The sequence below is a fragment of the Mizuhopecten yessoensis genome, unplaced genomic scaffold (assembly GCF_002113885.1).
Source record: "Mizuhopecten yessoensis strain PY_sf001 unplaced genomic scaffold, ASM211388v2 scaffold11075, whole genome shotgun sequence".
NCBI lineage: Eukaryota > Metazoa > Mollusca > Bivalvia > Pectinida > Pectinidae > Mizuhopecten > Mizuhopecten yessoensis.
Window position 1 is genome coordinate 225,436 of NW_018408867.1, and position 143,020 is coordinate 368,455.

Here is a 143,020-nt window from a genome sequence, read left to right on the forward strand (position 1 = left end):
GGCACCTTGCACGTATCCAATTTAATCAGCTGTAACGGTTGAACATAGAAAGAAAACGACAGGCGCAGATATTCGGCACGTGTAGATTGAATGGTCAAGACGTGCCTGACCGAAGCTAAAATGCTGACTATTGCTAGTTTGCGTTATTTCTTGATAAAACAAGTTCAAGCCACACGAAGATTTTAATATACGTTATATAATTGAATGGACGCGTGAATGAAGGAGATGCCATTCTTGATACATTGCTATTTATCCTCCGAAACTGTGCATTTTTAGCTCTGCCTGTAGTTCGGTCCAAGTGTGTTCGTTTATAGTGGAATATTTCTGCGCCAACAGTGCGACCCTAGTGTGTCTTCTGTAACCGGAACATTCCTATGACACATTTTATTCCCCCGACACCGGTCCAACCTTAAAGATACCCACTTGTAATTTAATTGATAACAAATCCCAATGGGTGTTCAGTAGTATAACGGATGGAAATTGAGCGTGAAATTAAAAAAATATGTTGCCGACAAATCCTGCAGTATTGAATTTCTAAGATACCTCGTTTAAGAACACACCATTCCTTTCGTTTGGGACGATCCGAGACAACCGTCTTATAAAATATTCATCCAACTGCAGAAGCTGGAGTTTATAGATCGAACAAGCAACTCTATTTTGAGTAATCTTTATTACTTTATGAATTTACATGCGGCTTGGCTCTGTATTAGACATGAGTATAAAGTCAGTTGCTGGTTCACTTAGGGCGGGTTTTATGATCGGAGGGTCAAGCAAATGTGTTTATTAGTCCCTGGTCGTAATCTACGATCAATTTGTTTTAACCAGTTTTACTGCCAGAGAAGTAGAATAAACTTTAGAAAGCATAGTATTTTAAACAGGATTCAATGTAATTTTAACTATCTTGACTTTGCACCAGACTGTGACATGTTTTGTTCCTCTCTCGCCGAGTTCAAAATACGGTTAAAGAATATTTGCTATCACTAATTCCTTTTGTTTTACATATGAGTATCTTTTAGTCTGTGTTGCATGCATAACTGACTGTGATATTTTATACTTGTGTTGTAATGTTGTTATCCATTCTGTTAGTGGACCCTTGGGTCTGTTGAATTGGAAATAAATAAATAAGAATACATTGGCAAACAAACATGCAGACACTGTTGCTTTTCCTTTTACGATTTTTTCATAGTAAATCGATTACAGAGCTCACAGCCAATGGATGCCATTAGCGCATTCAGTTTTTTATATATATATTCCACCCAGGAAATGATAGAGCTTGTATTTTCCCACGTTATTTGCGATCGACCGCACTCTTAAAATGACAATAACATCTTTGTATTTATAACCAAAAAGAAGGATAGTTTTTGAAATATAACTTCGCTATACCGCACCTGGCCCTTTAATAATCGAGTGCATTGCATTCCGATAAGTTTTCGTTATTGTAAGGTTACCAGTTCAGAATCTCCAATGTCTTTATCGTAAAATGTTACGCTAGTGTGTCTATTTTCAAGATAAAATTTATATCACGTTTGGGTATTTGTAAAATAAAACGTCAATTCATTGTCTCCTTCAATTTTTTCTATCAAAGTTTATATTAGAATCACAGCGGCAGAAAATCGAAACTGTAAAAACATTTGGGAGAGATATGTTTTCCAGAATTGACAAAGTGTGCTCTCTTCAACGATGATATCGATAAACAGCGCGTGACGTAATTTAATCATCTGATACAAACTAGACACCCCTAGATTCCTCAGCTGTCAAATTATATCAGTCAGTCAGTTAAATGGATGCGAAGGTTTAAATACAAATCAGGAAGATTTGGTTTCAGGAGTTGATGTGTATTTAAAATGAATGAAACATATACATGTACCGATAAAAAGTATAGTCATTTTTCTAATAGCTACATTGGTCGAGAGGCATAGAGTACCTGATTGGAATCCATATCTGGAGTTCTAGGCTAGCAGATCTATGGGTTCGAATACCCGGGTTGAGCAGATGTTTTCACCGACTGCAACGATTCACATTGTACATTTGTTTTGCAGTTGGTCTGTCCTTCCAATTTCATTCGCCTGTCAAGTTCCTTTAAAACTGTTTGTCTGTCTTTTTGTGCGTCAGTCCATCAACATCAGTTTTTCCGTTCTTCAGATTATTTTGTTTTCTGTCCTTGTCGCTTGTCCTCCAACATCCATCCATCCGTCCTTCCATACCGACTCATCTTGTCTGTCTTCTAAAAACAGAATTTCCGTCAGCCCTTCCAATTAAATACCCCTTTCTTCCATAGCGGTTTATTTTTATTTTTGTCAATATGTGTTTATATAGCCTAGGACTGTCCACACCAATTATGATGATATATTGACAGAAATGAACGGATTATAATTTTTGCGTGTAAACTCCCTTAACAAAGACATACCATTAACAATCTTTTCCAGACAGACCACATGAATTCGATTACGGTGTCGGAGAGAACCTTTAAGGACGACTGGTCTGTCAATGATCCAAATGTGTGATAAATTATTGAATCAAAATTAGTGTAGTTTCTCTTTAACTATTGTTAACGCGGTGCCAGGATGTATTGATTTCGTTCTGATCTGTAAAGTGGAACGTCCTGTCTTTTGGTGTTGTACCCTGAAACCTATCAATCATTTAAGTCTGTTTTCATTTGACGCAAATAAACTAGCTGATAAAAACTCACTCCTCAAAGATAAAATCTACCTTTTTCATCTCCCTTCCCGAACGATACTCTTGACTAAGGCCTACTGCTATACATAGTTACCGCGGTAAAGCGATGCAGTTTCCAACAAACATCCAAAGTCATCGAAACTATTCACAACTTGACGCTTATGGATGCATTCAATAAAAACAGAAGTACAAAATTATTTTAATTTGAAAATATTCCGATAGTGTAGAAAATTAAAAAAAACGTGCAGAAATACATGTATAGAACAAAAGGAAAACATTTTTTTTTATTTATTTAGCATTTATTTTTAAACTATCGGAACATTTTCAAATTAAGTAAATTCCATTTGACAAACAGACACGGTATGTCTGAGGAAAACACATCACAATCGTCATGGGAATGTAGAAAAAAAACATAATTAGAAATTAAACCGTATCTCTATTGCATGGCTTATATTCTATTTTATCTCAACATGGTGTCACGTACATCCGCATTGTGTTCAAAGTATGATCAGCTTAACGCGTCGTTGTTTTGTAGAAAATATACCACACTTTTATATAAAAGATTTACGTTCACTTCACATCATGCTAACCAAACTTTTAACAACACGGTCCTAATGTTAGTTTACTTTTTTATAAAGTTATAAAAACACATAATGGCGAATTCAAGTAAAGAAGCTATTACACCCAGCCAGTTATGATATATATATTATGTAAACTATTAGTTGTACGCATCTGTAACATTCAGCTTTCCCTCGGGTGTACTATGGAAACATCGATTTTTTTTATTTTATTTATCTTACGTATGGCCGGTGCCGGAACAATATAATCTAAAACACATTCTCTCGCACAGGCGACAAAATTGATTAACTTACAATCGTTTAGTTAAACCTTGAACATATGGACTATTCAAATTTCATATTTCAATCGGCGGAATACTAGGCATTTCTTTTAAGTAATATGAATCATTATTAACGTGATGATTTGAAGGGACATCGAAGGATGTAACGTAATAGTTGTGAAAAACGTTTTTTGTGTATGTGCTTAAATCACTAAAATGTATTGGACAAGCAGTACATTTTTACTCCTGACACATGTCTCTGTTGTTTTTTTTAGTGACGGAGGTCTACCTCGGTGTAGGCTGGTGTTCATTCCATACTTACAAAGTCAACGAGGCACAGTATTATGAGATTGTGTGGGAAGGGAGTGATCTCCCCTTAAGCTGCCGGATCGGGTTCGAAGGTCGTAACGCGCATGACGTATACGATCAATATCAGGTGTGTGTGGAGGCGTCGGAGTATCACGTGAGTGACTGCACGTTCCACATGAAATACTACGACCCCGGACGTCGTCAAAAACAGCTGGTAAAAGTAACTATATTTGATTGCCTCCCTTGTTATTGTTATTTTTTCTCCAAAGAACACATGTATAGCATTCTTGCCTCTCCTGACATCGGTTCTCTTTAACTTCTGAGCTGCTGAAAGCTAGTGGATAATTGCATATCATGGTACGTCTTTGTGTGTTGAGAAACACTCACTTCATTTTGCTTTGATGGTCAAGATTATTGCCATTAAGGCGTCAAAGGTCAAATTGTTGTATGCTTGTCATCACAGTCAATGCCACAGTTATAAGTCAAAGGTTAAATCATTACAAGAACATGATCAGTTTGGCGATTGCTAAAATGCGAGACATATCTCCATGAAAAAATATAATATGACAAGAGAGTATGGTTTGCATTACACTTCATTTCAAAGTCAGGAGTCAAAGGTCAAACTATATATATGTATACTAACCGGATAATTATTTTAGGACTCAAACTACAAAAAAAAAAAAGATAACACAATGCATAGGGTGTGGTGGTGGTGGTGAAAATTGTTTTGGTTTTGGTATTGGTAAACGGTGTTTATGGCGTTGCTATGGCGGTGATAGTATATGTTTATATCTCTGAACATAACTCTACAATATCTGTTGTTTTCTGTCTACGAACCTGAAACTACACGCAGTAATTGGAATTCTCTCGGCGTGTTCCAGAACCGGCGACGTCTGGATGACACATATTATCGACTAGTTGCACCTGGAATGCGAGAACATGTTTCACCGACGGACATTTTACGAGAAAATAAATTCAATTATACGTTGATCAATTGTTCCAAACCAGTTAAGTAAACTTTAACCATAGAATATTTAACGTCGATGCAGACTCTCAGGAAGACAATCTAATATGTGCCCAAAATATACAGTTGTAACCGTTTTACTTGCCATGTCAGGTTTCAAACTCAGCCGTCAACTCATGAATATTTCAGCAATCCTCCCCAGAAAATTCTTGAGATGTACAAACAGATCCTATTTTGTTTGATTGAAGGTAAATTAAATCTGATTTTAAATCTGTCACGTTATATTTTCCATTTCAAATCAACAGAATCTATATCTGGGCTCTGTGCTTTGTCAGCATACAAAACATGCTAAATAACCTTGAGTGATCGGTTTTATGTATCATCAGATGTGGGAAGACAACTAACCTAGAGACATTAAATAATGTTTTTCTTGTGTTTTATAACTTTTTTTTGGGGGGGGGGGGGGGGCTAATACACACGCATAAACCAAGCAAACCATGGAAATATACATGTTAACTTAAATACAGAAATATATAGCTGGTCTTTGGTCTGACCATGGAGAAACCCATAGTATATATACGCCGAATATCTCAATATTGTAAAATAGTAGATTTGCAACACGACACTTGATGCCTTTTAGAATTTGGCAAAATAGTGAGATTTAATGTTGATTTTTGTTCCTATGTCCTTTTCAATCAACTCAAACTTGAACATTCCCTTTTTTATCAGATATAAATGAAGTACAAAAAATAGTGCTTTTGATTTTATAAGATTGGTTGCCAATCGAAGACAGGGGCCCGCATAGTCGTGTAATTTGTTGATGTCTGGAATGATTCCAAGAAAGTCAAAGAATATTTCCAACAGCATGGCGACGATTAATGCAATGAATTGTTCGTTGCCTTGACGTTAACGAATTGCCCTACAGAGCGTGATACAAATATTTGATTTGTAGGTGAGAAATATAAAAAAAATAAATATCGAAAATTATCAGAAATAATGCATTTAGCAGTAATAAACAAATACAGGACTGGTATGTTTATTACATCAACTGCATGGTGCTTTCCTTTTACTCCCTTTATTATATGAAAAGAACAACGTAATTTTTGTTAACAATCTTTTCGATCTGGACAGAAAACGACGATATTGCGTTTAGACAAAGTATGGCTCATTCTTAGAAGCAAGGGCGACAACTCAGGATAGATCCTTGTCTGAACGACAACAGATAACCAATTGTCTGAACGACAACAGATAACCAATGGTAAACAAACAAAAATAGATAAATAAAACGTTGATCATATTTGCATTCGAGAGTGATCATTTTAAATACACTGACATGAAAATATAAATAACAAGTTTTCTGCAAGATGCTCTCCGTCGTAAGTAATCAATCCAACGTTATTCGTAAGTCGCTATAGTGTCAACGTTTAGTCGCGAGTGTCTGTCGCAAAGCCAAGATTTCGATTGATATTAAGTTTCTGCCATAAAGCTAATATTTAGACGTAATCTACTGTCGTAAAAGTAATGTTTAGTGGTATGTTGTTGTCGTAAAGAGAAAATGTAGCCTTGAGTTTCTGTTTTAGTTCATAACTACAGTAACTATAGCATTAAGCGTAACTGTACCAAAAATGATATTTCTGTAAATCATTTAAAGAAATGTGCATTGAAAATAATGTTCGAACTTGTTTTATTGATCAATCTCACGTGAGTGTTTTGTTGTATGTATGATAATAAACTTTAAGAAGATAGATTGCCAAACATTTGCCTTTTATTGTTAACAGTCTAAAGCATAATTTTAGCTGATAACATATTTGGGTGTTTTACGGATATTACATACAAATATGTCTTCTCGCCCTATTTGATACTAATTACAAAAGACAGATTCATAAAAGAACTCACAAAACTAATAGATAGACAATGTGTCGTGTCCCTGAAATGTCATTACTCAGAATGATTGAGAGGTTAGCTTGAAATGTCTTGGTAAGTGTATATGCAAGACAAACAAATCGTAGGGTTGGAAGGCGACAGACGGCGCCTTAAATGGGAATATACACCAGTGTGACATTCATTCCCAGTGAAACATCAAATTCACATTATATTCATTTTACCCATTTCCCTTCAATTTTCTGCCATATTTGATAGTCTTCTTAACAGCAGTTTTTTGCTTGGGTATGTTGATTGACTCTATAATGGTAATATATATAACACGCGTCCAGACCTTCCACTTTAGTGAAACAAATCAATAGTTACTTCACATAGGATTTTAACACAATATGCGATACATAACAAGAGAAGTGAAAGACATTTTTAAATAAAACATGACAATTTATAAATGTTATTGACATCCGTAAATGTGAATACGTTCTTGCTTTGGAAGTCGGGCGGTTGACACGTATCGAATTGTGGGTTTTATATACACAGAGGTTTCAGCCTAGGCGGTCGTGTTTCTCCTACCTTTTAACTGAGGATGTGTAACATTGTATTTATTTAAATTATGAATGGTTAAACCTTTCGTGTAAAGTTAAATAAATAAAATACAGCTTTATAATCGGATGTGATGGGTCATTGTCAATATATAACAGAATTTTCCGGTTATGCTTTTTCATTTCACTGTTTACAAGTTAAGCAAATTTCAAAAAGTAGTACTGTTCATTCAAACTTTAATATTGTAACAGTACGTCACGGGTTTCTGGATTTAACTTATTAAAACATCTAGGGTTACCCGACTTTCTGATAACAAGCGGTTGCATCTCCTCGTCGGTCATGTTAAGACACAATGCTACAGCACAAAGATGGTAATTTCTTCTTCCAATCCTACACGGTTTCTTAGTTTACATCTCGTCTTCTACCACTCAAAGTCCCTAATCCGATATTGTGTCGCTTAATGAAAACAGTGGTCGCCACCCTTGCGATGCTTTAAAGTCATTGTTCCTGAGATCAGAAGCAAACTTGAGGGCCGTCGTCTGCAATAACGGACCGGTCACATTACGGCACCTGTAAACCATTCCCACGTTAGGTCGTTTATCTCTTCCTTTCCTGTTAGATATCGGCGCCTTTTTGATGTTCCAGAAACATTTTTCTCATTTTTTTTCAACAGCTCGGATTTATGTTTACACGCATTTTGAATTTGTGGTGGTATTTTTCAACTCCATCTGCAATCGCGACTTTGTACGCTGGTTTTCCAGCATCTGACGATTTCATAACTTCGACATTTACTTCTGACGTTAGCACGTTTTTTTTTCAAGTCATTGTTGTACATGTAATAAACGAGAAGCGAGAAATGTACACGTTATGGATTCCTAGAAAAATGATCAACTCTACTTGCTGAAATCTTGATGTCGTTTTTCTGTTGGGAGAATTGTTAATTTGGTGCCCGGTTGCGACTGATTGCGGTTTTATTTATGGTTTTGCTCTTGTAATGGTCGCTAAACTAGGGATATATTTTGTATGAGGCTTAAAATTAACGGTCGCCTGTCGCTTCATACTAAATGCTTATATAGCGAATGACATCAGGGGGATTGTTTAGGTCATATATGACAGAAATTCGCTGAATATAGAAGGTCTTTAAGGCAAGTTTGAATATGCATGAGCATGTGATAGTATAACAAAGGGTCGTTAAGGCATGTTTAATTGTGCATGACCATGCGGTATTTATAACTAAGTAATACACTGTTGGCATTCATAGGCAATGTGAATGTCAAATAAATTAGAAGACTGCATGAAACACGCTAAATGTTGTTTATCATTGCCAACTGAAAAGATTTATATAGGGATTATTTATAACTTTCTTGTCTGTGTACTATAGCGCACATACATTTTTGATATGACGAGAGCTAGTAGAAAATTATAACGTTCAATTTATATTAAATCTTAAAAAGTAAGTCAGCAATTATCAATAAGATGAGCTTTTTCACGAATACCGTGCTTTTGACGATGTTGTTAGCCAATGAAACTATTTTGACGGACATACACTCTGAAAATCGTAGTCATTTGTGCGATTGATTCTGATACACTCACCACCAATTATATGTAACATGGCGTCCAACGTTATATTGGCAAGCTTAAAATTGTATCATAACTCCTAAGAAACAGAATAAATGTTGGAAACCTTTGCTGACGTCGGAGTGAGTCACTTGGTAAATATTGTATTTTAACTTTTAATCCTAGAGCTATTCGTGTGGATTTGGGCCCGGGAAGTACTGCGCTGTTGAGAATGAGAACTTTGTCATTGAATTCAGCAATTTCCGGACATCAACATCCGTCGTGCGGCTGATGGTGACGGCGAAGAAAACTTATGACTGTAAGTATGACGTCACTTCCTGTACACTTACATAAACTTGTATTAAGTCACGGATCATTTTTATTATATTCTAATTAGTTTCACAACAGAAGAGTTGTGTATTTTTGATTTCCACGATTTTATTGCGTTTCGTTGTCTTTTCATTATTTCCGTTGCGTTTCGTTTTATTTCACTTTGGTACATTGTATGTTTCGCTGTGTCAGATTTGTGTGTCGCGTGTGTAATTAACGATCTAAAATGACAGTCAACTCTAATTGCATTGACATTTGTATTTTAAAAATTTGAGGTTTATATTGTACTTTAACTGACCAGATAAAGCATAATAATAATAAATAAAACCGTTGTAACCGGTAAATTGACTGGTTAAGATGAACATTGAACTTTTGCTATTTATGAAGCTGAATCCAGCATTGCTTTATGTTTCGACGTTGCATTTCCATTTAGCAACTTAGCGACATTTGTTTTTTTTACTCTAACTCAATGAGTTATCATCTCGAGAAATTTCTCTGACGTAATCACCTGGTTTAGCTCAGCAGCCCAAATGCCACACTGGGAGTTTGGAATACATTTAAATTTCACGCATTACCAAATACAAATGAAACCACAAAAAAATACAATAAATCCAATTGCCGGAAGCGAGAATATTTTTAAGTTGGTAAATGACGTTCCGCCTTCATCCGGATTCAGCTTAGAATGTCTCCTCTCCCACGCGAATGAGCTGATAAGCTAGGAGAGGGAAATTAAGTTCCACAAGAGGTCTCAATCAAATGTTTTTACCATAAAGTTATCAATTTCCTTGGATTATTTGTACCAACATTTGCATTTTTTCTTTATTCATGTCTCTCATCATCAATTAATTTTCGAGACGAGTATATAAACACATGTAAATATATGAAGACTAAAATGTAGAATTCATTACGCCAATCGAGGACCCCGAATAAATGCTATTATGCAAGACATTCCCGAAAACAATTAGGTTGTTTTTGTTTCAATTGTGCTTAAGTGGTCACTAGTAAAACATTCACACATATCATCGATTTCCTATCAGGTGGCACGCTTTTTTTATCATTATGCACCATTATTTGGCACTGACATTAGAAACTATAACTCTACATCATGTGATGTCATGACCACCTGTTATTGAAAGTCTATACAAGACAAAAACTGAATACAAATTCTGGAGAATACCGAGGCCATGTGGTTCTGTATAGCATGCAGGCAAGTTATTGAAAAGTATATCCTTACAGACACGGCAATCAAAGCTAGGTGACAAGTCTTGAAGAATAATGAACAAAAATGGTATTTGAAGCCAGAACATGTCATCTTGAAGTACAACGAAGGAAATTCACGAAAAAAAAGTTGCTGACGTGTTGAAGAAATCTAACAAAAGCCTACAACACTATTAGAAAGCACAATCTGACGTCCAATATGCAGTCTAAAATACAAACATATCTGATGAAATTCTTGATTGAAAACAGAGTGAAAATAACGTCCTTATTTTCTGCGTCAAAGGCTCACAAAACAAATAGGAAACGATACTTAGGGTCGTCTGAACGAGATGGAGGTTTTATATAACAGTTATCTAGGTTTTATTTGGGATATTTTTGTAAATGTCATACAAATAGGTAACAACAAGGAAACGACAACGTGAAGTCGGCAAAACAATAAAGGAAATCGCCCAACGCTACTCAATTCTACGAGCCTAAATGTTCAATTCGAAATGTTCAGTGACATAAAACAAACTGTACTAGATGAAAAGCGAAAAAAATAATAGGAGGTTATAAATAGCAATAGTTAGCCAAACGAAACGTTTAACGGAGGAGAAACAGGAAATGAGCCAGCGATATTTTAACGGATTTTTGCTTCTTCTTTGCTTCCTCCCATACTTCCACCTTTCTGTCTTCCTTGTGTCTACTCGTGTCATGTATAATTTGCATATTTTGCTCTTTTTCTGGATTCCTGCTTATTACTTGTCGTGTCCACAGAGAAATCCAGAAAAAAAGAGCAATATTAATATGCACATTCTGCATGATACGAGTAGACTCAAGGCAGAGAGAAAGTTGGAATTAGGGGAGGAAGCAAAGAAGAAAACATTGGAATCGGAGAAATTCAAATCTGAAGACAGATCCTTCATTGGGTACTATAACAGGTATATGTATAACGCATATACCAGAATAGACTAAAGGAAGCAGTGTATGGTAAAAAACAAACAACGTTTGTGCAAGAACATTTATTCACATTTCAGTCGTGACTCGAGACTTAAATGATAGGGGCTAAAATCAGGACTTCAAACCCCGAACATTTAGACAGTGTAAGTAGAAATACAAAACGCTGAGTAAAGAAGGAGAAACATTTTGATCTTGATAATTGTTATATTAATGAATTTTGCGAAGAGGAAGTGTTAAGATTGTACATGCATGTGTCATGCTCGTATACTACTGGTGTCATAGGGAAATGGATGATTTCATGTATTAATCATTATGGTAGATGCGGGCAATGATGACGTCATTATTGTACATATTGTCGTATCATGTAAATATTCCATTCTTTACGTCACAATTAAAATCATATTAATCCGATGAATCAGAATGTTCCGATGTACGATCTGTCGAAATGCATCGTGGTCACCGTTTTTGTCGTCGTCGTCAAATGCTTTTTTCATTTCTGAGTAAAACATGTACTAGTACTGTGAGCTTAGTTTGACTTAGGCATTGTATGATAGACTATAACGTGGGGAATGTGTTTCCAGCTCGTTTTAGTGGAATAATCAACATTTTCAAGTTAAAGACATGATTCAGTATCGCAAGAAGCAATTATGAACGCATCAAGCAAGAAACACGCATTTAACTTCATTTAGCCATTCAGTGAATTTGCAAGAATTACCAATATTTGATCAATTTGATCAATTTGATCTTGAAGTCAAAACAATATTGGCACAGCGATACATGAAGGCATCGTGCTCGCATTAACCCAACAACTAGCTGTTAGCTTCCGTTGGCCTTCTTGTGGTAATATAATTCACGAATGCGCGATCGCGAACTTCACATTTCATGCCGGTACCTGCAATTTTATTTCATGTCATGGGCTAAATTACATTGTAAATCATAGTTTTACGATGGTAGGAGGAATAATTCTAAATACAATTATTTAAATCTGTCAATTTCAATTCCGTTTGCAGAACGTGGGCGCTCGGAATGCCATAACAACCGTAGATTTCCAAATTCGGCCATGGAAAACGATGTCAGATATATTCACTTAAAATAACAACTTGTACACAAAAGGCCGCTATAAGATATACTAGATATTTTAAACATCGTTATAATACAACAAGTTAAATCAACAATTTACAAGAATTTGTGTACAGGTTTCATCACTGTTGTGTTACAAAAATACATATTCATATGTAAAGCTCAATACATCTGACACGCTAATTAGAGAAATGACTTGTTACTAGATCGATACTGAAGTTTAAGAAATAAATGTCCTAATTATAAAAATACAATAGATACGTTTAACGTTTCCTACAGAAGTAGATGATGTTTGGTTGCCTGTTGAAGATCATTACATATCCACGAGTGTGGTAGAATATTAATTCAATCAAGTGCGCATAATAAAATTCTTTCTGTTATGTGGATATGGTGGTCAAGTATAACAAAAACTCCAAAATTTGTCTTCACTTAAACAGAATTAAAATAGTCATCTTGGGTGTTTTCATTGGGTAAACATCTAATAGAAAATGCTATGTTTTAGTATTCTTCAAGCCGTTTTTTCGAATTGCTGAAGAACGAAAATAAATCGTCTTGTATATGTCTATATAAGGATGCTACCGGGATTCCCAAACGGCATACCCCCAGTTAACCCTCAGTCTGTTGTTTGACATTACGTAAAATAGATTTCAGGTATACAAGACTTTCAGAAACATTTTGATGATGGACTCTATTGTTTTTGTTACGACTAACATGCTGTAACAAGTTTTTTTGTTAGTTGTTTTTAATATAATCTGTAATTGTTATGGATATAGATGAGTACAGAGGGTTCCCGAGCGTCTCGCCAATTCGGCGTCATTCGAGACTTTACGGAGTACACTGATTGATTATACCATATGGACGTGACATATAAGTGCAGTGGTATTTGGAAATACCGAATTATTTAAGTAGGAAATGAAGATTGATCGGTGTGTGTTTTTTAAAGGTTAGTGGAAGAGAACTTTACCGATATAGTCGAGATGTTCTATATATATATGTAGCATTCTTTTTCCGTCCTGTTTTAAGATTCACGTGTAAACAGCGTTGAAATATGGAAACCATGAAACAAATCAAAGGAATAAATTATGGTATATGAGCAGAGCACTGATTCAACATTTCCGGGGACCCCAATCACATAGGTGAAAAGATTACAGGATATATGTAATGGCCATTCTGATATCTAAAATGTAATTAGCAAACAAATCAGAGGGTCAAACCGATTTCGCTTTAAACTACTTAGTTTTTATTATGAAAAGTTCTTTTTACACAACCAATAAGAGTTTCTATGTGACGTTCGATGACTAGTACAGTATGTCCACTGTCACATTCATCAGACATATGACCGGTGAAGCGTATGCACACAAAGGTGTAAAATGTATACGCGTTGTCCACAAAATCGATGTCGATTCGGCTACGATGTAAGCGTATGTATAATTGTTGTTATATATGTACCGAAATGACTCGATTCAGCTACGCTTTGTGCAATACTTGGTCATAAATGTGCGAGAGTCTTTGATCATCGACATCGATTTTGTGGACAACTCGTACAGATTTTACACCTTTGTGTGCATACGCTTCACTGGTCATTTGTCTGATGAAGGTGGTAGTGTACATACCGGACTGTAAGAGCTTTTTATAGACCTCCTTTATAGATCCCTTTGTTGTATTTCTACATATGGTTCTGAACACATGGATGTTCACTACTTTGTTGAGCTGCGGTGGCCAAGTGGTTAAGGCGTCTGACATTCTGCTACCGCTAGCCTTCCACCACTGGGTCGCGGGTTCGAGGCCTACGTGAGGCAGTCGCAAGGTACTGGCCGTAGGTCGGTGGTTTTTCTCCGGTATTTCTGGCTTTCCTCAACCACCACCACCTGGCACGTCCTTAAATGACCATAGCGGTTTCTAAAACAAACAAACCTAAATCACAAGTTTGACCTTTAGTATCACTTAAGTGCCCTAACTGAACTTATGTGCCTAATAATACAGTAAATATTAATTCTGTTAGACTTTCTGTGTCTACTAAATATTTATTGAAAACATTCTCTTGCTATTATCTTACATTTTACGTGGCCATGGTTGACTCTGCAGGTGGACCATCATACTCCGAGAATGCAACGGTTATTTAAATCATCATAAATGGGTTATAGGCATATTTCTTACTTTGCTGTATTTTTTCATATACGTTTTGGATCAATTTAGGCATAAACTTTTCAATCTTTTGTCCTTTTGTACTCGAGTCATCAGGTAACAAAAGGGTATATATTATACAGTAAATAATGACGTTGTCTGCTGCTTTGTACAACGACCTTGTTAACTTTTAGGTAGGTGTACCCTTACCCCTTTCCTATACACAGTGCATGATTTGAAAAGCTACAATGTATGAGACTACGGGATAAGTTTCGTATTTACGTGGCTCAATGTTTTGCTTGTGACAGCAGGGTTGATTCGGTTTTCGTTGCATTTTTTAGGGAGAGATTTATTATCCAGCTGAACCTTGAATATCAATCTGTAATACCAGATTTTTCTATTTTTGACTTCGATACAGATAAAATAGCTCATACACAGCAAACAAATTTGTCGAACTTTTTCTTTGAAAGTAACATGGAACAAAACGATATTTACTACAGATTTATTTGCCAGCTTTATAACTTATTCATCGATCACAGAAAGGATCTCTGAAATAAAACATGGAAACAAAGTGACAAGTGATTTACACGTATTCCGCTTCCAAGTTAAATACTTTACTGTCGAAAGAAAACAAAACTTTCGCAAAAATAAACATAAAACCTTCAATCTAACGGAGTCATTAAAATTTCATTGATCCATAGAATTCCCCACAACGATAGATCGTAAAGTCAGAGAAAACAACCCACGGCGATGTTAACGATCGATATTCAATTCTCGTATATCTCTTTTTCCTCCGCAGATCAAGTGTGGGTTATTGTCATCTTATCAACGAAAAGTCTTGTTTTTATTTTCAATTGGAAATTCAAAATAAACGTTTCACATACACATATACCTGTACATCTATTTCAAACGTCATTTGAAGGAAACAAGCAATACTCACAAACATTGTTTTTTAGAACTGTATTAATCTCATATAGCTTTGAACAACGAAGACTGGTTCAGCATAACGCTTGTCGTATTTAAGTGTTAGTGATTTCCGGTTCCGGTCGTATTCACGATTCTTAGTTTATTACTGTTGCTACTTTGAACTCTATTTATTTGTATATTTTAGTTTATTTTATTTTATTGTATAAATTTCGCATCAAGTTTTATTTCAATTGCAAAAACGCGTTTTAGACGAATTTAACAAATGATTAAATTCTATAATAATTTCCCAAGAATCTTAAAACATTGCATCTGCATCAATTGCATCATACATGCACAATATCGTATTTAGGTAGACGAACAATATTAATGTATGTTTAATTTTCTCAAGATTAACAACGCGATACGAATAAGCTAACAGAACTTTAGACGATCCTAACATTTCAATTGATGTGCTGCTTTGTTTGAAGCCTTCTAAGATATACGAGACGCGAAAAGACAGGTCACTTCCGTCGAAGACATGTAATATATTTCCCAAATGCGGACTAAGTGTCCGGATTTACAGCGGGTGATTTATGATGTCGAATAACTAATGGTCTCGACTATGTATTTGGCTCTCCGAGTCTAGATTTGTCACAAGTTTAACCCTTGAATAATAGGAAAGGAGAATGAATAATTCCTGTCTCCCATCCTGCGGTGGCTAATCCGGTTTGATTTTTGTAATTGTTGGTTCAGATACATGTATCATGGGGATCGTTTATCACATGCATCATCGTAAATTTCATCTTACATTTCAAAGTTCTTTTTAAGTTTAAAGGCTCGACATTCCTGAATAAGTACCATGATTGGTTATTTGAGCCAGCCTGCGTTACTTATTCGTCGCGAACTATTTTATTTCCGCAGACTTCCCAAGAGCAGACTTCCTTGAGGTTATCTTGATAGCGGGGTATTTTTACTTTCATCTTTGCCTATGCCCTCGCACTCCCAACCAGACAGCGCATCCTGGGACAAACAATATGTTGGACGAGTGCAGCGACAGGTTGGCAGACGATTACTCTGCCAATGTTATTTATGTACAGTTTGTTTTAGTTCGTCTAGCTCCCTAAATGATCCTCAGATTGATTATACACAGGCTACTTATGAGTAAGAGATGTTTGTTTTCGTCTATCTTTAGATCTGTCTATTTGTCAGTGATTGTCATCATTCTTAATGCTTATTTTTACCAATCTTTATGTAAGTGCCATGTGCATTGATGTTTCGAACAAGTCCATGTTTTTGGCCGGTCCCCCAAAGGTCAAGTTCATTGTTATACATATCGTTTGGTCATCACTCTAGAAGGCCCTGTTGTTTGAAAACAAGTACTGCAATATCTCGACCGAGTTCATGTCAAGGTCAAGGTCATTATTACATGATATACACAACGTATCATATATTTGTTTTAGAATCCATGCATGAATCTGTCTTGAAAGTATTTATTTTTATTGAAGAGTTCAGTTTTTTCATATTTAAACATTTGTAGTCATCGGTCCTGTTCTGGAGATAAGCAAAGAATTTAACATACAGATGAGACACAAAATTATGTTTTCTCTTTCGTTTTCAATAACAACAGAAAAAGCAGTGACACGTCTTGTTATTTGACAAGCATCGTTGCGACGACTTCCAGTTAAGAGATCAATCAGATCACGCACGCCTGTAACACGTTGTGGGATAAAGATAGTTGAAACCCTAAATCCCATCAACGACGGTACTCAAATATTGACCGAAACAATAGAAAGTTAAAACATAAAGAAAGATACGGGTTCAAAATAAATCTTTTCTCTTGAGTCTGAAGCAGCATAAAGCACAATATTAAAACTACATAGGAAAAACATCAGTTGAGGAAATTAGAGAACTTATCACAGGCTGAGCAGCGTTTTACCAAAAATCATGAAGTAGAGGTTCGAAGTTCAAACCAGAAGACTCACTGAGGAACTAGCGGCAATAACAAATAGCTGAAAAGAAAACATCTCATTGAAATGCAGTCGATATTAAATGTCAAACAAATACGCAAGTAAGCTAGGCTTTGAAAGCAATATGAAGCTTGAATGTCACGATGGAAAGAAAATATCAGTTTCTATGACCTGAAACTAATTGAAGGAAAGTATGTAGACTGTACAGACGGTTCATAATCTAGCAACTGAAAACGAAAACTAAAAGTAGTGCAAAACACGGACAATGATCCTATTTATATGGAGACCACTGAAAAGGTACAAGAAGAGGAAGACCATGCGTTCTGGAAGGGTAATCGACTTCTGCTTTATTGAAGAAACCCACCATAAAACTAGGTAAAATCCAAGTAAGGTCAAGTTCAAGTAAGGTCAAGTCCAAGTAAGGTCAAGTCCTCATAGCGATATATTAGACGAGGACGCAGAAACAAGTATTAGTATTACGAACGACCACGAGACACCAAAGAGGAAGTCCAATAGATTCGGACTGCAAAAGCGTCTCGAATCGGCCCTTATCAGAGCAAAATTTGTCACCCGGTATGAGAGAGAATAAGTGCAATCCGCAGCATCATTCATCTTCAAAGAACCTATCAAATTGTCCATCATATACAAAATAAAATATCCAAACTGTCCATAGAGCCTTTTCACATTTAACAAAGTAACAAAACAAAACGAACAATCATAAGAGTGTTTACTATTAATCCCTGATGTGTGGCTAAAACTAACGTTAATTGGGAGCGCGCTACGGTTAGTTATAGGCCTTTTTCGGTGATATTTCACTATTTGTACCCTCTTTTTGATAACTTTAATGATCCACAGATTATATTTAAATCAATAGTACTAATCGTTTTGAGGCATTCCAGAACATGACTTCTTGTGCTTTGGATGTTGTCGAATCAGGCAAATGTGAGCACGCATGATGTCTTTCAGACATCGCGTGAAATCGGCGTATGCATGGGCACGGACTACGGTCATAGTAAAAAACAAATCATAGTAAAAAACAAAACGAAGTCCCGAAAGGACAGTTGACTACTGACACTGTCATGTTTCATATGCCTGTTCTCAAACATTTCTAAACACATGCGCAGTTCAACTGCTATGGAAGTGAATTCTGAACATTGTTATTCTCTTCACAAAATCCATTGTTTGGTTTTGACCACAGACTCTATAAATCTTGGTTCATTATCATCGAAGGTCTCTGGTGCCTTTTTTGTAAGCCTTGTGTCACTATTGTTTTCGAGAGAAAAAATATCAAAATTTCGGAGAACCTTTATTTTCTTCGTGTCTTTTTCTTCATTTGTTGTCGTTTCTTTTGTTTCATCGAAGAATATTTAAACCTCGTATTATATTGAGAATATGACTGATTGTTTAATTATAGCTGTGTGGCCTACCTTCATAAATGTTAAAAACAAAATGGGCATTTAAAACCTTACGATACAATTCCAAACGCATAATCTGAGCTAGATTCGACTTTGCCTAATCAAGGTTAAAGGCATATTAAAATAAAAACAACGATTATCTTTGATGTTATTATACACCAATAGGCGAAGTAATAGGAAACTATAAAATATAATGCTACATGAAATCAGCACTTCGATCTCATATATATAGTTATAGGTATTGAAAAGGGAATATCAACATACATTCCGTGATATTTATATGTATATGTGTCACTTTGTCGAGTTTAGAGCAAAAATCATTGTTAAAAGGGTTAATTAAGCATGTCTTATCTACGACTGTGGTGTTTGATACAGCATGGTTCCGGGAACAAACGCAAGTCATCGTTACTTCGAATTCGGAACATAGATATAATTAAAAATGCCAGCCGCAAGGCTTTCACAATCGATTTTAAACAAATGTGCGTCGGTCGGCAAACGTAAGAGGGAAATTTGATTTTTATATGAGTCATAAAATAAATTTTAAATCTTTATTTGTACGAAGTCTTTAAACTTGTTGTTGATTATGAAAAATAAAGTGCAGGGACTTTTTATAAAAGTAAATACTAGAGTTTGAGTGTGTCTATAAAGCTTGCAACGCTAAAAGCTTTACTAGTCTACGTTTGCTTGCTCTCTGTGGTCTACGTTCGAGAGAATTGGTCGGCTGATAAGCCGCCAACTTTTACGCATAACAAGACACGCCGTCCTATGCTTTAATTTGTCTGACCAAACCCTTCTGTCTCCCTTAGAGCATGTCAGTCTTTGTTTTTTTAACAGGAACAGACTGACACGACATGCCAGACTATATAGATATGGTTTTATGATCGTGACCTAATATCTCTGTTCCCCTCCCATATCTCCTGCAGATAACCATTTTATGACCCGTGTTTTCCTCCATAAGTATTTGTTAGCCTGCCGCACCGACTGGCGACCTAGGTTATTATTTATCGATCGACTATACCTCACGTCTTCTTAATGATCTGCTATGTCAACTAAATGATGATTTTTTACTCTTCATACCTCCTTTATTCCGTGAAGTATTGGATATACTTGGTGTGTGTAGGATGTGGGTTATAAACTGAGTAGGGGGCTATAGGCCTTTGAGGAGCACTGAATCCGGAATTATTTTGCCTAGTCACAGCAAAATACATCCAGGAGTTCGAACTATGTTATGTTGGTAAAATTCAAAAAGTCAGTATGGATGTTAGTTATGCCGTCTATACTTTAATAAAATGTTTTCTTTTTAAACAAGGTAACACACGGGCTACCGCTATTTCTTCCATATTCTTACACATCTTATTAACAACGAATTACTGTGGGTTTTTTTTACATAAGGTAGTAGATATTTTCTTTTTTAAATAATATTCAGTCTGAAAAACAGTTTGTAAAGATACACGTTTTCACAAGTATTATGCTGTATTTTTATCATTTATCTATTTTTGTTTTATCAGACGAGCCTCCTCTATTGGCTGCTGTTGTTGGAGGGGTCCTAGGTGGCGCTGTGATTATAACGGTCGTTGCTGTCGTTGTCATCATGTTCCGAATCCGGAAACGACGATGGAGAAAACCTCCTCCTGTACACGTGCCTCTTCCTCCTCCTGACCCTGACAGGGAAACCTGTGTGTAAAACCGGAAGTTACACGTGTGCATTTATGTCAACAGCGGAAGTGTCTTTGCTAACCTCTTTGATGAGAACATGCAATCATAACCCTGCATGATTGTGTAGGTTTATGTGTGAATTTGTACAACCGGAAGTTGAAGCGGATGCTGCCGAACGAGCAATACAAATTATCGAGTATGGCAGAATGAAGTCCCACTTGGTTTATTGTAAGTTAAATCAGGCCCTGGCATTGACAGACGAACGAGGACAAAGATTGCTACATGTATTGACATGTCGTTTATCACCGTGTACAGATCAGGGTCGTTTCTCCCTTGATAAAAACGTCTCTTAAGCTGCTTTACAGGTTTTATCATATTGAGAAAATGAGGATAATTTTTATTTGTGGGAAAATAACATTGTTTTTTTTCTAATGAATGATTTTATTTTTTTATTTGCGTGATACTTTGATACCACAACCGAAAGATAGTGCGCTAGTTGGACATGTACTGGCTGACGTTTGACTGACATTCGTGCCTCACGCAGCGCCACCTGTGTTTATCTACCGTGGAATCATTTTCATTCATTGAAATGTTATAATGTGTAAGATATGCCTTGTTCCGGTCACATCCATTTTTCGCTTTATAAATGTTTCTATGAACGACAACATCACAGTGTGAAAGAGCGGAAGGTCGACTAATTAAAGAGCGGAGATGAAATAAGACAAGATGAATTACCCTTATTTTCACATTAAAGAATTACAACGGGACTTTTATACAGGCATTGACCCACTATAGGACATGAGACATCGGTTTATACTCTGTATCTCTTATTTGTATACAATGTTTGGGTGAGTGGAACTTGTTTAATATGATGGATATCAGGATCAAGTTCAATATATTTGTCTTGGACACACGTGGAGGTTAAGAAAGCACCCTGTCTTAAGCGATTCAAGAATATGGAATGATGGAGCAATACACTTCCATAGTACACGAAGCCTTCTCTTTAATCGTACGTCAAGTTAACGAAGAGTCAGACGGCGCGAGTGTTACAATACATTGTCATCGTATTCCTATATATAAGTCATGTTTATACATCATCGGTTCTGCATATCATTTTTATCAATTGCTCATCAAAACCCTAATCGTTAAGGTATTATAAACTGTGTCCTTGTACTGAGTGAGATGATTGTAATGCTTCTAGAAAAGAATATAGCATAAAAAACATAACCATCACACACACGCATGTATAAAACGTACAGCGGCTAAATACCAGCTGATAAGCCTTCGATCATTGCGCTATTAACACGGAGATCCTTTGACGTCACATAATCGTCCAACAGTGACCAGCATTAACTTAACCTTAAAGTAACAGAAAAGAAAATAATGAACAGTGAGGATACAGTAAAGAAACTGGGATACACATCAAAGGGTTGTGTAGATGTTCCAATTAAAAATGCGTACCTTTACCAAATTCCTTATTGTGTTTCGTCAAAGGAACTTTTTACAAAAGCAAAACTTTAGGACATGTATGGCGTGTGTTTTTTTGGAGGAAATGGAGATCATGTCCTCGGAAGGAGAATTCATTTTAGGTGCATATCGGATCTTAACATATAAAACATGTAAAACTAGAATTTTGATTTTGTAAACAAAAACATGTCTCCCTTTATTAGCCAATAGACAAACTTCGGTATAAAAACAAATCAACAAAAAGGGCCATATCTCTTTATAAAGTGGGGCAGGAGACCCGAATTTAGAATGTCACACTCCTACTTACCAAGATACATTAAAACTATAGCAAAGTTTGGTCAACATAAGTGAAATAATATGGAAGTTATGCTGTGGACAAACTTCGGTATTAAAAATAAACAAAGGACCATAACTCTGTGTATAGTGGGGCATAAAACCTAATTTTAGTGCGAGAGATTCCGCCTTCACAAGATACATAAATATGGTAAGTTTGTGGTCTTGTAAGTGAAATAACATGGAACGTATGCTCCGGACAAACTTCGGTATTAAAATTAAACAAAAGGCAATTACTCTGTATATAGTGAAGCACAAGACCTAATTGCAGTGCACTGCACACCTTCTGTGGGTAATGCAAACATACTTCAAGTTAGATCAAGGTATATTTAATGGTTCAGAAGTTATGCCGTGGACACACTTTGGTATTACAGATAAACAAAGGATCCTAACTCTGTATATAGTGGGGCATAAAACCTGATTTTAGTGCGAGAAATTCCGTATTATTTATGTTTTATAGAAAAACTAAATCTTAAGTTCATGACACTATATCTTTTCTTTTTGATCATTGAATATTACTGTGAGACTAGTAACACAGATCACTACCCAGACTGAGAAGTTGTGAACAACTTACAACCACATGTATAAATTTATAGACTGGCCTTCATCTTGACAGCAAATACGGTAGCAAAACGCACTTCGCAACGAAGATATTCTATTGAGCGCATTCCATAAGTAATCTTTATTGCTGACAATTGCGTTCATACAACTATATACGCCGTCAAAATGAAGGTCAATTTGTAGATTTACTTCCTTCATATGATTTAAATGCATGAAGGAAAAACAGTCGGAGGGTACATGTGAAGCTACACGGTAAATCTTCATCGAATTATGCGTATATTAAAAAAAAAACACAAAGTGAATTACTCTATTTTTTCTTATGATAACTATCCGATCGAATGCTCCAGTACAAAGCCACCATTGTTTACTTCACGGATAAGTAAAAGTTGAACGGCTTTAATGAAATGCAAGGTTTGCCAGCATCCCTATTGTTGTATTATTAGACACGATGGATCCCGAATAGGAACCAAGGAATGGCTGCTATCGGCCTTTTATGTCGCTGAACCGTGAAGTAAACATAGAAGTTAAACGGTGCCATATTTAAAACATATACCACCCGCCGAACATTGCTTCACTGCATATAAGCTAATGTATAAGCTGTCGGAGGACTTTGCTTTGTCTATTCTAACATGTGTTACAAAACAAACTCCGATTCGTTCTGATTAGGTAGGTGATAGACATGTGCCAAGTTGTTTAGTAATTGCGTTCATCAGCCAATAGACCAATTCTACACGGCATATCCTTTTCTTTTAGTGGTTATACTGGTTTACGCAGCAAAATTGATTATAGTAATATTGTTCAAATTACAGTTTGAAGGCATTTCATTTCAAATGAAAAAAAAATGAGAAAACGTACTTCGATCATCAACAATTGTATCGAGCTTGTCTGCTTTGTGTTTAGTCCCAATTCCAGAGAATGTGACTAAGGAATCGAACGGGGATACCATTTACGACAAACCATCGGTATGCTAATGGCTCTGTAAGGTAGCATGTTTTACCAGCTGTGTGATTACAAGTAAATTATGGCCAGTAACAAACAGGCTTCTCGCTATATGTTCCTGATGATGAGAAATAAAACTACCCTACGTTTAGTAGCGGGTCGATACTTAATCAAAACAAGACAGAGACTATTTTCTTTAATGAAAAATAAATACGTTATAAAATCCCGTTTAAAAATGGTCCCGTTATAGAAACATACGTTTCGAGTAGAGTATAGGCATGCAGAAATATAGCGAATCGTAATTTCAGCATCACAAATTTCTTTAAAAGATAACGACACCCCGGAGAATTTATTTTACTTCAATTTCATGAAATATTCATTACACTTTTAAACAACCGGGACAATGTACTATCCTCAAAGGTTTCTATTTTTCATTACATGCAACATCGTGAGTTCCTTGTATCTGATATAGGGACTTAAAATAAAAGTGCTCGTGCAGAATATGGTCACAATTTCACACCATCGAATATTTGAAGACACTGGGTTCTATTTTGACCCACATTTTATTGGTGTAATTCCCCCTTTGCTATATTTTATATTATATACGTTCTTCAAATACACTTCGGGATGCCTAGTGTAAATGGTTTATCTTACCATAACACAGAGAGGGAAACTTCATCACTGCAGGAGTGGAATCGTAATAATCAGATCACGACTTTACTACTTCCCTGTTAGTCACGGGGGGCCAGGGGTGTAATCAGGATAAAATATATATTGAAACATTATTTTTTTGTTATAAAAAAAAAGCTCGGTAAGCTTAACACTAAAAAAGTGTCACTAGACAGTGAAAAGAAGTCATGCAGCAAAAGGCAATGTAAGGTTTTCGAGGCCATGTGACAGTAGGTAATCTAGAGAAGTCACGTGATACCAGAAATTGTCAGAAAGTCAGGTGACAGTAGACATTGCCAGGAATGTACGTGCTACTAGAAACTCTCAGGAAGACAGATGATACTAGACCTCTTTAGGAAAAACGTCATTCCCTAATCTCACACTTCTATTTCGACTACCTGGAAAAACGAAAATGTTAAGTGCTTAACAAAAATACTGATATATGTGTACAACGGTCTAATTCTAGTTTTGAACTCAATGAACTTCCATGGCTGTAAAACTTTTTGTTTTTATGAGAATTTCGTATCTTGCAGATTGTTCCGGGCTGATAAAATAGAAGCACGCTATCTGAAAATGCATTTGCATCTTTTGAATCACAAATGATGTAATGAATACAAAAACCCATCATAAACTGTTAAATGATGTCTTCTTGTATATTGAATTAAAATGATTTGTGATGGTATACAAAAGATTAAAGTTTTAAATTAGTGGCATGACACCTAGATATCCGAAAGGAAATTAGAATCAGTTAAAAACTCAGAGTCAGTAATTGTCATGGTGTTATGTTTTTCGTTTTATAGAAATACTCTTCAGGTTTGCATGTTACTTGTCAATTTAGAACTCTTCAAATAAAATTTTAAAAATAATATATTACCTAACAGCAGATGATAAAAGGTCGCGTGTTTATAGAACACAAAGGTGTGATTGCCGTGACACGTTTGTTGAAATATCATCGCGCAATATGTACGCTCACAATTCCAGTGAAAAAAGGGCAATTTATAAAGGATCCTATGCTCGCTCGGTTGCAATTTTCACCTAATGAGTTGAAGAATGGTTTCTGTCACGATCCACAGAGAATTCTCTACTTCGGATACGGAAATGTCGACAGTGGCGTAGCACTACGTATCATATATGTGTTCTTTCTCAGTAGGCAGACATGTTCAACTCATGTTCTTCTATTGGAAGATAAACAGTCAACAAAACAATGTAATTAAGACAAAGTGAGTTTGATACAAATCAATACCTGTTCTCGTCAACACGACTTGCGCACCAAATTACTCAAAACCGAACAGAACAGATTCCATTAAAGGATTTGTCTGACATTAAAAAACGATAATAGTAACTTTTAGCGTCATACAATTTTACTCAAACAAATGATTGTTAACTTTGCTGTCATTAAAAGAATGGTGGTGATTTAATAATCGTTTACTTTATCTCTCAATATGTTGCCACCGCTTCAATGCCTGTGCATCTTTTTATAGACATATTTTCTCTTGTTTTCGTCATCGATCGGCTAGACAACATTCAGATGATAAACGTCCCAAATTATCCCATTGCCATCTGTTTTGTTAAGAGAATAGCTAAACATCTACTGTCGTTCTCACCTTTAACAAGATACAAAATTTAAATATATATATATATATATATATAGAAAAAATAAAATTAACGACCGACTAAAAAACTAGCTGCTTTCACCCTTCACAGGGCTCTTCAGGTTTATTCTTCAGGTATATTTTTCAGAGCCCTGTGAAGGGTGAAAGCAGCTAGTTTTTTAGTCGGTCGTTAATTTTATTTTTTCTATATTTACTTCCTTCACATGGACATTTAATCACTTTTTATTATATATATATATATATATATATTCAATCCGCCTGAAGAAGCCCTAGAAGGCAGAAAGGCCTAACGGGCGATCTGAAAAAAATGTGTTTTTATTCTATATATATATATATAAATAAAACAATCGAATTGTAAATGTACAGAGGCAGATCTTACTGAACATCAGCAATCCCTTGAATTGAATGATCCTTCACGTTCTAAATAGTCCATTCCCACTGAAACGTAGCAAAGTGTAGCACAATGGCCTAGCTGTCAAAACTGGTATTCACCATAGATAAACCATCCAACAACAACCTGACGAAAAGCCCCGTGTGTCATAATGTCTAGAAATATAAAAATCGTAGAACAGTATATATCTAAAATAAAACTCGTCTCACCATATCTGTTAAAGCGCTGGTTTTATCTGAAAGCTTTTGTGAATCAATGGAGGATACAATACAACAAGGCGAGTGGGAAATAGACGTAGTTCCTCATGTGGTGAGGTAAACATATCACACACTTTAGTAATAAATGACACCGTTATGTTGTCAACTTCAGTTTGCAAAATGCAACATCTATCAAAGAATGCATACATCCAAATAAACAGTATACCTTCAGTCCGTCTCTCTCGTATACGTAAGTATTGTCTCATTCTCATTAAAAATATCTGTTTTTTACTCTTTCCTGTTTCAATTCATTCTCATTATCCCTCATGTCTTAAAATCGCAGGTGGTTCATGACTCAACATTAAGGATATAAAGGAACATCTAATTATCCTATACAACGACTATTAATACAGATTAAATACACTATTTGTCGGCCTTGGAAAAGCCATTACACTAACATTAACCATAGTATCCCGCAAAACAGCCATTGTCTGTTAGGTCTTTTTTACAAGGGGCCTGCCTGTCAGCGCCAGTTATCGGCGACACCAATAATTTCATCTGCGCAAGATAGGTAAAATGGTTTATCAGTTTCAAAGGAAAAAAACATACTAACAGTTTCTAGTTACCATTTGGTTTTTTAATTGTTCAGGTTGTAGACATAAAACATATTGCCCTGGTAGATATATGTGCTTAGTATTAGTTTTTAGTAATATGTATAGCACACATATTTGCAGTAATAAGGTGACTTTCAATGTCTTTGTTTCTAAAAACAACACTTTTTCTTTGTCAAATGATATCAAGAAAAAATGATTTTGAAATTATATATAATGCTTGTGGATTTGTGAATTATTTTTCAAATCGTTTAATTTCTTTTGTTTCAAAATTCCTTTCTATAATATGCTTGTATAACGTTAGTTGTCCTTAGTTTAATTTAGCTATCAAGTATTCAAAAGAAAAATAGATCTTTTTAGTCAAATATCTGTTATGTATTTTACATATTTTATGTTTGGAATTTGCCTTTTAATGTTGATTTTTCACAGCAATTGTTTAGTAGATAAAGCTGAATTAGTTGGTTGTTTATAAGATGCATATTGGTTAAAATCCAAGGACTGTATACACTTAAAAATCTGGATTCCTGGCATCATGACATTCCAGCATGTTACCAAACGTTCGTTATTGTCATATGTGTAACGGTCAATTGAAGTGTCCGCCTTTTCCGAAGAAAGCAAGGACATATCCTGCAATCATTGGAAATATGAAGGAGATTCCTTTTCAAACCAACAATCAGAATAAATAGTCACATACCATTCGTTCTGACAGCTGTTGAACGTCAAACAATACTAAACCAAACCAATCTGTCTTGAAGAGTGATGCATCCATCTCATATGCAATGAAATATGACGCTAACGTCACCAGACTTTACTAACGTGACCCTACCGATGTTGTGGGGGACATTGTTCAGGTACTGTAAGCCAAAATTTACCACGCAGTTCAGGGATAATGATGACGAATCCAAGTTGAGCTGTTTGATATTACGACATAGAAAATAAGACTATTAGCACGGGTAGGCTCAGAGCAATCAGTGCCAGAGGTATACTTGTACATGTATTTTGGAGAGGACTGCAAAGATTACTGGGATTCATCCAGGCAAAAGTACTGTACAGCACCATTCACGATTTTGATATGTTGCGATTGGTGTCGGGAATTCTAACTTTAGGAGCTTACGTAAGAAACGGAAAGGGAGAGGGAAGAGAAAAGAAATGTTTCCTCGCGCTACAGCATGGCAGCCATTCCTTTAATGTATTGTGACTATGAATGCATCTAAGATGAGTTAGGAATCATTCAGGTTATCTGACCAACGATATCGACGACGATAGATAGAAAATGTACCGGTAGTATAGGATTACCATCAGTACCGTGATCACTCTCCTGTACATTCCTCTCAACCACAATACGGGTTTTACTAATAATAACAGCTGCAGCAGATATACCCATCCAACGATCGAGTAGTTTTAGATGTTTTAGATACGGTCAACTGGCACACACCGGGAGCTAGTGTCAAATAAATACAGATAATTGGCAAAAAAGGGAAAATGGCAGCAATACCACTATGTAGGGTCATTTGCACGCAAGAACATCACGAGACGCTGACAAAAGGCAATGGCAAAAACTTCGGTTCCTGGTGAGATAGATGGAAGCGACAAAACTTCTCCTGCTTAGCACACACAAGCATGCATACACTACACACATGGAGGCACGCCCTTAAATGACCTTAGCTGTTAATAGGACGTCAAACCAATGAAACAAATTAGTTTCGTTGCCACGGAAGTAATTTGTGTATTGATGACGTGGTACATGTACACATATTTCTTAGTAACCAGACTGAACCACCTGAACATGACACCAGGAGTCTAGTGGTAGGACGCCGGGCTCGTTACCGAAGGGTCACGTCATGGCACTGTGTTGTATCTTTGCGTAAAATATTTAATTCCGCTTGTTCCAGACTACTCAGCTGTAAATGAGCCCATGGTTGAGCAGTGCTAGAATTGGCAGCACCGGCTGTATGCTCCCCAGGGAGTTGAGAAAGATATTGGCTGATTGCAAAGGCCCTATCACCACGGATAATAATTTGTGACCCTCTTTGAGACGACCTACGAACTAGGTTGTGATAAAGCGGTATATAAGAAACTCGAATTGTTATTATTATTATTCACGGAACGTTCTAGGACCTTGTGAGGTGTGTGATATGATGAGTCTGATATCTGCGAGTTATCAGTATTATTATTATTAACGTTCTAGGACCTTGTGAGATACGTGATAAGATGAGTTTGATATCTGCGAGTTAGCATTATTATATTTTTAACGTTCTAGGACCTTGTGAGATTTTTTTTTTCATTTCAAAATATTTTATTATATCAATCAGATTTAATGGGAATTTGACAACAGGCGAAGCCTATACAAGCTCTCTCCCAGGAGGTACATCTCAAACAATAGCAATATAATGAACTATGAATATTTACATAATGAACATGCTTTAGGAACATAAGAATTAGATCAGTGCCAATGATGATAGGAGACATCATACATACATACAAACGTATCATTCTATTCATACTGTGCAAGGTCCTAATCCATTGTGGTTGAAAAGCCTGGATTTCCCTAAATATAAGTGAAAACTTGGAGAACTTATAAAATTGTCCTACCGGTACGAAAAAGATACTGTTGTATGTAGAATTTGTCAGAAACAGTCTGACAATATTACCTAAAATTTTCTTATCCAGTGTCCATCGCTATTCAAAAGTCGCGATATACTCTTAGACTGTTTAGTCAATTTCTTAGACGTACCAGATTATGTTAAATTTGATCACCTGCCAGATGAAAGACAGTGTCAATTTATACTCGGAAGTTCAAACGATATTCAACTGAATCGTGACAGGTGGGCCCTACTGATGATGAATATTGCGGATATGATACCTATCATGATCTCAGAGATGAACACTTTACTATGATTATGTATACAATGTATATTCTACATTTGATGTAAGCACAAGATAAGGCATGATCCATGTACAATCTCTACAACATGGAGGAAATAAAGAAAATCTGTCTGTCTGTCTGTCTGCTGTCTGTCTGTCTGTCTGCATTACACAAAAAAACAGTCTCAAAAATCCCTCCCATTTTTTACAAAAAAAGTTGTAAAAAGTAACAAAATAGTTATTTTACTTGTCAGAAATTGTGTACATGTACACATACCTAATAATCACTAGCTTTATAGAGAGAGCTTATCCAGTGATATCAAGACAATATATCTACATTGGAAACTCAAAATTTGATTTCTAAATCTTTTGATGACATATTTTTATCACCTACATGTGTATCCCAGTTTCATCGGCTACAGGTTTTTGTTAAATAACATGCTTGGCAATCGCTGATCAATTACAAGGTAGTTTTTTTTATAGTAAATGCCCTTATCACCGACTGTAACATTAAAAAATAGTTTTAAGCTGCTTTTGTATCTATTTTACAAAGAAATCAAAGCATTCCTAAACCTTACCACTACAAAAAATATTACATAATCGGAGATTGAGCTTAAAACATAAGGCTTCAAATTTAACATATTTCGAATTACTTTTCAGTAGTTGCCGTAGACCATCCTCAACCTTTCGGTTAAAAGGCAATCTTTACTCGTATTTCTAGAAAATTAAACAATCTCTACGCCATTCACGATCTGTAAGAGCCTCTAGATATAAAGAGATAATTTCAACCTCGAAATCGTATAATTTGAAAATGTCAGCGATCCGAAGGTCGTGCTATTTTAGAATATACACAGCAATTTATGTCAATGTGTGACCTATTTTCTGCTCGTGTTAATTTCCATTGGTAGGTTGAAATCAGTAAATTACAGTTCACCCATCTAGTATACCGTTTTATTTAACACACAAAAACTTGGTTTCTGTTACTAAATGAGCAATCTGAATTAGAGAATAAAAACATATCAATAAAGATAGGAGAGAAACGGACATACCATATCACGTACATGATATGCTTCGGTTTCAAATTAAAATGCATTGGAATATATGTGTCGCTAAAGCAAAATTTCAACTAAACTATCTTCAGCAACTTTGGTGAACTGATCAGCACAAGCTTGGTTCAGCATTCGATTACGTTCGGAAAACTTGCCAAAACATCACCTATCATTTGGAACGCCTCGTTTTAATACATCGGCACATGCTCTGCTTAATTTGTCCGCCAGTTCACCTCGAGTTTTAAACATTCTAAACTTACAGGTATGAAATCGAAAACTTCATGGATCATCAAATGTGAATTTGTTATTGGCAATAGTTAAAAGTAAATCGCCTGACCAATTATCGATTTTATTTCAATAATTGTTACTTCTTGTCTCTCCAACGTTCTCTCTCTCTCGCTCTCTTCTACGTTACCTCCATCAGCACTTCTGGTTAGTCCTTTTTCAGAACAATGTTACCTGGTGAGTTGTCAAGCTACCATGTCCAGACTAAGACATTTAAGTGAAATTGCACTTTAAAGCGGCCCTTGATTGGCCCCATCTTCCTCAGACACCGTCTTCATAGACAAAGTGTGTTGTTAAGGAACTGTTTTACGGTAAAACATGTATCGGTCATACAAGTCGGCAAAAATATGTTCAATTTCACTTTCGGATCAGAATAAGAGCATCAAAGGAGTCAGACACATATGAAATCAAATCAAAGAAAATATATCTGTATTAGATATGTATGTTGGTTGTCGAGGAATACATCACATTGGTACATCACATGTATCCATTCATACTCAAGGTTCATAATTCGACCAAACAGCACACAGAGAGAGAAAACCAGTTAAATCATTTAGAAAATGTTTAACAACGCAATACTGACCTGAAGGGTGATGCAGTAAGCCTCCGACTTTTTGTGTGGAATCCTGAGCATAACCCACGCCTGGGGCATACACAACTGTGTACCTACTAGAGCACTAGTGGCTTCTACAGAGGAGGGTCAATTCAGGGCCAACTGTGACAAATTGAGAATAGTTTTCTATAAAATCTAGGTAACTAAACAAACACAGGTATTTGCTAGACTTTAAACATAGATAATCGACGTTCGCATGTATAAATTGGCATTAGATTTAGAAACAAAATATCGTGAAAGTATTGTACAAACATGTCACTGGTAGAGTAGAAACACTCCACCATGACGTCATCTTGTGACGTTTTCAAATGTATGATATCTTGCATAAGCTCAAGATTTATTCGACACTTTTTTTCATTTCAACAAATGTTATTGCAAAAAACATGCAAAGAGATAGATAGGGCACAGGCAAAGTCTATATAAGCCTTCTCCTTACAACTCCGGTATGTTACATGTACAGTCATTGAAATCATCAAACAAACATATAAACAATTCATATAGTGTGTCTCCATGTCCCCACCGTACCAGGTATAGTTATGATTAAACAAATCGTTTAGTGTTGATTTGTTTAACACAATTCAAATGATATTCCGATTATTCGTACAATAAGTCAAGCTTCGTGACGAGTCATATCGTAAAACGTGTTTATCTACAATAAAACAGTAACGTGCTGTAAATGTAATTCATCACTTCTGGAGCCAAACATCATACAGTTTATTACACTGATTTTGAAGTCAACTTCCCAAGTTGCTTCTAAGAGAATTTGAAATAGTACTTTTTACTGTATGAAATGATTTCGGAAGGGACGGATCGGAGAAAAGGTAGAATGACCAAACTGAAAATTTGTCAAATTAACTAAATTTTGACACGGTTAGTGTTGAACCCTCTGCCGTTATGGTAAGAAACCACTTATTTTGTAGAATTGTAGTTAACTGCTTTGTCGTACCTTTAAGAAAACACGACATAAAAAATGATTGCATGTCAATGTGTGAAAGTGCTTGCCAGCGTACCTGTAACCACATGTATTTGCGTTGATGAATACGTTATGCAATCAGAAAGTACAGGGATACCTTTGGAGATTTGCTAAATATGTTTACATTTCATGACCGTCTTCTCTATCAATTGATTATCCGCGTTCCTGATCATACCCATTTGTCAAACTGTGATGAGCGGTTTATCCTTAATTAGTAAGATTGCACACCATTCCTTGATCTCGAGAGCATAGCAGATTGGTTTCAATCCAGTTCGTTTGATCCACGGACGTGCTACTTCCGGTACACCGGATGTGACGTAGGTATTTGCATGGGATATATTTGCTCCGCTGGCCACGGATCAGTTACTGTGAATTTGTACTTTTTTCAAACCCCCAAGCGGCGCAAAGCGTTGCCGGGGTTTGATCTGTAAACACTTTGTCCACTTCCGGTGCTTCCCCATGCGTGAAAGCCTTCTGGGAAATTAAAGCCGCATACTGTCTACAACAAGAAAATGCAGCAAAGCTGCTGGACACAAAATCTATTTCATGAAAATGACTTACTGACAATCTATACTGTATTGAAGATATGTATTTATCAAATGGGGAATTCGTGATATTTCACGTGTAAACTGTATAGTGTTTGCTATCATATTTGTGTAGACAGTATGCGACCTCAATTTCCCAGAAGGCTTTCACGCATGGGGAAGCACCGGAAGTGGACAAAGTGTTTACATATCAAACCCCGGCGGCAATTCTCGACGATGGTAAATATGATGGTAAACCCCCAACGGTATCGGTATCTATTACAGTTTACTAATGAAATATAATGAATTCTCCTTTTGATAGAAACTTATCTTTAATGCAGTGAAGATAAACGAAACATTATATCTTCACAAGTAAAATACCCACTCTTAGTATTGTCCAATCTGAAGAGTACATTATATTCTCTGCGTAGGTTTTCAGTTTCAAGTTTAGATGAAGTGACTGCAGAATTAGTGATTGTGTTGTCTACCTTTGCAGCATACTTTATTGTTTTTACATAACAACACAATTAATATAAATTGTTTTGGAAATCTTACTAGATACTACTGGCAAACGGGAAAATAGCAGTGAAAACCCATTAAAAATGGCGCTCTGTATTGTTGTCAAGCGTGACATCATTACAACTTGGCGTCAAAAACGACGTTACATTTCCGCGCTTTTCTGGTGTAGAAATATTTGCGCAGCGTGACGTTAAAAAAAAGTAGGAAACAGAAAAGTTCATGGTTTTCCCGTCAATACGATGTATTCATCCCACTTGTATAAATCGATAACAACCAAAAAAAAACAGCGTTGTGGCAAAATGTGTCTTGGTAGGAGTCTCGAGAAGTAATAACTATTATTCAAAGGGGTAGGGAGCTACGATTGATGCTTTAACCTAGAAATGGTTGATATCTTATCCGAAATAGTCAAATAGGTACATTGTCAAAAGAAATATTTGCAAAGATCGCTGCAATTTTGACAAAAAGGTATAAATGATCGTTTATGTAAATCATGTTATATCCTGGCTTTTCTCTCTCAAAAGATGACGTTATTAACAAACCGTTGACATTCAGGCCCAAAAGTGAGGTTAAAACTGCGTGCTGTGCGTCAATTATTGAGTGACAGTAGTGCAAAATGTAAGGGTATTGAGTGTGAACGGAATATTCTAAACGACAAACGTAATGTCATTAACAATGTATATAATTAAATAAATTAAAGTATGCATGATCCGTTCCATCGTGGTAATGATGGACTGTCAGTAAGTCATTTTCATAAAAAGGTTTGGTGTCCAGCAGCTTTACTGCATTTTCTTGTTAATACCGGTATTGCTGTTTCGTAAACAAATTATTTAAAATGTTAAAATCGCTTGAATGTCAGCAACAGGATTTCCTACAATGCAGCATGACAGTATAGCATTGGATAGTAGTGTTCTCTATTGTTCATTTTTGTAGTATTGCAGTGGAATAGAATCAGATCTTTAGCAGACAATGCATTATGTACACCTACGTGGCTAATACTAAGATTGTACTATTTATATATTGAAAATGGCCAACATGTTTATATCTAACACGTGTGTTTCTTTATGTATTAATAGAAGTTTGAACTCCATTTGCATACGACGAAAATATACGTGCTGTTTATATATGTAGTTGAAAAAGGGTGGTTCGGTTTTTTTATGTCCGTCATTTTGCTGTGTTTTATTTGCTTGTAAGACTCAGTTCAGTTTAGAGTTGTGATTTGGAAACAATAATTTTGTATTTTACGTGATACATTTCAATCAATCAGTGTGATCTGTTGTTTATTTCCTAATCACAGCGGCATGTGTTACCTTAGTGTTTATTGATTAATTCTATAAATATAATCAGGTAACTTGTTTCTCTCACTGTTCCTAATTAATAGACGACATCCTCAACATAAACGCTGATTTTTATTACAGTTTTACCACATATTAACAACAGTGTATTGTAAACATGATTTTCGCTAAGAAAACATTTGCCGTAAGTCAAGATGATTTTAAACTCGCATATAATTGCACTTAATCTAAGTTTATGATATTGACAGATTAAAAAAAATCGTTGAAAAAAAGCATATCAAATTTTACTCTATCACAATATTAGATGTCACACCTGTCCCCCTATACTCTCTTTGGTTGAATCATAATCACGTGGAGGTCGGTAATTTGTGATATTTATTCGGTGTAACTATATTTAGAAACATCACATCAAAATTCACTTCATGTCCTCATTTTAATTAAGACGTTACAATTTTCTCTGCCAAATGCGATACTTTCCTCTGCACACTATTATTTTGGTGAATATGTGCTAACAAAATCAGTCCATAATTGATAAATATGAAAATACTTCATTTATCATATAGAAAGCTTTGTAGATAAACATAGCTAATGAAAATCTAGCAAACAAATGCTAGTCATGCAAGGATATTAGAATTAATCCCATGCGATCTTTATTGATGTGTACATAAAAACTTTGCGATCTTTATTTATATGTGTACATAAACACATAACGGGAAATGCATCTGTTGCTTCCAAAACACATCTTAAACTATTGAATCATTTAACATATTTTGAAAACAATTTTTGTTTCTAGGTTTTGGTTTTGTTCATGTACGCGTTGCTTATACCTCCAATTGTCCCTTACTTGTCTTTTATATACGAAATTCAATGGTATATTTGTTGTTATATCAATCGTTTCCTACCAAGCCAGTTCATCCCCGCAGGTGGGGGTCAGTATAACAGTGTGCTTATCCAACATAAATAACGCTCGTATAACAACCAGCCCTCTGCTTTTAATATTTCTCATCAAATTTAAAAGTTTCCCTATAGTGTTACATGTTGTCTGTGTTATAGTGTTGTCTGTGTTATAGTGTTGTCTGTGTTATAGTGCTGTCTGTGTTTTAGTGTTGTCTGTGTTATAGTGTTGTCTTTGTTATAGTGTTGTCTGTGTTATAGTGCTGTCTGTGTTATAGTGTTGTCTGTGTTATTGTGTTGTCTGTGTTATAGTGTTGTTGTCTGTGCTATAGTGTTGTCTGTGTTATAGTGCTGTCTTTGTTATAGTGTTGTCTGTGTTATAGTGATGTCTGTGTTATAATGTTGTATGTGTTATAGTGTTGTATGTGTTATAGTGTTGTCTGTGTTATAGTGTTGTCTGTGTCATAGTGTTGTCTGTGTTATAGTGTTGTCTTTTTTATTGTGTAGTCTGTGTTATAGTGCTGTCTTTGTTATTGTGTAGTCTGTGTTATAGTGTTGTCTGTGTTATAGTGTTGTCTGTGTTATAGTGTTGTCTGTGTTATAGTGTTGTCTGTGTTATAGTGTTGTCTGTGTTATAGTGTTGTCTGTGTTATAGTGCTGTCTGTGTTATAGTGTTGTATGTGTTATAGTGCTGTCTGTGTTATAGTGTTGTCTTTGTTATAGTGTTGTCTGTGTTATAGTGATGTCTGTGTTATAGTGTTGTATGTGTTATAGTGTTGTATGTGTTATAGTGTTGTCTGTGTTATAGTGTTGTCTGTGTTATAGTGTTGTGTGTTATAGCGCTGTCTGTGTTATAGTGTTGTCTGTGCTATTGTGTAGTCTGTGTTTTAGTGTAGTCTGTGTTATAGTGCTGTCTGTGTTATAGTATTGTCTGTGTTATAGTGTTGTGTGTGTTATAGTGCTGTCTGGGTTATAGTGTTGTATGTGTTATAGTGTTGTCTGTGTTATTGTGTGGTCTGTGTTATAGTGTTGTCTTTTTTATTGTGTAGTCTGTGTTATAGTGCTGTCTTTGTTATTGTGTAGTCTGTGTTATAGTGTTGTCTGTGTTATAGTGATGTCTGTGTTATAGTGTTGTCTGTGTTATAGTGTTCTCTGTGTTATAGTGCTGTCTGTGTTTTAGTGTTGTCTGTATTATAGTGTTGTCTGTGTTATAGTGCTGTCTGTGTTATAGTACTGTCCGTGTTATAGTGCTGTCTGTGTTATAGTGCTGTCTGTGTTATAGTGCTGTCTGTGTTATAGTGCTTTCTGTGTTATAGTGTTGTATGTGTTATAGTGTTGTAAGTGTTATAGTGTTGTCTGTGTTATAGTGTTGGCTGTGTTATAGTGTTGTCTGTGTTATAGTGTTGTGTGTGTTATAGTGCTGTCTGTGTTATAGTGTTCTCTTTGTTATAGTGTTGTCTGTGTTATAGTGTTGTATGTGTTATAGTGTTGTCTGTGCTATAGTGTTGTCTGTGTTATAGTACTGTCTGTGTTATAGTGCTGTCTTTGTTATAGTGTTGTCTGTGTTATAGTGCTGTCTGTGTTATAGTGTTGTCTGTGTACCGGCCTTCTCCGAGGACAGCAAGGAGGCACCCTGTCATCAAAGAAAACGTGTGATAGGTTCCCTATCGAAGACCAGCAATAAAGTTGATGTGGTCGCATCATTTGTTGTGGCTTGTGGAGAAAATGGGTTCCGTTTCACCAAGCACTTAGGATAGGATGCCATCAATATCAGACTTATCCACCATATTTACTATACTTGTCGGATAAGCGGACACGGCTACCCAGATTCAATCGTGCAGTTCAGGAAGATTGAGAATGTATCCAGCTGACGGTTTGAAAACACCATCACCACGTCTGATGGTCAATATGAGATCAGAGATACATTTAAAATGGCTGAAAAGAGAAAATTTGGGCCATGCTTACGGTGATTCACCATAGTCAGAGAAATGAGGATTAATTGTAATGGCTGCAGGGAATGACGCAATAGCGGTCTACAGATAAGCTTAAATGGACAAGTTTTAAATCAAACATAAACAAAATAATAATATCGGTATATATGACGTACCACTCATCTAAGGGTTCGTTACAGTACAGCATTAATACCGATCTAAATATTCGATATTTATCAGGGTCGGTCAAATCTTGATAACGTACGTATACGCGGTAGCCAGTCTGTAATGTAAGGCCGTCACCAGACGCTTGGTATCCAGAGAAAATAAAGTCCAATTTAGAAATACTTTTATCATTTTTATCATGTCGAAAATCACAGAACTAGACAAGTATTGAAAATGATTCAAAAGGTCCCAGCGTAAAGTGGATGCATATTGTTTCCTCTTGAAATATTTCAGTTCCAAAAATGACGCTATTTAAGGGAGAGACAGGGGGCAAGATTACCTCATTCATACAAAAACTAATATATCAAATTCCGCTTGCGTTGTACAGACAGGAGTATGAATGACTTGAATACGTATTAGCGTTACCTATATCGTTATTTTTAGTGTACTATTTATGTATATAATCGTTGTTTGTTTGGCTTGTTCAGCTCCGGTTCTCAGGACTCGATCTTATTTTAAGGACCGCTTACATAAATAAGTGTATCTATATCGATAGGACTGATGACAATGCATAATTTTCCACTAAAATTACTTTGTCTTACGTAATGATGGGGTTGGTTATTATAACATTGACCGCTTGCAAATGTTATCAGTATGAGCAGTTTTAAAATACCCTAAATGACGATTGACACGTGCACCATTCCATATGCTCTGTGACATGACGATGACGATGACAATGACCTAACATGAAATATACAATGGTTAATGTCGAACTACGCTACGTGGAATTTGTTTCTTACGGGTTGAATTGAATATTCATACGTGTACAATACATTTCGCTACACTTATATAAAAGAATCGTTTGTGTCTTAAACAGGGTGTCGTTTAACATGCCGAAAGTTGGAAAGTTTTAAAGGTTAACCTGACACGGAATACTACGGCTTATGTGTTTGCACACCAACCTGTGTGTCATTTAAGGACGTGCCAGGTTTTGATGGTTGGGGAAAGCCGGAGTTCCCGGAGAAAAAACAACCGACCTACGGCCAGTTCCTTAACCACTTGGCCACCGCGGCCCCTTTTGCTGCGGTCAAGAGATTAACATGTATTATTTTTATCCAAACACTTTGGGTCCCATCGCATGTTAGAACACTTAAAAGGTAAATGGTACCACTGCATCATCAGTTTTCACATTCACAGCGAAGAAGAGTCCCCCCCCCCCCCTAAGGTCTTTGTTACTTTAAACTTGAAGTAATCTCCCCTCAATAATAAAGATGAAGCAACCAATGGTGGTCGGGTGGCGCAGCGGATAACGCAACGCACTCGCCTTTCACCAAGGCGGCCGAGGTTCGATTCCCCGATCGGACGTGAAAAGGTATGAGATCACCTGCCCTACCACATGGATTTTCTCCTAGTACTCCGGTTTCCTCCCACATTAAGACACCCTGCACACCAACATTCAGGCAAACAAGAGTGATTGATATAAGTTAAATAATTTGTTTCAGAATTGTTGTAAAATAAATAAAGTTTATATTAAGCAACCAAGTGAGTTTGTTTCTTGGTTAGAGTTACTTCCCCAGTCACGTTTTTTTTTCAGACTTTGCATCCCATTAATAGGGCATTAATTTTGAGGCTTTGCAAATTTAGTTCCTAGATGGCTGTACGAGTAAGGTGTTGGCTTTGCAATGTTAAATTCTGTGTTCAACCCCTGCTGTTTTCAGTGTTATTTCGTTTTTTTAATTTTTATTTCAAACATTCAAACTTTGGACAACTACAATTCTCCCCTCTACCTTAACAACATTGTTGTGTCGTCTATAACTGGAGCATGTATCGTGGAATCTTGAGGCAGGGACGCATCAAAGTAAATTACTGATCGATGATATTTTTCATAATTATTCAAATGAGTATAGAATGCATATTTTTTCAATTTCATGCTGGTATGAACGCAAATTGGTTACATACATATTCCATGAAGCCCGCGAGGGTGTCATGGTTAATATGTATTTACCGGTTCGCGTTCATACCGGCATGAACTTTGCAAAAAAATACCGTTCAATCCTTATATTTGCATTCTAAGGTTTTGCATGTAGCTATCATTTACATGAACAAAAATATTTCATTATTGTTTCGATATTGAAATGTCTGTGTTGTCATTGCAAACGAGATTCAGGGAACAGCCTAACGTCACCAAAATGTTTGCTTCATGTTAATCCAGGCGGAAGGATACATTTCAAAATGACGCTGACCCAATAACGTTCAGTTAAACAATAACTGGTTGTCTGGATGTAATTATTGTTTATATAAATACAAATGGCCTCTGGCAAATCTACCATAAAACCCGCTACGGTTTTATGGTAGATTTGCCAGAGGCCACTTGTAATTATATCAACAATAATAACATCCAGACAACCAGGTATTTTTCATATTTACATATTTTTCTTTTTTAAGACATTTTCCTACAAAACCATTTGCCCTGCCTCAAAATACATTTCAGGCGGCCATTTTGTTTGTTTACATATTCCTACACCTGAAACAGGCAGTTGTAATTATAGTCGAGCAGTTGTAATTATAGCCTATATAATTACACTTGCCCTCTAACATTGTTGTAATGGGACGGCGCGGGGGCAAATGTAAATATAGTCCTATGAACGCAATTTCCTATGATAATGCTTATAGAGGAACTTGCAGTGTAATTGTAAATATATAAAAATGAAACCTTATTGTCTTTAGATTCCTTATTATCAGAATCGGATCAGACATCCATTGACTACATAATAAATTCTTAAATACAGGACTGAGAACGAAAAATGTCAAATTGACGTGTCATTAAGGTCATGAAGTTTGAGAAACAGAAAATTATTCAAAACGTAATCAATAACTAAACTCCTTGTTAAAAACTGTAGTATGCAACATCATTGTTGTAGTTCTGTACTTTTAAATGTACGGCTGTTCAAGTACATGCACTTTCTAGTGGGCACGTGTCTGGCATGCTAACTTATTCCAAGGTCACAATAATATAGAAATCCTGAGGAAAGGTAAAAGGACCAGAAAAGGGCAGAAGGTTTCCGAAGGCTATTACATATATTTAAAGATTTAACATTCGGCATGCCTCACATCAGCTCAGGTTTCGTATGCATATTTTAGCAGGTAAACTTGCGGTACTATGGCACTGACGGATTCAATATAACTTATCATGTTTTATAGTTTGTTTAAAGTCCCCCATACATGTTTTTGCTATTGTAGTCTTGATTGATGAACGTAAGAAACAAACTGTGACTGCACCTAGAACATTTGGTACCAGAAATGAATCACACTGCATCATGCAGCTGTTTCGTCCTCTTTGGTACTAACGGTGAAGAATGTCTAGGAACGGATATGCAGGTAAACATGTAAGCATGAAATTCAATACAAAGAATATAACACCGTATATAGCAACACCTTCTTGTTCAGAAGAGTTCGACGTTAACAACTTATGTAAATATGCAGATATTTTCTTCTTTTGTGTAATTTATAAAGTGATGACTTTTAAAAACAACAATTAAATTCACAACTGTATGTATCACCGCATCTAAACTACGTTCTGAACATAAATATCTTCTTTTCGACATTTTAAGCTGTCCTCACAAACAAAAGCATGGGTACTGCAAGCGCCCTTCATGAGATGTTGCGAGTTTATTAGTCTGGAAAATTTTGCGGAAAGGTTAAATGCACATGTGAGATCTCAGAATAATGCTTCGACTATAAATAAAAGTATCACTAGGCAGAGTAAGGGTAAAGTTGACTTGCTTTTATTTTAGAGTAGTTATTTTATCATATTCACAAGTACAGTTACCGCCATCTTGAACCTTGTGTAAGTTTTTGATCTCTGGACGTACCAAATAACTACCCCTGTTATCATTCTGTCACGAGAAAGATTAAAACGTTGAAGGAACTTTACAAATAAAGATAAACACGAGCTTCGTAAGCATAGTATTGTTGCAGTTCAAACAACACACAGCAACCTAAGGGAGCTAACTCTCATTGGTAAGGACGGTTCAGCGTGGTAAACATATATATATATACCCTACATGTTTATATTCTGTCTTAAAACTCAAACTAGCATCTTTTATACTTGCAGTTGGCATTCATAGCGTATCCTTCTCGTCAAATATATTTATCTAGTATTATTCTGTTTTGCTGAATTTCAATTTTAAACGGGGTCTTCTAGATTCTACAAGATAATCCGGTAACAGTCGCAATAATTCCACTCGTTTTGTGTGGTCTTTTTTCCAATTCTTACTTGATATTAAAAACGAAAGGTTCACATATATCTCTCTGATCATACTTCGAACGTCAGGGAGGGTGTTGGATTCTGGACAGGAGGAGGCCTAACGTTCATCTGTGTCCCCGACTATAACACAAAAGCCATCTCAACATTTACTCATGGGATATTTTAGGATATCTTATATATTATACAATATATAATCTACATCATATTTAATACCTGATATATATATATGGAATTTCCCTGTACAATATGTAAGATATCGTATGTGGCTAGTTTTAACTGTACATATGATAACGGTGGTCTTCTAGCTTCGCGCTAAAGGGAAGAGCGGCGGAATAGAAAGAAAACCATGGTCGCCGGTTCGATCCCCGCAGCAAGCACATTACTCTTTTTCCTGCGACATCTCATAAAGAACGAGATTCTCGCGAGACTGACAATTAGTAAATATTGTAAAACGATTGTTCACGGCGGAACGACATCGCGAACAATCATTTATAAACAAATACCCTATTGTAAGTAAATGCATGTATATGTTTCAATCAATCCATCAACTTACAAACGATAAATCTTATTAAAGTCTGAACCGAAACGGTGGAAATCGGTTCAGCCTGAAATGTAGTGGCCTATTCCGACATATTCTGTCCAGAGGGTTTATTATTTAAAAGTCGAGTATCCTATAAACGCATTTGTATAAGATATCTTATATAGAAACAGACATTGTATATAAGATATCTTGTAAAATAAATAAGATATCTTATATAGTGTTTTATATATCTTATACAAATTTCTTTATAAAATATCCCATTAAGGATAACAGAGTTCTTACATCATATAGAAAAGTACATACACGTACATGTATGCAAGATACCCGATAAAGTAATCAAGACATAGTATTGAGATGTTTTATAAGATGCATGCATCTGATATATTATTGATATATCCTATAACATATACACGTACATAAGACATCTTATATAATTTTGTGAAACACAGGATCTTAATTAATGTTAAGTTGGCTTGCCATACCATATCCTGTTGATAATAACAATAGGAATACCTGTGCTACCCAGTTTCCTATCGACTCAATATCAATACTTGTATCAATCACTTATCATAATCCTTTAACAAGGAAGCAATATGGTGTCACCGATGACATAGAGACCGCCTATTTTTCATTTAGTCAGGGTGGCTTTATCTTCACTTTCTGTTACGTAATGAGCACACGTAATCTAATGACGTAATACCCAATGTGTACATGTACAAGGGCTATCAGTCAATTCGCTGACAGCACGGAGAAGTTGTAGTAATCACCAAGGTATGACCTGTTCAGTGAATACGTTATCACTGTGTACCGTATACAGGTAGGGACCCAACAGGAGCATACACAGCACATTAGTCTGTGGGTGACAGGTGTGCACCGGGGAATTATGTGATACCATTCTAACTTACCAACTTCTGTGCCTGATGTACACTTCGCTGGTTCACGTGTAGGATAAGGATTTTTACTGGCATCAATTTCAGGTAACTGTTGTTGAAATTATCGGCATAGTATNCCCCCTCCTGCAATAAATTGGGCTATGCAACGGACATACATGTCGTCCCCTTAAAGAAACTGTAACACATTCGTTTCGAAGTTCCATAATTTCTGTTTTAATAGATCTAGTGTATAGCATTTACTCAGAAATATTGACATCTTCAATTTTTGATACTATTTGTTTCCATCCATACACAGTGGCGGATCCAGACACCTATCTGGGGGGGTTTCCAAATTTCCTGGGGGGTTTTCATGTGGGGAAAAATTGAGGAAAGTGGTGAAAATACATGATTTTTAAAGAAAATTCTCAGGGGGGGGGGGGTCCTGAAGCCCAAAAAACCCCTCTGGATCCGCCACTGATGCATGAGCTTAATCAGCTCCTCATCCACTTAAACCACGCAGAGACGTATATATTACAATAACTATTCAATAACTTATTATCGAAATTTGTCACTAGATACAAGTACACCATGAATTTGCTTCCTAAGATGGACACCTCTCCTTTAGTGTGTTTCTGGCCTTATTATATCCAGTTTAAGCCTAGAAATTGAAAAGGACCTCGCTTATATTTAGAGGGACCCCGGCTACTTTTGAAAGGATTTTACATGTCATGTATAAATATATTATGTACGCATGTCCAGCACAAACTCTGATGATAAACAAATGTCTTTGTTCGACTCGTGTTAAATACATCCTCCAAACAATGACATGAACGTGTTATAATTCCTAGCAGTTGAGACTGGGTCTAAATTGTATCTGATATTATTTAACCTTATAGCCTGCTAGTCGGTGAAGCGTACACAAACATTGGCAAACGGTCAGCTAGACACGGTAATCTCATTGATGAACGTTAAGTCATACTGTTGATCTCACTATACTTGTAAACAGTAATCTTTACCATCAACAATTAGGTTACATCAGAGTTCATGTAAAGGGAGGTCATCAGTGACGACGATCGAGTCAAGTTGTTTCAAGTTTTATTCAAACTTTGGGCCATTGGCCCATCAGTATACAAAACATTTTTTAAACAAATCATGGACAATGTACAGAGGATGAAAACAATCATATTCCATTATAATACCCTTAATTTGTTTGCCTCATATATGAATTTTCCTAGTATACACAATTCTTTAATATTATGGACACTCAATAACTGGACGACTTTAAACACAGATGGTTTTTTCCAATAATAGCTTTTGATAAAACGAGATCTGAGATTTTGGAATTTAGAACAGACCAATAAAAAATGAAATTCGTCCTCTAATTCAGAGGGGGAGTTACACTGTTTACAATATCTACGTTCTCTAGGTATATTATTATACCTTCCAACTTCTATAGCTAAAGAATGGGTAGATGTACGTATTCGAGTTAAACAAATGCGATATTTCTTTGGTATATATTTTGTGAGGTAAAATTGTAATGTTTCTCCAAAATCTATTATATGTTTATACAATAAACATTTTGGAGAGTTTTCCACTGTGGCCCTTAGGGATTGTATGCCTTGATCAAAAATTCTTTGTTTTATCAATGGTAATAACAGATTTTGCTGAGAGATGCATGGATTTAACCAAACATCACTAAGACCTAGATTGTTTAATTCATCTCTTACTGCTATAGCCCAGTTGAAATCATTTCTACTACAACATTGTAATAAAAACCTATAGGAAGTTGATATAATACAATTTTCAGATTTTAATAATTTAAACCAATATTTTATCATTCTAATTTTTCTCATACAAACTAGAGGTAACCGTCCCAATTCAAGATATACCATGTTGTTATTGGCCGATTTCTTCACTTTTAGTAGTTTCTTACAAAAATGTAAATGTACATGTTCTATCTCTGGAGCTTTGTGCATACACCAAATTTCACTTGCATAGAAAAGGATACTGCTTACATATGTATCGAAAAGATGGAGCATAGTTTTTACATTTAAGTTTAATGATGAACACTTTGCAAATAATGCAAACATAGCTTTTCGTCCTTGGCTAGCTAATTGTTTTTGTATAGATGTGAATTTATTGTTGTAATTTAAAATAACACCTAGGTAAGGAAATTGATCCACACATTCAACCTTACTTCCTTTGTAATACCATTTTTCCTCATTATGCAATCTTCCACCTTTTCTAAAAACTACAATTTTTGTCTTTTCAGCATTTACAGTTAAATTCCATTCAGTACAATATTTTTCTAAATTATCAAGCATATCTTGGAGACCTTCTACAGTCTCGGAGAATAATACCAGATCATCAGCATATAGCATCAGATATAAACTGAGTTCCTCAAACTCATAACTACCCTTGCAATTTTGTATAAAATATGATTCAAAATCATTTATATACATAGAAAAAAATATCGGTGACAGAATTTCACCCTGTAATAATCCAACCCTGTTAAGAAAAAAATCTGACAACTTTCCATCTAATTTAACACAAGATTTAACATGAGAGTACATAGACCTTACAACTTGTAATAGCTTTCCTCTTATACCAAGTTTTGATAGCTTATTCCATAAATTTATTCTATTTACCATATCAAATGCTTTACGAAAATCGACAAAGCAACAATACAATCTTTTCTTATTAATAAATGATTTGGATATAATAGAATGTAAACAAAATATAGCATCTACTGTACTAAGACCAGGTCTAAACCCAAATTGAGCATCAGTTATTACATCATATGTTTCTGACCATTTTAAAAGTCTATTGTTTAAAACAGAAGTGAATAATTTTCCTAAACAACTTACTATACTTATACCTCTAAAATTGTTAGGGTCAGTTAGGTCACCCTTTTTATGTACCGGTGTAATTACAGCAACTGCCCAATCAGCAGGATAGAGACCAGAGTCCAATATATTGTTAAAAAGTTTACACAAAATAGGTAATAAAATATCCCTCCCTACCAATAAACTTTCATTTAAGATGCAATCTATACCATGGGATTTTCCCTTCTTTAAATTACTGATTGCTTTGCAAATTTCATCAATAGTAATTACTTGGTCCAATTCTTCATATAGTGGTACTTCATCTGAATGATTGTGAGATTGATCAGGTTCTTGATCAGAGTTATCGTTCCTGGCCAAATTTTTGAAGTGCTCAAATAAAACTTTCAATTCAATATCTGGTTTCTTGGACTTGGTTGCAGTGAAATTTCTGTAAAATTCCTTAGGATTGTTAAATCTCATGTATTCAAGCATGTCGCCTTCACACTTTAAGTACATTCTTTTTTTCATAGATTCTTTTAATTTATAGTTCCTTTTCTTCTCCACAAGCAGAGCATGATTAAATACATTTTTTTCCTTATTGAAGTTATACAGAGCTGATTTGTACAAGTTGTACAAAGTTTTCAATTCCATATCAAACCATGGTTTATCAGTATTAAAATTGATTAACCCATCTCGGCATGTATAATTATGGTTATCTTGATTGGCATCACAATATTTAGTTAATTTTACAAGGAAAGGTTCCATAGATTTCATCAGTATTTCAGTAAAACTACTCACACTAGTGTTAATATCAGACTGACTAACAGCATCAGGGATGGTTACAGCAACACATAGGTTCTCCTGATTGTCAGACAACAGATTTAAAAAACAATCCTTAAAATCATCATTCCATTTGTATAATGGTTTACGCTCACCACTTTCAGTAACCTCATGTGTAACAGTGTGATAAATCTGACATTTTAATTGAATATGCAAAGGAGCATGGTCAGAAAATACATTAAAATTTGAAATTATAAATTGTTCCAGAATATTAAATAATGAATCTGTAATTATACAGTAATCTATAGTACTCATGCCGTTGTGTCCATAGTATGTAAAATCATTAGAATATCCTTGTTGGTCTCTTCCGTTACATATACACATATTACATGATTTACATAGCTGTATCAGGCGATTACCAAAAGTGTTAATTACTACATCTGGGTTATGCCTGATTTTTAAACCGTCATCAGGTTCATAATTTATTATATTGGAGAGGCAATTTTTAATACTGGAATGAATTACATCATTCTGGATATAATCAGGTAGGATACCTGTACGACTATTAAAATCTCCAACCATCATAATGTCCCCGAGGGAACTATAATTTACAATACCATTTTCAAGTTCAAAGAAAAGGTCACAGTTGTACATGTTATAATATACAGAACTAGAAGGTGGCATGTAAACACATGCTATATATAAATCATTTTGGTTATCAATAAGGGTTTTCGATACCTTTAACCATATGATTGAATCATATATTGATTCAATTACAGATACATAATTTACAAACACGTTTTTAACAAGAATAACCATCCCACCACCTTGAGATCCTACAACTAGTAATCTAGGGTAAATATAACACGAAAACCCCTCAATTGATAAAGAATAATCATTGGGTATCCAACATTCAGATAGAAAAATCAAGTCATATGTCTTGATATAATTTAAAAAACTTATTGTCTTTAACTTATTGTCAAGTCCACCGTTTATGTTCCATGATAGAACTTTGAGATTCTGGGGCGTGTCCCCACACTCCACATTGTCCTATGAAACAGGATGATGTCCACGACCGACATTTCCTCGTCCACTTCCTCGTCCACGACTAGCTTTGCCTTGACCACGACTAGCTGTTCCTTGGCTGGCTCTGTTACCATGATTACTTGGCTTAGGGATGGCTCCACCAGTGTCCTTGGTAGTGGTCGCTATTACTGTAGGCTCGGTGTACAAAATACCATCAATGTACAACTTTTCACGCACAAAGTATGCCTTCTTTCCCTCGTCCCGAGCACTCTTACATGCTGGCCAAAGAGTCTGGTTTGGTCATAAGCTTTAGACAGCTGATAACTATATTGACCACGGACTTAGACAGTCTAATCCAATCCAATCTCGGCTATTGGTGATATACCTTGATAGTATACCTGTATGTCTGCTCAAAATAATGAAGAACTTGAACTAGTCAGATGTAGAATCAAGAGGTGAGATTGCTAATTCAATAAGCCATATATCACGTGATTAACACCGTAGCGAGTGCCGGACTGGACCGGATATATATATCCAACGAATTATTAATAAGTTGTATGATTCGATACTAATCAACGCGGCATGTATTGTATTTGGACTGACCCTATTTTCTCCAGATCTAGACAGAGCATCGTAGTTGATCTTTTATGTAGAGTTTTCATCATACATTATGTACTTAGGTGACAATCCAAGATGTGAATGGCAATAATTAATAAGAATTCGAGGTTCTTATAAACCGTTTTATCACAACCTAGTTCGAATTCGTAGGTCGTCTCAAAGCGGTTCACACATTATTACCCGTGTTACGTAACTGGAACTAATTATATAGACCACACGGGGAAATTTCTTATAAAAAGTAAAATGTTGTAAACTTCCACAATCAGACGTTGCCGATCTAAAATCATCTTGGTTTACGAACGTTTTATTGATGTAGGTGTTTAAAATGGTGCGTGCATTTCCTTATTTAACAATTTTCAAAACGACAAAGTCTGCTTAACATTTCCTTCGCAAAATTGATCCAAAATTCTTATTTGTTTTACCTGTGATTCGTATATGTATAAAACGGTATGCATCGTGAACACGAGACCCGAAGCTATATTACTTCTTCTGTTGTTTATATCCGATTGTCACCTTTGTAATTGTTTACCTGTCTTAAGGCTAATATGTATCGTAAAGTCATCGAAACCGGTTTGACTAACACATATCTTCCTGGTCATGTCCCTGTGTTGCCAGTGGCAGCGAGATCGAATTGTTTATATCTAGTGTAATTATACTGTATGTCAGCAAAAGTAAACAAGATCGAACATATGTCGTGAATTTGTGGTTATTATTTATGATAATGATGACACCTTATCAGTAAACCCAATACTTCACTTCCGGTACAGATGTCTTCTATCAATTAAAACGTCTTCAAGCAACTACATTAAATAGCGGAAGACTACTAGATAGGTTCCCCAGTGTGAATTGTGTCAGGACTTTTCTACATCATGATCAGTGTGTATTGTATTCACACAATATTGGTAAGGGGTTGTGAAAGGATTGTTATGCTAACGTCTGTAAAAAACATAAACAAAATTGGAGAAAATGTATGATGACTACCCGTAATTTTATCGATTACCACGTGTTAAAAGAAGACTTATGATTGGAAAATTATTGATAAGATATATGTATTATAGAAAAGACAGAGCCCGTTTAATTTCAAATAACCTATCGAGAATTTTGGACGGCACATCGTAATTATGGTAAGCCGAAAGAGCAATTATTCTAGACATTGAGAAACTCTTTTTTAGTCACCTCTGGGGGAACCTCAGCGGGAACTATTAATTTCGGTTTCATTTCAATATTTTGAAATATGTTGCCTATCACTCTGAGGAGCTTTCGTGTGTTTGCTTCTGTCGGAATATACCAGGTGCTAATTACAAGCTCTTGGATAACTCAGATATAGATTTGCTTAACATAAAAAACGGAAGGCGTTCCAAATTTCACACGGGAAATTATATCTGTGTGTTCCGAGTATGAATCAGGCACCTTTGAAGTTCCCAAAGGGGTAGACTGTTATGTATATTATGGATTGCTGTTGATTGATTTAGATATTTTATGTCTGACCATCGACTACCGTAAATATTCGCGTATAGTGTGCACTTTTTTAAGGAAAAATGAAAGGTGGGGTGCGCGGATACACAAGAACAATCCAAAACCAGTCCTTGGTCGCGACCATTTGATTTATCTTGATTTTTTCGAGGATTTTGAGGAATGTTTTGAAATATGCTCGCAGCGATAAACTGTTCGTTGAATGACTCCTGATTGCATTGTCTATTTAACCATTACGAAAAATTGCAAGTTTAAGTCACATTATACCACAGAATCATTTCCTATCTACTGATTTCAAGATTTGCCAAAAGTTAATGTGTGCAGTAATACCGACATATCAAAACAATCAAGATCGTTTAATTAGTTTATACTGTACGGATTTAATTGGAGAATCACACAACTGTCATTATTATGGAAGGAATAATGCCATCACGCCTTCAATCACATGGATTATAAAAACAAAGAGGTGCTTTAGCGAACAAAGAGTGTGCCGAGTACATTTTAATTACTCGGTAATACTGGAGTAATCGTTAGCTTGCATTGTGTTTATACAAGACTCGAGTACGGCTCATCCTGTCACATACTATATAAATTAGGAAAATATCGTATTAAAATAGTTTCGTTTGGATCGACACTGGCTTCCGGACGTGATCGTTTACACGAAGGACTGTATTGATTGAATTATATTCCGCCGGGTAGATTTTAGAAAGCCCACTGTTTTACCGATCTGGATATTGATTCCCTCGACATCATCTGACAAGCTTCCTGATGGAGACGACGTCTGACTTAACAAACCCCCGGCTGATGTTTTGTGGACAACAGATGGCTGGCGGTCCAGATTCCTCGTGGTGGGGACAAATGGAGATAATAGTGTTCCTCATGTTTATTATATTTCTCAACCAACATCGGATCATACGGGAAACATTGGAGTATTTCTGCGGATTGAACAGTTAACGTGATTTATTACAACAAAAATCTGTTATCACGATGTACATTTCGGACACATTTCATGCATTCGTCATACTGTAATATATTCCTGGCTGTACTGTGTAGTAGCATCACAGTAGTGTCAAAATACACTCTTGATGTCATGTGATTTCTTGTAATTTTTTTCCACGAAAGAAGAATTCCGTAAAATGGAACTTCGTTAGTCCGGATTCCATGACACAGCGCCTCCTTTTTATTCAAGACACAATGGGAACATCCGTTTTAATAAGATTGATGGGTATTTTTATTGTAGGAAAATATCTCTATCAGAGAACAGTTTCATGTTTTAATGATACAAGGACCACGGGGTGTCTGGATTACGGCGTTATGAATCTTCCTCTTTACTACTGTCTTTACCTTTGTGCTTTCTTCATAGAACAGATTGTATTCAGAATAAGAGATGCCGTATGTCTTGTTAAAAACCTGTGTATGGCCTTTCAAGGTTGAAATAACCTCTAGAGTTTCATTGTTCAAACACTTATGTGCATATATAGTTATGACCGATTTATATTTTGACCGATTTATATTTTGCCTTTTTATAACCTCAAACTGGGTCAATAGATAACACAGATATTACCGTACACTGTAAGTGTTATATACATGCTTGCGCTATCTAGTAACACCGACTTGTGACAGGTTGTTTTCAATAATCTCATTTCTGTTTATGCAGAGTTCTTGCCAAACTGGTAACCATGTACGACCTCTAACTTTTTGTCGTGGCCTTGACCTGTGACCCTGACCTGTATGACCTAACGTCCAATGGCAGTACCAAAAGTCATGCTTGTGTCATGTCTTGCTTCATTATTAGTGCTTGGGGAAAGTCTCCATCTTACAGAAGGTGAGTTTGAATTATGTTTTCATTGAGTTTAATACATGTATGTGCACATAATACCCCCTCCCAAAACAAACCATCGAAACAATTGTTGGTAATCGAGACGTGAGTCTTACGTCACATCGCTCTATTTACAAACGCGTAATCGCCAACTACGCAGCTGTTCGCAGGTATATGCCGATCTAGAGCCATTGTCATGGAAACAATTGCAATCAAAAGCTTCATCTAGATATGTATGTAAATCATCCATACACATAAATTAACTCGACATGATACATATCTTTATGTCACAACGAACATGTTGTTGATGGCTCAGATGGACTGTCAATTTATTCCAGTAAATAAACGATAGCTGACCTTGATGGATAACTATTCAAAACGACATGACACAAGTGTAAACAGCCTGCGGCCTTGCATGCTTAAAGATACAGTGATATTCTGGCGACATGATTAACGCCTGGTAATATATACACAATTGTAAATATTCATTGTAATATCGTTGTTTGATTTTGTTAAGACCACTTTTTCTAGTAATGAAACCTCAGTCAACCCTGACGTCATGTTCAGTTATATAACGTCATCAGTGAACAATTTAATTAATGCCTATAACATATTAGGGTAAAGAAATGGTGAAGGCGCTTTTACGTCACAAGATTTTATTTTCCCCCTGTATTGCAGCGGTCTCAATTGACCTCACAAATGTCACATGTGCAGAACCGCCGCACGTGGTAGAGGATGAAGGAGCTTCGCTGACGTCATACTACCTGACATGGGACGGACGTACCCTTTCCAAGGACTGCAGGGTGGGATTTAATCTGACAGATATGGACACTTTCCAAATATGTGTTAACATCGAAACATTTTCATTGGAGGCGTGTGCTTTTCATATGCAGTATTTTGAAGGTTCGGCTTCAGATTTAAAGCAGGTAAAAACCGTACAGTTAAAATCAAGTATGTTTAATTCGATTCACCCAAGTAAATGTCGGACTGTTCGTCAAGACGAATATATACGGTGTTGTACAGGGGCGGATATAGGAATTGATTTAGGGTGTTCCCAAACTTAAGAAACAAAACTTAATTTAACCACAATTTTTCGCACTTAGGAATCGACATACTGACTCTTTCCTATTTTCTGTCATCATATTATAGGGAATAATATATAGGGTATATGTCACTGATTATAGGGGAGATCAGGAAAAGTTTGGCCCCGGGGTTAGTCCAGTCGGGGCAAGTTCGGCCCAAGCAATATATGAAAAGCCGTGAAATTGGCTGGAAAACCTGACGTCGCATGTTTTATGACGTCATAATTATGCTGATTCTAACGTGGGCTGAACTTACTCCAGAGACTTCCTGTCCTAACTTACCCCAAGACAAGTCATCGAATCTTCAGACAAAAACAGTTTAACAGTTATTCAAATGTTGACATGTTAGCCCTTTCCTATTATTTTATGAAAGGCATGGAATGTCTTTTCAAAATGGTGTTCATGCACCTAAATTTCGAAAATGCAATGCAGCCTAGAACGGCTAATAAAAATGGGCCCATCATGCCCAAGTCTCAGCGACGTAAATTTATAATGTAAATTTATAATTCAAATTTCGAGAATCGCTGAAGTCAACATAATGGTCTGTGTTTGAGTTGACACAACATGTTTACCATTCGAATGTATTGGTCTTCATAGGCTAGCAAGATTTCTTAAATGCAGTGACGTGCACAGATATTGATTCTCTGAATTGTGCGAAGTGATTGGGGTTTGAAAATCAGTCGGAGTTTGTTTGTATTGTTGAAGCCCCTAAGATAACCGCTTCCCTCGCCTCTATCATGGCAATTACAGAAGTAGACAATTTAGCGAGAGTATTCTACTACATTTAACATCATCATAAATCCTTTTTTAATTACAGACAGTTAACTGTGACACCGCGAAAAAGGAATATTGTTCTCAATCTAACGAACTTTACATCAAGTTTACGGTGTCCCATCAGACGGCGTCCAGGGTGGCCATAACAATAGCTCCCCACGTCAGAACCGATAAATGTGAGTTTACTGCGCATGTCTATTGTAGGCGAAATACAATTTACTTCCGGTTATATTAAGATGTTGTAAGTTTGTTGAGACTTAATTTGATAATTTGATTTTGTAGCTTCAATAGAAAAGGTCGGAATCAAGTTTCTTTATATTTAGCATCCGATAATTACAAGTTGCCTTTTAACTCAAAGCAGATTTTTTTGGGAATGTTCTTATCAAGGATGTGATTCGAATTATATGATATGTTCAAGCTAAATTTAGCAATGGTTGATTGTTAATTTATCCCAAAATTCCAAAAAGATGACCTTTTGCACTCAACAGCTGTGTTGCGGCGTTATGCACATATTAGAAGTCATTGCAATTTTTAAGGTAATGTATTTACCATCTGCTACGTTTTCCCCAATTAAATTTCGAATGAAACTTTTTCTAATTCTATTACTATACATGAACTTTTTATTACTTCAGCAGTTTTGATAGCCATTGGATGCGTCCTCACCGTTGCCACATTTTGTGCCTTTTTCGTAACCATGTACGCCTTGAGGAGAAACGCAAGAACTGAGGGGAAATCGTGTATAGTGTGGAAGTGTCTTGATGTGTGTATACCAGAGAAAGATCTTCAACCTTCCTCAACACTTGACTTTTCATTACAGACAATCACTGTTCCATTTGTAGACTATTCACAAGATCAGGGCTCACGAAGAGAGGTAGAGTCCATATCTGAAACAATATCCGATCCACCTCCTCCCTATGAACCCCCTCCCCCTTCCTACGAGGAGGTGCACAATCCAAAGTTTGAGGGGCGGATAAATATACAAAACTGTGCAATCGATGACGTCAGAACTGAACTGACATATTCAGGAATCACGTTATAGTGCACTCTACCGGATATCCGGTAAAATTTTGTGATAATGATAGGAAACAACGGAGAGTTTTTCTGGCAATTACAATGTACAATGTACAATTTGACAACTAGCAGCTTGTACTAGAACGTGCCAGGAAACGTTACATTTTGTTTATGTACCAACATTATCAACCCAATGCCAGTAATCTATACATTTTGTCTATGTACCAACATTATCAACCCAGTGCCAGTAATCTATACATTTTGTCTATGTACCAACATTATCAACCCAATGCCAGCAGTTTTTGAAGACTGGAGTATTTAAGTAACATGATTTTTTTATATATTTTTTTTTTTTTGCTTTCCCTAAATGTCCCTAAAAGGATGTAATATACAATATGGTCCTTGTGGTACGTGGTATGAGACCTGGATACTGTTGATAACCAACGTAAGTTGTGGAATGTTTCTCACCAGCAAGTTAATAAGATGCCTGAAAGTTAATTGCTAGGAAAGCAATATTTTAACCATAATTCCGGTTTCTGACCGTGAAAATCATGACGCCACAAAACACTAGAACCTCATTTTTTTTCAACCAATGAAAACATTTCCAGGATTTATATTTGGTATAAACCAAGGTAATCCATCACTCCCACTGGTTTCTATACAATGGTAGGGATACAAGGTAGAGCCATGTCTCTATGTCTATCTGTGTATAGAATTTACGGTTATTATATGTAATCCAATACAATTGTTATGCAAAATATTAGTAATAGTGGCTAAATTAAATAAATTTACTTTGTTATTATTATCAAAGTTTTACTTCATACACAAACTCGTATTAAACGTATACTGTGTGTAGAAAGTGAAACCTTGATATTACATGTTTCCAAACTGATGAATCTTTTTGAAGACGTCTGTAATTTATAATTCAATTATTTCATTCAGCACTAGGCAGCCACGTCTGATTTCTAGATCATATAACCTGTTTGTGTTTATATGTTATAACAAGCATCTAGTTCGGATAATTAAATACTCATTTTTATATTCAGTGTAAAACGACCGCGCCATGTTTATAATAACGTAACGGAATAGCTTCAGGAATGTATTACAGTTATACATTATTTAGCAAAACACTCTATTATAATTAATAATAGTGAAATAATTTATTACTGATTGATTATGTTATTGAACTTTTGTATATCAATGTGAGTTGATTTTTGTCCGAATTTTGTTGAGGCGAAAAAAGTCGTCAACTTCAGCAATGAATGCTCTTAACCGTTAATGCTTGTATGTCTATATATATTTTGTAACAATTTCCAATAAAACGACACAAATGATATAAAAAAAATCTGGTATTTGTCTTTCATATGATGAAGAGATTGTCGGTTTAACCGTACAAGGAAATAATTTATGGATCTGGTTGAGAGTTGAGAGACGACAACTCCACACTTTTGAACTACAGAGACAGCTGACGAGTACAATGGACGAGTATTATGTTTACTACGGAGTAAGACCTAGGTGAATTAACCGCTTCTAGTGGTTTTGTTAGACCTAGGTGTAATAACCGCTTCTAGTGGTTTTGTTAGACCTAGGTGTAATAACCGCTTCCAGTGGTTTTGTTAGACCTATGTGTTATAACCGCTACCAATGGATTTGTTAGACCTAGGTGTTATAACCGCTTCCAGTGGTTTTGTTAGACCTAGGTGTTATAACCGCTTCCAGTGTTTTTGTTAGACCTAGATGTAATAACCGCTACCAATGGTTTTGTTAGACCTAGGTGTAATAACCGCTTCTAGTGGTTTTGTTAGACCTAGGTGAAATAACCGCTTCTAGTGGTTTTCTTAGACCTAGGTGTAATAACCGCTTCTAGTGGTTTTGTTACACCTTGGTGTAATAACCGCTTCCAGTGGTTTTGTTAGACCTATGTGTAATAACTGCTACCAATAGTTTTGTTAGACCTAGGTGTAATAACCGCTTCTAGTGGTTTTGTAAGACCTAGGTGGAATAACCGCTTCTAGTGGTTTTGTTAGACCTAGGTATAATAACCGCATCAAGTGGTTTTGTTAGACCTAGGTGTAATAACTGCATCAAGTGGTTTTGTTAGACCTAGGTGTAATAACCGCTTCGAGTGGTTTTGTTAGACCTAGGTGTTATAACCGCTTCTAGTGGTTTTGTAAGACCTAGGTGGAATAACCGCTTTTAGTGGTTTTGTTAGACCTAGGTGTAATAACCGCTACTGGTGGTTTTGTTAGACCTAGGTGTAATAACCGCTACTAGTGGTTTTGTAAGACCTAGATGTAATAACCGCTACCAGTGGTTTTGTTAGACCTGGGTGTAATAACCGCTACCAGTGGTTTTGTTAGACCTAGGTGTAGTTATCGCTTCTAGTTGTTTGTTAGACCAAGGTGTAGTAACCGCTTTCAGTGGTTTTGTTAGAGTTAAATGTATAACCGCTTCTAGTGGTTTTGTTAGTCCAATGTGTAATAACCGCTTGTAGTGGTTTTGTTAGACCTGGGTGTAATAACCGCTTCCAGTGGTTTTGTTAGAACCAGGGGTAATAACCGCTTCTATTGGTTTTGTTAGACCTAGGTGTAATAACCGCTTCCAGTGGTTTTGTTAGACCTAGGTGTAGTTATCGCTTCTAGATGTTTGTTAGACCAAGGTGTAGTAACCGCTTTCAGTGGTTTTTTTAGAGTTAAATGTATAACCGCTTCTAGTGGTTTTGTTAGTCCAATGTGTAATAACCGCTTCTAGTGGTTTTGTTAGACCTGGGTGTAATAACCGCTCCAGCGGTTTTGTTAGACCATGGTGTAGTAACTGCTTCTAGCAGTTTTGTTAGACCTTAGTGTAATAACCGCTTCCAGTGGTTTTGTTAGACCTAGTTGTACTAACCACTACCAGTGGTTTTGTTAGACCAAGGTATAATAACCGCTACCAATGGTTTTGTTAGACCACAGGTGTAATAACCGCTTCCAGTGGTTTTGTTAGACCTAGGAGTAATAACCGCTTCTAGTGGTTTTGTTAGACCTATGTGTAGTTACCGCTTCTAGCGGTTTTGTTAGACCTCTGTGTAGTTACCGCTTCCAGTGGTTTTGTTAGACCTATGTGTAATATCCGCTTCCAGTGGTTTTATTAGACCTATGTGTAGTAACCGCTTCTAGCGAAGCGAAGCTCTTAAATCGTAACACATGCGTGCGTAAACAGAGTTGCCTCCCCTTGCTACACATTGCCTTTTTTTCGTCCGGAAGTAGACGTCCAGTGGTAAACAGGAAGTGTATCTTTGAAGCAAAAACAGCTGTGTTTCAACACAGCCATGAACATCTTCATGTAGTGAAAACAATCTTCATGTTTTATTACTTGTTTATTGAGCTAAAAAAACTATATACATTCTGAATCAAAAAGTCTATCACATAAAATCTGATACTAACAGGCATGAAACTTCGTTCGGAGATTATCATACTATGACGTCACAAACACGCCACAATTCGTCGGCCTTTATCGGTTATTTCCGTAAGGATGAAAAATAACCAGAAAATTCTCATGTCCGTTGCATTTATCTCTTTGTCGGCGCTTCAAGATTTTTTTTTATTTCAGTTTTTTGTCACTGGCACAAAAAGTAAAAATGGAGATATTTTCTGGAGATCCTTTTTGTCATCAACCAGGTTCTGTTAATATTTCTACCTCGAGATATCTTCAAAAAGAGCCGGCATTAAACCAATAGGTCAACGTGTACATTTATGTTTTCATCATCTAAAACTTTCATCAGTTTTTGATTTCCATTTGTTGAGAATATGAACGAAAAATTAAATATTTTTGAAAGTCTGGTTATAGACTTTACATAAATTATTTATGCATCACCACTCGTAAAAGAAACAATGGTTAATGCATTTATGATGAAATTTACATAATTTTCCAGACTTCCAACCCGAGTTCAACGCCCTTTTTCAGCAACATATTACTTTTTAACAACGCGTACCGATTTATAACTAATTACAGACAGAAACTGTTAAATTCTATTTGGCATCATTACCTGTCAAACCTCGGTGACAGTTACAAAATTTGTTATTCAATCCGGTGTTTCAGGATGGAACAGTGATTAAGACTACATATCGATATAACGACGATCTCTCAGTTACATTAAAGTATAACAATGTTTTCATTTTTTTATTTTAGTTTTTAACTAACATCTTTATACATTTACTTAGACTAATTGTCAAATATGTAATATGCACTTTTTCTATAGCAATTACTAAACAGTTTTTTTCCTAAACTTATCTCAATCATTCTTTTTGTGCCCTAACGGAAGCACGCAGAGTATTTAATTCTTAATGTGGGAGGAAGCTGGAGTATCCGGAGAAAACCCGCGTGGTCGGGCAGGTGACCGGGATTGAATCCGGCCATCTTGGTGAAGACGAGCGCGCTATCCACTGTGCCACCCGACCCATCATATACGTTACGCACAAGAACAAATATCTACTTTAGCTTTGACTGGAAGTAAATGGCGTCATTGATGTTAACAGTACATTGTGAATACATTTTTAACAATCATCAATGATACAAAAATCTACATACGGTAAACTGGGGCAAGATCGGCCACCCCTGATATTTTAGTTTTTGAGCTAATATCTACATCTTTAAGAACTAAGCAATTTAGTTGGCTGGGCATTGAACGAAAAAATGTCGAGGAAAACTCTAATGTAAAACTTAACGGGAGAAAAATACTTTTGAGGTGATAGAAAGAAAATCATGATCTCGTTCTAGTCATGCGAACTTTTTGAAACGGAATTGCTTACTTTTTTTACAGTCAAACGTGTAGCACACTGACAGCTTCAAATGATATACATAAAAGCCAAGCCAATCACTCACTACCATATTGCTGTACGATAAGAATTTATTAAAATATCAATTTAATGGGGGCCGAACTTACCCGAATGCCTGTCCGAATTTATCCCATGGCGGGGCTCGTTCGGCCATCCGATCTTCCGACAGGAAAAGTTAAATAATGTTCAAAAACGGACGTGCTGCCATACTTCATAGAACGGACTTTAATAATAAAAAAAGGGGGGGGGGGGGGACTTGTTGACTTCAAATACAGTTTACCTTATCGCATTCTGAAAGCAGTATTCTGAATCAGTAAATATCAGAGATCAACAAAAGCTACGCTTTTAAGGCTTTGCCTTTTCATATTAGTATAACTTCCCTTTCCAGGTTTCTCCTGTTTAGTTTCGGTCTGTAACTTCCTGTTTTAAATGACTAGCGAGTCTGTAAGTAAAGTATTATTTCGTAAACTAGTAGTTGGGTGTTTTGTTTTATCTATCACCTTTCTCTATATTTTTCCAATGAACATTTCTTGGGAGGTTTAAATTAAGGTTTATCAAAATCTTTTGGCAAACCCTGATGTTCTAATTATCCATACAGAAACAATTGGCAGATCAAGGACGTAAAGCCATGTTTGCTTTATTTTCTAAGTGTTCAAATATTAGTCTTAATTATAAAACCATGCTGTGTTTGTTTGATACCTATACGTTAGTAGCATATTGTACTACTCTTGTGGAGTGTGGGGTTCGACCAAAGGGTTGGACATTACAAATGTACATTTAAATTTTTGTAAGAGGTTACTTAAAGTTAAACAATCAACAGATAATGTAATGGTATACTGGGAACTTGGTCGTTTCCCTTTAGAATATACAAGAAGGTATAGAATAATTCAATATTAATTTAAACTGCTCGACACGGAAAATTGTATTTTGAATACTGCATATGATTTTTTTTATTAAAGAAAAGCACCGGTGTTTGTTTCAATTGGGTACACTATGTAAAAGAGTTGCTATGTACTCTTGGTTTCGGTGAAGTATGGCTTAGCCAATCACCATCGAACGCTAAATCCATTTTACCTTGTATACGTCAACGAATTTTTGACCAAGCTCAACAATATTTGAGAGGTTTATTAGAGAGTTCCTCGAAATGTTTTTTATGTAAGGATATTGTAAACCATTTTCCCGTTCAGTTTTATTTAACTAAGTACATGCCTAAGAAATATAGAATATGTTTAACAAAACTTCGTATGTCTGCACAATCTTTGGCAATTGAAACCGGTCGTTATAGAAATATCGAGCGGAATAGGAGATATTGTGCAATGTGTAAGTCGACTACTGAAGTAGAAGACGAATATCATTTTTTTATTAATATGTAATATGTACAACGACTTAAGAAGTCAATATATCAAAAAATACTATTGGCAAAAACTTTCAATGTTTAAATTAATTCAGTTATTGTGTGTCAATAACAACAAGGAATTAAGCCGTTTTGGCAAATTTATTTTTGAAACAAATAAGATAAGAGCTATATTTCTTACTCGTACTCCATTTTGTCTTGCTGTTTCACATCCTTAGTATGTATTGTATGTAATATGTAATTTGTACTCATGGGCCGTAAGGCCTACAGTCAATAAATTGAACTGAACAGTAAGAGATTTACTTGGCGGAGAAAGAACCCCAAAAAACAAGCCAGATTAGACTTTTTCCTTATTTCAGAAAACTTAGTTTCTTCTATTAATAAAGCTAGTATTGAACCTGGTTACAGAACTTATCATTCGGCCCCTACCATAACTATAAAAATTTTAATGATTTTAAAAAAGGTAAAGGTCTTTGGAAATTTAATAATTCTCTATTGTATGAACAAGACTATTTGGAATTAGTTGAAAATATAATTGAAAATGTTAAAATGCAATATTGCCTTCCAGTGTACAACCGCCATTCTCTTTCCTGTGTTTCTGATGGCATAATTCAATTTGTGATTGATGAACAGCTGTTTTTAGAGACATTGCTGATGGAAATCAGAGGTAAAACTATTTCTTATGCCTCATATAGGCAAAAACAACAGAACCTTAAAGAAAATGAACTTAAGAGAATTATCGAAATACTTGAAGCTAGTACAAATCCCAACAGTGAGGAATTAGAAGTTAAGATGAAAGAATTAGAAGCTATACGTTTAAAAAAACATAAAAGGAAGTATTATTAGGGCTAGAGCAAAATGGATAGAGGAGGGGGAAAAACCTACATCATACTTTTTATGTCTTGAAAACCGTAACTACACTTCAAAATTAATTCCAAAGCTGCAAAAAAATGATGATATTATTACAGAACAGGAAGATATTTTAGAGGAAGTACGTACATTTTATGACGATTTATACAGATTTAGGGAGGTAGATTATATTAATCTAGATAATTACCTTCAGGGTTGTAATGTTCCGAAGTTAAATCAAATTGAATCTAATAGTCTAGAGGGAAGAATAACAGTAGAAGAAGCAGGTAAGGTACTAAAAAATATGAAGAACAATAAAAGTCCCGGTTCTGATGGCTTTACTGCTGAATTTTTAAATGTTTTTAGAAATATTTGAAGTACTTTGTTGTTAGATCTATCAATTTTGGTTTCTCTATCGGCCAGCTTTCAATCACACAAAGACAAGGCATAATTACTTGTATTCCCAAGGGAAATAAACCGCATCATTTTATTAAGAATTGGAGACCTCTTTCTCTTTTAAATATCACCTACAAAATAGCATCTGGGATAATCATAGAATTAGGAAAGTTTTAGATAAATTAATAAATAATGACCAAACAGGTTTTTTATCAGATCGCTATATAGGGGGAAATATCCGTTTATTATATGATGTGATGCATTATGCTGAAGAAGAAAATATTCCTGGTATGTTACTTTCAATAGATTTTGAAAAAGCCTTTGATTGTGTCTTATGGCATTTTATTCAGAAAGTTTTTGAATTATTTTAACTTTGGGGATGATACCAAAACATGGGTAAAAACAGTACATACTAATGTTTAATTTCTGCTCCAATCAATATTCGACGTGGATGCCGTCAAGGTGATCCAATCGCCGCATACATTTTTATTCTTTGTGTTGAAGTACTTGCAGCAAAAATGAGAAACAATGTATATATTAGGGGTCTTGACCCATAGCTGTGGGATGAATCAGCGTTCTGCCCATCTGTTTCATGCTATTGGCATGGAGTGGTGGGGTGGGACGGGGCTCGTGTCATATCTGCGGGCAGGACGTGTATGCCTATGCATCCAGGTCATCTTGATACTTACTGAGTTTTTAATTACTTGTCCCGCGGGGGCTTAATATTACGGATGCTCGTGTGCATACTCCCATACTGATAATTCATGTGTTATGACACATGTTCATGTTGGTGTGTGTGTGCATGCGGGCATCAGTGGTGGGCCCCAGTGGTCAGACTGAACCCTAACAATTTTAAAATGATAAACTCACTCTTAACCTATTGTAAGTACCTAGCAGAGGTTCCTGGGCAGGAAGGGGGAGTATACATGTATATAATAATCAGATATCAATATGCTTGCGTTATATATACACAACCAGAGTACCTGTGTCCCTTACTACATTGTCACATTATACTCATAATTAATAATAATAGCTATATCCGCTATGTAAGTCAAAAAATACTTCTTCTTTCTAATGACATTGAGCTTAATCCTGGTCCCATGCAAAATATGGAAATCACTCATCTTAATGTTAGGTCTGTAAGGAACAAACTTGATATAGTTGATTCTGAGCTGCACCTAAATGACATTATTTGCTTAACAGAAACGCATCTTACACCAGATATTCCCGATAATTATATTATGCTAGACTCATTTCCAAATGAACAAAAGATAGACAAAATAGGATGGGGGGGGGGGGGGGGGGGGGGTGTCTTGATATATTATAAAAGTACTGTTCAGACTAAAAGAAGATTAAACCTGGAGCATGATGATATCGAACTTATTTGGATAAATGTGCATACTGGTAATCGCAGATTTTTATTAGGGTGTATATATAGACCGGAATCTAATGTAGAATACTGGACACAACTTGCTATTCTATTAGATAAAGCTGTTGATACCTCACTAGACATAATTTTAACAGGTGACATAAATATTGACATGTTAAATCTACATCCTAACTCACATCTCAGCAGAATTCTTACTAAATATAATCTGAACAGTCTAATAAATGAACCGACAAGAATCACTCCTAATAGTTCAACCTCTATAGATATTGTCTTTACCAATAATACTAGAATCATCCAAAATACATGTACAAGCCCTCAGTTCTGTAGTGATCACTCTCCTATACATATTACAGTCTCCTACTCTGTCTATAAACATAGGTGTTATAAAAAGACTATATTACTGTATGATAATGCAGATTTTGACCAAATGAACATATCACTGAGAGATATTGACTGGATGACACATGCGCAAAATAGTACCTCAGAAGAATTTAACCAAATACTTACCAACAATATTAATCAACAAATAAATAACTATATTCCTTCAAAAATAATTACTATACGTCCAGATGATAAACCATGAGTACATAATGAAATTAGAACTAAGACAAAAAAATAGGATCCATAGAAAAGCAAAATCAACTAATAGTCATTACCACTGGAATGAATATAGAAATATTAGAAACGAAACTATTGAAATCATAAGGAAAACGAAAAATGATTATCTTGAAAAAGTACAGAGATCTCTGAGTGATAAATCCTTACCCCCATTTAAATGGTGGAAAATAGCTTAGTCTATATCTAATTTTAATAATAAATCAACTAGCATTCCTCCTCTTGATCATAACGGTATATCTCTCATACATCCTATAGATAAAGCTAATACACTAAACGATTACTTTACCTCAATAGCAACATCCTCTCCTAATCTTGACCCACTTCCACCTATTGTAAATAACTATCCTTTCCAATTAGAAAGTATTGACATATATGAACAAGACGTAATCGACGAACTTGAACTACTAAATGATAATAAACCAGCAGGGCCTGATTGAATTATACCCAAACTAATTAAAAAACTAACACCTTCAATATCATATCCACTAGCATTACTATTTAACAAAACGATGGAACTTGGACATATCCCTGCATCATGGAAACTTGCTAATGTTAATGCTATATATAAGGGTAAGGGGTCCCAAAATGATGTCAGTAATTATAGGCCAATCTCAATTACATCTTGCTTTAGTAAAATTATTGAAAAAAGGCTTCCTGCCTGGTGACTCAACTGTGAATCAATTATTATCTATATATCACACTATTATTAATAGTTTAGATAAAGGTAAAGAGTCTAGATTTGTCTTCTGTGATGTAAATAAAGCTTTTGATAGGGTTTGGCATGACAGTTAAATAAATAAATTAGAAACTTATGGAATTAAAGGAAAATTACTGGCATGGTTTAAGAACTACTTGTCCGAGAGAAAACAAAGGGCTATTACAGAAGGACATCAGTCAACTTTTAAATGTGTCAGTGCAGGAGTGCCTCAGGGATCTGTCCTTGGTCCATTTCTCTTCTTTCTCTATATAAATGACATCACTAATATAGTTACTAGTAACATTAAACTTTTTGCAGATGATACCTCCCTCTATATTATTGTTGATGATAATCCCATTCAAGCAGCACAAAATCTCACTAATGACTTGCAGAATATATGTTCTTGGGCTAAATCTTGGGATATAAAATTTAATGCATCCAAAACTAAAACTATGATCTTCACACGGAAAAAAGAAACTAATCACCCTCCAATCTTCTTCTCTAATCAACCACTAACCGACAGTACTAACCATAAACATTTAGGTCTTACTTTTAATGAAGATGGTAAATGGGGTCAACATATCCAAAATATTTATGATACAGCATATAAAAGAATTAATATATTAAGAAGTCTTAAAACCTCACTTGATAGAAGTACACTTAACACTACGTATATATCTTATATTAGACAAATTTTAGAATATGCTAATGTAGTTTGGGAAAATTGCACTGAACAATCAAAATTATTTTTAGAATCAGTCCAACTAGATGCTGCTAGAGTAGTGACAGTGCTTCGTAGAGGTACATCCCATCATAAATTGTACAAAGAATTGGGACGGGAAACCTTAGCAGATAGAAGGGGAAAAAATAAATTAATTGTAATGTATAAAATATTGCACAATATATCACCAAAGTACCTTAATGATATAGTTGATCCTTTTTAAATGATTTAACAAATGTGAGATACCAGCTTAGACTAAATAGAGTTTTTAACCCCCCTGTATGCAGAACTGATAGCTACTTTAATAGTTTTTTTCCCTCAACCTTTCGACTTTACAATTAGTTAGACCCAGATATTTTGAATGCTCAATCTCTTCCCCACTTTAAGAAACTAATTAACATAACTAATAGAATACCTAATAATGATACTCAGACAGTGGTAAAAATTTCTGGTGATAGAAAAATCAATATTATACTATGTCAAATTAGAAATAATACTAGCAACTTAAACCTTGATCTCTTTAATGACCATCTATTAGAATCTGCTTCATGTGTGTGTGGTTATATACAGGAAACAAGTTATCATTACTTCTTTCACTGTGCCAGATACAACAATCACAGACAAGTACTCTCTGCTACTCTACTCAATGATAATCATTCGCACTATCCTTTACATATTTTACTAAATGGTTGTTACCATTGTGACAATGAAACCAATAAAAATATCCTAGAGAGTGTCTCAACCTTTATCTTGAACTCAAAAAGATTTATATAACTAGAATTATCTATATCAACTTATATTATAATGAACTGTAAATAATCTAATATTGTAAACATGAACAGCAAACATGCATATGGTTATAAATATCATTAATCGCTTTCTATAAACACAGTGTGAATATGATATACTCTCCCCTTAAATCAACATGGACCTGTATTTTGTAATCAATAACAAGTAGTTGTATAATTATATTCTCAATGTATACGTATTATAATGTGAGTATTAATATACCATACAATATTGACATAGATTATTCCCTATTTTTAATTATATAAGCCTAATATTCAACTACATGTATCTATGAGTCACTCTGTGTGGATTTTGAACTCCGAGGGAGAATCTAGTCAAGGAATATGTCAAAAACCCACTCAATACTCTGGTGAGGTCAAGAAGTAGCACAGCTTGTCTTGTGACCTTTCATAAGCAGTTAGAGTTATCTCCCCTATACCATATGACTTGCACATTGATATCTGTTATGTATATAAGTTGTATTTCTTTTCAATTTTTCATTTCACTGATAAATTATAATATATTTATATGCTGATTTATACAAATGCATGTAGGAGAGAACTGATATAGGCATAGCCTGTTGTTCGATCCAATTCATGCAACATCATGAATAAAATTTGTTGAAATGAAATGAAATATATTAGGGGTATCCAGGTAGAAAATGCATTTATTCTAAATTTGCAGTATGCTGATGATACTGGGTTGGTGCTGGATGGATCAGCAATGTCATTAAGGGAAACTATCAATGAATTAAATAATTTCTCTAAGATATCGGGGCTTAACATCAACACTGATAAAACACATGTTATATGGATTGGCAGTAAAAGATTTAGTGAGGAAACTTTTTTCCAGATTTGAATTTAAAATGGGGGGAGAATAAGTTTACCTTTTTAGGAATTGACTTTTCTGTTGACTTAACGGAAATACCCTGATTGAATTTTGATAAGAAAATAGTGAAACTCAAAGCTTTAATTAAGCGGAATCTGACCCCAATAGGAAAAATTAATGTAATAAAGTCCTTGCTACTCTCTCAGCTAAATTGCCTTTTATTACTTTACCAAACCCCCCGATGAGGTATTGTTCAATTGAGTTCTATACCGTTCGACTTTCTTTGGAATGATAGGCCTCATAAAATAAAGAAAGATGTTGTTATTCAAAATCATTTAGATGGAGGTCTGAAAATGATTGATATCCAAGCTTTTATGGAATCTCTTAAACTAGGTTGGGTGCGCAGGATATTTAAGTCATCAGGAAAATGGACCCTGCTCCTTAACTCAGTGATAGATTTGAAAAAGTTGCAGAACTGTGGGAATGCTTTTATTCTTTCGTGTGGATCTAACTGTATAAATAAATTCTGGAAAGACGTTTCTAGAGGGTGGGCAAAAATGAATAATTCAAGTTTATTTAAGAAGAGTTTACTTGATCATGACTCTATTTTGAAAACTCCACTTTGGTATAATAGAGATATACAAATTGGAAATAATTTCATATTCTATCAAAATTGGTTTAATGCTGGTATATTTTCATTAAATGACTTGATTAAAGATCCTAGAAATCTAACTTTTTTCTCACTACATGAGTTTCTGGATCGGTATACCATGGGTTGGTATCAGCAGTAAAATATTTTTTAGATAAATCTGAGTTAGAGTTACAGTTTGAAAAACCAGCCCAACCTTTATTCCTCTGTTTTGTGAAATATTTTTCAGAAATCATGAAGGTTCAAAAGATTTTTATAACTGTCTCATTACACCATCTCATGTACCCACTTGGGTAAAGAAATGGGGAAAAACTTTTCTCTTTGATAAAGATAAATGGAAGAACATTTATATAATTCCCTTTACAGTCTCGAAGAGTTCGAAGTTACAATGGTTTCAAGTGGGAATTATACACCATATACTAGTTACAAACAATTTTCTGTTCAAAATAAATATTACTTCAAATCCATTGTGTACCTTTTGTAATAGTGAACCAGAAACAATAATTCATTGTTTATGGGAATGCAGAGAAGTTCAGGGACTACTACAGGAACTTATTGCCTTTTCAAGAAATAATGAATCTTTCCTATTTGGAATCACATCACCACAGACCAGCACAGTAGATAACGAAATTATCATTCTCCTAAAGCATTATATATTTAAAACTAGATGTTTTAACAAATCTTTGTGAGAATGATGTAATGCCACCGCTAAATGACAAACTATGATGATGAATGTCTTTAGATTAAGTTGTCATTTGATGATGGAGATGATGTGTAGATGTTGATAATAATGATGCGAATAATGACACGAAGATGATGATTATAATGATGTGATGATGAGTGGCATTTGATGAATAATGATAAGTGTGCATATAATTATAAATGATGATGATAATTTATAAAAGGAATGTCGATGATGATGATGATGCTGATGATGATGATGAAGATTATATAATTGTCAATTATGATGAAAGGCATTTTTATGATGATGCTGATAATGAGCTTTTGATTGTAGGATTTTATGTATGTTAAAAAAAGTTGGAAAAATAAATAATTACAAAAAAAATGAAAAAATTAAATAAATAAATTGAACTGAATTGAACTGATTATCAGTTTTTCTTATTTTGGGCCTTGCCGATAGAGCACACGTACTAGCCCCGTCTGTCAATACATCTATAATATAATCAAGGTTGCTAACTCCGTCCCCCTAGTAAAAATGCGTCGAAATGTTCAAATGTAATGCAATTTAATTGATTACTTATTTTGTGCGTAAAAATTTGATACTACATGTGCCCTGTAGGTTTTAAAAACATTACGGAAAGGGTCGATATTTTATTAAATCGAAATGAACAATCTCCAAGCACATCTGCCTCATATTCGCTGAATGATCTAGCTAGTCTAGATCTGTTTTAAGTATTACCTTTTCTGGATGTAATGAGTACTGGTCCCTTGACCATAGCCTGCACTGTGGAGTGTGGGGTAGCGATGGCGCATTTCCCACTGGATATATAGACCCCTTATGTTAATTCATGCTTATTCATTGAGAAATAAACCAAACATTTGACACAACATGTAATCAATACCTGTTGGCGGAAGTTTCTATGCCATACACGTGTGTACAAGTATGTAGAATCATTGTACCCGAACTCATGTGTAACTTAAGCTAAGTGTTACCACGCATGGCCTACTTTAGCACCGGTTTGACGACACGGTTCTAAAAATACACTCAGGTATGTGTATAGTATACTGCTTATAACACATACGTTCATAAAGTTGGCTGGCGTAGTGGAAGGTTTCGCAGTCAGAAATCGATTAGCAGGCAGTGTACATAAATACCAAGGAAACCAGGCTCTTATACTACCGGAAGTAGTCTTACGACTTGCTGACCCCAACACAGGTAGGGTATATCAATTATAATGTCAAATGTGCTAAATTGTACCGTATTACACAGTATAAAACCGACCAACCCTCCGTGCTGTCGGTCAAATCGTCATACTTATATTGGTCACTCATGATTTCTCACTCTGTCGGCATATAAAATGATCGACCACTGGTCAGCGTTATTCACGTCTTCTAGGCTAACGTTTGAGTGAAGTGACGACTTGTTGGCCAGTATGCGAGTACATTTTGAGTGTGTAACGCGTGTTGTGGCAGTAGATTAGGTTACATGTATATACATTGACGGGTGGAATGCTGTCCTTTAAACAATCTCTGTTTACAATAAAGGAATTCAAACAACTCAGATCGATTCGTGTCGTTCTTCTATCTCGCGGATAAATGAATGTATTTCGAAATAAATGGGCGCCTTTTGAAATATTTCACAATATAGGCCTACACATAGCGACACACAAAATGTTTGCTTGCTTGAAAAAACTTAAAAGAAGATAATCTTTTGATATTTTTATATAAGTTACAAAAATACTAATCTCTTTTTAAATTATTGATGAATACCATTGGTTCCCTCGGTAACTGGATAAGTGGATAGCTCTTAGTTTACAAGTTTATTGTTTTCCTCAGATACATTAAAATGTACAACATGAGGTATCAGAGTATAATAATACACATGTGATGACAAAATGGATGGCAATTTCACAAAACAGTAATCATGATACATATTACAACAGTTTGTTATTTTTTCCAACAAAAGACAAATTCCATTTAATACTGTCGTGTTACAAAATGACAACAGACCACTCATTTTAATTTGAGACGGATTTTTTCTAAAATACAGAGGAAGATATTTTCTCTAAGCTCTACAATTATAAAATTTGTACATTTGAATAAATACTGAAATTCGTCGCCTAGCTCCTTTTACATGGAGTGCATTTTCGGTCTTGTTTTTGAAAATTATGCCACTTACCCGTTTCATTGGGACATTTCATATTAGAACATCTAAATTTGTATAATATTGACCTGTTTTTTTTCAGAAAGGCGAGTCGAATAAGGCTCAATTTCATGTTTCTTCTTAAAGATACCATATAGTTCACCTCGAGATGAATTTTGAATGTTTACATGCCATCTTTGTAAAAATTGATCAATAAAAATTAGTTTGACAGTGTTTTTAATATAATATTAAAGAATAGGTTCCTATTTTATAAAAATAGAACTTTGTCCGACTTCATCAAAACACATTTTTTATATATTCTAACCATTTAAACTTTGAACATTAATCTAAACATATGGCAACTAAGTTTAGAGGTATTCGTTAAGAGTGAGTTATAAAAAGTGATCATTATCAACTTAACAGCTATCTCAAGAGGATATTGACCTAATTCACCATAAATCATAAAGTTTGGAGTCGAAGTTCGCAGGCCCAAAATTCGTCTGCAAAATTTTAAATGAGATTGTTCTACTATTTTGATATTTTCGTAACCCCATATTTCAGATCCATATAGGAATAACTAGGGTATGAAATAATTTAAGTTGCAAGTCTATTGAAAGATGTTGATTTTTTATATTACGATACACAGAAAAAATGGATTTTTGGGCTTGCTCACAAAGCTTCCGTTTACATTTCATAAATCTACAATTGTAATTAAATGTCACACCCAGATAGCTCAAATTGTCCACTTCTTTTATAACTTTACCGTTAATTCTAAACACATGGTTATTATTAGATTTGCGTTTACAGAATACAAGTATCTTTGTTTTAATTCGCATTAACTTCTAATTTCTATATATCACATTATTTCTGAAAAACGTTCAGAGCATTTTGCAAACCTTTAGCAGAATCAGAAAGAAGAATTGTATCGTCAGCATATAACAGGACGAAAAGATCCACAAACATATTCAGCTCAGTCTGAAATTTATCTTTCAATTGTTCTAAGGGAAGTGAACTATTGGCTCTAAAAAAGTATTCCATGTCATTAAGGTGGATAGAAAATAAAAAGGGGAAAGATTTTCGCCCTGCCTTACAGCAACTAGACAAGGAAATAACTCAGACTTTGTGTTTTTTTATTCTACACATGATTTTATATTTTCATACATGTTTTTGATAGTAGAAAAGCATTTGCCTCTAATTTTGCTTTTATACAGTTTTCTGAATAGTCCTACTATCCAAACCGTATCAAACGCTTTTCTAAAAACGATAAAAGTCGTATACAGTTTTTTGTTACTGGCAAAACATAAAGATAACAGCGTGTGCAATACAAAAATATTGTCAACAGTGGAGTTACCTTTACGGAAACCTGCTTGATTAGGTTAGATTTTATTATGTTTATCTGAGTATTCATTAAGCCTGTTGTTCAAAATATGTGTAAACAGTTTCCCGAGACAACTTATCAGAGTGATACCCCGGTAAATATCTGGGTCTTTAGGGTCACCCTTTTCCTTATAAATTGTTTTATTATCCAAAATGTCCAGGATTCAGGGGTCACTCCAGAGTTGAAAATAAGGTTAAACAGTTTACATATTACTAGACGTGCTTTATTAGGAAGATATTTGATATTTTTGTTTAAAACCTGATCCATACCCGGTGACTTACCACTTTTGAGCTCCTTGATACTTTTATTTACTTCATCAAGTCTATTTCCCTATTTAGATCATCATCATCATCATCATCATCATCATCTTCATCATCGTCATCCTCATCATCATTGTCATTTAACTCTTTGAAAAAGTTACATAGGACATCTAATGAAATTGCATTATCTTTGTTATTCGTAATAGATCGTTTTTTTAAGAATATTCCAAAATTCCCCTGGATTGTGTTTGGCCGACGCGCGTAGGTTGTGCGCACATTTCGATATATATTCTTTAAAACTTTTGTTTAATTGTTTCCGGTATGATTCAGCACATCTGTTCATTTCATTCTTACTTTCATTACATTTGCTTAAGCTGTGCCTTGATCGACTCTTGTTAAATGCAGATCTAGTAGCTTTACATTTCTTGTCAAACCATGGTTTATTTTTAGATGTTACTTTTGGTTTTGGCCTATTACCAGCGCTTACATACGTTTTAACCCCCATAGTTTTCCGAGCCGTGTTTAGCATAACATTACAAAATTTTGAAACTATTTCATCAACTTCATTTTTTTCAACAAAGTTGTTGTTACTGTAGGGTGACAAAAGATTTCTGATGATTGTGCAGTACCGGGTCAGTGATGTACTGATGTGATACAATGATCACTGACCCGGTATTGCACACTCATCAGAAATATTCTGTCACCCTATAGGTATCCACTTATCCAGTTACCAAGGGACTCAATGGTATTCATCAATAATTCAAAAAAGAAATCATTTATTTGAATTTGTGTCTGATTTAATACGAAGAGAGTCGTGATTGTTTCCTTAACAAACAAAAAATCAAAAGCTTGATAACGTTCTGCAATTGTTATAAACGCTTCAACGAGTTTTTTCCTGTAATACTGTACCAATACTAAAAATATCAGACAGGAAGTTTCATCCATTGAGGTTCTACTTGATCCAAATTTTCCATAACCGGAAGATATATTGAATATCCAGTTTTTATTTACAATACACTAAGGTGTTTTACATTCGCCCGAGTGGGAAAGACAGTGGTTTCTCTGATCAGACCGAGGCATTCAGAACTCCTTATAAATGTTAGTTCTTATTTCAGCATTTCAGCAAACGACAACAACTGGTTAGCCTGTTGACAGTATGATGTGATCCAGACTAATACTGCGTTTGGTGCCTTCGGCATGGTATTTCAGTGTGATAGCACTAAAAAAATCGGCAATGGCATCATAGCCGCGCTATCGAGGGAGGCAGATACACCCACACACCGTATCCAGCACACACACACGCATGCTCGCATACACAACACACAAATAAAACCTAACTATTTGTCTGTTCACAAATTCAATCCGACAAATTGCATCCTTCTGACATCTAAGTAAAGGTCATAAAAGGCCACGCGTTAGACATTAGGACTAGATGTGTCAAGCGAGACACAGATTCACTGATGGTAAAACACTTAAGTGATGGAAACGGTTAAGGTCCAACTATTGTTATAAAACAAGAGATTGTCTTTGTTCTACACACGATAGCCCCCGATTCTGCTTCCTAGAAATTCCAGAGATTACACTCTCTTACGTCCTCTGCTACAATATAAGTGAGTGTAAACCCTGGAGTTCCAAGGATGGTTTCTGCAGGGGACCACACATAAGATCGCCCCAATCAGGAAATAGACACAAAGTTGACCAGTAGGTAAAGGAATTCATTTTCATTTATGGCTTTATTTTGTATAATGCCATCCTCGAGACAACCATAGACGATTTCTTTCTTTAGATGAATGGAAATATAAAAAATAGGAGAAAAGACAAGAAATAAAGTGAAGGAAATGAAACCTAGGTACATTTGTAACAATATCTTTTATAAGAAACATCAACAAGATACCAGATTTAATTGTTTCCATCATAGCTCCCTCCACCGGTGTGTTGTGCATTTGGTAATTTGTCACAGAGTAAAATTTCGAAAGACTTTAAAATTGTGATTTCCTTCCAGGCATGAGCACCATGATATAGCTTTTTGCTGCATCATCACAGGACTTTCCCGAATTCATCCGGGAATATCCGACTTATGACGGAGATGTCTCAATGGATAGAAAATACTTGCATCCCTGCACTATTTATAGCACTGATGGTTTATCGTACAGGTATGTGGACCTCTCTTTGTCTTAATTTTAATCAAATCTATGTTCTTGAAATACGAGTTAAATACAACAAGAAATGTCTAAAATTGTACGTCCTTTCGGACAGTCTAAATATTATTATTTTTTGTCATGCGCATGACAATTGGCACACTGTTTATGTATAATTTCAGTTTTGGCAAAGAATGTGTATTGTTACAATTTTATATGTCATCAAAGTACGAATTCCTACTGCGTAGATCTGGAATGACAGCCGGTTTTATATGAATGAGTTAAATATAACACATCCGGGGAACGATGGCTGCCCTTCTAGTAATTTTACTTTTACTATTTTCTTAATTTTTAAACTATTTTTTTTACTTCAAATGTGATAGCACAAAGTAGTACAGAAAATAGTTTTTCATATTTGTACAATATCACATTCTTTTTTATTGATCCACGTGCGCTTTTGGCCAATTACAACCCTTTACAGTTAACCATAATGGTGAAATGAAGCCATTCACCAAATCCTTTCTATTTGACTTTTTTAACCCAATTCTTACACCAAATCGTTGTACAGTGTGTTAAAAAAGCAGCAAATATGTCTGGGCAGAGAAATTTAGGGTGTAGCAGAGTGCTCAGTTTACCATAATGGTGTAATGAAGCCTCTCATCATATTTTCTTAGTTCACATCAAAACCTTGTCCTGTATATGAAAGGGAACAACAAAAATGAGGTCTTTGGAATAGGAATTGAGACGATTTACCAATGTTACATATTCAACATTGTTACTCATTTACCAATGTAACTTATTTAGCATTGTTTCTCATTTACCAAAGTTACTTTATTAACCATTGTTACTTATTTACAATTATTGCTTATTTACTATTGTAACTTATTTACCCTTGTTACTTATTTACCAATGTTACTTATTTACCATTGTTATTTATTTACCATTGCTTATTGGCCAAAATGGTCAAACAAAACCGTCAACCTTAATTTTATTTTTGCCTTTCTTAACCAAATACTTCGTCAATTGTTTATTTAACATTTACTGTCTATAATCAATTCAAGTTTGAATAAATTTGTTGTTCTGTGTGTTAAGATAACAACAAGTCATGTCTTGATTTCGAGGTCCCAACAGTTGAATACTTACGAGGGGAGTACAGATTACATACTTGTGGTCCCATTGAATACTAACGCGGGGAGTACAGATCACAATACTTGTGGTCCCATTGAATACTAACGCAGGGAGTACAGATTACAATACTTGTGGTCCCATTGGATACTAACGCGGGGAGTACAGATTACATACTTGTGGTCCCATCGAATACTAACGCGGGGAGTACAGATTACAATACTTGTGTTCCCATTGAATACTAACGAGGGGAGTACAGATTACAACACTTGTGTTCCCATTGGATACTTACGAGGGGAGTACAGATTACAACACTGTTGGTCCCATTGAATACTTATGAGGGGAGTACAGATTACAACGCGTGTGGTCATATTGGATACTTACGAGGGGAGTACAGCTTACAACACTTGTGGTCCCATTGGATACTTACGAGGGGAGTACAGATCACAACACTTGTGGTCCCATACTCATACTTAATTTATCTCTGTTGTTTGAAACATTTTATTGTTAATATTTATTGATTCTTAACGTTTTTGCTCAACCGTAATCTTCTTTTTAACAGATGCCTACAGCTCAGTAACACTGGATGCTTCTAATTGTAATTCTAAGGTAAGAGGCTATATCAAATAATATAACAAGATTTGATGATAAGAGTGGCTGCTAAATATAGTCCTCTCCGTGATATAGAAAAACGATTATATTGTAGAAATATTCTGGCTTTGGAAAGAAAACAAAACAATTGGTACTCTAGTTTAAGAAAACTATGATTTTGTTAACGTCCTGTGATCGGAATTGCTTTGCATATTTTTCCCCATAATATTTTGATTATTTCGATTTTAGACTCTCTACATTTCGCACGAACAATCACAAAGAATTAGATGGACGGGCGAGGTCATCCCTGCTCGTTGTCGTGTGGGATTCGAAGCTACTGAAGCCCCGCATGCGGTATGCGTTGACATCGAAATATTCCGTGTCGATCACTGTTTTTTTACCCTTGGGATATATGAGAATTTAGCCGAATATCCCGTCAAGGTAAGCTATTTGGTTTTAACCCCACCCATACATGTAGTCAGATATCATGAAGTGTTGTCCACTCAGTCGACCTACATATCAATATTATACTCTCAAATTTCCGCTACAAGAGTTCAAAGAGTCACGTTGGGATGTATCACAGAAACAAATATCATAAATGAGTCTTATCAAAAATGCTAATTGGAACCGACTACCTCATTTTTCTTAAAAACTCTCATGCGTTTAATTTCCAAAATTCCAAACAATAAATTCTAATAATCCCACAGCCACAGCACTTCAAACCCCGGTGCCTGCAGCTTTGGGGAATACAGACCGATTGTAAGTCACTTAATGGCATCTTAGAGGCCGTTGTATTTGCCTCCCTAGAGAATCGGAAGCTTTCTTCAAAAACCTATGATTGATATTCTGCTACCATTGCAATACTTTTTCTCTTCTACCATTTATTTTTATATTTTCTATTTTCGGCATTATTTGTCCAGGCAACCGTCTTCATACATGTAGGACTCAGCTGTTGTGAAGAGTTAAAGCTTTATACACGTACCCAACAAAACGCTTTACTACAGACGCAAGTCATTGGGCGAGATCCCTTTATAGTCCTACATCGACTTCTGCGTTAGATCTGTTTTCTCCTTGTTATGTAATAATATAAACGTTATTTATTTTACAACAATTATGAAACAAGTAAGTTGAACTTATATTACTTAGCGCTGTGTGTGTTTATGTGTGTGTGTATGGGGGGGGGGGGGGGGGGGTCTTAATGTGGAAGGAAACCAGAGTACCCGCAGAAAACCCATGTGGTCGTGCTGGTGACACCATACATTTTCACGTCCGATCGGAGAATCGAACCCCGGCCGCCTTGATGTCCAGCAAGTGTGCTATCAACTGTGCCACCCGTTTTCATGGGTTTTCTCGGCACTCTTTCTTTTTCCGCTGTGTAATTCGGAACACGTTGCATGCGGTTGTTTCCTCTCTTTTTTTAATAATAGTTCGTAGGTCGTCTCAAAGAGGTTCACAAATTATTATTCGTGGTTATAGGGCCTTTGCATTCAGCCAATAGCTTTCTCAACCCCATTGGGAGCATGCAGCCTGTGCTGCAATTTCGGCGCTTACAACTAGCATTCAACAATTCAACCACTGCCGAACCACGTACTCATTTGCATTAGAGTAGATTGGAACACGCGGAGTAAAGTATCTTGTTCAAAGATACCGGCGACCCTTTGGTCACCAGCCCAGCGTCCTACCACTAGACTACCGTGCCATCTTTTTAGTACCACTGTCTGATGAGTCCTCAACAGATGAAAATGGTATTTGGTGCAGCAAAGTACTTTCTGTATCACAAACGCGATTTTCAAATACTTGCTTCATTTTCCATATTTCTAGTGATTATTTTTATATTATTACTTTTAGATCATTACTTTCATATTGGAGAAGTTGCATGTTCCACAGCTTGTATATACATTGTACGTGTTGAAGGAATATTGAAGACGAATATGGACTCCGAAGCTTTTCTGTTTTTGACGCTATGATCAATTAGCCAAAACGAGAGTACTGCCATTAAATATCATATTTGTCTATGATCAAATCGACAGGACACTGATTGGAATAGTCTCATGCGAACTAAACTTCAGTCTCCAAAGCGATCACGAGACATAAAACATACAAAACTGAACAGATTGGCAATTTTCTCGCATGCTCAATAAAAAAATTGTCATGACCAAAACTTTCAGACTTTTAGCCTTTTAAAAAATATTGCTACGTCTCCAGATTTTTTATTCATTCCTACAAATTGTATTGTGTGTTCAATTCGTTTATAACCCTATTGCCATCTCTTATCCAAAGTCTAGTACACCATGCTAACACTGTGTTGTTCCCTTTCTAACAGAGATATGACTGTGCCTCTACGGATACAACAGAAGAGCTTTGCTTTGATCATAAAAGGATCTACCTCGGATTCACTTTCAATAGCACTGGAGAGTTTTCAAACCCGAGCGTTAAAATCAAAGTTAAAGTAAAAAAGGACGAAAACGCCGAGTCAGGTACGTGATTTATAGATAAAGGGTCACTTAAGTTACGTTACTCGTCTCCCCAAGTGGATGACAATGTTGCAATGCCATGTTACTCCTCTATAGACATAATACAATGGGGGTCTGTTTGATCCCAGTATAAACTGTGTCTCTAAGAATCCTCTGACGACCTACTACATTACAGGTGTTGTTACCAGTAGTTTAACAGGTAGGATTCTGACCCGTTTTCGGGTTTCTTGGTACAGGTAAACCATATAGTTTAAAATTACTATTATAAACATAATTCGTTTTGTATGAAGTCATCGTTGTCATGAAACACGGTCATTTTTTATCGCGCTGATTTTACGGACAAAAGGAATCGTTGGGGCTTGATACAAATTAAGATATGCAGTTTTGAACAGGAGCCATGGTGATCGAAACAGGTATGCTTTCCATTATGTTGTTGATGCTAATAATCCTACCCACCATATCATGTAATTAACAAACCATCTTCTTTCCAAACTACTATTAGCAATGTTCGGTTTGCTTTTTTTTATGGCAACATATAGTTTCTTGGTTGTCAATTTCAGAAGTTTCCCAGTTTTTGTTTATCAGAGAAATATGTATCTTACTTTTTGTAAATAACAATAAATCTACTTCTTATGAACTGGGGAAATCAAATCTCTGTTCATGGTTTCCATATTTTGTTTCAGTGTCTGACATATTTACTGTATCTTGCAGAATGCTGGTAGTAGAATATTTTCCTGAATTTGACGGGATACAACACGACTGGTGCTGTATGGGGTACACTTCCAGGCATCTAGTATTTTATGGTTCACCATGGTCTTCCCTTTTGAATTGGATTTTCCTTTGTTCCTGGCTGTCTTTTTGCAACATCTTTGCCTGTGTGTTTTGTACCTGCGTAATCTAGTGTCACTGTACAGTAGTACCAATAATGCAGACCAATGACATACACAAAAATTTCTTACTGAGTTTGATCATTTGTTCAGTACGGTTCTACCACATAACACCATGTGACATTCTGAACCCTTCGAAATTGTCCTCCAGACAGACCGTTTTGAATATTAATTGACAGTTAGAGGATTCAACTTAAGATATAAAAGAAGAAAATAGGGGATTTTATGGATTTCCGTTCAATATTTATTATCTAACGAGCTTGATTTTATTAACTGAATAAAGTTTAAAAAATCATATCCTTCATTGATATAATGGAAGGATTAAAAATTGTTTTGTTTCTTTGTTGCACGAGATGTAATTGATGTACAATTATACTTTGATCAATAGTCTGAGAAATCCATGGTATTACATATGTGATGATGATGATGATGATGATGATGATGATGGTGATTGTCATTGTGCATATGGGATGATGATGATTATAAAACAAAAGGCCATGTTATTGGTTTGGTTTATTGGGGAACAATATATACTTCTTCAAATGCCGTAAATTACTGTGATTTTTGCTGGTAAATTTTTGGCTGTGTAATTTTCCTGGACTCGTTCTAGAATTCAAATATTTTCCAAAAAAATTATCCATAGAAACTTACCAGAAATAAAAGGTAATTGCAATCGCGATTGTATTCGCGAAAAAAAAAGAACCATTGTTCGCGAAATAAAATACACTGTACGAGCAAAATGAAGAGAATGTCATTGATATGAAGTTAAACAGTCTTCGTCAATGGATATTCCTGTAGAGTTGAACATTCTATTTATTTGTACCGAGCTGTACCCTCTTGATGATCCCTAAACCAATTCCTGGTATCAGGTTTAATAAGATTTGGCTTTCTTATGTGGATGTTTTGTTGTTTCTTATATGTCGTTATTATTTTCAATAGATGTCTATTCAGTAAACACATTTTCGCTGTCATGTCGTTGATACTTTGGTGAATATGCACTTTATGACGCGATTGTGCTTCTGTGTATTATTTATATATGTATATAGAGAGAAAAAATTAAATCTAACGACCGACTAAAAACAAGCTGTTTTCACCCTTCACATGGCTCTGCTTTTAGAGCCCCGTGAAGGCAGAAAGCAGCTTGTTTGTTAAGTCGGTTGTTAGATCAAATTCTTAGGTCATCTGAGCTTTAGCTCAAGTGTACTATTGCTCTCCGTCTTCGTACGTCGTCGTCCGTCGTGCGTCGTCCGTCGTCCGTTAACATTTGAAATTTTCAACTTAATCTGAAATACTGTCAAAGGGATTTCATTGATACTATATGGGAGTGTTACTGACAACTCCCTGAACAAATGTTGTTACTTTTTGGGTCAATCAGAAATCCAATATGGTGGTCACATCCGCCATTTTGAAAAACTATTTCAAACTTAAAGTCAAATTCTTCTGGGCCGATTTAACTGAAACGTGGTAAGAATGATCAACTCATGGTCCTGACAAAGTGCTGTTATTTTTCGGGTCGATCAAAAATCGAATATGACCGCTAAGGCCGGCCATTTAAAAAAAACTATTTTAAACTTAAAGTCGAGTTCCACTGGGCCAATCTAACTGAAACTCGGTAGGAATGATCAACTTATGTTCTTGACAAAGTGATGTCATTTTTGGGGTCAATTAGAAATCGAATATGGCTGTCACAGCCGCCATTTAAAAAAACTATTTCTAACTTAAAGCCAAGTTCTACCTGGCCGATTTAACTGAAACTTGGTAGGAATGCTCAACTCAAGGTCCTGACAACGTCCTGTTATTTTTTGGGTCGATCAGAAATCCAATATGGACACCATTTTAAAAACTATTTCAAACTTAAAGTCAAGTTCTACTAGGCTCATTTAACTGAAACTTGGTAGGAATGATCAACTCATGGTCCTGGCAAAATGTTATTTTTCGGGTCCATCAAAACTCATCAATATGGCCGTAATGGCTGCCATTTTGGAAAAAAAACTATTTCTAACTTAAAATCAAGTTCTAATAGGTCGTATTAACTGAAAATCTGCCTAGGAATGATCAAAAATCAACTTAAAGTTATGCTTAACTTTCTTTTACTCAAATTTTGGTAGGGATGATTGACATATTTCAACAACAAAAAATATTACTGTAGGACTCAGGTGACCGTTAAGGCCCGTGTGCCTCTTGTTTCCTATACTTACATACTTCACATGGCCATTAAATCCTTTTTATTATGTATATATATATTTGTAACACTGTATTGTTCACCGGCAACACAACGGAATCATACGAGTCACCGCTTGCGTTTTTATGTATCTTACAACCCTCAATCACACGGAAGATGTAGCCTCCCAATCGTCGTGTGTTTATTACATAAAAAGATAACAACCACTGACAGAAATCGCCCAACATTTATGACGTTACGCCGTCAATGACATCGGTTGCTCAGTACTTTGAATGCAAAAGCTATTTGGCAGTAGATAAGGCAAGATTATCGGGATGAAAAACATTTAAACATTTACATGTATAGTAACAACAAAGGTGTGGGAAAATGTCAACATATTTTGCCTTAGCTAAGTTACATAGGTATGTTGCTTTATAGTCTTCAGTAACAGACTCCGCGTAGAATTACTTCAATGAAGTCATTGTCATTTCTTTATTTTCAGAAGCTGCCTCGGGAGAGACGGTACCTGGGGTCATAGGTCTTTTACTTTTAATGGGATTTCTTATCGTAGTATTCAACAAGAAGCTCAAGCAATGTTTAAAAGACCCATGTGACAATATTTTTGAGCCGTTGTGCGGTTTGGTAACTTTCCCATGCTGCTTCCTGAAGGAGAAATGTCAGAATTGTGTGACGTCAGTTGATACATCTGAGTGTAGAAAAGTAATGGCTTGCTGCCAGCCTCGATTTCAGGAACCGGAAGCTACGACGACCACCTCAACTGTTGTAGCCACAGACAACGTCACTCAACAAGAAGGTATGTTATTTGTTTGTGTTTTATTTTCTCATTTAATTTGTATTTATAATCCAGTAACTCAAATATTGGACGGTCCATCCACGATGCATATCATGATAATATGTGTAATTTGCAGCAATAACAATAGTGATTTTTTTTCAATTAATAAAAATGCCCCCGTCAGGTCCATCGGGACCTTTCAAAACTTAACATAAAATGATCAAGGGATCCCCTGCAGTTTTTTTAACGTCAAAACAAATACAATAATGTATAACTCTTATTGTTTTATAAATATAATTTATTGTCATTATTTAAGTAAATAAATTGTGATCGCTTCTTAACATCTTATTGATATGAAGGTTTCGATATTGGTTTCAGTTTAATACATATATATTTGGGTTTGAGTCAAAACGCTTTCTAGGTTCTTGGGTATGTAGTTTTGACACGGAAAGAATTTAGTCACTTTTTCATTATAGAGAAGTATCGTAAGTAAAGTGACAACAATCAACTATTGATTTGAGTGCCCTTCTGAAGTAAATCTACTGAGAGTGTTTCAGCTAATAATAATATATAATATTTCTCATCTCTAACAAAAAAAGTAGCTGAGTCTGGGCCTGTCCCCTTCTCAGATGTATTTACGAAAAGTATTCAGTATCGGTGTCTTTTGTAAACATTCGCTCACCTTTTCTCTCATGTTTGTTTTCAGATTTTGATGATGTACTGACGGTTGATTTGGGACACCCGTCTGCAGCCCCCACCGACAATGGATGGGCCCCTCCCCCTTACCAAGCCCCTCCACCTGATAGTACACACCCAGAGGCACCGCCTCCTTCATATTATGATGTAGTGACTGGAAACGTTAGTGTGTCGAATGCATAAATATTATATATCTTCCAAAATATGCGCAATCCGCCTTTTGGTCGTGATCATGCTTGACAATCATGAATTTGTTTAGTGTACTTTCGGTTGGATTTAACGTTTTTGGAATTAAGGAATTATGAAAAATGTATTAGTTGATAAAAAAAACATGAAACCGTTCGATATGATATGTTATGAGTATGAACTATTATTGACAATGTCTGCACATAACAGTGTTATACGAGTATACATCGTCGTACAGATAATGCAGAACGTGATGTTTTGATGCTGTTTTTACGGTCTTATGTGATTTGAAGCGAAGAATTATATGAAAAACAATATCTATCTATCTATTTATTTATTGATTTTAAATGACATGAAATGGTTCCTAAATATTTCTCGCTGGAAAATATTATAAAACAAATGTTTTTATTTTGTATATACTATTGTTAATGAGACTGATAATGGTTAACATATTCAGGGCATAGTGGTATATGTATTCTAGTCAATTTATCTATTAATTCCTGGATATTTTCTCCCTTTGACAATTTTTAATGCTGACATACTGCTGATTCAATTATCGTATTACGTAAATCCATTTGGCTAGCTGATATATAAATGTTTAGCTGCTACTGCATTGTGCCCAGAGTGATGACCCCATACGTGTAACTCAGGATTTACAGACAGACCGTAAAACGCGCGTTTGTTCATTATGAATATGATATATATGAACATTGTCTCTGAACAGAATGTAAATCAGCATTTATATTTATTTTTTTCATTGATTTTGACAAATAATTTATTTTTTGGATTTCTTAAATAACAGTTATAATTACACTAACATCACATTAGATTTGTAACTCGCAGATCACATTGTTCGGTCTTTAAACGTTTATTTGTGATTTTAGTCCACCATCTTCAAATGGTTGGCTAATCAAATCGCCTGTCGTCCGTGGTCCGTCCTTAGACGAATTTTGTCATTACTATCACTCTAGAAGTACTGGGCAGATCGTTCTCAAACTGCATATGAAGATTCCTGTTTGTTCCTAGTTATGCACATTTAGTTTTGAGAGTGATCATAAAAACAAGATGACCACCAGAGATCCAACCTGAATTTTGACAGTTCAACTTTATTATTGCTTATTCAAACTCTCTAGAAGTTAAATGTCATATTACTCATACAAAGCAAAAAATGCTGGATCTGGATCTACCAGAGTACTGGCTAATATATTATTATTTTATAATACATTAACTCGTGTGAATGGCATGACAAACAAAGTTCGTAAGTGAATACACTATGTTACAGAAGTACTGTTTCATCAAGTTTATCAATTGTTCTAACAAGTCTGCAATATATCGCAAAATATATTACAACGATTACAAAAATCGCAATATCAAAATATCGGCAATAAACAACCTTGATTTGCGGTGTGTGTTGCATATAGTGACTGATAAAAAACCAAGTTAGCTGTCAGGTAGTCATCTATTGCGATAATTAATAATACCTAGGAAGTACTTAACTGATCTTTCTAATATTGCAATGATCGGTTCTATATCTTTCACATTTATTACAATATTAATAAATACATTGTATGTAAAACGAGCAGCTCCCTTTGAAGGATGTCATTGATATACAGCAGTATGTAGTTAAGGTCCAAAATTACCTGAAAGTGTAATTACTATTTACATGAATCGATCAAACAGATAAAAGAAAAGAAGAGAAACGATCGAACTGACATAGAACTAATGAAGATGGTACGATGGTGGGCGCCAAGACGCCTTTGGGTTTTTTGTATATGTATATGAGCGATGGAATTGTGTGTCTGTGTTTCCATCAACACGTGTAATAGCACTGTACAGAACGGTATGTTACTGTGAGACAATTACTTTTTATACAAAATCGAGGTAATCAAATAGTGATATTGCTGTTCGGATTACTTATACTACAAAGCATTGATCTCGAACGTCTAGGTTTGGACACATTTGAGGATGATGTGATATAAGCAATATATGACTTTCATCTATATACACTTATCATTTTGTTATTATATCAATAAAAATACTGATATTCTTTTCTGAAAATTACTTTTTGTTTTTATGGCTATCTTTTTTAACGTTCTTCTTTTTCTACTTTGACATTGCTGTTTCTCAAAGTTCAGTGTATGTGTGTATTTAAGGTATAATTGTTTCTATTTTGGTCAGGTTACGAGTTTATAACTTCAGTGGTGCACATGTACATTTATCATAGGTAGATTTTTATTCCCAAAACCTGACTAATTTTTTTATTTAAATATTCTTTATGTTTGCAGTTTTTTTCTGGGGTATGATTGATACTTTTTTATTTATCAGACTGATCAGCGGACACACATTTCATTTTCAAAACATATTAATTTGCGATCGGTTAAATAAAGGAAACAGCCTGAATTTTGCATGCGACTCTATAAACTCCGCCCACACCTTCTGTTGATGACGTCATTATTTTGATGACGTCACATATTATTGTATTATTGTCGAGTTCATGGACACTCTTCACGAACTATGGTATGAGATTATATTGCGGCTTAAATGATTATTACGTGAATGTAAGTGTAGACTATAACTATAACTTGGTTATCAGTTATGTGTTGTCAGTAAATAGGCTAGGGCTTCTTTTACGAACATAAGGACAAAGATAAATGCAATGAGATGACTTCTTTATATGAAATATGCAGTCAGGTACACTAACCATTGGGTATACATTAAAGTTTGTGTTTTCTTGTGCTCCTAGATAGACAATTGAACAGCAGTGTAGGTATTAGAAAGTGGTAATTACTGCGTTTTAATTCCTCACAGTATTTTCTGTGTGGACATTTTAGTGTCGGCATTGATATTGCAATGCGCATTTTCATGTTTTATTGCGCATACCGTCGGGTGGACTCGGAAAATTAAAGATGCAAATCAAATCTGCGACGCTAAGTTTCAAATTTAACAGACTACAATGCTGAATTGTACCTTTTTCTCTCTTTTTTTTATTATATACAATTTTACATTTTTGTTTAATTTATCTACTTTCTTTGGCACATATACTAACAGTTTGACTACTTGATAGACGTCTATGTTTTATTGGTTTCATATAAGTAGTAGATTACACTTTCGGACAAAGTAATAATTTAAAAACAACAAAAAAATCTCAACAAAAGGTCTTCATTTTTCAGACCTGTTATTTAAAGTAAACATTATGACGTCACATGATATGTTACTACCGCGATATTCGCTATGCCTTACTACCATAGCGATATCACAGCAATACAAATACTTAACGCAAGAAAAACACCATCAATTTAGGATTTAGTATTATCATTAATACTGTTATGTATGTGCCAATAATTTAATCATTTTCTATAGATATAGTCCAGTTAAGCAGTATTACAACTTAAATATAATGAAACAACTCAATCGTACTGAGGTCAAACTCGGTACAACAGATCCAATGTTTTTGTGTGACTTTTGAAATTATGATTAGATTATAGATATCGCGCTTGCATCATTTAATAAGCAGGATATCTCTTTTCCATATGTTTCAACAAACCCCCTGAAAGATGCTATAGAAACTCTGAATTTCAACCCATTGATAAATCAATTTCAAAGACCCTAATTAAAACCAGAATGTATACATATAATTTCAAAGACAGGATGATTGCAGCCATGGGGATGCACAACAATCATACTAAAATGTCCTAATAACATATTTTTCCGATATATATATATATAGATATATATTTCATTACATTTAATGCTGTTACATGTATAAAAAAAAAAAAAAACACCCAGACAGATTATGAAAATTGTAACACTTGTCAGTTTCAATGTTTGTCTAGCGCATTTATGATATCACTGACTGTTATGATATGGACATCATCTAAATCATTAATTGATCTAGATTGATCTAGGTTATCAAGCCCTGTGTTCTTATTTATTTTTATATGTTAACATATATAACTAGGAACTTTCACAACAGTTTCAGTGGCTCGCATAGTAACATATATCCTGATTTCTGGCCGGTATGCCTTTCCACAGATAGTAAAAGAAAAAATCAAATTCCGCATAATCTTTGTATATAAATAAACTTTAGATAAAATGTCATTTTGTAGTATTCAGTTCGGTCAGAAAAAGGTATTGAAATGGTATTCGCCCGGCGCACTATTCCTGAAGTCATCAGCCTTAATGCCGAACGGTTGACTATGTTCACTTCGCTATGCAAGATTTTAATAGCTAATGTATAAGTTCAATATATTCATATTACATAATTACCTAAATTCCTATCTTTAATTAGGGTATTTAAAATGACTTAACAGGGGCTAGGAAATTTTGGTAACTATTGTCTCTTTTTGGAGATTTGTTGAACCTTATAAATCATTAGTCAAACAGTACTGTTCAAACNCCAATCCTTTTGTAATTATATTGCAATAAAATATGTTTAAACTAATCAAACTGTTCAAACTGTATCTTAGAAGTCTTACGAACTCAGCTTCCTAAGCCTCACGTTTGATTTCCTCTGTATCGTTAATTTGCTAAATAGGACATATTTGAAATACGTTTGATTTAGTAAACACGAAAACTGGTCGTGTGTTTTGTTTGCTTTATCTTAATTCAGTTGCGGATCTGTTATACCAAGCGTCATGAGAGACATTCTGATTTTTAAATTTCTCAATTTCACATTTATTTTCAGGCATGCCGACGATTGGAATCATATTAATAGTAATTGGTCTTATCCCTGGTACCTTCGCGATTCTAAAGTATGGCTGTGTGTGTCTACACAAGTGCTTCTGTCCAATGCTACGAGGTATGCTTGACGATATTGCTGAATGTTTTTGTGGCGAAACAGAGACTGCAACCCGCAATAGGTATAGTTCCGGTGAAACTGTACCAGATGAAGCGTCCAGAACCATAACTCTGGAACCGTCTCCAGTAACTACAACGGAAACTAACGGGATTTTGTCAATATCCGGCAGTATGATTTCACTTAGTACGTATTCTATGACTCTTCCTTTAATCATAATAATGAAAATGAGATATTTTTTAAACATTAAATTTGAAATTTGAAATATGAATAAGAGTCATAATGGTAACTCAGTCACTCAGAAATGCGACATTGTCGAAATAGAAAATTCATGTTTTTATGTAGTGCCTGAGCGGTGGTTTTTTATTGTCTTCCAAAATTGTGACTGGTTTTATACGCGTTTGAATTTTAGTGCATCCTTTGATCATAACTTTGATGATGTATGATTCAAACTGCCATCAACACCACTCCATCAATTGTATTGATTGATTCAAAGCTACGAGCCATGTCATCCATGTCAAATAGACAAACTGACGTGATAATGAATCAGATGTTTTGTTTTGTTCTCATATAAATCGCATTTCATAAACGACAGCCCCTAAAGTAAACATGGAATGTATTTGTAAATTTGTCGATGCAGTATGTATGAAATGTAAATTTGCATCGCTAAAATTAGACCTGATAAGAACCTTTAATTAATTAATCGAAGGTATTCCTTTTTCTTGCTATCCTTTCATTTTCATTTTCAGATGATCTTGCAGAAGAACCATTAAATCCTTCTGCAACTCGTACCGGAAACGAATGGGATCCACCGCCCTACGTTGCCCCTCTCCCACATGAGACCATGATTGAAGCGCCGCCTCCTTCCTATTACGACGTGATAACTTACGATGACTAGATCAACCATTTGTTTATTTGATAGATGGTTATCACAAAGATTCTAAAAGGAACATAGCAAGATATATAGTAACAGTAACGCTGTGTCCAACTTTAAGGCCCCAACCACCACCGACGAGTCCTAGAAGGCCGCAATAGCTGTATGGTGCAGGGTAAATCCTTTTTGGCGCACTGCATCTAATACACAATGTTAAAGGTGCAAGCAATGTTGTTGTGATAAGTTCGTCTTTAAAGCTTTCGGGCTTAGCCCTTCATCATTGATTGGGATTGAATGGTCCCAGGCCCGTAAACTTCCTGTATTCAAATACGGATGGACAGAAGGGTGAGGACCAATCAATCCCTGATGGAGGGCTTAGACTGAAGGCTTGGGTATAGAGTGACTGATGCTATTAATTTTATACACTGAATATATGTTTTAGACGATGAATACTGTTTTCAAACAAATTGATACGGAAAACTATGTGATAGTTTTAACTAGTATGACTGATGCTTATTTCGTATTGATCTCCTGTTTATGCCAGGGACCTCACTACAGAGAACTGTTTTGTCAATCCTTACTATTCGGATAACATGTAAAGATGCTGATACAAAACAATCTGATTGAATTGTTATGACCCCATACACTGTTATTTAATAACTACTTGTTTTGTGTACAAATATGCATATTCAATGTAATTATATGAGATTCCCTGATGATTTTTTTGTCATGTTTATTATGACGTCATCAATAGAACATATCGGCATCAAAATGGAAAATTCAGTCTTCAATCATATGTATTTACATTTTTCCCATGTACAATAAAAAAGTTTGCTTCTGTATTAAAAATGGTTAAAATGTATGATTATTTAATATAAAATAACTGTCCAACGTTATGTTATATTGATGACGTCATAATAAACATGACAAAAAAATCATCAGGGAATCTCATATAATTACATTGACATGAAATGGCACTTTTTAACTTTACAGAATAATGCATGCAGAAAAGTAATGAAAATATAATGTAAATTCTGTCATTTCAGAAAAATAAATATCAAAAAACGTGCAACTGTCCCTACTAATCAAATAACAGTTTCACAAGGAATATCACTTTTGAAGTGTATAAGAAAATATTTTAACTTTGTCACCATAGCCAATGGTTTCCCATTTTAGTTGTGGAACGTAATTTTATCACTTCCATCATGAATATGCATATTTGTACACAAAACAAGTAGTTATTAAATAACAGTGTATGGGGTCATAACAATTCAATCAGATTGAATACGCGAGTAAATGCGTTAAGAATGTGTGTATTGTGTATGATATCATTACATATAGTGATAAAGCAGAGAACACGTCCATATGTACATTTTGTTAAAAAAATAAAATATTGTAGATTCATAATACCTGTTACTTTTTTATTTTGATATACATGTGTATCGTTTGCTTCAACACGTGTAATGACTTTTCATAAAATCCATTTTGTATCAGTAATAATTAGCCGCTGATCTCCTGAACTGCATTGTAGCTACTTGAAAGTGCTCATTGCTGCGTTTTCATTCCTCACAGTATTTGCTGTGTGGACGTTTCAATGTCAGTATTGCTATTTTAAAATATTTTTTTATGTTTTATTTACAAAAAAATCTGCGAAGCTAAATTTCCAATTCAACAGTCCACAAGGCTGAATACTATTAGTATCTTTTTTGTTTTCTCTTTTCATATTGTATATCTATATATTATTTAATCTACATTCTAATGTCTATACATTACAGCTCTATGTCTGGTGTTATGACTTCTTCTTTCTTTGGCACACACTCCGACACTTCGACTTCTTGATAGACGTCTATGCTTTGTGGGTTTTATATCAGTAGTAGATTATCCGTACGGACGAAGAAATAAAAACAACACTCTTCAACACATCGGTAGTACTTTCATCTCTTCAAAGTGATTCATTATGACATGATAATCTATGACGTCATATATTAGGTCGCCACAGCGATATAGCAGTAATAGAAATGAATATGGTCTTAAAGAGAACCTTCAATTTAGGATTTATTATTATTAATGCCGGTACGTATGTGTCTATAATTAAATAGATTTATCTGCATTCCAGTTAAGCAGAATTTAAACTTTTAATAAAAGCAACTAAACCGTACTAAGGTCGAACTAATGGACACTGGATCGAATGTTCTGGTGTAAATTTTAAAATTATGATTTGATAAGATTCGCGCTTGCATCCTTTGATGTGCAGAGGTTCTCTCATCCACAAGGTTCAACTAACCCCCTGAACGATGGTATATTCGCTCTAAATTCAACCCTCTGATAAGTCATTTTTACAAGCCCCAATAAAAAATCAGAAAAATATGTAATTTCCAACAAACCAATGGCCCTTTGACCGTAACGACTGCATAATTGTGTTATTTTGTCCTTTCGTAACATTTGATGATGATATATATAACCTATCATCACATTACCCTTTTCAATGTTTCTGACCCGACTCGCGCATTTATAATATCACTGACTGTTTTGAAATGACACATAATCTAAAGTTCATTTATTGATCTAGGATATTTAGCCTATGTTTTCTTATGTTTGATCTGTTTTTCAAATCTATGTTAGGGTTTTCGCATGGTAACATCTTTCTTTATTTCAGGCCGGTCCACAGATAGTAAAAAAAAGATTTATACATGAAAGTTTGTTGTTTTTTTAGACCAAGGTGTAATAACCGCTACCAGTGGTTTTGTTAGACCTAGGTGTAATAACCGCTTCCAATAGTTTGTTAGACTTAGGGGTAATAACCGCTACCAGTGGTTTTGTTAGACCTGTGTGTAATAACCGCTTCCAGTGATTTTGTAAGACCTAGGTGTAATAACCACTTCTAGTGATTTTGTTAGACCTAGGTGTAACAACCACCTCTAGTGGTTTTGTACACTATCTAATACCGAATTGAACAAAATATTGTCAAGAAAAGGCTGAACTCATACACAGTAGATGGAACTTTTTATAAGAGTTGCCGCTCTTTGCTCAGATGATCGGGAATTGCAAACCCCGATGTGCGTGCTGAAACGGTCCCGCAAAAGTCTGGTTAGCTTAGCTACATTGTATATACTATTCTTTATTTGAAACGTGGAAAAGCCACGCAACAGCAACTGTCACACTTTATATTGGAAAAAACAAGACTTGAATTGTTGTATGTGTACATAAAATGACATAAGTTGCTAGTTGTGTCGAGAATGAATTGGCAACCATCCCAATGGACCAAAATGTATCGGTATGCAGGCGGACGCTGGCCACTCAATGAGGTATGTATCGGTAGGCAGGCGGACGCTGGCCACTCAATGAGGTATGTGATTTTCAGAAATATGACGGGTCGACTCGGGAGGTTTCGTGGGTTTATGTAAGCATATCTGGTTCTTTTTTAGACGCCACTGTTCCTAGAATTCAATAGCGATAGTGCTGCCAGTTGGAGAAAAACGTACTCTGAGATATGTGTGCTAACTGTATACATGTAACCTCGAGACTATGGCTATTTATATCTTTACAGCGCTGCAATAGCCTCCTGTTACACAGCTACACATATTACGGAAATATCTCTCAGCATGATATTCAAGGGACTCATGTGGAGAAGAGCATTTATGAAAGTCATTGACAGGGATGCATAGAGAATAGCGTAGGGACCGCGGGGAAGTGCATGCCATTATTCCTCATCCATACTCAAATCACAGGGGCTCGTTACAAATGTCTAGTACACAATGTATATGGAACGCCAAATAGCATATATTCAAATAATTGCACCTATCTTCAAATAATTGAGGATAGGTACAATTCAATTGAAGATAGAGACATTTCAATTGAAGATAGGTACAATTCAATTAAAAATAGGTTAAAATATGACGAATTAAACCTATCTTATATTGAAATGTACTTTCAATTATTCTAATATGTGTTAATTTGACGTTCCATAGATATATGGAACGCCAAACCAACATGTATTCAATTAATTGTACCTTTTTCAAATAATTGAAGATAGGTACAATTGCTTGCATATAGGTTCAATTCAATTGAAGATATGTACAATTCAGTTGAAGATAAGTTCAATTCAATTGGAGATAGATACAATCAATTGAAGATAGGTACAATCAATTGGAGATAGGTACAATCGATTGGAGATAGGTACAATTCAATTGGAGATAGGTACAATCGATTGGAGATAGGTACAATCGATTGGAGATAAGTACAATCGATTGGAGATAGGTACAATCAATTGGAGATAGGTACAATCAATTGGAGATAGGTACAATCAATTGGAGAGAGGAACAATCAATTGGAGATAGGTACAATCAATTGTACTTATATTTTAGTATTTAAAGCCTCTGGAATATTAAGGTTTTGAGTTTACTGAGTTGTATCCTGATAATATCGCCGGGTTCCGTAGGAATGTAAACATTTCACAAAATTAAAACATTAATGCTTGATTACCATATTAATTAAATGTTTGGTGTATTCCGAATAGCCATACCGTTGTACTCTAATATTATAACTTCCCTTTCCGGATTTTCCCCTGTTTAGTTTCAGTCTGTAACTTCCGGTTTTAAACATGTACATCGACTAGCGAGTTTGTAAGTAAAGTGTTGTGTCGTAGACTAGTAGTTGGGTGTTTTGCTTTTATCTTTATCACCTTTCGCTATATTTTAAAGTGTGAACATTTCTTGGGAGGTTTAAATTAAGGTTTATCAAAATCTTTTGGCAAACCCTGATGTTCTGATTATCAGTTTTTCTTATTTTGGGCCTTGCCAATAGAGCACAGGTACTAGCCTCGTCTGTCAATACATCCACAACTAGAGGGAAGGGAGAATCGCCGGATTACTGACCTGACGCATTTGCCTGTGATACATCTATGATATAATCAAGGTTGCTAACTCCGTCCCTCTAGTAAAAATGCGTCGAAATGTTCAAATGTAATGCAATTTAATTGATTACTTAAAGTGTTACCACGCATGGCCTACTTTAGCACCGGTTTGACGACACGGTTCTAAAAATACACTCAGGTATGTGTATAGTATACTGCTTATAACACATACGTTCATAAAGTTGGCTGGCGTAGTGGAAGGTTTCGCAGTCAGAAATCGATTAGCAGGCAGTGTACATAAATACCAAGGAAACCAGGCTCTTATACTACCGGAAGTAGTCTTACGACTTGCTGACCCCAACACAGGTAGGGTATATCAATTATAATGTCAAATGTGCTAAATTGTACCGTATTACACAGTATAAAACCGACCAACCCTCCGTGCTGTCGGTCAAATCGTCATACTTATATTGGTCACTCATGATTTCTCACTCTGTCGGCATATAAAATGATCGACCACTGGTCAGCGTTATTCACGTCTTCTAGGCTAACGTTTGAGTGAAGTGACGACTTGTTGGCCAGTATGCGAGTACATTTTGAGTGTGTAACGCGTGTTGTGGCAGTAGATTAGGTTACATGTATATACATTGACGGGTGGAATGCTGTCCTTTAAACAATCTCTGTTTACAATAAAGGAATTCAAACAACACACTTAAATGTAGGGTCGGTAGAGAAAGAGGAAATGTATTATTGGCTGAAGTTATTTTATTAGTCAATAACTTTCTGGAATAGTAGCATGGCGAAAAACAGTATTATCGATTCGGGTCGCTCTTCTATCTCTTGTATAAATGATTGTATTTTGAAATAAATGGGCGCCTTTTGAAATATTTCACAATATAGGCCTACACATAGCGACACACAAAATGTTTGCGAGATTGAAAAAAGGTAAAGAAGATAATATTTCGGTATTTTTAATAAAGTTACTTAATCACCATTATCTTTTTTTAAATCATTGATGAATACCATTGGTTCCCTTGGTAGCCGGATAAGTGGATAGCTCTAGGGGTGACCACAGGGGCATGGATCGCTTTACTTGTAATATTAATAAAGGGGTCTCCTATACTAATAAATACAAAGGGATATAACGACAGACTGAAATAGGTTACCCCCTTTTCTCTTTCAGCTCGTGTCAATCACAAATCTTTGTCCATATTGGATAAACCTCGGTTGAATATTGAAGACAAATGATTTATTTACAAAATGAAACCCTAATTACGACTGTCTGACACATAGTTATCCACTGACACCACTTTAAAGTCGCAATTACACCGTTAAATTGCGACCGAACCAAATTCTATACTCACGAGAAATGACCAAGTTTCACGGATAAACTCGAGAATTATATCCAAGGAATGGTTTAAATCCTTATTTAATATCCTCAATCCAATACATGTGCTGCCCGCTTCTCTGAAATAATACGTCGATCAGATTCTACACATGACAAGCGGTATATCGGGATTTTTCCCCTCGCACACCTGCATTACACAGTAGCAGTCGACAACTAGGCGCCACTTTTTTTCAAATTGTTTTACGCTCCGCACAGAATGATGTCCCGCCCTATCATTGGCTACCTGTATGTATGCGAAAAGGAAGCTACTCCAAAAAAGTTACCTCATTTGTTTTCCGCCACTGATAGGGCGGGACATCATTCTGTGCGAAGGCGTAAAACAATTCGAAAAAAAGGCGCCTAGTTGTCGACTGTATTACAGAAAAAGGGAGTTTAAAAATCATTTTCCAATCACCTTCATCAAATTCAAATTGTTCATCCCATTTTTTTGTTCCACTTGCAATTATATCATTTTTATTAAGCACATTATACAAATATTTTGTACCTTTCTGTTCTTTAGCAAATATTTGTAATTTTCTTGGAATAAAAGGATAGTCTATTTTTGGATGGGTCAAGTTACACCGACTGCAAACCTCCTTTATAGCTGTAACAATTCCGTGATATTGTAAGAAATTTGCTCTAACACCATATATTTCTCTTAATTCCAAAAGAACTGAAGAAGTTGTTGTTATCCATTTTTAAGTCATTAACTACTACAACTCCCTTCCTATACCAATCCTCATAAAAAACACTATTATTATCTATTTTGATTTTTTCGTTAAACCATATGGGCATGTCAGAAATCTGTTTTGAATCTGTATATTTTTCCTAAAGAATAGTAATTTTTTCCATGCAAGAAAGACATCTTTCCAGAAAAGCTTTTTAAAGTCATTATGACAAAAGGAAATATAGTCTGATCCACAGTTTACAAGAAGGTTTTTATCAATAGTTGAATTAAAAATAATTTGCAATGTTCCTGTTGTTGAGAGTAATCTTCTTATCCAAGCTAGTTTTAATGAGTCTATGAGATTATATTGAATATCCAATTTTTATTCACAATACACTCAGGTGTTTTTCTTCTAGCGAACCTTAGTGTAAAACGTTCGCCAATGTGAGGAAGACATTGGTTTCTCTGCTCAGACCGAGGCATTCCGACCTCCTTATAAATGGAAGTTGTTATTCCCTACTGAACAACTGGTTAGCCCGTTGTCAGTATGATGTGATCGAGACAAATACTGGGTTTGGTGCCTTCGGCATGGTATTTCAGTGTGATAGCACTTAAAACAATCGGCAATGGCAGCATATCCGCGCTATCGAGGGAGGCAGATACACCAACACACCGTATCCAGCACACACACACACATGCTTGCATACACAACACGCATGGAGGTACGTCCTTAAATGGCCTTCGCTGTAATAGGACGTTAAATAAAACAAAACAAAACTATTTGTCTATTCACAAATTCAATCCGACGAATTGCATCCTTCTGACGTCTAAGTAAGGCATCCTCAATAAGGTCATAAAGGGCCACGCGTTAGACATAGGGACTAGATGTGTCAAGCGAGACAGAGATTCACTGATGGTAAAACACTTAAATGATGGAAACGGTTAAGGTCCAACTATTGTTATAGAACAAGAGATTGTCTTTGTTCTACACACGATAGCCCCCGATTCTGCTTCCTTGAAATTTCAAAGGTTACACACTCTTTTACGTCCTCTGCTACAATATAAGTGAGTGTAACCCCCTAGAGTTCCAAGGATGGTTTCTGCAGGGGACCCACATAAGATCGCCGCAATCAGGAAATACACACATAGTTGACCAGTTGGCAAAGGAATTCATTTTCATTTATGGCTTTTATTTTGTATAATGCCATCCTCGAGACAACCATGGACGATTTCTTTCTTTAGATGAATGGAAATAAAATTATAACAAAATAGGGGAAAAGACAAGAAATAAAGTCAAGGAAATGAAAAATAGGTACAATTATAATAATATCTTCTATAAGAAACATCAACAAGATACCCGGTTTAATTGTTTCCACCGTAGCTCCCTCCGCCGGTGTGTTGTGCAATTGGTAATTTGTCAAAGAGTAAAATTTCGAAAGACTTTAAATTTGTGATTTCCTTCCAGGCATGAGCACCATGATATAGCTTTTTGCTGCATCATCACAGGACTTTCCCGAATTCATCCGGGAATATCCGACTTATGACGGAGATGTCTCAATGGATAGAAAATGCTTGCATCCCTGCACTATTTATAGCACTGATGGTTTATCGTACAGGTATGTGGACCTCTCTTTGTCTTAATTTTAATAAAATATATGTTCTTGAAATACGAGTCAAATACTACAAGAAATGTCTAAAAAGCTGAACGTCCGTCCGGACAGTCTATATGTTTTTTTTTGTCATGCGCATGACGATTGGCACACTATGTATGTATAATTTCAGTTCAATTTTATATGTCATCAAAGTACGAATTCCTTCTGAATAGATCTGGAATGACAGCCGGTTTTATATGAATGAGTTAAATATAACACATCCGGGGAAAGATGGCTGCCCTTCTAGTAACTTATTCATTTATTAACTTTTAAAATGAACTGTTTTACATCAAATGCGATAGCACAAAGTAGTACAGAAAACAGTTTTTCATATTTGTACAATATCACACTGTTTGTTTTAGTGGATCACGTGAGCTTTTGGCCAATCACGACCCTTTACAGTTTACCATAATGGTGAAGTGAAACTTTTCTTCATATTTGTTTTCAAATTTACTCTCTTTAATCAATTCATTCAAGATTAAATAAATTTGTTGTTCTGTGTGCAGAAATAACAAAACAATCATGAGTCTTGATTTCGAGGTCCAGACAGTAATCTCCAGTTCTATGTGGTCCCATTTGGTACTACGAGGGGAGTACTTATTATAATACTTGTGGTCCCATTTGGTACTACGAGGGGAGTACAGATTACAACACTTGTGGTCCCATTGGATAGTAACGAGGGGAGTACAGATTACAACACTTGTGGTCACATTGGATACGTACGAGGGGAGTACAGATTACAATACTTGAGGTCCCATTGGATACTAACGCGGGGAGTACAGATTACAATACTTGTGGTCCCATTGGATAATAACGAGGAGAAGACAGATTACAACATTTGAGGTCCCTTTGGATACTTACGAAGGGAGTACATATTATAATACTTGAGGTTCCATTGGATACTTACAAGGGGAGTACAGATTACAACACTTGTGGTCCCATTGGATACTTATAAGGGGAGTACAGATTACAACACTTGAGGTCCCATTGGATACTAACGAGGGGAGTACAGAGTACAACACTTGTGGTACCATTGGATACTAACGAGGGGAGTACATATTACAATACTTGTGGTCCCATTGGATACTAAGAAGGGGAAGTACAGATTACAACACTTGTGGTCCCATTGGATACTAACGAGGGGGGTACAGATTACAACACTTATGGTCCCATTGGATACTTACGAGGGAGTACAGATTACAACACTTGTGGTCCCATTGGATACTAACGAGGGGAGTTTATATTATAATACTTGAGGTCCCATTGGATACTTACGAGGGGAGTACAGATTACAACGCTTGTGGTCCTATTGGATACTTACGAAGGGAGTTCAGATTACAACACTTGTGGTCCCATTGGATACTAACGAGGGGAATACAGATTACAATACTTGTGGGCCCATTGGATACTAACGAGGGGAGTACAGAATACAACACTTGTGGTCCCATTGGATACTTACAGGGGGAGTACAGATTACAATACTTGTGGTCCCATTGGATACTTATGAGGGGAGCACAGATTACAACAATTGTGGTCCCATTGGATACTTACAGGGGGAGTACAGATTACAATACTTGTGGTCCCATTGGATACTTACAGGGGGAGTACAGATTACAACAATTGTGGTCCCATTGGATTCTTACAGGGGGAGTACAGATTACAACAATTGTGGTCCCATTGGATACTTACAGGGGGAGTACAGATTACAATACTTGTGGTCCCATTGGATACTTACAGGGGGAGTACAGATTACAACACTTGTGGTCCATACTTATACTTCACTTATTTATCTCTGTTGTGTTAACGTTTGTTGATTCGTTACGTTTTTGCTCAACCATAATCTTTTTTTTAACAGATGCCTACAGCTTAGTAACACTGGATGCTTCTAATTGTAATTCTAAGGTAAGAGGCTATATCAAATAATATAACCAGATTTGATGACAAGAGTGTCTGCTAAAAATAGTCCTCTCCGTGATATAGAAAAACAATTCTATTGTAGAAATATTCTGGTTTTGGAAAGAAAACGAAACAATTGGTACACTAGTTTTGTTAACGTTATGTGATCGAAATTGCTTTGGTAGCAGAGTATAGTAGAAATGGCTTGACCCTAAAAATACAGGGCATGTCTCGAATAAACATGGATAGCGGATTCATCCTGCACAACACACCTACATATATATATATATTTATAAACTACATTTTGAATTTTTGTTTTTAGAAGAATGAATATATTTTCAATAAGTGATTTCCCCAGATTTGGGAATTGTGAAAACCATGGTTGTGGTAAAAAAAACACCGCCAAAACGAACAAAAAAACATGAATTTTAACCCAAAATTTGACCCACGCAAGTATTTTTTTTTCTTAAAACCTGTCTTAAATTAAATATCACCTACTCGGTCACAAATATTTACGTTTTAGCACAATATTTACACATGTGCTGAGTACAAAAATAGACTTCATGAAAAGCTAGCTTTTGTTGTGTAGACGCAGATTCGTAAATGGCCAAAAATGTAGTCTCAAGCCAAATTCATTTTTTTTTTTAAATTTGAAGCCCACATAGTCCAATTTATCATGTATATGCCAATTTTAGAGCTGAGGTGTTTTGGGTTTTTTTGATACCTGTTATATCACAGGGGTTATTCATTGTACAAAAATATCACCCATGACCACCGTACGCTACTGTACACTGCTACCTTACGCATCACTTTCTTTTTCCAAAACTTAATCAAAACCTTTAAAATGTCTGGAAAATGACAAGATGAACAAAAAGATGTATCCGTTTCCTTTCTCACTTTAAACGTGACCGAGTAATATGAATTCTCCTGACAGGTGAATTTTTACCAATTCTGCTCTCAAACTACCAATAAAGGGAGGTTATCTGAAAAATTAAAAACTTGAATAGGTTTAAATTTTTCATGAACAAAATTTCTTTTTGTGTGAAATATGATGCTTTGAGACGATGTGCATGTAGAAAACAAAAAAGTACAGTGATACTATGATGTTTCTGTCTTGTTTGATGACGTCATAATAACTTCGATGTCATCATAACTATGACGTCATCAATGGGCATGTATGACATCATAAAGACTCACTGATATCAAAATGAGCACTAGGAATCTCATCACAACAACAAACTAGCAACAGACACACTTCCCGAAACCGATGAACAGCACCAAAATGTCAGATATTCTGAAACATCAGACAAGTGCCACCATAGCAATCGTTATTTACTTTCCTCACCTAGAATTGACAGTGATCCTCATAAATTGTTCATTTAACATATTTTGCTAGAAAAAAAAAGATTTTCTTCAGCTGTTATTTTGGAAATAAAATTTATTGACATTACTGCCTTTGCTAATTTAATCTGTATGCTGTATCAAGTGGGAAAAATAGAATGAAAACAGATATTTTACCCATTTTCAACAAATGCAACTTTATGTATTAGTAACCATGGATACCCGGTGCTGAACTGAGTGAAACAAACTGAAATCTAGTCTGAATGCATAAGGAGATAGCCTGTGAACTATTTTATGTTTGGTATCAACTTTACCAATTACACAATTGATACATGTGTGATGAATTGTGAAGTGCCCGTGAAAAGGGCGAGTTACCCCCCTTTATACATCCACAGGTAATAGGCCAGTGACCTATATATTGACCTATACATGTAACCTTTTAAACGTTAGTAGTTTCAAGCAATAATGAATGAAAGTGATGCTGAATCAAGCATAAAAAGGGCTTTTTTTCAGAAAAACGCAATGCTTGTGTATATAAGGTAGCAGAGTACAGTAGAAATGGCTTGACCCTAAAAATAAAGGGCATGTCTGGGATGAACATGGATAGCGGATTCATCCTTCACAACACACCAACATATATATTAATATTTATTAACTACATTTTGAATACGTATTTTTTAGGAGAATGAATATATTTTCAAAAAGTGATTTTCCCAGATTTGGGACTTGTGAAAACCGTGGTTACCACATCAAAAAACGTCAAAAAATGCAAAAAAAAACATGATTTTTAACCCAAAATTTGACCCACGCAAGCATTTTTTTTCTTTCTTAAAACCTGTCTTAAATAAATATCACTTACTCGGTCACAGATACTCACGTTTTAGCATAGGTCGTCAAACTAGATTTTTCACAATATTTACACATGTGCTGAGTACAAAAATAGATTACATGAAAAGCTAGCTTTTGTTGTGTAGACACAGATTCGTATATGGCCAAAAATGTAGTCTCAAGCCAAATTCATTTGTTTTGTTAAAGTGAAGCCCACAAAGTCCAATTCATCATGTATATGCCAATTTTAGAGCTGATTTTTTTTAAACTTTTGATACATGTAATATTTCAGGGGTTATTCAGTGTACAAAAATAACACCCATGGCCACCGTGCGCTACTGTACGACTGTTACCTTCGCATATATTTTTTTCCCCGTAATATTTTGATTATTTCGATTTCAGACTCTCTTCATTTCGCATGAACAATCACAAACAATTAGATGGACGGGCGAGGTCATCCCTGCTCGTTGTCGTGTGGGATTTGAAGCTACGGAAGCCCCATATGCAATATGCGTTGACATCGATATATTCCGTGTCGATCACTGTTCTTTTACCCTCGGGATATATGAGGATTTAGCCGAATATCCCGTCAAGGTAAGCTATTTGGTTTTAACCCCATCTTTACATATAGTCAGATATCATGAAGTGTTGTCCACTCAGTCCACCTACATATCAATATTATACTCTCAAATCTCCGCTACAAGAGTTCAAAGAGTCACGTTGGGATGTATCACAGAAACAAATATTCATAATTGAGTCATCAAAAATTGTAATTGGAACCGACTACCTCATCAATTGGTAAAAACTCTCATGCGATTAATTTCCAAAATTCCAAACAATAATTTCTAATTATCCCACAGCTTCAGCACTTCTGTGCCTGCAGGTTTGGGGAGTGCAGACCAATTGTAAGTCACTAAATGCCATCTGAGAGGCCGTTGTATTTGCCTCCCTAGAGAATCGGAGGCTTTCTTCAAAAACCTATAATTGATATTCTGTACCATTGCAATCAATACTTTTTTCCGGCAAGGTTTGTTCAGGCACCCGTCTTCATACATGTAGGACTCAGCTGTTGCGAAGAGTTAAAGCTTTATACGTGTACACAACAAAACTCTTTACAACAACAGTCATAAGCGAGATCCCCTACATTGTCTTTTGAGTTAGATCTGTTTTCTCCTTGTTATGTAATAATACAAACTTCATTTATTTTACAACAATTATGAAACAAGTTAATTCAACTTATATTAATCACTCTTGTTGACCCGGATGTTAGCGCAGGGGGTGGGGTGCGGTCTTAATGTGGAAGGAAACCAGAGTACCCACAGAAAACCCACGTGGTCGTGCAAGTGACACCATACCTTTTCACGTCCGATCGGGGAATCGAACCCCAGCCGCCTTTGTGGAAAGCAAGTGCGCTATCCACTGCGCCACCCGAACACCCTTGTTTAGTCTGATACAGTTATCCGTTCCAGGTGTAAATTCATAACGTTTTCTCGGGTTTAATCGGCACTCTTTTTTCCGCTGTATTTATTCAGAACACTTTACACACTGATGTTTCCTTTCTCATTTTTCAATAATAGTTCGTAGGTCGTCTCAAAGCGGTTCACAAATAATTGTTCGTGGTTATAGGGCCTTTGCAAACAGCCAATAGCTTTCTCAACTCCCTGGGGAGCATGCAGCCAGTGCTGCCATTTCGACGCTCACATCTAGCATTCAACAATTCAACCAGTGCCGAACCACGTACTCATTTACAGCTGAGTAGATTGGAACACGCGGAGTAAAGTATCTTGTTCAAAGATACAACACAGTGCCGTGATTTGACTCGAACCCACGACCCTTTGGTCACCAGCCCGGCGTCCTACCACTAGACTACCATGCCACCTTTAGTACCACTGTCTGATGAGTCCTCTACAGACGAAATTGCTCTATGGTGCAGCAAAGTACTTTCTGTATCTGCAAGCACGATTTTCAAATAACTGCTTCCTTTTCCATATTTCTTGTGATAATATTTAGATCATTACTTTCATGTTGGAGCAGTTGTATGTTCCGCAGCTTGTATATAGGTGTGAAGGACTAATGCAGACGAAATGGACTTCGAAGCTTTCCTGTTTTTGCCGCTGTGAATAATTAGCCAAAACGAGAGTGCTGCCATTAAATAGAATACTTGTGACCAATTCGACAGGATACTGATTGGAATAGTATCATGCGAACTAAACTTAAGTCTCCAAAGCGATCACGAGACATGAAACAAAGAAAACAGAACAGATTGGCAATTTTCTCGCCATGCTCAATAAAAAAAAAATCAAGACCAAATCTTTCATACTTTAAGCCTTTCAAAAATATTGCTACGTCTCCAGACTTTTTATTCATTCCTACAAATTGTATCGTGTGTTCAATTCGTCTATAACCCTATTGCCATTTCTTATCCAAAGTCTAGTACACCATGCTAACATTGTGTTGTTCCCTTTCTAACAGAGATATGACTGTACCTCTACGGATACAACAGAAGAGCGTTGCTTTGATCATACAAGGATCTACCTCGGATTCACTTTCAATAATACTGGAGAATTTTCATACCCGAGTGTTAAAATCGAAGTTAAAGTAAAAGTGGACGAAAACGCCGAGTCAGGTACGTGGTTTATAGATAAAGGGTCACTTAGGTTACGTTACTCGTTTCCCCAAGCGGATGACAAGGTTGCAATGCCATGCTACTCCTCTACAAGCATAATACCATGGGGGTATGTTTGATCCCACTATAAACTGTGTCTCTCTGATGACCTACTACATTACAGGTGTCGTTACCAGTAGTTTAACAGATAGGATTCTGACCCGTTTTCGGGTTTCCTGGTACAGGTAAACCATATGGTTTAAAATTACTATTATAAACATAATTCGTTTTGTTCGAAGTCATCGTTGTCATGAAACACGGTCATTTTTTATCGCGCTGATTTTACGGACAAAAGGAATTGTTGGGGCTTGATGCAAATTACGATATGCAGTTTTGGACAGAAGCGATGGTGATGTTAGGAAATCGGTATCGAAACAGGTATGCTTTCCATTATATTGTTGATACTAATTAGCCTACCCTCCATATCATTTAATTACCAATCGTCTTCTTTCCAAACCTCTATTAACAATGCTTGGTTTGCTTTTGTTAGGGCAACATGTAGTTTCTTGGTTGTCAATTTCAGATGCTAAGTTTCCCAGGGGGTTTTTATCAGAGGAATATATATCTTACCTTTTTGTAAGTAACAATACATCTTCTTTGTATGAACTGGGGAAATCAAATCTCTGTTCATAGTTTCCATATTTTGTTTCAGTGTCTGACATATTTACTGTATCTTGCAGAATGCTGGTGGTAGAATATTTTCCTGAATATTCATAAGATTCATAATACCTGTTACTTTTTTTATGTTTTTACATGTATATCGTTTGCTTCAACACGTGTAATGACTTTCCATGAAATCAAAATCAATATGCCTTGTGATATAATGTTATTGTGGTGCCGGATACTTAGATACGAATCGTTTATCAAGAACATTTAGTTCCATATAGAAATGAAGACGATTTTAGCAATTTGTGTGATATCACTGTCAATTCTATATTAAGGTATATATATTAGTCTGGTTAATCTATCATTCAAACTTATACTCTATTCTGAAAACCAATTTTGTATCAGTAATAATTAGCCTCTTATCTCCTGAACTGCATTGAGATACTTGAAAGTGCCCATTGCTGCGTTTACATTCCTCACAGTATTTGCTGTGAGGACGTTTTAATGTCAGCATTGATATTGCAAAATATTTTTTATGTTTTATTTACAAACAATTGTGTGACGCTAAGTTTCCAATTCAACAGTCCACAAGGCTGAATACTATTAGTATCTTTTTTGTTTTCTCTTTTCATATTGTATATCTATATATTATTTTATCTACATTCTAATGTCTATACATTACAGCTCTATGGTTGGTGTTATGACTTCTTCCTTTGGCATACGTTCCGACACTTCGACTTCTTGATAGACGTTTATGCTTTGTTGATTTTATATCAGTAGTAGAATGATCCTTACGGACGTAGAAATAAAAAACAAAACTCTTCAACACATCGGTAGTACTTTTATCTCTTCAAAGTGATTCATTAGGATATGACAATCTATAACGGCATATAATAGGTCGCCATAGCGATATAGCAGTAATAGAAAAACATAAGGCGAAGAGAACTTTCAATTTAGGATTTATTATCATTAATGCTGGTATGTATGTGTCAATACTTAAATATATTGCTCTGCATTTCCAGGTATGCAGAACTAAAACTTGTAATAAAAGTAATAACTCCGTGCTTAGGTCGAACTAGGGATATTGGATCGAAGGTTCAAATAACCTCCTGAACGATGGTATAGTCACTTCAACCCTCTGATAAGTCACTTCAACCCTCTGATAAGTCACTTCAACCCTCTGATAAGTCACTTCAACCTTCTGATAAGTCACTTCAACCCTCTGATAAGTCACTTCAGCTCTCTGATAAGTCACTTCAGCCCTCTGATAAATCAACAAAGGGGGTTTGTTGAACCTCAACCTATACATGAACTCACATCATTATAACATAAGAGTCAAACAGTACTCTTCAAACTGTATCTCAGAAGTCTTACGAACTCAGCTTCCTAAGCCTCACGTTTAAATACCACTGTATCGTTTATTTGCTAAATAGGACATATTTAAAATACTTTTAATTTTAGTAAACGCGAAAACTGATTGTGTGTTTTGTTTGCTTTATCTTTATTCAGTTGCAGATCTGTTATACCGACCGTCATGGCAGACATTCTGATTTTCAAATTTATTTTCAGGCGGCTTGTCATCTGTTTCGATCATAGGTACAGTAATTGGTCTTCTCCATGCAACATATGGCCTACTAAAGTGGTGCAGTAGATGCATACGGAAGTGTATTATTCCACCGTTTCAAAGTATATCTGAAGAAATTTCTCACTTTTTCTGTGGCAAGACTGTAACACACGATAGGTCAAATTCAAGTGAAAATTTATCAGATGAAGCGTCCATAAGTATAAATGTGGAACCGTCTCCAACAACTGCGACCGAATCTGATCTTTTAAATGTTAAACTTTAAATTTGGAAAAAACGGAATAAGAATCATGAAACTAATTTAGTTAATCAGAATTGCAAATTTGTCGAAATAGCAAATTCATGTTTTATACAGTTCCTGAAAGGTTTTGTTTTGATTGTCTTCCAAAATGGTGACTGGTGTTATACGCGTTTGAATTGTAGTGCATCCTATGATAATAACTGTGTAGTATGTGTATCATTATAAAACTATATTGATTCAAGCTGCCATCAACACAACTCCATCAATTGTATTGACTGATTTAAAGCTACGAGCCATGTCATCCGTCAAATAGACAAAATGACGTGATAACGAATCAGATGTTACGTTTTGTTCTCATATAAATCGTGTTACAAGCGAAAGGTCCTATAGTAAACATGAGATTCATCTGAAAATGGATCGATGTAATATAAACTTTAAAAATAATTTCTTTCATCACTTTTCTTAAATTTGATAAAGAATTTTCAATTGATGAATCGATGATATCCTTTCATTTTTATTTTCAGATACGATTACAGAAGAACCATTAAATCCTTCTGCGCCTCCTACCAGAAACAATTGGGAGCTACCTCCTTACCCTGCCCCGATCCCTCCTGAGTCAATGATTAAAGCGCCGCCTCCTTCTTATCATGACGTGATAACTTATAATCACTAGATAAACCGTTTGTCTTTTGTATAGCTGTTAAACTTAGCGTGTTGAAATTTTGCGTTTTTGTGTTTTTGTGCTCATTTTCGCGAATCACAATTTCTGTAAGTCTATTTCGGAACACATCGCAAAGAGTTCCGAGTGTATGTTACTTCTAGCAACGAACGATTCGACATTGTTACTTGACGCAGGTGAATACCTGTTTGTAGTGTGGACCAGGTAAGTGAGTTGTATTCAATAAATTCTTTTGCATGTGGTTGCCCGAGTTGTTATTTTTGGTTTTATAGGATGCCTGTGAATTTCAATGTACATGTATTCATTGCGTTGTTCTGCTCAAGTTTATAAGTGTAAGCTTCATTTTTAATGCATACAGGGCTAAAAGTATGCATGCATTGTTCCGTTGCATGGTTTTGTTGTGATCCAAAATATATATTATACTGATGGATGTATCTATTGTGTATGACTGATATTTTGTTTTACTTTCAATTCGTCTGTTAATATCATACATAGTGTACTTCATTCAAAATATCCTAGTAGCCTCAGTTCAATTGATATCTCGGACGTGCTTAGCGTGGTAGCTATGGCAACGATCTCAAAATATTCACGAGGGTTTCAATGTCGGAAACTTTTAACGCATTCGCGAAATTCGCGAAATTAAACCTCGTGAGTAATGTCGATCACCAAGATACTAAAAGGAACAAAGCAAAATATAAAGTAACAGTCACTCTTTGTCCAATTTTTCGGCCCCAACTATCACCGACTAATCCTAGAAGGCCGAAATAGCTGCGTGATGCAGTGTAAATCATTTTTGGCGCCATGTATCTATTACAAAATTTTAAAGGTGCAATCAATTTAGGTTCATCTTCCAAGCTTACAGGCTTTGTCCTGTATTAGGGACGGACTGGGATTGAAGGTTCCCCGTAAACTTTCTGTATTCACATAAGAATGGGCAGAAGGGAAGCATGTACACCTATATGAATGGAGGAAGTATTTCCATTTTGATGCCAGTATGAATAGAATTGACTTCCATTCATATTTACAAAATAAACTCCAGTTACCCGAATCTTAAATGGTTGACTTTGTTAACAGGGATAATCAGTTCTGTAAATTGCATTGCTAAATACCAGACGCTCAGTTGATCAGTCAATGACACTAGCTACTGGGGATGCATCGAGGCACAAACAGTAAATTTCAGTGAGAGTTAACCGTTTTATCAGGCTCTTAAGTAGATAGACTGTAATTAAACAGCTGTCTATTGTAAAATGGCAATTGTTTCGTTCTTGTTCCTCGCACTATTAGCTCCGTTGACATGTTCGTACCAGCAGTACTACATCAATAATAACAGCATTTTTTATGTGTCATAGTTACTTAATTAAAGGTGAAATATAAGCCATTACTTGGGGGGAAATGTAGTTGTGTTTGAATTCATGGAATGAAAACGTTTGGCAGTTGATTTCGTGCTTTACCCTTTTAAGAGAACACATATTCGGCGAAAACTAGTATTTAGGTCAGTGTCCCTCATGTAAACAATTTTGTTAAAATAACCGTGCCGCAAAAACTGTTGTTAAATTTGAAAAGATTCGAAATAGCAATTACTTCTACTTATGTCAAGTAAACGCATGCGAAGCCTTGTCCCGACTGCTAATTTTCATCCTGTTGATAAGAAAATAGAGCGAAGGTTAGCGGCACTGTACCGTTAATGATAGGTAATGTTAGTACATGTAAATTTTATAAGTGCTACATAGGGATAATGTGGTAGAGAATATGGTAGAGAATATGTTATCTTGAGTTATGACACACAATTGAACATATTGAAATAAGTGCCTGCTGTTGTCATTATATTTAAGTAGGATTAATGCCCCAAACATATACATCAGCACGAAAATATGTTCATATTTGTTTTTAATTTCAATGGCATTTTTATTTTTATTTCCATTTCAGCTGTATTTTTGAATTGTAGATCTGTTTTGCCAATCCTCATAACTAATTTTCCTGCTTGTTAATTCCTCTTTCAATTTTATTTTCAGATATGGCTGGTGTAGTGTTCCCTATAGTGGTATTTCTTTTTTTCATTGGAGGATGTGGCGCATGCGTAAAGCATGGTTGTAAATGTCTACGTGATTTCGTGTATTCAATGTGTGAAAGTGTATCTCAATCTGAATGTCGGCTGTGTGATACGATAGAGAATCTTACATGCAATGAATGCAGTGCAAATGTTCCAGAAGACGTGTCGACAAATATAACGGCGGAACCGCCTGCAACTACTGCCATCGGAACAACTGATGATTCTTCAGAACACAGCAGTATGATTTCACTAGGTATGTGTGATTCGACACCTCTTATTGTCAAAATTATCAAAATACGCTATTTTGTGACCTTTCAGTTTTTTATCTCTAACTTTAGAAAAGTACACAGAAGTTCATGATAATGTCTTAATTCTCAGAAACATGTTTTTGGAGAAATGGCAATCAATTTGTATGTAGGGCCTGAATTTTGTATTGACCTTCGTGCAAATATTGAATTTTGTATACGCCTTAGAATTTCAGCGCATTCTCTGATAACATAACTAATATTCGTTTATCGTAGCAATCCAATAGTCAAATTAATAGAACAGAATTGATTAAATGCTTTTCACTGTGATCTATGAAGCATGTGTTTCTTGAAATTAGCAAAATAACGTCAAAACCAAACCACGTTAACTATTTTTTTTCAAATAACCGCTTTTTTCTATGCTTTGGTCATGAAGGCAACATACAACACCAATATAAATTTATTGATGAAATATTTACAGCGAATTTAATATGATTAGGAATGCATATGTATTTATAAAAAGAAACTGTCAAATTATAATGTCATGTAAATTATGTTTTCAGAAATAGATATTGCATTAGAAGAACCATTAAACCCTTCTGCGCCTCCTGTCGTAAACGAATGGGATCCACCTCCTTACGTTGTCCCGCCCCCTGATGCGTCGGTTCCGGATGTACCGCCTCCTTCCTATTATGACGTGATCAATCAGACTATATAGAGTGAATCGTTGTAGAGAGTCAAAGTATATTTGGACAATCCGTGCATTTTCTTACGGAAAAACATTTGATGACTTTAACTGGTGTCAGGAGTTGTGATGAATTTCGTTTTAATTCCTGTTTTGAGGGACCTACCTCAAGAAATTTGACAATCTTTTAATATATGTACAACATGAATGATGCCGATACAAATCACAATATTGTCTACAAGTACTTTTTGAAAACATATTTGATACTCGTGATGGAAATAAAACCTAAAAGGTGGCTTTTGAAAATGTTGTTTGATAAGTGAAGACATGAACTGAATCTAGCTGCTTTTATTCCTAGAAGAAATTAGAAATACCTTTCATGTATTAACAAATCATGCCTTATCTTTATATTCCTATTTTGCCTGCCTTATTATGCGAAGCTACCAAAGTCACCAACATCATCAGAACCAGCTAATCATCATCATCATCATCATCATCATCATCATCATCATCATCATCATCATCGTCGTCGTCGTCGTCGTCGTCATCATCATCATCATCATCATCATCACAAAAGTAAAAAGATCAAAGAAGCTGTATCAAGATAGAACATCAAGAGATGGGCCAAATAGAAAGAGAGACTGAGAGAGTATTATTTTTTTCTAAATTGAATAAAGTGGATTCATATAAGGGTAGGATGGGAAAAGCAGTAGAAATATTGAAAAGCGGTTAAAATGTGGATTATTTGTGCATATATAATTTATTCGGCTCTGACAAGGACTTTTAATTGATTCTTTAAAAGACATTCCAACTATAGACTCAAGAGTGGATGACATGATTGTATATAAGCATCATAGATTATAAATGAAGAAGTCTTCCATTTTTCCATTCATTGTCAAATTTGTGTTTTGCTTTGTCATCACTATCGTTAGTAATGTATTTCTTAACTATGTTGTTGTCTTGGATTTTGTGTACCAGGGCATTAATATTTAATGAATGATGCAAGCATCTCTTTTTGTAAATGTACTGATATATAATAATGACTATTTCATTGTCTACATAATACTAGGGAGAAAGTTCTAATGTATAAGGCCAAAGATGAAAGGGGTTTTTTTATTTACAGAGAAAGGAATTGATATAGCTTATAATAGTACGGCAAGGCATTGTAATAGGTTTTGGATTCCCATTGTTTCCGTTTTAGAGTTACAAAATGCACAAAAAGGGGAGATAGCTAGCCATATTGTTTATAAAAATGAGTTGGTTACTATACTTATGATGGGTTACTCTGTACTGGAAACACAGAAATTTAATATTATTTGTTGCTTGGAATGGCATTTTGTAGTATTTATTGCAGGACAAATTGTAAAGATCATTGAACACAACGTTCCATGTTTTGTACCGGAATTTGATCTCTAAGATTCTAAGATTCTTTTCCCCACTGTATATTCAGTTGTAGAAAACAGTCCCCACTATACTTTTGCTTCCAATGCATATCACTTGAGTTATATCAACATTATTAGACAAAAGCAAAAGGTGTATCGTAGTTTATTGAGGTAGCAGAATCCCTAGGAATATGCTCAACATTAAAACCTTTCATATTGTTGTATTTTCTTCCACAAAGGAATAAATAGATATTTGCCATCGGGTCCCTATGTCGTAAGCTTATTTTGATACCAATAAATGAAGATAAGTTCCCTCTTATATTTATGGTTAAATGATCGCTATTATGTAAAACTTTGAACCAGTTGATGATGCTATTACCGAAACCTAAAAGAAGAAGAACTGTTTTTAAATAATCAATACACAGAATTCAATGCTTTCTCGAATTGAATCATAAGTAACATGCCATGGATAATATTCTCTTCAGTAAATTGCAATTATAATTTATAAGTCTTGTATATCATATATAGATAGTTACCGACCAGAAAGAAAACCAGTTAAAGCATTGTTTATCAATTTATTGAGTGGGAACATATTTATCCAATTGAAGCAATTTTGTACACATTATTCAAGAATGATATGGGGCTCCGAAGCGCCAAGTGAGCTTATGGCATGGTGCGGCGTCCGTCGTCTGTCCGTCTGTCGTCCGGCGTCAATATTTTACTTTAAACAACTTCTTCTGAAAACCAAGAGTCCCAGGCTGCTGATATTTGGTCAGTAGCATGCTGGGATGAAGGGCTACCAAGTTTGTTCAAATAATGACCTTGGCCCACCTTCAAGGTCACAGGGGTCAAATGTGTTAAAATCTTCAAACGCCTTCTTCTCAATAACCAAAAGGCCCACGGTACTGATATTGGACCTGTAGCATGCTGGGATGAAGGGCTACCAAGTTTGTTCAAATAATGACCTTGGCCCACCTTCAAGGTCACAGGGGTCAAATGTGTTAAAATCTTCAAACGACTTCTTCTCAATAACCAAAAGGCCCAGGGTACTGATATTGGGCCTGTAGCATGCTTGGATGAAGGACTGCCAAGTTTGTTCAAATGAATTACCTTGGCCCACTTTCAAGATCACTGGGGTCAGATGTCTTTAAATCTTCAAACGACTTTACCTCAATAACCAATAGGCCCAAGGTACTGAAATTGGGCCTGTAGCAAGTTGGGATGAAGGACTACTAAGTTTGTTCAAATAAGTGACCTTGACCCACTTTTAACCTAAGGTCCTTGTACGACATTCAAGGTCACATGCGTCATATGTTTAAATCTTTTAATTGGTTCTTATGAATCAAACACTGATATTCTGCCTGTAGCTGTATTTTAGTCCACTTTTAAGATTACAAGTGTGAGATTAATACCAGGTGAGCAATGATAGTATGTCCTGCCTTTGTGCCATAAAACGGTTCCCCGTACGCTAACCAAAATTGACCTAACGATAAACTCACTAAAATGTTTGCCCAAAAGCATTTAAAAAGTTCTGTTGTAAATCCATCAGACTCTGGACTTTTTAAAGTTTAAATGTATTACCTGCCTTCTTATACATAATCTCCCCTTCAAGATTATTGCATTATTATTGTTACGTTATATTTTCATCTCTTTACCTGTTTTTTCTTCAAAAAAATCATCAGAAAGAAACATAAAGATTCGTCTGGATTTAAGATACTCTTCATGTCAAAGTTGTCTGAAGAAGTAATAAATTTTGGAATACTTCGGGTGAATAAACGACAAAATATTAGTTTCTCCCGTCTTATTGAACTCCATAATTGCATGTTTATATACAATAATTTTAACAAATTGATGACAACAAAAATAATATAAAACGACTAAAAAAGACTATAGGTCCTGTATCTGATACCAATATGACAGCTCGTCATGGTAAGCTTTGGAATGTAACACGTTCCCGGACACAGTTATGTGGATCCAAACAACCAATATGACAGCTCGTCAGGGTAAGCTTTGGAATGTAACACGTTACCGGACACAGTTATGTGGATCTAAACAACCAGTATGCCAGCTCGTCATGGTAACACGTTACCGGAAACAGTTATGTGGATCCAAACAACCAGTATGACAGCTCGTCATGGTAAGCTTTGGAATGTAACACGTTACCGGACACAGTTAGGTGGATCTAAACAACCAATATGACAGCTTGTCATGGTAAGCTTTGGAATGTAACACGTTACCGGACACAGTTATGTGGATCTAAACAACCAGTATGCCAGCTCGTCATGGTAACACGTTACCGGAAACAGTTATGTGGATCCAAACAACCAGTATGACAGCTCGTCATGGTAAGCTTTGGAATGTAACACGTTACCGGAATCAGTTATGTGGATCCAAACAACCAATATGACAGCTTGTCATGGTAAGCTTTGGAATGTAACATGTTACCGGAAACAGTTATGTGGAGTTGATTATACGGAAATATGGGAGATAACTTTTTCTGATATCAAAACAGTTCGTCTGCAAATATTTCGTTTTAATGTAGAACACTTAATGTTTTACCAAACTTGAGAGGTTTTCAGCCAAAAACTTTTGTTACCGCGCAACACGTTAATAGTCAGTAGTCCTAAACATCTCTCTATTATTTGGCAGTGTACTTTATTTCGCCGCCTTTATATATAATAAAAAAGAAGGATTTTATTTCGCCGCCTTTATATATTATAGAAAAACAGAAGGATTTTTTTTCACACTTCATATAGACATCACAGGGATCGGTATTGTGTGACCTTAATTTAGGTATTAGTGCAATTTAGGTATTTTACAGCTCATTTAGAAACATGTATCATATTGTCTAATTTACCCCCTGTGATCTCTTACAATTGGTGGTAAATGTAATCTTCTGTGATGTTAAACAATGCAATATAATATTTAGCCCCATGTATATATATTTCTAATATACTAACTTATCAGCAAATAAATCTAATATATGGAAAGCTCCGATGTTGTATTTGTTTTTGATTTTTTTAACAATTCCCCTTGTGATCCAGGCATTTAATTTTGGTGAAAAATCACAATAAATTTTATTATAATTCTGACTATTATAAAGTTATTAATATGAATTGTTGTTTATTACGAACGAAACATTTCGAAATATTATAATGTATAGTTTTTGTCCATATACGACACAACCATTTAATGTATACAAACCAATTTCTGGAAGTATTAAAGTAGTGCGTACTGATATCCAACAACGACAATGAATCTCAAACTCTACCGCTTGGTTTTTCCAAAGATAATAATAGCATGGCAAAGTTCTGAAAAGACCTGGAAAAAAACATACATGAGGACCCCACATCGGATATGCTGGTGCTTGATATTGATTAAAGTGTCCGTCTGTCTGTCTGTCTGTTTGTCTGCCTGTCCGTGCACACATTCGTGTCCAAATATTACTTTATAATCCAAAGATGTGCTTTTTCTTACTTGGACATTGTGATACATTGCGTAATGTAGATGTGCAAAAGATGTTTAAAAAGTGTCTAAAGTCAAGGTCAAGGGCACTGTTTCAAAAACATAGGAGAGGTTACGTTCAGACACGTGGTTGGCCCCTTGCTGACCCGGCGGTGTCTTTTGTTGCATTCTTATTTGTGACTATTTAGTTATGCCAAGAAAACGAAAAGATAATTTTTGTCACGTCAAGGTGTCATTCACATATGGTGCGAGTAACGATTACCCTTCTGGGGAAACGGTTTTGTCTCCGTGGATTTCTTTTTGAGGTAAATGTTATATTTGCGTTTGTTTTAATATTCTCTCTCGATTCCTGTTTGTTGTCTTTCCGTAATGAGCTTACTGACATCACGCAGATCGTTTAACAGGTTTTTTTTTCTAAAACAAATATTAATATCACTCTCTTAGTGGCGGGAATACGCCTGCCGCTTCCTGTTGTCTGATCTTTAGAGTTGTCTGATGTATAAGCAGACTCTATGTTTTCCTTCGGTTTCCTGTGCTAAAGGGTGATCAAAATTGGACATGCTGCATATTTAATAACCAATTTTTTTAATTACTTATACTTGTGTACAACTCTCTTGTTCTTCATCCAATATTTAACAATTTTAAGAACTCCCGCAACATCATTTTACTCTGCTGATTGACTGCTGATAATCAATCCGACGAGTGTTAAATCCATTTTAGGACTGACTCTCCTGTCTTTTGTTCTTTGAATGTGTATCGCTAACATTTGTGTCCTGTCTGATCAGCATAATGTTAATATATTCGAAATCAACCTCACACATATCTACTCCTGTGTCACGTTTTAAATAAAGTCACTCATGCACACTCTTCACACTTATTATCCGAACGCATTTTCTGGTCTCCAAACAAATGTATGTTGTGAAATAGCCGATAACTACTTTCATTTAAAGATTTCGTCTAATGACATTGTTTTCTATAAACGACACTTGCTACTGGTGTTGTATTCGATTTAATATATATTATTGCTTTTATTCTTAAACAAATTTTAAATGATTTTCTCATATTTTTCCTTTTCTTTCAGTAATTGAACAAGTCGTTTGTGGCCTTGTTGCTGTCGTATTTTTGGTCGGAACAACTGGAGTTATATTCAAGGTTTGCAGAGAATATATGTGTGGAGATATATTTGAAAGATTGTGTAACTGCATTTCTTGTTGCCTGTGTGGTATATGTAAGAACATATCTGACAATTCCTGCTGCATGAAAGTATACATGCCAAACACCACAACAACGAGAGAAAACTTAAGTAGTGGACACACATTGGGTCTATCTAGTGAACCAGAAGTACTTAATGTGACCGGAACTCTCATGAATCTGTCACCTGGAATAAGTTGGAACTCACTGGATTCTTTAGGTATGTTATTTAACATTACAAAAAAAATTGAAGGAAAGGCCATACTTATGATTATATTCCTGTTTACATAACTAAATGGGTTATTAAATCATTAACGGTAATGATTTCAAATATAAAGACAACTATAGCGTTTGAATATACTTCTATACTAGTTTGCGAGAAACAAGATGATACCGAAGTGTTTTTAAACCATAATTCGATCTCTAAATCAATAAAACAGAAAAAACGTGAGAGATAAAACAAAACCGCTTACATGGAGACCCCTGAAAAGTACAATAATAAGACCAGGTGTTCCGGAAGGTTAAGCGTCTCCTGCTTCATTAATAACACCCGCCATGTAAATATAAATGTCATGTCCTCACATCGAGAACTCGTGCAGTGACAAAAAACCCACAAGGAATTGAATTGAGCATAATCAAAAGCATCGACTCTCATATCACACAAACAATAGCTTATTTCCCTGCGATCTGATGGCTACCATAAAATGTGTTTATAGTATTCATCAACCTCCGCTTATCGTGCAGTTTAGTAGTAAGTCGTCCCTGTTTGTCATGTTGTAAATAAAGATCCCCAAAAGCGGTTGAAATAGAAGAGTCCGTGGTGTCCTTGATTTCAAGCCCCGGAGATTATATACGATCGGTGAGGTCAAGGAAATTTGTATTGTATAATGTTAAATTTGAGGACTTGTCCAAGTTTGGCCGGAAGATTGGCGCAGTTTGTTCCCATAGGAAGGCCCGCAGTCTATTGAAAAATCAAGCCAGCTAAAATGTTTACAACGATATATTAATATTGCCGTTCGCTTTTCTTTGAAAAGAACAATCTGAATACTCATTCATCGAATGTTACAATTCCTTTGGCCATTATCGTTTAATTTTCATTTCCAGGTATCGGTGATCGGATCACTGATGACGAAGTGTATTCTTTTGTGCCTTCTGAGGACAACGGATGTTCTCCTCCTCCTTACGAGGACCCACCCCCTGACCCCTCGTTGACCTTTGATCCACCACCTTCCTATTATGATGTAGTGACTGGGAATAGCTAATTCGACAAGTCATTTGTGGAATAGATTAAGCACAAAGGACACAGAAGTCTGTATTGTTTATTATGTTAAACTCACAGAAATTACCATGTTAGCAATGCATGATGGCAGCATTGACTTTTTCGGAGACTGAAGTCCTGAAATCTGTAGTTTTACAAGAATGAACTGTTACATTGGACGATTGTTTTGCCTTTACATGTTAAGAATTATGATACGTGCAATATTTTTCGGCAATAGTTGTATTGTATGAACAGCATTACAAACATTTATCAGTTTCCATAATAAATTTTCTTTGTATTAAGCAGTTGTTAATTGGTTGATTTATTTGTGCAAATTCTCAAAGTTCTCTTCGTGTGCTTCCATAATTGCTTTGAAATCACCTCATTGGTATGGAAAATATATAAGACGAGAACCCTTTCCACAATTAAGTATGTTGTTTGTATGATGAACACGACACACAAACTATAAAATTTCGTAATAGACATAGCATGCCAAAATTGAATTGTACCATACATCTGTTCATAATTCAAGGACTCATATGTGATGCTATATAAGAGTTTTAGCGCTGTTGTTTTATTTTAGTTCGGTATGTTTTTTCATCAATGATGCTAGGACTATGGCGAATTCACAACGTTTCATAAAACATGTCTTTTAATGTTGACCCGATGCTCAAGATACGTTTTCCTGTTGTTTATAAGTCGTATTTATTTGTATAAGCTTATGGAATTCTATAAATACTATTATATTCATATGTACTCTAAACCATATTAAAGAAATTTTGATATTTAGTAGGGCGCTATATGTATGTTGCATACTATAGCAATAATTATATAAACATCGTGATATATTATGTAAAAGCAATATAACATAGAACATACTTACATGGAATAAGAAATACTGACAACATAGAACACACTAACAGGGAATAAGACATACTGACAATATAGAACATACTTACATGGAATAAGACATACTGACAATTAGAACATATTAACAGGGAATAAGACAAACTGACAATATAGAAAATACTTACAGGGAATAAGACATACTGACAATATAGAACATACTAACAGGGAATAAGACATACTGACAATACAGAACACGCTAACACGGAATAAGACATACTGACAATTAGAACATATTAACAGGGAATGAGACAATCTGACAATATAGAAAATACTTACATGGAATACGACATACTGACAATATAGAACATACTGACAGAGAATACGACATACTGACAATATAGAACATGCTAACAGGGAATAAGACATACTGGCAATATAGAACACACTAACAGTGAATAAGACATACTGACAATATAAAAAATACTTACAGGGAAAAGACATACTGACAATACAGAACATACTTACATGGAATAAGATATACTGACAATATAGAACATACTGACAGAGAATACGACATACTGACAATATAGAACATGCTAAAACATACTAACAGGGAATACGACATACTGACAATTAGAACATATTAACAGGGAATAAGACAAACTGACAATATAGAACATACTAACACGGAATAAGACATACTGACAATTAGAACATATTAACAGGGAATGAGACAATCTGACAATATAGAAAATACTTACAGGGAATAGGACATACTGACAATATAGAACATTCTAACATGGAATAAGACATACTGACAATGTAGAACATACTAACAGGGAATAAGAGATACTGACAATATAGAAAATACTTAGAGGGAAAAGACATACTGACAATACAGAACACGCTAACACGGAATAAGACATACTGACAATTAAAACATACTTACATGGAATAAGACATCCTGACAATATAGAACATACTAACAGGAAATAAGGCATACTGACAATATAGAAAATACTAACAGGGAATACGACATACTGACAATTAGAACATATTAACAGGGAATAAGACAAACTGAGAATATAGAAAATACTTACAGGGAATAGGACATACTGACAATATATAACATACTAACAGGGAATAAGACATACTGACCATATAGAACATACTAACAGGGAATAAGAGATACTGACAATATAGAAAATACTTAGAGGGAAAAGACATACTGACAATACAGAACATACTTACATGGAATAAGACATCCTGTCAATATAGAACATACTAACATGGAATAAGTTATACTGACAATATATAACATACTAACAGGGAATAAGACATTCTGACAATATAGAACACACTAACCTGGAATAAGACATACTGACAATTAGATCATACTTACATGGAATAAGTTATACTGTCAATATAGAACATACTAACAGGGAATAAGACTTACTGACAATATAGAACATACTAAGAGGGAATAAGACATACTGACAATTAAAACATACTTACATGGAATAAGACATACTAACAATATAGAACATACTTACATGGAATAATACATACTGACAATATAGAACATATAAACATCGTGATATATTATGTAAAAGCAATATAACATAGAACATACTTACATGGAATAAGATATACTGACAATATAGAACACACTAACCTGGAATAAGACATACTGACAATTAAAACATACTTACATGGAATAAGACATACTAACAATATAGAACATACTTACATGTAATAAGACATACTGACAATATAGAAAACACTACTGACAATATAGAACATACTAACACGGAATAAGACATACTGACAATTAGAACATGTTAACAGGGAATAAGACAAACTGACAATATAGAACATACTAAGAGGGAATAAGACATACTGACAATTAGAACATATTAACATGGAATAAGACAAACTGACAATATAGAACATACTTAAATGGAATAAGACATACTGACAATGTAGAACATACTAACAGGGAATAATACATACTGACAATTAGAACATACTTACATTGAATAAGACATACTGACAATATAAAAAATACTTACAGGGAAAAGACATACTGACAATACAGAACATACTTACATGGAATAAGATATACTGACAATATAGAACATACTGACATGGAATAAGACATACTGACAATGTAGAACATACTAACAGGGAATAATACATACTGACAATTAGAACATACTTGCATGGAATAAGACATACTGACAATTATAACATACTTACATGGAATAAGTTATACTGACAATATATAACATACTAACAGGGAATAAGACATTCTGACAATATAGAACATACTAACACGGAATAAGACATACTGACGATATAGAACATACTAACAGAGAATACGACATACTGACAATATAGAACATATAAACATCGTGATATATTATGTAAAAGCAATATAACATAGAACATACTTACATGGAATAATACATACTGACAATATAGAACATACTTAAATGGAATAAGACATACTGACAATTAGAACATATTAACAGGGAATAAGACAAACTGACAATATAGAACATACTAAGAGGGAATACGACATACTGACAATATAGAACATACCTACATGGAATGAGACATACTGACAATATAGAACATGCTAACAGGGAATAAGACATACTGACGATTAGAACATACTTACATGGAATAATACATACTGACAATATAGAACATAATAACATGGAATAAGTTATACTGACAATATAGAACATACTGACATGGAATAAGACATACTGACAGTATAGAAAATACTTACAGGGAAAAGACATACTGACAATATAGAACATGCTAACAGGGAATAAGACATACTGACGATTAGAACATACTTACATGGAATAAGTTATACTGACAATATATAACATACTAACAGGGAATAAGACATTCTGACAATATAGAACATACTAACAGAGAATAAGACATACTGACAATATAGAACATATAAACATCGTGATATATTATGTAAAAGCAATATAACATAGAACATACTTACATGGAATAATACATACTGACAATATAGAACATACTGACATGGAATAAGACATACTGACAGTATAGAAAATACTTACAGGGAAAAGACCTACTGACAATATAGAACATACTAAGAGGGAATAAGACATACTGACAATACAGAACACGCTAACACGGAATAAGACATACTGACGATATAGAACATACTAACAGAGAATACGACATAATGACAATATAGAACATGCTAACAGGGAATAAGACATACTGACAATACAGAACACGCTAACACGGAATAAGACATACTGACAATTAGAACATACTTACATGGAATAAGTTATACTGACAATATAGAACATACTAACAGGGAATAAGACATACTGACAATATAGAACATGCTAACAGGGAATAAGACATACTGACAATATAGAACATACTAACAAGGAATAAGACATACTGACAATATAGAACATACTAACACGGAATAAGACAAACTGACAATTAGAACATACTGACATGGAATAAGACATACTGACAATATAGAAAATACTTACAGGGAATAGGACATACTGACAATATAGAACATACTAACACGGAATAAGACATACTGACAATATAGAACATGCTAACATGGAATAAGTTATACTGACCATATAGAACATACTAACAGGGAATAAGACATGCTGACAATTAGAACATACTTACATGGAATAAGATATACTGACAATATAGAACACACTAACATGGAATAAGACATACTGACAATTAGAACATACTTACATGGAATAAGACATACTGACAATATAGAACATACTTACATGGAATAAGTTATACTGACAATATAGAACATACTTACATGGAATAAGATATACTGACAATATAGAACACACTAACATGGAATAAGACATACTGACAATATAGAACACACTAACATCGAATAAGACATACTGACAATATAGAACACACTAAAATGGAATAAGACATACTGACAATATAGAAAATACTAAAATGGAATAAGACATTCTGACAATATAGAACACACTAACAGGGAATAAGACATACTGACAATATAGAACACACTAACATGGAATAGGACATACTGACAATATAGAACATACTAACATGGACTAAGACATACTGACAATATAGAACACACTAACAGGGAATAAAGCAATAAGGCACATATAAAAAGAAAACGAAGATTTGTTTTTCTACTTATTTTTTTGTGCAATATGTTATCGTAAATTCAAGAAGTCAGTTTTACTTGTTCGTGCTTATGATTAAGTTTTGAATTTAGTTTGCTTACTTTTTCTGTTTTGTTTGTTTGTTTCTTTTTGTTTGTTCGTGTCTTTTCTTTTGGATTTCATTCTCAATGCAACACTCCCCTTTGATTATTTTTATTTCCCAATTACTTTTCAGTTTTGTTTTTACTTTCAGTAACACTTGTTGGAAATATTCTCGGGGGCCTGGTAGTGGTTCTCTTAATTAGTTGTGGCATTATTCTTTTTTATAATGTTTGCAAAGAACGAACTTGCTGCTAAGAATGTAAAACGTCGTTTGAAGCTGTTTGTAAATGTATTTCTATTCTTCTGTGTGGTCTATGGAAGGTGATAGTAGACTTTTGGGGTTGCGAAAAGAAAGACAAAGATGAAGAAACTGGAACAGAAAGAGAAGATACAAAAAATGGGCAGACACTGGTTTCATCCCAGCCTTACTCTCGTGGACCGGAAGTACATGTTGTGACCGGAAATACCGTAAATCTGACCCATGGCATCAGTATAAACACACTAGATTCTCTAGGTATAATTTTAGTTTTAAACATATTTTATTGCCACAAGTGCCATACATACAGCAAAGGGATAGGGCACAAGTTACATGAACATTTATATCGCCCTTTCCCTCTCTAAAAAAACATATGATATATATAATGAAAGATGGATAGGTTTAACATAATATAAAATTATATTTATAATTTGAAAGCAAAGAGGCAGATAAACAATCGACACACTCATGATTTAAAACAGACAGACAGACAGACAGATAGACATTCGCTAAACTTGCAATTATACAACAGACATACAGACGGATTCACAATTGAAATAAGTTGAATTCGGATTTTAAAGAGAGCGGGGTGGGAGATTTTGATGATAATGATTAAATTTAAACTTAATTAAGATAAAGAATAAAATATATGTATATACATATTATAGTAATATTTATGAGATTTCGTTAAACCTTCGTGTGTCAAAGACATATCGCCTGGTATGTAAGAGGGTATCTGTAAAGTTACTCCACCTAACACTAAATAAGGAAAAACAGTCATAATTATTATCATATTTGATATCCAGATGACAGATGTTTACTTTGACAATATTAATTAACTCAAAATGATTCTGAACTAAGCTAAAATTTCAAAACGTGTGAAGTGGAGTACATTCTGTGTAAATTCTGTTCATTCATTTTGTGTTTCCAGAATTTGATGATGTGATTGCCGATGAAGCTATTCATACTTCTTTGTTACAGTGTTACCCAAATCTTGAGATCTGACCTCAGATGTACTTTTGACCAAAGTGTTACTCTCTATTGATACCCACTATCTTACATGTATTAAGATGGTTCCATTCTTTCTCATTAGATACCTAGTGTTCATCCCATTTTGTTACAATCCTGAGTGCATCCGAAAGACGGAAAACAAAACAGGGGTGGTTAACTAGATTCTACGTAACAGCTGCAACCTTACATACATCGGGGAAACTGACCGGAAATTCGGAACACGCCTAAGAGAACATCAGAAAGATATTGAAGCCATGAAACAGCAAGTCTACAGTAGAAATACAAGGAAAACATTGGAGAAACAATACAATAACTCAGCCATTACAGGCCATGCTAACACACAACCACATCGTAAACTGGAACAATTCGAAAGTAGTTGAAAGGGATGACAACTGGAACGTTTCTATAAACAGAGATGAAGGGGGCCACCAGCTGAGTCATCTGTATGACCCCATTGTAACATCCACAACGGGATGGAATTTGTCAACATGTTACCCGCCCCCTGACTGCCTGAAGTATTAGAGTGCAATATGGCGAAGTGTCTGTATGATTTTTGAAAGCTGACTTTACTGATTCGGCACACTGTGACTTGGTGAGTTGTTTTCAGGGGTTTAGAGTCGTGACACCAGTCATTTGCACTCTTAAACACTTTCGAAACCTGGCAAAATAAGTTTTCAATCCCTGTTTGTGTTCAAAACAAACTTAGACTTTATGACTCATACCAAACTAATTGATCTATAACGATCAAATCCACGTATATCAAGAAATTCAGTGACATTTATGCGCAGTCAACTATTGCTCTGTAAACGCAAGGAAGTACCGTGAAACAGGAACATGGTCAGATTTTTGAAAAATGTTTGTGGAATAACAAGTGACCGAAACAAAACTAATAATGGCAAGGTTGTTTCATAAACCATAGTATGTATCGGTCATTTAAAGGTAGTGTCTCTTTCATAAACCTTTTTCCATTGAAGCTATGTATTGCTGACTTAACTACATCCGATTTGTTTTGAGTGTACAGTGGAAACTTTTTTCAGTGGAAACTGTTTTTAAAACCTTGGTCAAATATTACAATAAATATAAAAATATGAATGCCGATAAGTGTATATAACCTTCTTCAACATTCATAACAGGAATGAAAAGGTAAATTCCGAGCTAAATGCTATTCTTTTAAGAGATTTTATATAAATCGTAGTCTTTCGGAATGCGCTCGGTAGCTCCATGTTTACAAATTAGTATCTGATACAAAGCCATGCAGGGACATTTGGACCACCAGAAAGTTTATAACTGACGACTTGATTTTTTATAACAGGATCGATCTTAATTTTGCAGCTGTGGCTTCGCAAATACTATATTATAAATATTTACGTCGTGATAATTTAATGTGCATTATAAAAAATATGGCTATAGCTTTTAAACGTTTTGCATTATTTGACACGTTTGACTCAGAACTTGAGTGCTGAGAAATTGTAATATAAAGTAACATCGGCCCTCCAATCTACATTGATCTACAGAAATGGTATAAATCGATATATAAAATGAAGTGAAACACAACCCACAGACTTATAAATGAACTACTCATACAATGTAACAATTGTATAGTTGACATAGTGACACGGATTGCTTATATTTTGTATCTAGCGACACAGGTATAAATACTAGTATCGCCCATAGGACCCTAAACATCACTTAGGTTACCCGACTGTATTAAGTATTTTGAAGAATGTTTCATGAAATAACAGGTAGCGTTATATCTATATCAATATAAGATGACTGTACATTCGATTGCATCACTTAATTTCGTGGTATACTACTAATTATCCTTCATAGTTGTAATACCACCAGGCGTACAATTAGACATCATATTATATTACAGTTACAATATACATTTCCCCTTCCGTACCTGGATTCAATTTTATATTTGAATATAGCCCTCGTTTGTTTACACAGGTACTTTTTGTCTATTTTAACTTCGAATGCTATAATTCTTCGCCTCTTTGAAAGAAATGTATGTATTTATGTAGGTAGATCGTAAATCTAGTATGCGCCCCTGACCCTGAACTGATACCCAGTCAAATGGCTGTAGCTCAAAAAACACCTGCCTATTGTCGTTAAATATGTTTGCACTCAGAGAGTCCCGTTATAATTCTAAGTAATATAGATTTGTTTTTTTATTCACAAATTATCTGACATTTATTGCCAACAAGACGTCCACATATTTATATTGGTTTTTTTTTGTGTTATACATATTTTAATCTATACTTTTTGATGATAAACTAAATGAAATGCATAAAACATGTACATTAGTAGAAAATGAACAATAAAACTTGTTTATAACATGAAAGTGTAAGTGGATTATGTGTAAAGAATCGGAATAAGTAAATTGTTAATTTATTTTAAAATAAAGAATTGGTGATTAAACAAAAACGAAAACCGGCAATGTGTGTTGAACAAAATGAATAAGAAATGAAATGTTAAAGTAATTCTCTGTAATTGGTTACAACGAGCACTCAACCAGATACGGCTCTGCCTCATGTTTAAAAGTTCGACATCGACATCGACATCGTGAAATTTATTCACAAAAAAATGAGTCTGTGTGATATCTTAAACTGATTAGCTATATTTGAAGATAAAACTATGTAATGAAAAAATCTAATTGAAGCACGTCTGATAATATTGTACTACTGAAAAGATCAAAATTTTAATTGAATAGTATTTCATTCATAAGTCGCCGTTCATTCAAAAAAATGTCTTCGTCAAGATCAATGATATAAATAGTAATCAGTTGTTATTTGAAATATATCACATATTCCTGTACAGTAGTGTAATCGGCAATATAATTATAAATGGGAAGATTAGTTTATAATCAATCAAACATTATTTTTCAAAAATAAAATTCAATTGATTAAGAAAGAATACATAGGCCATTCTTGTGTATAAATTTTGATACATTGTGCCACGGACTTAGATCTAATCTAATTCCTTGATTGTGCCATGAATGTTTCTTTCCAAGAAATACCTGATACGGATTTTATCGATAACCTTTCCGGATATTATACACGTACTATATACCTTATACTAATAAAAGGTATAGTTTAGCTCTGTGGAGCCCGGCACTCCCATTATGTCACGAAACCGATATTTTACAGTAAAAATTGTCATTACCTTCATCAAACGTCTGTCGTATGCAGAATTTGATTGGCGCAAAATTGCATTGAATATTATAATTCATGAAAAAAACTTACCTGTTCATGCATTCCTGAAGTATCCTTGCATTCACTTTAATCGAGAAAAATGTCAGAAAATACTTCAAAACTCAAGAATGATGGCATGTATTTTCATTGGATATTTTACAATAATTCATGAAGCTAACAAGGCTATTGATGCCAGTCAAGGCAGATTACCTGAATAAAAACCTGTAGTGTTTTGAATAGTGTACAGGTCAAATCTCACTTGTTTGCTTTTCCAACCTCAGTCATCCTTGTTGACGTTGTGCTCAGTTTTATTCAGTGGACATATATGCCATTATTCTTGAGTTTTGACACATTTTTCTCGTTTGAAGAATCGTTATGAGCCGATCACATTCTATATCCACTGACACGAGCCTGTGTGAATTACCTGAAAGTATACAGTGTGGATAGGTCAAGATTACTGGAAAGATAGATTAAACAGACCAATTTGATTATTTGACATTTATGAATACATTTTTGCAAAAAGAATACGAAAAATGAACATGAAGCACATAAAACTATGTGAAACATATCTGAAAGTATCGATGACTTTAAGGGGGCAAACATCATTGGTTGTTCACGAAATATTAAGGTTCAACAAGAAACTTGTACTGGAGTTTTTACAATGGTACATATCGCCGATAACTGTGTCAATGCTGAGGTATTACGGCTAATGTTTTAAAGAAAATAGTGCAACGGCATTAAAGCATTACAATGTCTTTTCAACCAGACTGAATGGTATGAAGATACTTAATATGTGAAATTCATTTATATACCTAGGTCGTACGGAGCTTATTTTCCGTTTTACTAGCTGTGAAGAAGCATATACCAGCCACAAATCAAGATGGGAGTGGTCATGTGAAACCGTTAAAATCGTAGTAAAATTCCAAAGTTATGTATTTACGAAGATTGTGAACAAGAAAACGAGGGCTATGTGACTTATATAAATGGTGAATGAACTTTGCATGATTTGCCATTTCATAAGATTCTGCGGTGTTATAAATGAGCGTCACGTGTTATAATTGTATATAAATGAACAGTGTTATCATCTTTAAAACGTGTCTTTATGTATGTTTTAGAATAACGCTAGAAAAAACGAAAAGTCATTTCAAATCAGGTTCATTTATTTACAGTTATAACACCGGTATAATATGAGACTCCGGCAATTTACTATAATACTTGTGGTTTCTCAAAGCAATAACCACTTTGGTTTGAATCCGGAATGCCTCTTTATAGCTAGTGTTAGAGCAAAAAAGTTCTCGCTTGACCTTGGTATGTGAACAAACTTCAGATTACATGTCATTACGTAGCATTCAATTTGGTCGTAAAAGAGATTGACATTTTATAAACCAGTGAACTATTTTGTATTAAAACATCATCTTCAATGCCTTATTACAGACCAAATTGTTGTCGCTATCTATCATTTAATAACTGAAGTACAAGTCCAATATATATTCATATCACATATTTGAATTCCTATCTTCATTAAAGGTCTTTGAATGGATTATTAAGGTGTTTAAGTTGTGGGTGACTTTACCATCTTTTAGGGGGCTTGTCGAACCTTAATTTGAATATATATATATATATATAGCCAACAAAACAGAGAGAATACGAAGAAGTACGAATGCTAATGCCTGCAGGCCCCAGAAACACTTCAACGTTATAGCCTTAGGTAAAGACACGTCTACTCCTCCAAAGACACAGACACCTAATCCTTCTATAGACTCTAATCTCACTCAAAACACTCAAGTAATGAACAAGCTTTCGATAACTCAACACAGCCACCACATAACAGATTAGAAGACATACATAAACAACATAACTAATTCATCCCACTCTTATATTTGCACCTTTATCAATAACCATTTTTTTCAAATGTTAAGGTAATGCTGCAGCCCCTCAAAATGTCCGTAGTCATCAGTATGATGGGGGACTTAATGGAATAGGTCCTCCATCATTATTGATGCGGAATTCGAACTTAAATTATATGAAACAATGGCAAAATTTGAGTAAAGGACACATTTAAAATGAGACCCTTGAATGCCTCCTGAGTGGATAAGACCATGATTTCCGTCCTGACTTTTAAGTCTAAGCAAAGTCCAAGTAATTCCACGTCCTCAAAATGAGACCGTTGAATGCCTCCTGAGTGGATAAGACCATGATTTCCGTCCTGACTTTTAAGTCTAAGCAAAGTCCAGGTAATTCCACGTCCTCAAATTGAGACCGTTGAATGCCTCCTGAGTGGATAAAACCATGTTTTCTGTATTGACTTTTAAGTCTAAGCAAAGTCCAGGTAATTCCACGTCCTCAAATTGAGACCTTTGAATGCCTCCTGAGTCGATAAGACCATGCTTTCCGTCTTGACTTTTAAGTCTAAGCAAAGTCCAGGTAATTCCACGTCCTCAAATTGAGACCGTTGAATGCCTCCTGAGTGGATAAGACCATGATTTCCGTCTTGACCTTTAAGTCTAAGCAAAGTCCAGGTAATTCCACGTCCTCAAAATGAGAAACGGGTCAGGACAACGGGATCACAAGGCACACATATCAGTAAAATGAAAGCATCGATCTTCTTGCAAGGAAGTATATTTTTTCTCAGACTACGATGTCGACTATAGACCTTCCCCATAACCTCCTTCAACCTGCATCTCTCGGAACATTGTGTTATAAATTTGTTCGTCAACATCTTCTTCTTGGAATACCGAATTGATGCATACTTTCCTGGCGCCTTTAATTCCTCCCGCGATAAAGTTTATTAACTGAAAATGTCTTTTTCCTTTTTTTGCAGGTATCAGCGACGCCGTCATTATTATCGTGTCTATGACAATTTTGTTTGCTGTGTTAGGATGTTCTTACAAAGTGTTTAAAAAGTACTGTCGACACCATTTTCAAGACTCAAAGTTCTCCGAGAGAAGATGATACTGACAGGGAACAGACGCTTAGCCAGCCCCGTTCTCAGACACCGGAAGCTACAATTCCGAATGCAACTGTCCAGAATCCTGCCACTGAGATCAGGACGGTCTCAAGAGGTAAACCTCATAAGATTCCAAGATAATTCCCACTTCTTCAATTAGATTGAATAATACATCATAATATCATAATGTACATTTATATTGGTAAAGGTACAGTAAAATAGGAGTCACAAACAGTAGCTACGCTTTCATTTCTAATGTCATATTTAGATGAAGATCATACATTATTAATTTTCAGAATCGGAACGTTCTCTTCTGCCTCCTGTGGACAACCGATATGCTCCTCCCACTTACATAGATCCACCGGTTGATCAAGAGTCATTGTCGGACATGCTTCCCCTTCTTATTATGATGTAATGACTGGTGTAACGACTGGTGAAACGACTGGTGTGACGACTAGTGTGACGAGACTGGTGTGACGACTGGTGTGACGAGACTGGTGTGACGACTGGTGTGACGAGACTGGTGTGACGACTAGTGTGACGAGACTGGTGTGACGACTAGTGTGACGAGACTGGTGTGACGACTGGTGTGACGAGACTGGTGTGACGACTGGTGTGACGAGACTGGTGTGACGACTAGTGTGACGAGACTGGTGTGACGACTAGTGTGACGAGACTGGTGTAACGACTGGTGTGACGACTAGTGTGACGAGACTGGTGTAACGACTGGTGTGACGAGACTGGTGAAACGAGACTGGTGTGACGAGACTGGTGTGACGACTGGTGTGACGAGACTGGTGTGACGACTAGTGTGACGAGACTGGTGTGACGACTAGTGTGACGACTAGTGTGACGAGACTGGTGTAACAACTGGTGTGACGAGACTGGTGAAACGCGACTGGTGTGACGAGACTGGTGTGACGACTGGTGTGACGAGACTGGTGTGACGACTAGTGTGACGAGACTGGTGTGACGACTAGTGTGACGACTAGTGTGACGAGACTGGTGTAACAACTGGTGTGACGAGACTGGTGAAACGAGACTGGTGTGACGAGACTGGTGTAACGAGACTGGTGTGACGACTGGTGTGTCGAGACTGGTGTGACGACTAGTGTGCCGAGACTGGTGTAACGACTGGTGTAACGACTGTTGTGACGAGACTGGGGTAACGACTGGTGAAACGACTGGTGTACCGACGGGTGTAACGACTGGTGTGACGAGTCTGGTGTAACGACTGGTGAAACGACTGGTGTGACGAGACGGGTGTGACGAGACTGGTGTGGCGACTAGTGTGACCAGACTGGTGTGACGACTAGTGTGTCGAGACTGGTGTGACGACTAGTGTGTCGAGACTGGTGTGACGAGTGGTGTGACGAGACTGGTGTAACGTGGTGTGACGAGACTGGTGTGACTAGACTGGTGTAACGACTGGTGTGACGAGTCTGGTGTAACGACTGGTGAAACGGCTGGTGTGACGAGACTGGTGTAATGACTGGTGTGACGAGACTGGTGTGGCGACTAGTGTGACGAGACTGGTGTGACGAGACTGGGGTAACGACTGGTGAAACGACTGGTGTACCGACGGGTGTAACGACTGGTGTGACGAGCCTGGTGTGACGACTAGTGTGACGAGACGGGTGTGACGAGACTGGTGTGGCGACTAGTGTGACGAGACTGGTGTAACAACTGGGGTGACGAGACTGGTGAAACGAGACTGGTGGGACGAGGCTGGTGTAACGACTGGTGTGACGACTGGTGTGAGGAGACTGGAGGAACGACTGGTGTAACGACTGGTGTGACGACTGGTGTGGCGAGACTGGTGTGACGAGACTGGTGTGGCGACTAGTGTGACCAGACTGGTGTGACGACTAGTGTGCCGAGACTGGTGTAACGACTGGTGAGACGACTAGTGTGACGACTAGTGTGACGAGACGGGTGTGACGAGACTGGTGTGGCGACTAGTGTGACGACTAGTGTGACGACTAGGGTGACGAGACTGGTGTAACAACTGGTGTGACGAGACTGGGGAAACGAGACTGGTGTGACGAGACTGGGGTAACGACTGGTGAAACGACTGGTGTAACGACTAGTGTGACGAGACTGGTGTAACAACTGGTGTGACGAGACTGGTGAAACGAGACTGGTGGGACGAGGCTGGTGTAACGACTGGTGTGACGAGTCTGGTGTAACGACTGGTGAAACGGCTGGTGTGACGAGACTGGTGGAACGACTGGTGAAACGACTGGTGTACCGACGGGTGTAACGACTGGTGTGACGAGCCTGGTGTGACGACTAGTGTGACGTCTAGTGTGACGACTAGTGTGACGACTAGTGTGACGACTAGGGTGACGAGACTGGTGTAACAACTGGTGTGACGAGACTGGTGTAGCGACTGGTGTAACGACTGGTGTGACGAGCCTGGTGTGACGACTAGTGTGACGACTAGGGTGACGAGACTGGTGTAACAACTGGGGTGACGAGACTGGTGAAACGAGACTGGTGGGACGAGGCTGGTGTAACGACTGGTGTGACGAGCCTGGTGTGACGACTAGTGTGACGTCTAGTGTGACGACTAGTGTGACGACTAGGGTGACGAGACTGGTGTAACAACTGGGGTGACGAGACTGGTGAAACGAGACTGGTGGGACGAGACTGGTGTAACGACTGGTGTAACGACTGGGGTAACGACTGTTGTGACGAGACTGGTGGAACGACTGGTGAAACGACTGGTGTAACGACTGGTGAAACGGCTGGTGTGACGAGACTGGTGTGACTAGACTGGTGTAACGACTGGTGTGCCGACTGGTGTGACGAGACTGGTGAAACGAGACTGGTGGGACGAGACTGGTGTAACGACTGGTGTAACGACTGTTGTGACGAGACTGGTGTGACGACTCGTGTGACGAGACTGGTGTGACGAGACGGGTGTGACGAGACTGGTGTGGCGACTAGTGTGACGAGACTGGTGTAACAACTGGTGTGACGAGACTGGTGAAACGAGACTGGTGGGACGAGGCTGGTGTAACGACTGGTGTGACGAGACTGGTGTAACGACTGGTGTGACGACTGGTGTAACGACTGGTGTAACGACTGTTGTGACGAGACTGGTGTAACGACTGGTGAAACGACTGGTGTGACGAGACTGGTGTAACGACTGGTGTGACGACTGGTGTAACGACTGGTGTAACGACTGTTGTGACGAGACTGGTGTAACGACTGGTGAAACGACTGGTGTAACGACTGGAGTAACGACTGGTGTGACGAGACTGGTGTAACGACTGGTGAAACGACTGGTGTAACGACTGGTGTGACGACTGGTGTAACGACTGGGGTAACGACTGTTGTGACGAGACTGGTGTAACGACTGGTGTAACGACTGGTGTAACGACTATTGTGACGTCACTGGTGTGACGACTGGTGTTACGAGACTGGTGTGACGACTGGTGTGACGAGACTGGTGTGACGAGACTGGTGTGACGACTGGTGTAACGACTGGTGTAACGACTGGTGTAACGACTAGTGTGACGTCACTGGTGTGACGACTGGTGTGACGAGACTGGTATAACGACTGGTGTAACGACTGGTGTGCCGTCACTGGTGTGACGACTGGTGTGACGAGACTGGTGTAACGACTGGTGAAACGACGTAACGCAATTTATTCTTCTATCATTTAATATAAACTTTATTTCATACCAAATTAAGTTGCATTACATTACATAACATACAAAGTACAGAGGAATGGGATCCGGAAACAAGTTGAAATAACTTATATAAATCCGTTTCCGAGAATTTATCTCATTAATTTAAGGCATGATGGCATAGTTACTGAATTCTAAGGAAAGAAATATAAACACTTAAAACAGTAGTTTACTTTTAAACGTAGTTCAAGGGATATTTGAAATGAGAGTAAAAGAAAAGGGGTACAGGGGGGATATAGATGCCCGTGCCAATAAGAATAGAAGGAGAAGAAATAGGTGATGTGAAACAAAGGATCGTTGTATAATGAATAGGACTTAGTCAAATCTTTTAGAATGGATGATGTAGTTTTGTACAGATGAAAAAATTAAGGCATTTTCGTCATCTGTAAGCTCATTATTCCCGAACAAAAGTAAATCAGTTGAGAGTGGATGATTGATTTAGTTAAATGTGTGTAAACGTAGTTGAGAAAAAAGACAACAATGTAATAGATAATGTTCATTGGTTTCATTTGCTTGCATGCAAGAACACAGAGGACTATCAATTAGATTTCTCTGGTATAGATAAAACTTAAGGGAACTACACTCCATTCTTAATCAGCATGATGCATCTGCCCCAGTCTGGTACCATTAAAGTAGAAAATTTTAATTTTGTGAGAGGGCTTGCGTAGATAGGTTTTAAGTTTATAAATTGAAGGATAGTTCTTGACATAGTCAGGCAAGGAGTTCCAGATACTGATGACAGATGGCAAAAAAGATTTATTATAGAGACTCGTATGACTAACTAGTGGACGAAAATTATTTCCCGTGCGAGTATCATGGTTGTGGTAATTACGGTTACGCTGAGGTAGAATATCTAGAAGATATTTAGGAGCCAGACCATAAACCATTTTGTGGAAAAGAGGAAGCTTGTGCTGTTTACGTCTTTCCTCGGGGAAAGCCAACCTGTTTCAGTATACAGTTTAATTCTACTTGTGAGTCTAGTGCCGCAGGTGACTATGCGTGCTGCTTCTAATTGAAGATTTTCTAATAATTCAGATTGAGCTTTAGTAAGGCAGTCCCATAAGATATCTCCATAGTCTAATATAGGTCGAATAAAGGTGTAATACATAGTTTGGAGACTATACCTGTCCAAAGAGAATTTAAATTTACGTAAGATATTTTTTTTAGGTGAAATCTTAGATATCAAATAACTGATGTGTTCATTCCAATGACCATTTCCAAATGATTAAAAATGATGAAAGCTCTGAAACAACAACCCCTTACTTTGCATATTCGGATAAATTCCCCCAGAAAATGCATTCAATACGTAAGCATTTAAAATACGCAAAAAGTTACGCAAATGCTTCTTTAAAAGGGCTGCTTCAGTACAGCTTTTTTTTACAGAATGTGTGATTCCCTTATTGGCGAGATATCGCTAATAACCCCTCATGGTGAAGTTGATTACCCGGTAAACCAACAGATGGTTTTATATGTCACTGTGGTGGTATAGCAATAGATATGATTTTGTATTTACACATATATCGTATATAAAATGTCATCATGACATAAACTTATTTTTATTGTTGTTGTTTTTATGTTATATATTTTGGATATTACTTTTTGTTTACAAATATTATTGATGATAAACTAAATTCAATGCATAATATATTTGTACAAATTGAACAATAAAAAACTTATTTGTAACATTGAATAAAGAATTGGAGAATCACCGAAAGCTGTAAATGAGTTAACGTAATGAATGAGAAATGAAAATTAAAGTAATTATTTGTAAATATTTAACATTCAACATCATTCAACACGTGTATTCAACACTATATTGAGTGTGAGTGTGTGTTACCTTAATCTTATTGGCTATTTAACTACAACAAACATAAAATAAAATTTATATAAACGTATCAAAATTTGCATACAGATAAAGCCCTTCTGGTACTTATACTGAAAAGATCAAAATCTGAATTACTTAGTATTTCATTTAAAAGCCCGCGTTCTTTTATCTGTTATATCTTTCTATCAAGATCAATAATATAAAAAAGAAATAAGTTAATGCTTGAAAGATGTATATGTGACATATTCCTGTACATAAGTGTATTCCGAAATAAAATCCAAAATAAACTTATTTGACATAATTTTTCCATGATAAAATCCAGCTGATTAGGAATTTAGTACATGTGTCGTTCCCGTGTATACATATTTTGCTACATCGTATTATTTTCAAAGTACTTTACATTGAAAAATAAAGTCCAGATACGGATTCTCCGCTAACCTTTCCGGATGTTATACACGTGATGTATACATCCGTTGAACACCTGGGCCGTTTTCGTTTAAACGGTCAAACCGGTCGGACCACTGTTGTTCGTTTATTAAATAGGGTCGGACCTAGTAATCTGATGCTGCTTTCAGGCGAGCCTTGAGAAAGCCTTGCAAGGCATGCATACACATTTGCAGGTCCGCCAGGGTTTATACACGAAATTGTTACATTTATAAACGGTCAAACCGGTTGTTCCGCATAAACGAACAGGCCCCATGATATTATTATTAGTGACAAGAGTAGCTCTGTAGAGCTTGGCAGTCCCATTGTAACATGAACCCAACCTTTCACAGTTGTCACTAGCGCTACCAAACGTCTATCGTATTGATACCAAACACTTGATAATAAAATGTAGAAAGTTTAATTCATTCATATAGCACTAGCACTAGCAGTGATAAATACATTTGTTACGGCAGTAGCGGATCATACTACGACATCGAACTATTCAATTGATGCCTTGCCTTAAAAAGTTAGGTAGAAACTTCTAACTGGAAATTCGCACGAACTAAATAAATAGAGAAGGGTTTGATTATACCGGATGAAATATTTAATACAAAGAAGGGAACAAGCTACCGTTAAGGTAGGTCTGTTCATGATCAGGTGGATTAGCCTCAGTACGCTACCCGGCCTTACCGGACTATACCTGGCTGGTATTAGTTCTTTTGATTGCAGAACCGACAATGTTTATTATTAACCGAACACGAAAGGTAATTCTATTCCAGCTAAGCTCACTATTGACGGGTGATTACAGACCATGGATGGTAAGTGTGATATACTACAGTAACACATATATTATACTTAAGTTAAAGAAGCAAAAAAATACTATTCATTATCTTGTTCAGTTTCCCTAGTCTTAATTCCTGATTTAAGAGATATGTATAGTGAATAGTCACGGGGAGGTAACTCACGTACATCGACTTAAAGGATAGCTTTGAAACTAAATGGATATATAAATATGACAGGCCAATTTAATTATTTGACATTATTTAAAAAAAACAATACGAAGCATGAACTTAAAGCATATACAAAATATAAAAAAACAACAGAAAATAGAGAATACGAAAGTACATCTGCTAATTCACGCCGACCCCAGAAACAAGACAAGTACACAATGTTAAATAAAGTGACGTCTTCTCATCCAAAGACACAAACATTAAATCTACTCCTATCCAATCAATCAGAATGCTCTCGTCCAGCGTAGTCTTTAGTTACCAACTTAGAATGAAGAAATAACTAAACAGATGTCCTCTTTAAAAGTATATATAGTTTATCCCAAGGGCCTATATTGTACAAAAGAAATTGAAAGTAATAATGAATGAAAATGTTCCTAAGTATGCACTAGGTGAAAATATATTGCGCTTTAAGGTCAAACTCTTACACACAAGAAATGTCTTAAAATCTTTCTTATAGCAGATCCAAATTATGCCATGAGTGCTTGAAAATAAAGATTTCTATTCTAAAGTACATATCTACAATAGTTTAAACATCAATACAGGCAAAATACAGAACTAAGCCTAGTCCAAAACACTTTACTATTCGTTTTATACTAATATAGACCAACAGGAATGCCTACAGTCTGCTAGAATATCGTGCCACCGAGCTGAACAAAGATATTGTCGATCAAAAATTCAATACGATTTCAACCGTTGTGTAATTTATTTTGACCTTTGGCAAAATATGCTGCAAAACAGTTTGCAACCAAATATGTATATGGCGTTTGTCTATCTTGGTATAAAACGAACAGTAAGAGAACGAATTCGTTACTTCAGCTTGGTTTGAGTTGTGTTGACAGAAGATACAGTTTTCTGCCAGGATGTTCATGATTGGTCAAAAGTCCACATTTTATTTATTTCTTCTTAATACGCCTGATACCCTAATTTAATGGTAACAGGAAGTTGGGATAATGATTTGATTGTGAAACTAGCAGGGCCAGAGATAAAACGTTGTTTATAAGGGTTCTTGAGAATCCATTTCAAAGGAGGCAGAACTCGTTGAGTGTGGTTTGCACAATTGGAACAAAAATTCAGACGGCTAATTCCCTTTTTATTGACCTAAAACTGTGATTTAATGAGAACATTATCCTTTTCCAGCATGCTCTTGTTCTGCCCATTGTCTAGCGCACTCTCACAATCCACCAGCATCTAGAAATTCACATTCAAATTGATCAGAGTCTATCGATGCTTCTAACCCTTTATGAAAAGCCCTCGCGGCTTCCAGTACGGAAACTATTTAGATCGCCAGTTACTTAGCGTCCAGCTGGGCCATAAATGTATAAGAATGAAGAACAGGAACACTCTGCAGAAGAGGTTTATCTAGTCATCTCAAATCAGCTGCTGTAATTAAAAAAGTCTGAAAGCAATGGGTTAAGACCAACTGTGATTGCGATACTTGTTTATCTGAAGTAAACTGGTATGTTAGCGCTTCGACGGATAACTGATGTAGGATACATGTAGAACTGATGGAATGGCATCAATCCTGTTGTCGTTCTTAGAATTCCGACTTACCGGAGATGCAGATGTTAAATCATTTAAAGTTTCCAAATGTCATCAGGAAAGTTTAAGTTGAATTCTCTGGTTATGTACAACATTTTAGCATATATATGCACAACTAGATAACAAATCATGATTTAACAATAAAACAACGACCAAAACACTTGCATATAAAATTCATACCCATCAACAACAACTTACGACAATATATTTACACACAGAAACAATTGGAATTGTAGTTATACATGTCAGTATCATGTTAGCAATGTTGAGTTGCCCTAGAACGCCAAACAAATAGGATATAAAATAGGTGATGGAAGAAAAAAGGAAAACATTAGGTCAACAGTTCTGCTCCAATGATGTTGAATGCTTATTTCCTTTTAACCCTCTCTTTCTTTTTATTTACCATTACTTGTTTAATGTATTGTTGTCTGTGTTTGAAAAATGCAATCTTATGATATGTGTTGACGCCATGGTATAACTTTTGAAGAGACAGTATTTATTACCGAAGATTGCTGTGAAATATCGTTTTCTCATTATATTAAACTTTCAATGCGATTCGTTCTATTGCAGGGTTGGAGTTAGCCATCGTTATTCTCATTTCTGTTGCTTTTTTCGGCTGCGTCCTTGGAAATGTAATCATTATTTGGAAGAAACGTTATAAACCTTGCTGTGAAGACATACCTTGTTATTCCGTTGAAACTGAACCAGAGAGTGAACAGACAATGGATTGTAGCCAGCCCCAACCGCCGGCACCAATACCTTATAGATACCCAGCTGCAACTATCTGGAATCCATTCGCAGGTACCACGACGGACCCCTGGGGTAAGTGTCACTGTATGCCATATTGGTTTCAGCAAGTCAAAACAAAAATTTGCTTGTTTCAAATATCAATTTTAACCCAATAGAAAGAAAAGAGAGACTTCACTATGAGGGACCGCCGTTAATCCTATTATCTGAATAGAGTGAGTAATTTAAAAAACTACAACAATGTATGACAAGGTTGAGTGATCGACAGCGTAACAGACACCGACACGCCCCTTTCCCTGCATAGTCGGGGATGGTTTTCTCCGTGTAACCGAATATACTCATGATGTATCCCTGTGCAAGTGTATCGTTATACGTAGTTTACGAAATAAGCTAACTCACCTTGAAAATATTGCAGACGAATTTCACGTAGTATGTATCACGGAATCCCACTTAGACAACAGTATATCTGACGAAGAAATAGCACTTCCAGGTTTTAATAATAATCCTTTCCGGAAAGACCGTGAATACTCACAGGGTGGGGGTGTCGTTGTTTATATTTCGCCTTTAATTTCTGCCCAGCGGCGTTTTGATTTAGAATTTCCATCAGGTGAGGCCATCTGGGTCGAAATTATTTTTAATAACTCCTCGTATCTTCTATGTACAGTATATAGACCAAATGACTGTGTAAATCCATTTTGGGAACAATTTGAAAACTCCATTGAAAATGCACTTGATGAAAACCCACATGTCATTATAGTTGGTGACATAAACGTTGACCTACTGGTTGAGACTCGTCATAAACTGAACGACATTATCCGCACGTATCTGTTTTCTAATGTAATAAACCAACCAACTCGGGTAGGCCAAACACGTGCTTCGCTCCTTGACCCCGTGCTCGTGAGCGATACATGCGTTGTTGGTTTTTCCGATGTTATTGAAATTGACAGGGACATTTCGGACCATGACGCTACTCTCGTTGAAATTAAACTAAACATTTTTCTTACTAACAAATTTAAACGCATGATTTGGTGTTATAAAAATGTTGACTATCCTCAATTTAATAACCTGTTACAAAACACCGATTGGCAATACGTATTTAGAAATGCTTATACATGCGACAATATGTGTTTGATTTTTACAGATAAGTATTTGGAATATGCTCATCTTTGTATTCCAACTAAGGTTATTACTGTTAGACCAAATGATAAACCGTGGTTTACTGCTGAACTACGTCGTGAAATTAGGATTAGAAATAGATTGCATAAAAAATTAAAAAGAGTTTTTTTTCTGTAGAGAATTTAGCTAAATTTACAAAAACATAGAAATCATGTCAACAATCTCAAACGTAGACCAAGAGAACTGTTTTATGCTGATATTAATGGACTTTTTAGATAACTATGCAAAAACTAATCAAAAGAATTTTTGGAAACTGGTTAGGAGATTAACTAAAAGTGCAGATGTATCTTACATTATACCTCCTCTAAAAGACCCTATTACTAACTCTACTGCAGTAGATGATGAACGAAAAGCTAATATTTTAAATGACTATTTTGTGTCTATCTCTACTATAGACGACTCAGGTGTACCTTTACCACAAGTTGATATGAGAACCCAAAGTCGCATAGATAATATATTTTTTACACAAGCTGATATTGTTGACATCCTTAAGTCTCTTAAATTAGGTAAAGCTGTTGGATATGATAAAATTAGTCACCAAATGCTTAAAAACACAGCTCTTTATGTTTCATTTCCGCTATTTCTTATATTCAGAAAGTCTCTTGATCAAGGAATTTATCCCAATTCCTGGAAAAAAGCTTTAGTCATGCCCATTTTTAAGAAAGGCGATAAACAATGCCCCAGTAATTATAGACCAATAGCTTTATTAAGCACTGTAGGGAAAGTTTTTGAAAAAGTTATTACAAAATTTCTGCATAATTATTTATTAGAAAATTCATTGTTATATAAATACCAATCTGGATTTCAGCCAGGTCACTCAACAGTACATCAACTAATTGAAATTTATCATAATGTATGCATAAATCTAGAAAACCGTCATCATACCTGTCTTGTTTTTTGCGACATTTCCAAAGCTTTTGATCGGGTTTGGCATGCAGGTCTTGTACACAAATTAAAAAGCTATGGAATAAATGGAAATCTTTTAGACTGGCTATCCGATTATGTACAGAATCGCCATCAACAAGTCTTCATCCACAATGTTACTTCTCATACTAAAACAACTAATGCTGGTGTACCCCAGGGCTCTGTCTTAGGTCCGCTTCTTTTTCTCTTGTATATCAACGATATAACTGATAACCTTGTCAGCCCTTCCCGTCTTTTTGCTGATGATACTTCCCTATCCGTCTCTTCTCCTTCCGCAATTGAACTAGAAACTACTACTAACCGAGATCTTGAAAAAATTCATAACTGGGCAGAAAATTGGCTTGTTAAATTTAATCCTAATAAAACTGAAGCGCTACTAATTTCAAATACCAATGCTGAGCTTGATGTCAATCTCATTTTTAATAATGTTAATATTGATTTTATCGAACATCATAAACATCTAGGCATTTTCCTAGATGCTAACTGTAAATGGACTCACCATATTGATAACATTTGTAAAACTGTTACGAAACAAATAGGAATTCTCCGCAAGTTAAAATATACTTTAAATCGCAAGACATTAAACAGAATTTATCTTACTTTTATACTCCCTCTGCTTGAATACTGTTGCGAAGTTTGGGACGGTTGTACAACTGCCGATGCAAATAAACTTGAAAAACTCCAGTTAGAAGCGGCGCGTATTGTCACCGGCCTGCCATCTTTTGCTAGTAGAGCGTCTCTTTACTTCGAAACTGGTTGGGAAGTCTTGTCTCAACGTCGCACCC

The 143,020-nt window shown here is 35.7% G+C and overlaps 5 protein-coding genes across 13 annotated transcripts in view; all 5 read left to right on the top strand.

Annotated features, from left to right (window-relative positions):
• The window catches only part of LOC110465426, a 61,802-nt gene extending 39,782 nt beyond the window's left edge, over window positions 1–22,020 (top strand). For 2 of the 3 annotated variants that reach the window (XM_021521226.1, XM_021521225.1), the window contains exons 3-5: window positions 3,790–4,043; window positions 8,952–9,084; window positions 20,253–22,020. In XM_021521226.1, the coding sequence (XP_021376901.1) occupies window positions 3,790–4,043; window positions 8,952–9,084; window positions 20,253–20,428 (563 nt within the window). In that variant the 3' untranslated portion in view covers window positions 20,429–22,020. The remainder of the gene's footprint in view (window positions 1–3,789; window positions 4,044–8,951; window positions 9,085–20,252) is intronic. The other variant, XM_021521227.1, reaches the window with a different exon arrangement.
• Window positions 22,021–43,785: 21,765 nt separating this feature from the next.
• LOC110465425 lies at window positions 43,786–56,709 on the top strand. 3 transcript variants are annotated; one of them, XM_021521221.1, is made up of 5 exons: window positions 43,786–44,076; window positions 52,351–52,518; window positions 53,191–53,438; window positions 54,412–54,544; window positions 55,001–56,709. In XM_021521221.1, the coding sequence occupies exons 2-5, from the start codon at window positions 52,440–52,442 to the stop codon at window positions 55,405–55,407; spliced, it is 867 nt and encodes a 288-aa protein (XP_021376896.1). In that variant the 5' UTR covers window positions 43,786–44,076; window positions 52,351–52,439; the 3' UTR covers window positions 55,408–56,709. The 3 variants fall into 3 exon arrangements, with proteins under 3 accessions (XP_021376896.1, XP_021376899.1, XP_021376898.1); XM_021521224.1 differs by having other exon boundaries at window positions 55,004–56,709; XM_021521223.1 differs by lacking the exon at window positions 43,786–44,076 and adding an exon at window positions 50,043–50,122.
• A 13,527-nt stretch (window positions 56,710–70,236) lies between these two features.
• LOC110465421 lies at window positions 70,237–90,338 on the top strand. Of its 2 annotated transcripts, XM_021521213.1 has the most exons (8): window positions 70,237–70,384; window positions 74,952–75,102; window positions 76,775–76,821; window positions 77,053–77,244; window positions 79,127–79,280; window positions 82,828–83,139; window positions 83,825–83,976; window positions 88,685–88,799. In XM_021521213.1, exons 2-8 carry the CDS (start codon window positions 75,027–75,029, stop codon window positions 88,709–88,711), a joined length of 960 nt encoding a protein of 319 aa, XP_021376888.1. In that variant the 5' UTR covers window positions 70,237–70,384; window positions 74,952–75,026; the 3' UTR covers window positions 88,712–88,799. The 2 variants fall into 2 exon arrangements, with proteins under 2 accessions (XP_021376888.1, XP_021376889.1); XM_021521214.1 differs by lacking the exons at window positions 82,828–83,139; window positions 83,825–83,976 and adding an exon at window positions 89,545–90,338 and having other exon boundaries at window positions 88,685–88,981.
• Window positions 90,339–92,947: 2,609 nt separating this feature from the next.
• On the top strand, window positions 92,948–118,638 carry LOC110465422. 4 transcript variants are annotated; one of them, XM_021521217.1, is made up of 7 exons: window positions 92,948–92,974; window positions 98,041–98,191; window positions 100,083–100,129; window positions 102,695–102,886; window positions 104,765–104,918; window positions 116,974–117,303; window positions 118,188–118,638. In XM_021521217.1, the coding sequence occupies exons 2-7, from the start codon at window positions 98,116–98,118 to the stop codon at window positions 118,343–118,345; spliced, it is 957 nt and encodes a 318-aa protein (XP_021376892.1). In that variant the 5' UTR covers window positions 92,948–92,974; window positions 98,041–98,115; the 3' UTR covers window positions 118,346–118,638. The 4 variants fall into 4 exon arrangements, with proteins under 4 accessions (XP_021376892.1, XP_021376893.1, XP_021376891.1 ...); XM_021521218.1 differs by lacking the exon at window positions 92,948–92,974 and adding an exon at window positions 92,979–93,015; XM_021521216.1 differs by lacking the exon at window positions 92,948–92,974 and adding an exon at window positions 94,120–94,291.
• Window positions 118,639–137,571: 18,933 nt separating this feature from the next.
• The window catches only part of LOC110465420, a 7,303-nt gene continuing 1,854 nt past the window's right edge, over window positions 137,572–143,020 (top strand). The window contains exons 1-2 of the mRNA XM_021521212.1: window positions 137,572–137,657; window positions 139,959–140,210. Coding sequence (XP_021376887.1) covers window positions 137,651–137,657; window positions 139,959–140,210 — 259 coding nt within the window. The 5' untranslated portion in view covers window positions 137,572–137,650. The remainder of the gene's footprint in view (window positions 137,658–139,958; window positions 140,211–143,020) is intronic.

Bases quoted from the DNA above. Each gene is read 5' to 3' on its own strand.
- LOC110465425 (XM_021521221.1), top strand. From the start codon at position 52,440: ATGGCAGTACCAAAAGTCATGCTTGTGTCATGTCTTGCTTCATTATTA. The intron at 52,519-53,190 runs GTGAGTTTGAAT...CCTGTATTGCAG, and splicing joins AAGTCTCCATCTTACAGAAG to CGGTCTCAATTGACCTCACA. The intron at 53,439-54,411 runs GTAAAAACCGTA...TTTTAATTACAG, and splicing joins CGGCTTCAGATTTAAAGCAG to ACAGTTAACTGTGACACCGC.
- LOC110465421 (XM_021521213.1), top strand. From the start codon at position 75,027: ATGACGGAGATGTCTCAATGGATAGAAAATACTTGCATCCCTGCACTA. The intron at 77,245-79,126 runs GTAAGCTATTTG...CCTTTCTAACAG, and splicing joins TAGCCGAATATCCCGTCAAG to AGATATGACTGTGCCTCTAC. The intron at 83,140-83,824 runs GTATGTTATTTG...GTTTGTTTTCAG, and splicing joins CAACGTCACTCAACAAGAAG to ATTTTGATGATGTACTGACG.
- LOC110465422 (XM_021521217.1), top strand. From the start codon at position 98,116: ATGACGGAGATGTCTCAATGGATAGAAAATGCTTGCATCCCTGCACTA. The intron at 102,887-104,764 runs GTAAGCTATTTG...CCTTTCTAACAG, and splicing joins TAGCCGAATATCCCGTCAAG to AGATATGACTGTACCTCTAC. The intron at 104,919-116,973 runs GTACGTGGTTTA...CTTTTCTTTCAG, and splicing joins GGACGAAAACGCCGAGTCAG to TAATTGAACAAGTCGTTTGT.